Source organism: Alosa alosa, chromosome 20 (genome assembly GCF_017589495.1).
Source record: "Alosa alosa isolate M-15738 ecotype Scorff River chromosome 20, AALO_Geno_1.1, whole genome shotgun sequence".
Classification (NCBI taxonomy): Eukaryota; Metazoa; Chordata; class Actinopteri; order Clupeiformes; family Clupeidae; genus Alosa; species Alosa alosa.
Window position 1 is genome coordinate 28,921,773 of NC_063208.1, and position 144,179 is coordinate 29,065,951.

General features: G+C 40.7%; 5 protein-coding genes across 14 annotated transcripts in view; all 5 read right to left on the minus strand.

The window, feature by feature from the left end:
• rnf5 (ring finger protein 5) overlaps positions 1-1,163 on the minus strand; it is a 5,281-nt gene extending 4,118 nt beyond the window's left edge. Inside the window, exon 1 of the mRNA XM_048229280.1 lies at positions 891-1,163. Within this exon, the coding sequence (XP_048085237.1) occupies positions 891-1,096 (206 nt within the window). The 5' untranslated portion in view covers positions 1,097-1,163. The remainder of the gene's footprint in view (positions 1-890) is intronic.
• A 3,148-nt stretch (positions 1,164-4,311) lies between these two features.
• On the minus strand, positions 4,312-106,082 carry LOC125285176 (class I histocompatibility antigen, F10 alpha chain-like). Of its 9 annotated transcripts, none has more exons than XM_048229474.1 (14): positions 105,933-106,082; positions 101,017-101,307; positions 100,624-100,923; positions 100,243-100,527; positions 99,834-99,962; positions 99,665-99,700; positions 98,890-98,964; positions 98,677-98,778; positions 97,426-97,479; positions 96,750-96,806; positions 96,598-96,660; positions 96,306-96,332; positions 96,152-96,211; positions 92,321-93,725 (listed from the first exon to the last, which is right to left on the minus strand). In XM_048229474.1, the coding sequence occupies exons 1-13, from the start codon at positions 105,985-105,987 to the stop codon at positions 96,168-96,170; spliced, it is 1,518 nt and encodes a 505-aa protein (XP_048085431.1). In that variant the 5' UTR covers positions 105,988-106,082; the 3' UTR covers positions 92,321-93,725; positions 96,152-96,167. The 9 variants fall into 9 exon arrangements, 7 of the variants coding, with proteins under 7 accessions (XP_048085433.1, XP_048085431.1, XP_048085429.1 ...); XM_048229472.1 differs by having other exon boundaries at positions 96,750-96,818; XM_048229473.1 differs by having other exon boundaries at positions 96,750-96,818; positions 98,890-98,955; positions 99,662-99,700.
• Positions 26,838-44,998, minus strand: LOC125285585 (class I histocompatibility antigen, F10 alpha chain-like). Its single transcript, XM_048230114.1, has 6 exons — positions 44,870-44,998; positions 39,606-39,668; positions 28,300-28,590; positions 27,907-28,206; positions 27,519-27,800; positions 26,838-27,001 (listed from the first exon to the last, which is right to left on the minus strand). The coding sequence occupies exons 1-6, from the start codon at positions 44,937-44,939 to the stop codon at positions 26,838-26,840; spliced, it is 1,170 nt and encodes a 389-aa protein (XP_048086071.1). The 5' UTR covers positions 44,940-44,998.
• Positions 106,083-124,522: 18,440 nt separating the features above from the next.
• On the minus strand, positions 124,523-126,089 carry LOC125285180 (protein enabled-like). Of its 2 annotated transcripts, none has more exons than XM_048229482.1 (2): positions 125,404-126,089; positions 124,523-124,879 (listed from the first exon to the last, which is right to left on the minus strand). In XM_048229482.1, exons 1-2 carry the CDS (start codon positions 126,011-126,013, stop codon positions 124,602-124,604), a joined length of 888 nt encoding a protein of 295 aa, XP_048085439.1. In that variant the 5' UTR covers positions 126,014-126,089; the 3' UTR covers positions 124,523-124,601. The 2 variants fall into 2 exon arrangements, with proteins under 2 accessions (XP_048085439.1, XP_048085438.1); XM_048229481.1 differs by having other exon boundaries at positions 124,523-124,874; positions 125,399-126,089.
• A 1,875-nt stretch (positions 126,090-127,964) lies between these two features.
• LOC125285177 (class I histocompatibility antigen, F10 alpha chain-like) overlaps positions 127,965-144,179 on the minus strand; it is a 16,834-nt gene continuing 619 nt past the window's right edge. Inside the window, exons 2-8 of the mRNA XM_048229479.1 lie at positions 130,029-130,319; positions 129,636-129,935; positions 129,248-129,529; positions 128,815-128,936; positions 128,585-128,656; positions 128,102-128,173; positions 127,965-128,008 (exon numbers count right to left, since the gene is read on the minus strand). Of these exons, the coding sequence (XP_048085436.1) occupies positions 128,818-128,936; positions 129,248-129,529; positions 129,636-129,935; positions 130,029-130,319 (992 nt within the window). The 3' untranslated portion in view covers positions 127,965-128,008; positions 128,102-128,173; positions 128,585-128,656; positions 128,815-128,817. The remainder of the gene's footprint in view (positions 128,009-128,101; positions 128,174-128,584; positions 128,657-128,814; positions 128,937-129,247; positions 129,530-129,635; positions 129,936-130,028; positions 130,320-144,179) is intronic.

A 144,179-nucleotide genomic window follows, 5' to 3' on the forward strand; every position in this document is an offset into this window, starting at 1 on the left:
TGCTTTTCACACAATGTTTCAGTAATATAGCTACATACTTGGAAAAGGCAGTTAGATAGTGTTGGATATGAAAATCCTTACCAACTAGTTCTAGCCTATTTATACAGGGGAGACACTGATAGCCAAGGAGAGAAGTGAACACACATGGATAGCTATAAAAACTATGGCTTCATTATACAACTACACACGACAAAATACTTGTATAACCCTTGAGCCAGCTCCTTCCTATGTGATCTCAATAGCGATGCAGCGTTTGTTTGCACCTCCAACAGCATAGCGTACCTGGTTACCTCTCAAAAACACCCTCAAATACCCGTATGTTTGTGTAAAAAATGTACGTGCAAATATGACACTGAACAATAACACAATCATGGTTCATTGATGTTGCAGAGTAAGGGTGGGATGAACATGTAGCTAGGAGGCAAGCTAATGTAAGGTGCAACAGCATTGGGTGAGCATTAATGATCTGAACAAGCTACTAGCGCTCAACATTCCACGATTGGTGGTGACGTTAGATAGCTAACCAGGAGCAAGCATTTCTATTTCCACTTGGAACTTACATTTTAATTTTCGCCAGCAGTGCCAAAAGCAACCAAGAAACATGATCATTTATTGCTAAGAGTTAAGATAGCCTCAATGTTGTTTGATCATCATGTATAACCTTAACGTAGTTAACGTTAGCCAATCGAGAGACACACCATAAGCTACAAACATACACTTTTACGTAGTTATGCATTAGCTGCACGGCAGTTCGCATCGACCAGAACTGTAACGTTATTAATAAACGCTCTTCGTGTACAATACAGTGGCACGCAAATCACGGAGAAGCAGAGTGAATGATATTTGGTATAGCATTAGCTTGCTAACCCAGCTAACGTTACAAGACATACCAGAATAGATGGCCACACAAACTGATGACCGCGTCTCTTGCTGTATCCAAACAAATATTACATTCGAACGTAGCCCGGTCTCGCTCGCGTTCACCTTCTCCACCGGTCTCGCTTGGGCCATCTCGCTCGTTACTCTTTTCACCAGACTGGAATCCTCTGCTAGCTGGTCCGCCGTCATTCGAAGGTCCAGGGTCTGCTGTCGCCATTTTTGTTTACGGCAAGCTGTGGTTTCAGAGCGTTTCGGAGGCCAGACTGCTGCTGCAGCTATAGAGCATCACAGTCCCGCCCCTCCTCCAAGAGAGCTTAGTTTCCGGAAGTACATTTCCCATTCATTTCTCCCATTGACGTTTTGGAAAAATCCGTATCTAAAGAGTTTTAGAGCATGTCTTAGGCTAATCAGCTACGGAGTAACTCATAAGCATACAACATATCATTTCGAGTGAAAAAACGAAGAGAAAGTCCAAAAAAAGTCAAAGGTACAAGACTGTGTACATATTTTCATTTCCGAGCGAAGGAACTACTCATCCCATAAACCACCGCGCCTGAAATCATTTCCAACCGGCGACAGCACGCGAACCCTTTCCTCTAAACAGTGATTTTTATATAGTGTATGTGCAGTTAATAGCAGTTATTTCAGGAGTAATCGTGCAAATAATAGTGTTTTGGTACTGAATGTTATTTTTACCATCGTGGAATTATTACACAAAATATTCATTAAAGCGGTTAACGAAGAACATTTGCAGGTTCGTATCTGATGCCATAATGATGGGTACAGCATGGTCTGCCTTGGACCACCATATTCAGTTTCTGTGAATTATTACACAAAATATTCATTAAATTTCGAAAACATTTATTTATTTTATTTAAATATTATTTTTATTTTATTTATTTATTTATTTATTATTTTTAATTTATTCTAGAACCCTATAGTAAAGTATAGCAAAGTTAAAAAAGAGTAAAAAAAACACACGAAAGAGTAAAAAATCCCTGAAAAGATAACTTATTTATTTATTTATTTTTTATCATAAACTTTCCGTCACTGTTGTTTTAAATAAGACAATGTACTTCAATTTCATAAATAAGATATTTAGTCCATGAGCCAGTGGAGAAGTCGGTGCCATAAAAGGGCACCAAACCACACCGGTTTTATTTTGTTTTTCTATGCCCTCACATGACAAAAATGTGTGATGGACTTTCCAAACTCATAGCTGAAGATTTCCCATTGAAATGAATGATATTTTATGGATTTAGGTGACAAAAGTGTACACCAAATACATTTTGGTCTGTACCATGAAGGGAAAACTGATTCAACCATATTTCTGAAAGCTTATACCTTCAGGATGTGATCTAACATGACATGAGACATGTCCCACCCTCTTCATTAGTATACTGCCCATGCATAATACATTGGGTATTGATAAATAGAATATATGGCTGATACCTTTTGGGATGTACCAACCACCTAAACCATATATTTTCTGAAAGCATATACAAGAAGCTATATGGCTGATACCTTTGGATCTTTGCCATTAAGGGAAAACTGGTTCAATAATCCAAACCATACATTTTCTGAAAGCATTCTGTACATCCTCAGGATGAGATCTAACATGGGTTTGGACATGTCCCACCTTCATCTTGTTATTGCTGCCCAAGCATAACACATTGGGGATTAGTAAATAAAGCATATGGCTGATACATTTTGGGCTGTACCATGAAGGGAAAACTAATTAAACCACCTAAACCATATATTGTCTGAACGCATATATAAGTATAAGTATATATACTCTTTTGATCCCGTGAGGGAAATTTGGTCTCTGTGGTATCCGTGAATTACTGAAACACACACAGCACACAGTGTACACATAGTGAGGTGAAGCACACACGAATCCCGGCGCAGTGAGCTGCCTGCATCAACAGCGGTGCTCGGGGAGCAGTGAGGGGTTAGAATATGTGGTGATTTTATCTAGACATGATAATAATAATACTTGTGTGTGTACTGGTTTATTAAGTAGACCTTCCATTTACTATGAGAACATTGTTTGTGCAGCTGTTATGCAACATTTACTGAAAGTCATGAGACTGGACTGTCAAAGGCAAAGAGTGGAAGTAAACAAGACAGGGCCTGGGAGAGAAAGGTGCTTACCAGAAGGGCATAAATAGAAGGGGGCTAGCAGAAGAGGAGAGGCAGGGACCTTCCAGAGAGGAAGTGAAACCAAAGTTGAAGTGACACATAGAACCAAATCAAAACGTACCCTGCCTGGCAACAGATTACACATAGAACCTGGACACATGTATTCTGCCTAGCAACACACATTTTTTAATGTTTATATGAGAAGGAGTTTCCACCAATATCTCAAGTCCCAAAACGTTCTGATTGGCTAAAAGGGGCCTGGTGACGTTCCTGGTGATAGGAACGCCTCTCAGGCCCCTGAGAGCATAAAAGAGAGAGCTCAGGCACATTCAGATCAGATCTCATCGGGGTAGCAGCTGCCACTCATCACTCTATTGCCTGACGGTCCAGTCCTGACGCTGTTTGGATTGTATTATCACTGCAATACGGTGAATAAAGGATCAACAGTCTTCAGCTTCTCTCGTCTTGGTGTTCTCCTTTGGGTCTTTGACAGAGGGCTAGTTGGATTGGAGGTTTTGGGAAGTGGATGATTTCCACGACAGTGCCTTGCTCAAGGGCACTTCAGCCGTGCCTACTGGTCAGGGTTCGAACCGGCAACCCTCCGGTTACAGGTCCGAAGTGCTAACCAGTAGGCCACGGCTGCCCAAATATATACCCTCAAGATGTGAACTAAGATGGGTTTTGACATTTCCCACCCTCCTCATGACTTTGCTGCCTATGCATAATACATAGGTAAATCGGGTGTATGGCTGTTTATTGAGCGCTCTACTAAGCTTCAGCTTTGAGTCCCAGATGTCGGTCATGCATTTTTGTGTTAAAGACACATATCGCTATTAAAAATTAACAATACAGTTTGGTGCCCTCAGTTGGCACCAATTGGCCCAAAATGGGCCTCTGGCTCATGGACTAACTGCTTTCATGGTTTCCTTTGGTATTCTCACCAATTTAGAGAATGCTTGTTTAACAAAAAAACATTAACTCCATTACACTATTATATAATATACCTTTCCCTAACATACATGAGCAACTTGCTCTTATAATTAATATACAAAAATAAAAGAAGACCAGTGATGAACAATGCTGAATCTGTTTTTACACAATTTTTTTTTCAATCTGTTGCTTTAAATGTGCCAATTTATAAATCAAACTTGGCCAACATAAGAATCCATCCTCTTCCGTTGATTCACATAAAAATGGGAATCTATTTCTGTTCTCTCATTGCGAACATTTACAGTTTGACCCCAATACCATGTTATAATAAAACCTACATATTTCTTGCTGAAACTGAAATTATACTTTTAGAGTAACTATTTTAATAGAAATGTGTGAGGACAAAGCTTAACTAGCAGACTTGAAAGCAAAACAAGGAAAATCTGTCACACATCCGAAACATGTTAAAAAACTGTTAATCTAAAAACATGCTATTCAACACCTGCACATACAGTAACAGTATAGGAAAATTACTTGTAAAAAACAGTAAAGAAAAGTGTGAAAAAAAAGGCATTTCTCCAAAATCAAGCAAATACACAGGTGGGTCTCAAAATTCTAATTCTATTTTTTTGAGACCCAACATCCAGTCAAATAAGTAAAGTCATCAAAAAAGTTTTTTTGGGCATATTTTGTTTATAAAAGGTTCTATCTGAAAACATTACTTATTTGTAAGTAACTTTTTGTAACTTAAGAGGAGTTCTAGGGACAACAGCTTGTGGGGGCGTTCTTGATCTTCACCCTAGAAATAGAAAGACTGTTTACATTTTAAATCACACAGACACATGTTTCCCAGTGAGAGGTGGGAGCTGTTCATACACTCACCATTCACTTCTCACTGGACACCTATCAGGATGGCAGTCATTGCAGTTGATGTGAGAAAAACAGAAAAGATTTTCATTAGGCTATAATATAATAATGAGTAAAAATATATTTTTGTGGTGAGGATGTGCTTGTACGTTGCGGTACTTATTGTAATATGTACAACTCTGTAAATCTTTAAAATGTCTACCTTCAGCAAGTTTACTCCTTCATTAGAACTTCCTTGACCTGAAACAACAGGTGCAAGATGGTACGTTTGTTATAGCATAGGTTCTGAAAGTGCTTAAACATGCAATGTTACCAAAAAGTCATATTACCAGAATCAGTATCACTGCCACCCTTCCCTGCAACATGAAAGAGAAAAAATATTGAAAAAACAAAAACATAATTAAATGTAATGATCCTCAAAAACTAATTAGAAGCAAACCATCTTGTCCAGGGGGCACTTTTGCTTTGGAACATAAAATAACAAGCATGACGTAACATTGCAAAACATAACATAACCAAAATGAATATGAATACCCAAACAACCCAATTGTATCATCTTGTCCATTACCTAGACACATACTGTATGCACACACACACCGTATTAGAGGTTTTAACTTTTAAAATCTATCTTTATATAGTGTCAACAAGTTGACCCCCCAGCACTGACCTCCACTGCATTTTGATATCCAACATGAAAGGCGAAAGGCTACCCTTAGAAATATGTAATCATCGGTACATAATAGGCTATGACTGTAGGCTGTAATGTTACAATGTTCTTTTACTGTTGTAACATTACAGCCATAGCCTATTTACATTAGCCTACTTATACTTTTGCCATATGACTGTAAACTATTTATTCCTTATGCTGTAATGGAGAAGGAGAGGTGCTCTGTAGGAAGATTGGATCTCCTCTGGGCTCATCAAAGCCACAAACTGGAATTCACACAGTCCCTTTCTTAAAGGTGCTATATGTAAGAACAACCGACTGGCATTTTAAATGAGTATTACAGTCCAAAATCAAAACATTTGATAGGGTTGTTTCTCCCCTCACCCTCCCCTTGCAGACAGTGTTGCCTACTAGGTTGAGGATTCAACCGCATGAACCGTGCTTAGCGCAGTAGGTCATAAAAGTATTTTGTCATGTTTTATTAGTACAGTGACCGAACACTTTGTATGTTTATGTGCTATTTGTTCCCATTCATTAGGCTATATTATTATTCTCACATAGGCTATACCACCAGCAATAAACTATAGCCTAATAAACAACCTACCAAACATGGCCTGATTAAATTCATTTAATATTTCAAGATTTTAGCAGGGATGCAAACACATGTGTGGTGAAAAGAGAGTAACACCAAAACACAAACTCAAAACAGTATCTGCGGACTGTAAAAACTGAAAAAAGTTTAAATTGTGAATATCCAGGCTGTACCATTATTGTCAGTGAAGTCTATTTCTGTTCTCTCATATATTTGTTATATATATTATGTTGTAATAATGTTTCCTTCATCTCTGATGCCATTTTATGGTAATTTTATGATTTATTACAAAAATGTCTTACATATGGACCCTTTCAAGAGAGTTCCATTATCAGCATCATAGTTGGCCCCACAAGACTTCCTTTTTAACATTCCATATGTTATCTTAATGCAGAGGAAGTAGATTGGGAACCAAATAGAATGTTCAAGCATTGTTTTTGTTTTTATTGTTGAAAGGGTCTATAGCACCTTTAATATAAAATGCAATAACAAAACAATCGAGATGACAACATAACCCTATTCAACTTTTTACATGCAAACTAGAGGTGTGAATCTTCATCTGCCCCACGATTTGATTTAATTGTGATTCAAAGGGTTGCGATTTGATTGTCAAACGATTCTAAACGCATGCACGGTGCATCTCGGCCTATCAAGTTTTTTTTTTCAATATCAATAAATATAAGCACTGTGATTTGAACTCTTTTTTCCCTTGCAAGTTTTTAAGAGAGAACATGTATGTCACTTAGGATGTCATTCATCTTTGTCTTGACTGTCTGTTATTACAGAAAAAATTGCGACCCAATTTAATTAAACTTGTTAAAAGGGTATAGATGGACAAAGGAAGGGAAGAACCCATCAAACTGTTCAGATGTGTAAATTCAGTTTCACTTTCTATGCGTTGGCGGTCTGAGCTCTTGCTCACTAGAAAAAGAAAAAAAAACAGCCCTATATTTTACTGCATTGATTCAGAATCTTTTGCTTTTGCATCTTGATGCACCCTTTAAAAAATATTTTCAACAGCTCAACAATGTTAGCTTAAATGTAACCAAAATGTACACATTCCAACCAAGAATAATGTATTCCAGCAGCTTGATAGATTCATGACAGTTTATACATGCACCCAATCCCCTGTTCATCCCTACCTCTCCATCTTCATTATACCATAATATTCAACTAACTCACACAATGCATGCACAACACAGAATTAAAGAATAGTCATAACTACTGTACTTATCATTAGATTAAGCTTTGTGTGTGTAAGAGAGGCATTTCTACAGCAAGTGGCTCATGGGTAGCAATATTTGTAAGTTTCTGAAATATGTACAATACAAATAAAATCTGTAAAAATGTCTACCAGGTGAAGAGACGTTTTCATCGCTGCTCTTGGTTGATCCTTCAGTTAAAATAATTCCTTTAGAATCAGCCTTACTGAGGTTCCCTGCAACATGAAAGAAAGAAAGAAATAAATAAAAAACAAAGACAACTAGATGTAACTAGATGTACCGCATAGCGGTACAAAATATGACCGCCGCTCAGTCCTGTACATCCGTTCCGCGAAAATAAATCACACTTAAATTTGTCTCTATCTTTTACTCCATCCCCCACTCTTGAAACTTTTGTGTATGCTTGTTTGGCATGCCTGAGTGTGTGTGTGCGGCTGCACAGAAAGTAGCCTACTGGTGCTGAAAAGGTGAATAGATTGTAGAATAGCCAAAGAAGATGTAGCATTGTTATAAAACCTTTAAAATATCTAAACAATCACAAGTAGGGCAGTTCATCACAGTTCATCCATTGCAACTGGATTGATGGAAGGTCACTTACACCTGTAGGCTACATTGTATTTGGGAAAAGCAAAAGGTATCAGCATAATGTTATTTATTTATTTATTTATTTATTTATTTATAAACAAAAACATCTCTGTCAGTTCCATGCCGTTTTCAACAGCTATCAAAAATAAAGGTCATTTTTGGATGGATGGAATTTTTGTGAATGTTTCTTCTTCTACATAAGATTTTAGTCATCTTTAGTTCATGTGATACTTTATTGTCAATGCACAAATTAAGTAACAGTAGTCTGAAACGTTATTGTTAATGCACAAATTAAGTAACAGTAGTCTGATTACTTAATCAGACTACTTAATCAGACGCTTCGCTAGCGGCGGTCATAATAATACCATGGGCAACTGATACAACTCACAACATACAATGCATGCACAACACTGAATTAAAGAATGGTCATAAGTAGGAGGATGGGCTTCGTGTGTGTAACACAGTAAGGCATTCTAATAACAGTGCAAAGTCATTTGTACAGCAGCTGACCCATGGATAGCTATATTTTAAAGCTTCTGAAAAGACAAATCACTGTCAGGGGTGCATTTCCCAAAAGAATAGTTGCTAACTATGTTTTTTAAGCATAGTTCCAGGGAACCAGGGAAGACGTCACTGATTTTTAAGCAGAAAAAACTTTCCTTAAGCAGAAAAAACATTATTAAAACGTCCACTTGCAGCAATGTGCAGGCGAGACGAAATCACACCAGCAGATTATAATGCAAGGTGTGCATTTCTGATGATCTCAATATAAATTTTTTTGCCTGAAATTGCACTGTGCCTATTTACAAGGGCATTTTTCCCACCTCTTTTGGGGCCTACCATCAAATGTTGGACCTCTATAGAAAGCCAAGAACCTCTAGTTTTCGTAGGAAACAGTCAAAATAACTGTGCAATGTACTCACACAGAGTTACAGAGGCTAGAGTACAGTTTTTTTCTTTCTGTCGGATTACAAGCATCTCTGAACTGACCACATTTCAGCCCTCTAGGTCACTTGATATCACTTAGAAACACAACTGAGCCCTATCACCAGGTCACAAGTTGTGTGCAAAAGTAGATCAATATAGAATGAAAATATGAGTGCTTTAGACTATTATTTTCTAAGGTATGCTCATGCGTTTTGTAAAATGCCTATGGAAACTCCCCATATGACTTTTTGTTACGTTAGCATTTACTTTTTATGCTTACTGCCAGATAGCAGTAGACTCCGGAAAGACTTCGCCTTCAAACTGGCAAATCCGTGTAACTGTCACCTCTGTTTTACTGTCGCGGATGGAGACATTGACCCGATCAGACACCAGGGGCGGGAAGCACAGTCACAACTGATACTGCCAGCCGCCGTGGAAACGCAAGTGCAAATTTTTTAGTTCTAGTTCTACGATTTGCCGACTGCCTTACCGCCGCCAGAGCTAAGTTAGACGTTAACGGAGGCGGTTGGAGAACACGGTAGAGCTAGTGAAAAGAAGAGTTCGTTTGATTTGTTTCAGGTAAGCCTATTTGCTTCAACTATATTAGAATGAAATACATTATTTTTTGCTTTCATATAATGTTAATGGATCCTTTTGACGCTGGTTTACTTTAAACTGGTCTTGGACAATTAGCTAATGTTAGCTTTTGGGGTAAGCAAGGGTTAATGAAATGTTAATTTTATCCTTGTACAAATTAATTTAGCAACGCTTTTATCGGGTTTAACTTAATTTGGTCAATTTACTTGTTACTTCAGGGCTAGTCTCCCTTAGAGCAACTTAGGCTGAGATTTTAACTCACAATTTCCAGGCTAGCATGCTAGCCTGATTCCTTAACCGCTAGGGCATCCTCTGTAAGGCAGAAAATAATTGAGATGTGTTCTATGTAGTGAGATACGTGTTTGTATGTTAAAATAATGATTTTATACAGTTAGGCGTGTATCCAAGTATCAAATGAATCATGCCTTCTCCCTCCGCCCCCGTCTCTTCAGCCCCAGGACCGAGGCGTTCAGGTGGCATGACTGGCGTGCCTTGTCTGCAATCCTCCCTTTCAGTAAGGTAAGTGATAAGTCTTGTAGCACTGTTTAGCCTATGTTTCTGGCATTTAAAACTCAAAAACCAAAATATATTACATAAAGGTGTTATCAGGGATTAAAATTCTTGTTTGTACGACGGACAATTGTCATTTGGAAATTCGAATCCCCGGTGGTGCACTCATAATCAAAGATAACTGTCTCTCTAAAAGCTGAATGTGGAACGCTGTTTTTTTGCTTAAACTGTTTGAACAGGGATAGAAATAGACATCCCCCCCCCAAAAAAAAAATCAAGATTCATATCGAACTGTGGGTCAAAAATTGTGATACAAACCGAATCGTGAGGTTGGTGTATCGTTACAGCCCTAGTTATCAGGGATTATAGTTCCGGCAACTGAAATCATAGGCGCCATCTTTAAGACAAGTTCGATCATTGTAAAACTTTCTATTACGTCTGCCAATGGAACGAATTGGGATGTTGGCGAGCTATCTATGTTGTGAGACGTGTTTGTATGGTAAAATAATGATTTTATATTGTTAGACGGGTATCCAAGTATCGAATGAATCATGCCTTCTCCCTCCTCCCCCGTCTCTTCAGCCCCAGGACCGAGGCGTTGAGGTGGCGTGACTGGCGTGAATTCGGCGTGCCCTGTCTGCAATCCTGCCTTTCAGTAAGGTAAGTGTAAGTCTTGTAGCACTGTTTAGCCTATGTTTCTGACATTTAAAACTCAAAAACCAAAATATATTACATAAAGGTGTTATCAGGATTAAAATTCTCGTTCGTATGACAATCGTCGTTTGGAAATTCGAGTCCCCGGTGGTGCACTCATAATCAAAGATAACTGTCTCTCTAAAAGCTGAATGTGGAACGCTGTTTTTTTGCTTAAATTGTTTGAACAGGGATAGAAATAGACATTCCACTTGTATTCTAATTTGTACCCTCCATTTTCACATTTTTCACATTTTCTTGTTCCAAGACTAAGACTTGTCATCTTTCTCAAACAAGATTTTTACATTTCCAATCTAGTGGAAGCATTACACACTGCATCACAAATCATTCATTCTCAAATTCAACTCAAATCATTAACTATCTTGATAATGTTGAGTAATGTCATTTTTGTACAGGAAGCATTAGCCAAGGATTGTCATGTGTGCTGATTTGCCTTTCTTGTCTCAACAGGGGCAGTAAGGACAAGATCCACCCACCACCCAGTGCATGCTACATATGTGTGTGTAATAAATTGAGAGGGAAAGTGTGTGTGATAAATGAAATGTAATAAAGTAAGTAACATTTTGAATTTGTGCTTCTTTTCTGAAATACATTAGTACAAGGTTTTGATTTTTATATAATTTATTCCAAGATGTTGATAATTTAACACTCAATATACATGATCAAACTACTGGCTACTGACTTCAACTAGGGGTATTGGATGTTACTGTTTAAAAAGCTTTATTAGTAATCCTTTATACATTTGACAATCTTAACTTTTTAAAGCTTGAAATTCTGAACAAATACTGTAACTCCTTGATTTGTTGGGGACATTGACTATATAGTACAAACGGGTGCCAGACGTAAAATGAGCTGGTCCGCATTTGGCCCAAATAAGGGCCGCAATCGCCACTATCGAATACTCATCTGGCCCGGATCTGGCCCAGATCATTATGATAAAGTGCACATTTGGCCCAAATAAGGGCCGCAATCGCCACTATCGAACACTTTGAAATGGTGTATAACATTACTATCAGAGAGGGTTAAAGCGGAGCGAGAGGCGCAAACGTTCGACAACTTCCGTGTTCGATTATTGCAAGGGGGAGGGGGGAAAATCCCCCTTTATGCAGACCAGAGTAAGCCCTCGCTGCACTAATGTCAATGGAGACTTGTGGAATTTTACCAATAAATTGGTCATTATGTCTTTCTGGATTTGTTGAGGGTTATTTGGAAAATTGTGTCATAATCCGTAAGTGTTTGTGATCATTTCAAGCCTAATAGTGTAATTTTTTAGTGTTCGGATTTGTAATAAAATAACTTAATATCAGACCATGCTGCTGCCAGTTACTGTCTGGTTGTTAGCATGCTAGCTAGCCTCTTAGCTAAGGTAACATTTTAAACGGAGAAGTGTATTTTTTTTTAAATGACAACTAGCTGAATAACATTACTGACATTAGTTAAAGTGAACTTGCAACAGTATATTAAGTTTAAGCGAAGTCCTTCAACTACTAGTCACTTGTTAGCGCATAGCTGTATTGCCATAGCTACTCCCATTCATTTGTATAGCGTTTTAAGCTAGCGTTACCTAGCTAGCTAGCTCGGTTCACAGACTAATTCAATTATTCATTCCATGTCCTAAAAAACGATTCATTGGCATCATACATGATTATAGACAATAATACTGTGAACACAATTATGTTTATCTGCTCTTATTGCTTGTTAAAAGAGAAAGTTTATTTAGTGAAGTAAGGTGACACTCTCACTTATGCAGACCGGAACTGTCCCGTTTTGCTCCCATAGTAACGAATTACGTTAGGGTGACCAGACGTCCCCGATTTCGGTGACCTGTCCCCGGCTGGAGCTGTCCCCGGAAAAGTCCCCGGTTTTCACTGTGACTGACAGACCCGAAATTGGAATAAAATAAAGAAAGAAAGCACTGACCAAACGTACAGTTGCGCACCCTTCACGCACAGGCTCAAGCCAGTCAAAGCAAGCGCTCAGCTCAGACCTCAGAGATGTTCTAGAATGCCCATATTTCTGGTAGGCTATTTCGATTGGTAGAATCTTTGAAATGAAACCACTTGTGCGGGGGAATTATTAAACTATTCATCACGAACGTGCCAGCTGCTCAAGTCCAGGTTAAACTAAAATTGCGGAGTAGCCTACTCGTCACACAGATAGCATACATTACATTACATTACATTACATTACATTTGGCTGACGCTTTTTAACCAAAGCGACTAACAACATGGTAAACAGTAAGTTCTCACAATTTTAGGACAGTTTAAAAAACATTAGAGTACAGTAAGAATAAGTCGCCGGTGAGTGCTGTTTTTAACAGTTACTTGTCAGTTTAAAACGGCTGGTGAGTGCTAGGATCAGTAAGACTTGTTGTAAGTGTTGCTATGAGAGTAGATGTTCTCTAAAGAGCTGGGTCTTCAGGAGTTTTTGAAAGTGGAAAAGGATGTCCCTGCCCTTTGTAGGAACTGGCAGTGTGTTCCACCAACGAGGAACAACAGATGAGAAAAGTTTGATTGGCTTGAGCCGTACGGTGGTAGAGGCCGCTCGTCAAGAGGAGCCGCGAGCGGTCTGGAGGTAGTGTAAGTCTGTATGAGGGCATTCAAGTAGGTGGGAGCAGAACCGAGACTACTTTGTAGGCAAGCGTTAGAGACTTGAATTTGATGCGGGCCGCCATAGGTAGCCAGTGTAGCTGGATGAGCAGCGGGTAACATGTGCCCTTTTGGGTTGGTTGTAGACCAGGCGCCACCACAGCGTTCTGGATCATCTGAAGTGGTTTCACCGCGCAGGCTGGGAGACCTGTCAGAGGGGGCATTGCAGTAGTCGAAGTCGTGAGATGACTATTGCCTGAACCAGAAGTTGGGTAGCATCTTGAGTCAAGTAAGTCCAGATTTTCCGTGATGTTGTAGAGTGCAAAACGGCATGCCCGGGCGACTGAGGCAACATGATCCGAGAAGTTTAGTTGGTTGTCAAGAACAACTCCTAGAATCTCTTGCAGTCCTGGTCGGTGAAACAGACAGGGAGTCAAATTTGATGTTGATGTCGCGGGTGTATGGTAGGTTTAGCTGGGATGACCAGCAGTTCAGTCTTTGAGAGGTTCAGCTGGAGGTGGTGTGCCTTCATCCATGTAGCTATGTCTGAAAGGCAATCCGAGATCCGCTGCTGAAACCAGGGGGTCGCCAGGTGGAAAAGGACAGATAGAGCTGTGTGTCGCCTGCATAGCAGTGGTATGAGAAGCCGCGCTTAACGGATAATCTGGTCCCAAGGAGGTGGTGTAGATAGCAAAGAGGAGGGGGCCCAGCACTGAGCCCTGGGGGACCCCTGTGGTTAGATGGTGAGGTGCGGATAGCTGACCAAGCCATGATAATGCTAAACGAAGGCCCTGTGAGGTAGGATTCAAACCAGGAGAGAGCAGAACCGAGATTCCCATGTCAGCGAAAGTATAGAGAGAAGGATACGGTGATTAACCGTGTCAAAGGCAAGCCGATAAGTCAAGCAGAATGAGTACTGATGACCGAGCGGTCGCCCTGGCTTCTTTTAAGGCTTCTGTTACAGACAGCAGAGCCGCGGCAGAGTGGCCGCTTTGAACCCAGACTGATTTGGATCCAGAAGGTTGTTCTGTGAAAGGAAGTCAGAGACCTGTTTGGAGACTGCTCGTTCAATGCCTTTGGATAGGAAAGGCAGTAGTGAGACAGGGCGGTAGTTCTCGACTTGAGCAGGGTTGAGAGAAGCTTTTCTTAAGTAATCGGTGTTACCCGGCCATTTTGAACGCTGTTGGAAATGTGCCGGAGGTTAGCGAGGCATTGATCACATGTGTGATAGCTGGAGCGATGGTCGGGCTGATGGACTGAAGTAGGCTCGAGGGTATAGGGTCCAGCGAGCATGTGGTAGGGACGGCTGCATGTCAGGAGTCTGGACACTTCACTCGGGAGAGAGGCGTGAATGCTGAAAAAGATGTTCCAGTAGTCCCTAGAGGTTGTAGGAGTGCGGTATCTGAGTCAGATCGTTGAGTGGGCATGTAGAGAATTGACTGCTGATTGCCGCCACTTTGTTTGTAAAAAATGAGGTACAGGGTATCTGCAGTAAGGCTGGATGGAGGAGGAGGCAGCTGAGGGTTAAGCAGCGCATTTGAAGGTTGAGAAAAGTTTTCGAAAGTGTCTGTAGCTGTTGATTTTGTCATGGTAGAAAGCAGTCTTAGCAGCAGTGATGCTGGCTGAGAAGGAGGTCAGGAATGTCTGGTAATTTTGAGAGGTCAGCTAGTTTGGATTTGTGCCATTTCCTCCGCTGCTCTGAGTTTGGCGCGCCAAGCATCGGAGGGTATCATTTAGCCATGGATGAGAATGTTTGGATCGAGCTGGCCTTGTGGTAAGAGGGCACAGCTCGTCTAGACACGAGGTCAGTGTGGAGCAGAGCGAAGTCAGTGGTTTCATTAACCTCCAGAGAGGAGAAGGTGTTGAGTGGGAGGTAGACGAGGCAAACCACAGAGGAGAAGTGCGTTGGAGACAGGTTCCGGATGTTGCGGCGGAACGTGACCATCGGGCTGAGGAGCCGGAGGCTGTTCTGACAGGCTGACGTTGAACTGGATGAAGAAGTGGTCAGAAAGATGGAGAGGCCACCATGAGGGTGTCTGTGCTGCAGTTCCGAAAGTGAAGATCAAGTCAAACTCTTTGCCAGCTTTGTGAGTCGGTGGGCTTTGAACCAGTTCGAGGTCGAAGGAGTGGACCAGGGCAAAAAAAAGTCCGCTGAGCCTGGGGCATCTAAGTGGATGTTCATATCACCGAGAACAAGAAGCGGACAGTCATGCTCAGGGATGGAGGATAGCAGAGTGTCAAGTTAGGCCAATAAAGTCGCCTAGTTGGCCTGGAGGGCGGTAGATGACCAGCACGTAGAGTTTTGCTGGGGCGCATCACTGTGATGGCATGGATTCCGAATGAGACATATTTGTTTGAAGGCAGTAGCGGGTGAATTTCCATTTGTTGGAGATCAGCAGGCCCGTCCGCCTCCTCGCCCAGATAGGCGAGGGGTGTGGGATAGTGTAAGGTTAGTGGAGAGTGCAGCCGGGTGGCAGTGTTCTCTGGTTTGATCCAAGTCTCCAGTGAGAGCAAGGAGTTCCAATGAAAGGTGGTTGGCATAGCCAGCTATGAAGTCGGGTTTTGTTGACGCGGATTGACAGTTCCACAAGCCCATGGAGAAGGAGGTTTCTGTCGGTGGACCGTTTAAGTTCCTGGAGGTGAAGGGATTTCTGCCCTTTTGACATTTCTGCCCCTTTTGGCATGATGCCGTTTTCTGCAATGGCGGTGATAACAGATATGGTGGAACGGCACATTTTGCCGTTGTCGGTGCTTGTGCTCGTGAACTTGTACAGGTAAACTTGCTTGTCTTGACCGTGTCCGCCTTAAACGAGGCTGGCTGAAACGCTGGCTGCCGCTATGCTGCCGCCTTCAGCAGCAGCCACTATTTTTATTCTGCTAGGAATTGCATGCAGCTGTCCTCCTGTCTCACTAATGATGCATCAGCGTAGGACCGCCTCTGACGCTCGCGACAGCTTAGATTGTTCAAAAAGGGTGTTAATTACTGTCAACTGAAAGTCCGCCGCCACACCGACCCGAAACTCACAGTTTCAAGTAGCCTCCTCCCTCAGCTGTTCCCAAGCCCAGAGTCCAATTCTAACAATTGAGAGGATTTGGCCACTAGTAGCCTATGTGTTCTTGCTTTCTCTCTCCCAACTCACTGCAGTTGTTGTCTGATTACCTGAGAGGTGCTCCGATATTATAAGGAGCTAGTCACGCCTGATCCCGCCCTCTGACGTCAGACAGCTTAGATTGTTCAAAAGGGTGTTAATTACTGTCAACTGAAAGTCCGCTCACACCGGCCGAAACTCACAGTTTCAAGTAGCCTCCTCCCTCAGCTGTTCCTAAACGCCCAGAGTCCAATTCTAACAATTGGAGAGGATTTGGCCACTAGTAGCCTATGTGTTCTTGCTTTCTCTCTCCCAACTCACTGCAGTATACATATCATACGCAGATATCACGTGAACGGTCAGAATCTAAGCTTTCCAATGATATTAGTGCCAAGTTGCTGTGATAAATGGTTCGCGAGAAAATGAACAATGAACTTATGTAACAACTCTAGCATAGGCCTACAACTTCAACTAACTTTGGGCCAAAATTATAATGTAGGCCTATTCTCATGTAAACTATGTCAGTACAAAATTATTTGTAAATTGTTTAGCCAGATTAGGCCTATCCCACCATAATGGTTGTCATTTGCCAGATTCCAGACAATCACCTACAAATATCAATGTAGCCTATATTTCTACTGGCATACTTCCTAATGACAAAAATATAAAGGGAAAGACGTGAGTTATTTTTTCTTGATATAAGACTGACAATAGGCCCTATTAGGCTACATAAGACAAATAGTATCACATCATACATTCTCAGATATGGGTATAGCACAGACTGTCCTGAAAAAAGAAGATAGGCAATACAATGACCAAGATAACGAGCTAGATTAACTATCTGAACAACACGGCCACTAGGATATAATTTCATGGAGTGCTGAAATGTAGCCAATACTATTTTGGACATTTAACTGTGAAGAAAATATGCTTTGTGGTTGGGCAATATCATAACTTATTGCAATATTATAATTATTCCACCTGTGTGTGCATGGTTAAAATTCTGAAGTGCAAGTTTAGGCTACAGCACAAATATTTCCATCCATAGATAATGAAGTCTAACCTCTGAATTTATTTTCAAAGTGCACCAGATTGATGCATTTAAACATTAAAATATACCAACTTTTCTTACGGGGGAGCATGCCCCCGAACCCCCCTAGGGGGGCTTGTGGACTAATGCAGCTCTAGTGACGCCCCTGGGACAGTGTCCCCGTTTTAAGTTTACAAAGATTAAAATATTACATGTTTTACGTTTCTCAACTGAAAATGTCCCCGGATATTGTCTCAGAAATCTGGTCACCTTAAATTACGTTGCTCTATCTTCTAGTATCTAATATCTTCTCTATCTAGTAAGGATCTTTGTTACTATGGTACATAGCAATATGGTGCACATAATTGATTTAGAATGTTGGGGGGAGGTGGGGGAGGGGGTAATCGTCCCGCCGGCGTGCCACCCCCGGGATGACTCATTACGTATGAGTAAATATAGGCCAAATCAGTGGGCCCCAAACTTTTTCTTCCAAGAGCCAGCTCACTATGCCTGGCTCTAAGAGAGGGCCAGAGTATATTAGTAACCATAAATAGCTTAGTGCTGTGAACAACAGCAGTCTACCTTAGTTGAATATTTCATTACATTTAATCATAGGCTAATGCAATTTAATACCATTGTTAGCTATGTTTATATTGCAATCATGCCATATCAGTGTAAAATGTAGCTCAAATTAAATAATACAAATAAAAAAAATAGCATTCCCAAAAGTATTAGCAGGGAATCCTAAAAGTATATTTTATTCAAAATGTGTGAACTCTGAACTCTGTGTCTTTGCATACACAGCTCAAGTTGTGAACAAGCAATATCCTACATATAATTTGAATATATAATTTGAAGTTCCAAGAGACTCACTTCTATGAGTTCATGAAAACTATGAGAGTTTTATAAAGTGCTGGCAAAAACATCTGAAATGACCAATTTCACTCACCTGATGAGAACTTTGTGAATTTGTATGAACATTTGAATGAGTAAATAAAAAATAGAAATAATTATCCCAGAAAGTCCCAGAAAAATGACTTGAATAAAAGTTAGTTAGTTATTAACAATTAATTGATACACTTTTAGAATATTTTAAGTACTGATGCAGTCATCATAGGCCTCTTACATTGTTTGCAGGTACAGTAGGCCTACATTTCATTCCGTTTTCTATGGCAAACGCGAAACAGCGGCAAAACAACCACCAGTGGACAAAAAGAGTATTACATCTGTACTGTTAAGACTCGCCATAGAGAATGAATGGGGGAAATTACGGAGGTTGTAGTTTGACGATGTCATACTCCCACGCGGGCCAGATGCTACCACGGACATGTTTTGGGGGCCACCCAAAATTAGTTGGCGGGCCGTAGTTTGGGGACCACTGGGCTAAATAAATAAATGTCAAGGATGAAACTAAGGTAGCCATTATAAGTGTCTATTATCTGCCGTTGGCCAGTCCACATGCTACTACATGTCATTAACCACGTTAGGTCAGACTACTGAAATTTGGAAACTATCATGTTTCAAGCCATAGTTCAATAACTAGGGATGCACCGATCTGACTTTCAGTCTCGATACCGATGCCTGGGCTTTGTGTATCAGTGGATACCATTGTTAAATGAATAAAGTATATCTGACCATGAGGAAGAGACTAAGGGCATCAGGCAAAATGTTACAAAATAACACATATATAAATGTAATGAATGTTATTAGAGTGCATGGAAATATACTCTACTGTGGTTAGCATTGTTAGCAAAACTGCTAGAAAACATTAGCTAAGTTAGCTAAGTAACATGGTTACAATAATTAACATTGTTACTAGCAAACATTAGAGCCATCCCAATGGTCAGTTATCGTCAACTATCTACCTGCAGAGCCATTAAACTATTTGCCTATTAACACGCATTAAACTATCAGTCTATCAACACGCATTAAACTATCAGTCTATCAACTTTTAAACTTTCAACATTCATTAAACTATGCGTATCAACATCCATTAAATTATCTGTCTATTAAACTATCTGTCTATCAACAACTTTTAAACTATCTACATTCAACTTTTAAACTGTCAACTTTTAAACTATCAACTTTTATTAAGCTATGCAACCACCATGTCTATCCTAGCATCATTTTCATGCACTCGTAATTCCCTGGAATTACTTTATCTAGTTATTATTATTTCTTGTTTATTATTATTGTTGTTTCTCCCAACAAAAAACTAACCTGACCCTAGCCAGATGAATGTCGTTCCGCTTAGCTCCGCCTAGCTTCACTCACATCCACGTCAATAGATGACGGACAAGTGGCTTATTCAATCATATGCAAGCATTTTTTGATTAGGCCCAGCCTTTTGAAGCAACACTTCAATGGATCGGTTCCAGATGGATGAGTGGAGCTAGGCGGAGCAAAATTCATCTGGCTATTGCCAGGTTACCAAAAAACAGCTTTGTACAGATAAAAGTCCCATGCTACTGATATACATTAAAGCACCCCTGCCAAAATGGTTCACACCACTAACCATCCACGAAACCCCTCTTTTTACCCATAGTGGTGCAGTCCAGTTTCCCCACGAGAACCTAGGAAGTTCACACAGTTCAGACTTTCAACGAGTTTTAATGGTGGTGAATGAACGGTATACAGAGTTGTTTTAACAAATAAATGAGAAGTTTAACAGCCAGTGCGAACGTTTGCATTTCTTGATACCAGGCAAAGATGAGATGAGATGAAAATAACAATGGGCCCTATTTTCGCCACCTGGCGAAAAGCAGATCATTATCTCAGTGCAATGCTTATTCTTGTCTTGCATGTCTATTCTTTTGAGCAACGCGCCAAGGGGTGTGGAAATTAACGACCTAAGGAGGGGTCTGGCGCGTTGTCTAAAAATCGTTATCGCACACTACCTAAAACGCATTACGCCACTGACCAAGAGAAACCTGGTCAGTAGGGGAGACCGGGGCTGGTTGGAACAGGGGCAGGTTGAAACACTGTTAATATCCAGGCTACTAGAGGGAGCTGCAACAAAATTCCAACACTAAACTGGACGGCCTTATTAGGTAGAGAGTAAACTCAATTATGTAACTGGTCTCAGGTCATTAACCCTTTAGGTGAGAACAACTTTTTAATTTTGTAGTGTCAAAACTTAGAATATGCACCTCCCACTAAATACATCCTAGAAGGGTAATAGTTAGGGATATAAAAAAAAATTTCATTATAATTGATTGCTAGGGGACTCATCTATAATTTAAAATGAAGTTTAAAAACCTGAGGTGACTGATATTAGCAGGCTAACAGCATTTGTGCAAAAAGTTTGACCTAATGTGTGGAAGGGGCAGGTTGGCACACTGATTTTGGGGTTGGTTGGCACATACATTCCCTATGGCTATTTTGTGACAAATCTATAAACTTTGTATTTTACACATAAAAAACATCATCAATCTTTATTTTAACATTGTTATTGTAATTACTGAACATAGTTTTACATTTGGAAGCATTTCAGACCTTTTTAAACATTTGAAGTAAAAAAGAATCGGTAGGGACCAAATTAGTCTTGACGGTGAGCCCTACTGAAGAAAAACTCACAGAAAAGAAATCAGCAAAGCCCTACAGGTAGTGATATAGATGAGCACTTCAAACAAAAGCAAAAGGAGTACTGCAAAGGACTATAACATAGGTGTTCCAACCAACCCCGACTACATGTGCCAACCAACCCGTGCATGGGGCAGGTTGGCACCGCGCACAACAAACACCACTTTAATCATATATAACTCAAAACATGGGATCATTTGTTGACATTGAATGTATACATTTTGTAGGAGATCCCAAGCTTTCAGTTAATCACAATTTGACCATTTCAACGCATTGTAAGACGGAGAAATATAACCGAGAGTGAAAAGTGTTCCAACCAGCCCCGGTCTCCCCGTAGTCCATGGCAAGTTGTTTATATGTTGTTATTTTAAGAGCGCATTATCAACAGTGATATGGGCAGGTGCACAACACACCATGCTTCTACCATCCACGAACATGCACCAGTTCAAATCCATGCAAAACATTACAAATTACACGATTACAATGGGAAACATAATTAGAATAAAGATATTACAAAATACATCTCACAAAAAAAGTCTGAAATGCAGACGTTTTCCAAAACACACTTTTGTCCTCTGCCTTTAAGTGGACACTGTGATCTCCGGTACGTGAAGGTGGCACACTTTGATTTTTGCTACCCCAGAGCTAACTTGCTAACTAAGTTAATGGCAAGTTGCATCGCATGTTAGCTCTGGGGTAGCAAAAATCAAAGATACCGGATCTCCTTATATGAGCAAAGATTGTAGCTTTTTTGTAGGCGAACTTCAAAGGTCTATAACCACTCCACTACTGGACAAATCATGCCAAATTCTTTTGTAGTCATTTTACTTGAATTTGAGATGAACATCTTTATACTCTGGGCAAAGAGGAGAGAATTCAACAAATGCACAGAAGATGCTTAATATAGTGCAGTGCAGGGTAGGAATTTCATCTTGTGCCCGGCGGCCATGGTCAGTCGTAGCCCCTTTGTTAAGCCGTGAGGCCCCTTTGAAAATCAGAGGTTTACAGGCCACGGTGGCCTTGGTGCCCCCTTCTTTCAATATTCTGCTTTGCGTCCTACTAATAGCGATTTTTATTTAGCCTGTGGCCTGTCAAAATAATCTTAGCATTCACAGCGCAAATTAATTTAGTCTTTTACGCAGTGGAGAAAGTGACAGCGCAAATGCGTCCAAATTCACCCATTCTCAGTTGAACTACTCGCGAAGTAGCCTATTCATCACACAGACATCACAAGTATCACATGAAAGAGCTTTTCTCAGCTTTTAAACGATGTTAGCTGATAATTGCTGTGTTGAACGGTTCGCGAGAGAAGTAAATAGGCCTAAGGGACCGTTCGTTATTTAAAAGGGTCACCGGAGGGATTTTGAGTGCTTCAATCGAAAGTTGCATGACCCTCCCCTGCGACCTTTCAGCAGTCTTTTCATAAAAGACATAACCCTCCCCGGTCAATTGTTGATACCTTCCGCCCACGATATAGAGCACTATGAAAACACATCGACTTTAGCAATATTTCTAAACTCACCCTCTGCTTTCTGATTTTACACATCACACTTCACCAAGATGGTGGCCATTTCAGTAGATTTACTCACTAACATTGTTGTGGAAACACAATAAGCATGGAAACTAAATGCACACTTCCTGCAACTGCATTAGCCTACTTGAAATAATTTACTCCTCTAGTAAGTATTCACATGAAATAAAACAATAAAACATTGAGACCATTCAACAAAGCACACTGGGTAATAACAAATTCAACACATGAACTTGTTGCTATGGACTCGTCTCTAGGCTTCCTCAGTCATTGTAAAGCTGCCGGGCTGAACATTATCCAAAACTCAATTTCTCAGACGGCGTCAATTTGGGAGTTTGCTACACTCCTTCCTTCTCAAATGACTTAAAAGGCCGTTTGCACAATTTCACAAATAATCACAGGGACGAAAAAAATACCTAACATGCCAACTTTTCCGGTTTAGGCCTTTCATTTGAACTTTTCCCCGCTGTCTTGCCGTTTTAATATTTTCCCGTAGAATATCCCATATTACTGTAATACTCTCATAACATTAGTCCTGCATTCTGGCCTGTCTCTGTGTTGTCCTGTTGTTACCACTTGCCCTTCCAGAGAAACAGATGTATTCAAATCATCGTTTTGCTTGCTTGAATGCGAACTCAGAGTGATGTTAACCTACAGTAGACCTATTTAAGTTAACGAGGTGGTTGTCGTGAGAGCACGATTCATTGGCGCTTGCAGTGTTCGGCCGTAGGCTATGTCTACGTGCGCACCTGCCAGGCTAAGAGCCAAAGAAATCCCCCTCACTCCAAGTTGGCCTACCATAACTTACCAACGCTACACTGTAGACCATAAACTGGCTATTTATATGACCAATGTATTTGTATTCTGTATTCTGCTTTATGAAGCAGAATTACGCACTGCTACTTGGAACGTAACACATTTTTGTTGGCAGGAGAGAGAATGACAGCGATTGACAAATTGCACTTGTTGCTGGTTACCAATAAATAGGGCCTACCAGAGCCATATAAAGGTAGAGTTGCGACAATGGGTGTTCAAAATTCGTTAAGGTCACGTGGTTCATGTAAACTTCAAATAGTTCCCGGAAGTGATTGACAATGGATTAGAATGCATTAAATAGGCTACTGTTCAATGATAGACAGAGCCACGATTTTGGTTAATTGACAGTCAATAAATGCATTGATATACAATATTTATAACACAGTGTAATTATTGTGTAAACTATGTAGTTATCCTACCATTACAACAATATTAAATTAAATTCCAGACCTTATATCTTAGCCTGCTATATAAGGTGACGTTTTTCACCCTTTTCGTATGTGTCACTTAATATTAATTTCTGTACAAAAGAAGAGATTCTTTAGAAAACGCCAATTGCACCCACCCCATAAGTGTATCTAAATTATCGCTATATAAAATAAATGACCTCGCACAGTGACTCGAAAAGCTGTAAACAGTGTTTTGAGACTGCGTGTAGCCTACAAAAGCGCATGGAGCTCCTGTGAAATTTTGATTGCAACGAGAAACTGTAACACAGCTAGTCTAACATTACTTGTTTGAGCTTTCTACCCAGCGTTTCCTCTGGTAGTCACTGATCTGAGCTAATGAGCTTAATTACCTAGCCAAGCCTAGCCTATCGTCGCCGCAGAATAAAAAACAGTTTAAAAGTTTTTAACATCTCCAGTGTAATGGTGGGCATTCTAAGTTAACCGTAGCATTTAGACCTACCTATTTAGTAACCCCATGGTAATGCGAAAGTGATCATAATAAAATATAAAACGTGACATGTAAGTCCTTAGATAAATAACCAGGATATGAATTCATAAACATGAACAGCATTTTTGTCATCGTTTGTCATTCACCGCGGCTGTGAACAGCAGATGCTAGGCTAAAGAGCTTGAGATTCAGACAGGTGAGCACATGGAAATGGTGTGCATTGTGTCAGAAAATAGCAATTTGATCAGTGATCATGCATCATCAGCAAGCTCACTGGGCTAGTGTGCCCTGCTGTGTTAATATGACCTGCTGATGCTAACAGCTGCAGCTCCCTCAAATCTAGGTTCTCTCATGCATAGGCTAACTTTTGCCAATGAAAATGAATGCAAAAAAAAAAAAAAAAACAGTCCTGTTCGAACTGAAGAAACGTTTACGCTACCAACAATGTTAACAAACTCAGTTTCACTGCTGCAAGTAGGCCTACAAAGTTGGCTGTAAATATGCTTAGCCATATTTAACTAACCAGCTAGCTTTGTGATAACTAAATCTTACCTTTTATGTGTTTAGTCCACTGAAAGTTATCCACATATCAAACGATTAAATCCACAGTTATGGAGGAATTGTTTTGGGAAGCAGTTGCGCTTTATCCCACTTTTGCTGCCCTTTTAAAATTAAACCACTTAAATCCATAGCCTAGATGAGCATTGCATAACGTTACAACTATGTTGACATGATGGTAAAACTAAATGCCCAAGACACGCCACGCCATAAAAGTTGTAGGCTACAAGCAAAAAAAACTTAATGACAGCTCGTTTGTGGTGTTGCCTAGTGCTGCCCGAATTGAAATGGTATAGGCAAGGTTTATCTTATATTAGGTTATGTGTGGCACATTTATTGGGCTTTAGCCTCTTTTAATTTATTTGATAAGGAACTGATAAAAACTGAGCAGCAGAAAAGCTGTCATAGTCGATACATAAATAGTTTATTATTATAATTAGGTTATTAATACTATTACTTTACTACTATTACTGTTGTTACTGTTATTATTATTATTCGGATGAGCCAATAATGTAAATCTGAGTCTGAAATGTTGGCTACAAACAGTCTGTAACTGCACTGCTGCTATTATAAATTATTAACTTTCGGGAACTATTTGAGGCTTCCATTAGCCGCCATTGTTGAAAAAAAAATGGAACATTAGCGTCAATGGAGTTGTCGCAACTCTACCCTTATATGGCTCTGGGGCCTACTATATATTTTTTTTGCAAACAACAAAAACAGAAAGGATGGAGACAGCAAAGCTAGAGATGGGCAGGAACAAGCTAGGTCAATTGGTAGAAATGCCTGTCAAAACGTTAGTTGCTGTTAGTTAGCTGTTAGTTGTTAGAGCTGGATGTGTGGATGAATGAAGCACAAGTATGCTTTATAAGCATGCACACTGTTTAAAGTTAGGCTAGGCTACACGGTAAACTACAAGTAAACCAAAGTTAGCTTTTTTAGGGCTGGATAAAGTTGACCAAATGGATATAGGCTGTTAGGCGTGAATAAAGTAGGCTACTTTGTTGCTCCAACCCTTCCAACGTTAATGGGGACGGATGTTGACATTTTTTCCATTTTTTGCGGTGAAACACGGAAATCTCCCCTTATTTTCATTGTTCAATGTTCACAGCTATGGAACGAAAGAGAACGTTATGGCGACAGAAATCATCAAACAAGCCACTTTGATTTTTTGCTGTTTTGATTCATACAAAAGATGGGTGACCCCCCCTCCTAGACAAAAAAAGTTAGGTGACCCTCCCCTCAACAAAGAATAAAAAGACATGACCCTCCTCCGGTGACCCCGTTTATAAATAACGAACGGTCCCTAATATAATTCAATTTAATCATACATTCTACTGAAGGTTTTGCGTCCCATGATCTCCCTACCCATTCATCTCGGTGGAATACTTTACGAACCCTTCTTTTAACACATGACAAACCATATATCAGAATAAACAGGAGGCGTTATCAACACAAGGTGTAAAACAGTCCCCTCTGTACAGCCGTTCCAGAGTAATCCAGTTTTGAATTTGCAGTAAAGTTCGACATACATGGATGTCTCCAAATTTGGACTTTAAGTTTTACAATGTGTTTAAATTGTTCCACATGATTTCATAACGGGCCAAATACAAAATAAATGTTACAAATATCGCCTATTGGTAAATCAGAGGACAGCTGACTAAGAGTTTGTGAAAGTATCCTTAATGATCACAAAATGCTAAGCATGCATCTAGGCTATTTGAGTTTCTTAAAGCTGAGCTGTGCTTAAATTGTTCAATACATGATTTCATAACAGGCCAAATATAAAATAAATGTTATATATAGTCTAGATATCTGTAAATATTAGATGGTCAGATGATTTACAGTTCTATGTAATATGTCATGTTTCATGTTTTTGTCATGTTTCATACAGTGATGCAGGTCTACTGCAGTAAATAGGCTAAATACAACTTTGATAATTTTTATAGCCTACTACTGTATAGTTAACTTTGGCCTTTGTGCCCTGACATGTGGCCTTTGTGCCCCCCACCAAATATGCCCAACTGAAGGCCAAGTGGCCTTGCCCCCAGAATGGTGAAATTCCAAGCCTGGTGCAGTGTAATCACTGCATGAAGTGAATGCAATTAATAAACTACCATGAATCTGCTATCAGTTTCAGTGATATGGAGAACTTACCACAAATCCAGCCTTTTTTAACAGCAATGGCCAAGATCACCATTGTTGCTAGTATCAGTACCACCACCAACCCTCCCACTATCGGTCCAGTGTTTGAATTTTCATCAGGTGCTTCTCCGTCTGTAACAAATGGTGAAAATGTGCTTACATAGACCTTTATTGCTGCTCAAACCTTATTGTACAGATCAAATCCGTTCTGGCTGTACAAATGTGAAGACTATCAGAGCCAAGACAGTTTTAGCATTTCCTTCCATGAAATAATCACCATGACTGATATTGCTTGTTGACAGAGATATAAATATAAAATGTAATTGATTTTGTTTATTCACAGTAAAAATACAAGTCAAACACAAACATGTCCAAAGGGCTGATCATGCAGTGAAAAGGAAGGGATCACCAGAGCACATGGATGCTGAACTTCAGAACTGCACTGTTCAGAAATAATAATAATTAAAAAAGCAACTTCAACATCTGTGTGCTCTGGTGATCCCTTCCTTTTCCCTGCATTATCAGTCCTCTCCTGTGAAGCATTGGATTGTTAATCCGAAGCATGGTGGAATTGCTATTTTTACATGTAAAAAAAAAATAAAAAAATAAACAGTACAAGTAAGGATTAAATCATACAATGCAATCTTACCTAATGACCAAGCTTTCATAATTGGTTCTTCCAGGCCTATGTGGTTCACCTCACACTCATAATCATTAATGTCTGACCATTTGGCCTCCACACTCAGTTTGATCTGATGGGTTCCATCGCCATTGGGCATGACATTATTATTATCACCTTCCGCTTTAACCTCCTTTCCTTTCCGAATGATGATCTCAATGTCTTTGGGGTAGAAACCTGTGGCCATGCAGGTCAACTTTAGTGTATTTGAAGATCTGTCTGCTTTAGCAAAAAGACGAACCTTTGGTGGAGCTGATGAGCCAAGAAAAAATAATGCATGTTTATACATTTTACTTATGTTTAATTTAGTAAAATACTGCTAAACAAAAGTATTTCAACCTATGTTAACAGTACTCACAAACTTTCACTTGTTGTTGTAATTCTTTGTCCCCATATTTTCTGAACTTGCCCAGCCAGTCCACGCACTCCTTCTCCAGGTAGCCCTTGGTGTACTGATTCAGGATGGGAACCATATCCCACTTCTGTTTTGTGGGTATAGCTTCATTAACTGGGGCAACCCAATGCATTGATTTATCATCAAAGGAAAGGAAATCCTTTCCATCAAAGCTGTATGCATCAACACCTTTAACAAACGTGACAGAACCATCTGCCATTCTGTTAACCTCACAGCCATGTTTCCACATGAGGACGTGAACATCTGAGGAAAGCATAACAGCAGGTCAGAATAAGCATTAATAAAGATGTGTCTGTTGCTGACATAACTATGAAGTCAGGGTGTGCTGGAACTCACCAGATCCATTCTGTCTCATGCGTTCCATCAGAATGTTCACATTGACTTTGAACCATTGCTCTTTGCTTTTACGTGACTGGGTGCCCTTTTCCCAGTAGTCCGCTGGAAGCTTTTTTTTCATCCAGTCCTGTTGAGGAATCTTGACTTTGTCTTTACTGTTATAGTAATCAATCTTTCTGCCGTCTAGTAGGCCCATGGCAGTAAATTCAAAGATGCCTGGTGCGTTGACAGCCTTTGACAGGGCTGTGTACACATAGTACAGCGAGTGGCGTTCTGGGGCACCTTGTCCAGCTTTTCAGGAAAAATGGATTAGAAGAATATCAGTCTACAGTGAAGAAGGGTCTTTAAATAACGGAAAACAGCATAATAATAGCACACAACACAACAGCACACATGCCAATAGCCTAGGGCAGGCCTTCAGGAGTTGGGAACCTATTGCTCCGTTGTTGACTGTATGTGGCTTGTGGAGAAATTTGAGCCGAGATTTTCCATCATGGTAAATAAGCGGCTAAAATAGGCGACTTATGTGGACGAACAAGTTTGCCTTTATGGAAAGAAATTAGTCTATTAAGGTTAATGCATTGAATGTTATAGATACTTTTACATCGAAATCAGTTTGGAATAGAAATGCATGCAAAGAGTATAATGCCACTCAACATCAACTCTGTGCATGGAACTGTGCAGGTAGCCTATTTTTGAGTGTAATTGACATGTATGCAGGAGAGGAATGATGCAAGTGACACGTTGTGCAAGGACAATAGGATCAAACGGGAAATTAAATAATTTAGTCCTACAGCCAAGTGTAGAATTAGGCCTATTATGAAGGTAAAAGCTTTCAAAAAAATCAAAAAATATTTGGTATTTATATAGTACCTAGCTAGTACCTGCAACTCAAGACAATGAGCAATCATGCAGATGAGATAGTGACAATGGCTCTCATTTATGAAACGTGCGTACGACATAAAACAGGCGTGAGGGACAGGCGAGCTCATTTCCCACGAAAGCATGGCATTTATCAATTTGAACAGCATGGAGTGGTCAATTTGAACACGTCAAAGTGTGTAGGTTAACGCAAGTTTTTCAGACAAAACAAGTGGGTCCACAGATAATGTAGGGGATGCCTCTCTCCTGTCCCATGTGGTTTTCATGGTCCTGTACTTTCCTCACCACATTACTCAAAATGTGATTGAGCATTTAGTAGACTACAGTTGTAGTTTCAAAGAATCATCATTTATCAACCAAGGAAAATATCCTTTGAACAGGAACCACGATCAGTGAGGAACAGGAGTTACACTTACTTTACTCCTAATTTGCTGTGCAAAAAATCATTTCAGGGTCTCCGATGGCGCGCCCATAATGCCTGCTGGCTGCGTTTTGACGGGTGCAATGTGAGGCTAGTGCAAGACGACGGGGCTTGGATTTAAACACGGAAACAATTTAATCATACATTACATTACATTACATTTGGCTGACGCTTTTTTAGCCAAAGCGACTTACAACATGGTAAACAGTTTAAGTTTTAGAGCAATTCTCAACAATTTTAGGACAATTTAAAAACATTAGAGTGCAGTAAGAATAAGTGCATCAGTGAGTGCTGTTTTTAACAGTTACTTGTCAGTTTAAGACGGCTGGTGAGTGCTAGGATCAGTAAGACTTGTTGTAAGTGTTGCTATGAGAGGAGATGTTCTCTAAAGAGCTGGGTCTTCAGGAGTTTTTTGAAAATGGAGAAGGATGTCCCTGCCCTTGTAGGAACTGGCAGTGTGTTCCACCAACGAGGAACAACAGATGAGAAAAGTTTGGATTGGCTTGAGCGCACCGGGTGGTAGAGCTAGGCGCCCTTCGCCTGAGGAGTGCAGCGGTCTGGAGGTAGTGTATGTCTGTATGAGGGCATTCAAGTAGGTGGGAGCAGAACCGGAGACTACTTTGTAGGCAAGCGTTAGAGCCTTGAATTTGATGCGGGCCGCCATAGGTAGCCAGTGTAGCTGGATGAGCAGCGGGGTAACATGTGCCCTTTTGGGTTGGTTGTAGACCAGGCCCGCCCAGCGTTCTGGATCATTGAAGTGGTTTCACTGCCCAGGCTGGGAGACCTGTCAGGAGGGCATTGCAGTAGTCAAGTCGTGAGATGACTATTGCCTGAACCAGAAGTTGGGTAGCATCTTGAGTCAAGTAAGTCCCTGATTTTCCGTGATGTTGTAGAGTGCTAAACGGCATGACCGGGCGACTGAGGCAACATGATCTGAGAAGTTTAGTTGGTTGTCGAGAACAACTCCTAGATTTCTTGCAGTCCTGGTAGGTGAAACAGACAGGGAGTCAAATTTGATGTTGATGTCGTGGTGTATGGTAGGTTTAACTGGGAGGACCAGCAGTTCAGTCTTTGAGAGGTTCAGCTGGAGGTGGTGTGCCTTCATCCATGTAGCTATGTCTGAGAGGCAATCCGAGATCCGTGCTGAAACCAAGGGTCATCAGGTGGAAAGGACAGATAGAGCTGTGTGTCGTCTGCATAGCAGTGGTATGAGAAGCCATGCGAACGGATAATCTGTCCCAAGGAGGTGGTGTAGATAGCAAAGAGAAGGGGGCCCAGCACTGAGCCCTGGGGGACCCCTGTGGTGAGATGGTGAGGTGCAGATAGCTGACCAAGCCATGATACGTTAAACAAGCGTCCTGTGAGGTAGGATTCCAAACCAGGAGAGAGCAGAGCCAGAGATTCCCATGTTAGCGAGTATAGAGAGAAGGATGCGGTGATTAACCGTGTCAAAGGCAGCCGATAAGTCAAGCAGAATGAGTACTGATGACCCGGCGGTCACCCTGGCTTCTTTTAAGGCTTCTGTTACAGACAGCAGAGCCGTTTGTAGAGTGGCCGCTTTTGAACCCAGACTGATTTGGATCCAGAAGGTTGTTCTGTGAAAGGAAGTCAGAGACCTGTTTGGAGACTGCTTGTTCAATGCCTTTCGATAGGAAAGGCAGGAGTGAGACAGGGCGGTAGTTCTCGACTTGAGCAGGGTTGAGAGAAGCTTTCTTAAGTAACGGTGTTACCTGGGCCATTTTGAACGCTGTTGGAAATGTGCCGGAGGTAAGCGAGGCATTGATCACATGTGTGATAGCTGGAGCGATGGTCGGGCTGATGGACTGAAGTAGGCTCGTAGGTATAGGGTCCAGCAAGCATGTGGTAGGACGGCTGCATGTCAGGAGTCTAGATACTTCACTCTCGGAGAGAGACGTGAATGCTGAAAAAGATGTTCCAGCAGTCCCACAGAGGTTGTAGGAGTGCGGTATCTGAATCAGATGCGTTGAGTGGGATTGTAGAGAATTGACTGCTGATTGCCGCCACTTTGTTTGTAAAAATGAGGCGAGGGTATCTGCAGTAAGGCTGGATGGAGGAGGAGGCAGCTGAGGGTTGAGTAGCGATTTGAAGGTTGAGAAAGGTTTTCGAGTGTCTGTAGCGCTGTTGATTTTGTCATTGTAGAAAGCCGTCTTAGCAGCAGTGATGCTGGCTGAGAAGGAGGTCAGGAGTGTCTGGTAGTTTTGAGGTCATCAGTTAGTTTGGTTTTTGTGCCATTTCCTTCTCCGCAGCTCTGAGTTTGGTGCGCCATGATCGAGATTGCTTTCAGGAGCTTCTGGGAAATTCATGGAGATGCCTTAATTCATTAAGAGAGTGAATAAACTTATAAAACAGAGAAATATTGTCATGTAATCCATTGATTTCAACAATGTAACTGTATTCTAGCCTAAATATCAACTATTTAAATTGTAACTATATTGGAATACAGCCTGTTAAGACCCTGTGGGTCTTGTGTATTATGTGTGTTTGTTACTTCTATTGTGTGCTTCCAGGCAGATTGGCTGCAGCTGAGGGGTGGTGTGAAACCCTATGACGTCCAGGGTAGCCCGCCCCTTTAAAAGGGGCTGACGCCATTGACTCTCTCTCTTGCTAGCTGTGGGGATCGATTCGTTGCCACCGCCGCTGCCGCGCACATCGCTGCCACTAGGGCCAGCCTCGGCCTTGCCGCGCAACTTCGCCGCCATCTTTCTCACTCCCTGGGGTGAGAGACCAGGAGTGAGCTTGGCGCGAGGCCTACTTTGTAGGCGTGTCTTTCTTAGTTTAGACATTTTTCCATTTTTTTGTATTAATAAATACACCATTTTATTAAGTTTTGTGTCTGCCCGTTTTTGTTATATCCCACAAGCCCTAGACCGGGATGTAACAAGCCCCTGCTCATAATTTGTATTCTGAATACGCAACGCCGGTAGCCTAGCCTACATGTATTCCGATACTCCCCAACACTGAAAGACTTAAAGCTGCAGTTGGCAAGTCTGACAGATTGAGGGGACTTAGCCAAAATTTTGAATGTTTACAACTCTTATGCCCCTCCCCACTACCACCGAGCACCCTCTCATCAAGTTTGTGCTCGTCAGTGCACACCAGACTGCACCAGAAGAACCGGGAGCTGTGGATTTTTGCAAAACAAATAACAGGCTCTAGGTGGAGGTAAAAGTGTGTTTTTTTTTTTCTAAAATCAGCTGATTTATGTTGTTCTGTTGGAGCATAGTGTCGGTTTCAGTGAATATGATCAAAAAAATCTTGCCAACTGCAGCTTTAATTGTTGTTTTCCGTTTTCTATTCTCACAAGTGTTTACGCCTTTGCCATTATATAGACATGGGCTACACGCACAACCCTAACCACCTAAAATGCAAATAATCATTTAAAGAAAAAGTTTAGTTAGTGAGAGTTTAGGCCTATTTTGTGTCCGATTACTTCCCCATTTGACTGCGGAAACGGGCATAATTCGTTCGCAGACTTTCGAAAACAAACCTAACACGATGGTATTTCAAGCAGAAGCCTAAAACAAAGTCCTTTTAGGCAAGTCCCTCCATTCGGTGGCCATTTGACAACGCTTTTTGGGCACTCGTCGGGCATCCATCCATCCGTCGGGCAGAAATGCGCGTGCGCAAGGCTTCACGAGACCGATCTTGCTCCAGCAGCGAGATCACAACACATGATTGGCACGATGTCTTCACAACACACCATATGATTGTCTCAATGTATTCACATCACACTGATTGGCTCAATGTATTCACATGTCGACCTTTTGCCGAGAAAGAAGTGGGATATGTTTAGACAACGGCCATATTGGCGTGACAACTAGCCCCATGCATTTCTATGGAGTATTTTTTTGAGTGCTGTGTCTCCTAGGGTGACCAGATGAGATTGGCTGAAATTCGGGACGCTTTTTTTTCGCGGAGGGGTGGTAGGCGCCTACAGCTAATTTTCAAACCTGTACCAAAAGACATTTTTATTCAAACATCAAGTCTGCCTCAAAATACAACAGAGAAATCATGAACTCAAAATGTCATTGTGGGAAAAAAAAAAAAAGCAATGACTGCGCAGTGCAAATCAGACCTTTCAGAATAGCCTAAGGATAATAGCCTAACGCTAATAACAAGCCTTGCCAAAATTATGGGTCATTAAGTAAGAATACAAAATAATGTTTAGATTAAGTAGATTACGTTAAAACGACATGGACATTAGGCCGAACTTCCGACGTATTCTTTTTTGCACACACGCTGGCTCTGCCTGCTGCGCTGCCTGCACATTCAATGTCCTCGGCTTCGCGAAATCAGTGATTCGCGCCTAATTATAGAACGTCAAAAAGAAACAAAGTAGCCGGGCTGCATCCAGACACTTAGCTGCCGTCGGGGGCTACATGCAGTCGACTCAACCTCTATACGACAGTTTTTAATGTTTATCAGAAAATAACTACTCAGTATTCTGCTTGGATATCGGGACTGTCCCAAATTTTTCGGGACGTCTGCCTAAAACCAATTCAGAATATGTTTATAAAAACATACTCTTACAAAAAAGTTAATGTGTCGTTTATATTATTGAAGCTCCATTGTTATGATCAAGTTAATAAAAACCGCGACACACTTGTTTTAAGTTTTACTTTCAGTTTGCACAGGGCTAGATCAATAGCGATTATTTTCAATAATTGTAGGCTAGATCTTACCCAGACATATCGGTAGAATGGCGCAGACCGTCAATAATTCCACAAAGCCCTTCATGATTCAGCCTAGTCCATGCAGGTTAGTTTACTTTGCACAATTAACAAGTTCGCATTCAGTTAGAATTCAGTGAAGTCTGAGCCGTGGCTCCAGTTACAGGAAACTGAGCGTCGACTCGAGAAACGCGGACAATGTCTCATGCATTGTCTCATGCATTCAGCAAATTAAAATCCACCCACAACGGATGTCATCAGTTGTTGTTAGGTACAATCACGTTAACGAGGTTGGTTATGGTATTGCCTGACGCCTTTATCAGAATTGTTGCACTAGGCTACTTCTCTTTCTGCTTTCGTGTTTGGAAAAGAGCAGCAATTCTTGGCCCATATCCATTAGGCCTACAGCGGGGAAAATAAGTATTGAACACGTCAACATTTTTTTCAGTAAGTATACTTCCAATGAGGCTATTTGCATGACATTTTCACCAGACATTAGTATTAACTCAGATAATCCACCCATATAAAAAAATCCAAACATTAAAGTCCATAGGTAGAATTATGTGCAATAAAGTGGAATGACACAGGAAAAAAGTATTGAACACGCCTGCTGAAATTTCTTAAGTACTTTGTGGAAAAGCCTTTATTCGTAATGACAGCTTCAAGGTATTTCCTGTATGATGAAACTAATCAGTCACAGTATTCTGGTGTGAGTTTGGCCCATTCTTTTAAACAGATAGTCCTTTAATATTGAAGATTTCAGGGGTCCCTCTTGTGAATCCTGATCTTTAGTTTCCAAAACTGTTAAATTGAATTGAAGTCAGGGCCTTGATTTCCTTTCTCTGAAACCAATTAAGAGTTTCCTTTGCTGAATGGTTAGGATCATTGTCCTGCTGGAAGGTCTAGCCATGTCTCATCCTCATCATCCTGGTGGATGTAAAGATTCTCCCAGACCAAAATGACTCCATTCATCATTCCTTCAACTGTATGAAGTCTGCTAGTACCACGAGATGAAAAACAGCCCACACCATGATGCCACCACCTCCAAACCTCACTGTTGGTAGGGTATTTTTAGGGTGATGCACAGTGCCATTTCTCCTCCAAATATGGTGTGTAGTATGACATCCGAAAAGTTACATTTTTAACCAGAATACATTCTCTCAGTATTCTCTCAGTATTTTAGGATTGTTCAAATGTTGTGTAGCAAACTTTTCAACGAGCCGACATGTTTTCTTCAGCAATAGAATCATGCTGGATGAGCGTGCATAGAGGCCATGGCGGTGGAGTGCATTACCTATGATTTTCTCTGTAACAATTGTACCTGCTGCCTCCAAATCTTTCTGGAGCTTTCTCAGAGTGGTCCTTGGCTCTTGGGCTACTCTTCTGACTATCCTTCTGACTCCCTGGTCAGAAATCATGCAAGGAGATCCTGTGCATGGCCAGTTGATGATGTAGTGATGTTCCTTCCACTTGCAAATAATGGCTCCAGTACTGCTTGCTGGATGTTTCTGAAGTTTTGAAGTGCATCTGTAACCAGTTCCATTAATATTTTTTGGAACAATAAGGTTGCAAAGATCTTGGGAGAGCTCTTTGCTTTTACCCATCATGAAAAGTTTCTTGTGTGACACCTTGCTAACAAAAAACCTTTTTATAGCCCACCAGTATGTACTAACCCAGCTTATATCAATTTGCACAGATTCTCTAACTACTTATAGATTCCAGTTTGTTCCTTGCCATTCCTTGCGTTTGTGTACTGCTTTATCTTAGCGTGTTCAATACTTTTCCCCTGTGCCATTCCACTTTTTTTCTCATAACACTACTTTTAGACATTAATGTTTAGATTACCTAAGTTAATACTAATGTCTGGTGAAAATTTCATGCGAATAGCCTCACTGGAAGTATACTTAGGCTACTGAAAAAAATGTTGACGTGTTCAATACTTATTTTCCCCGCTGTATGTTCTGCATGCAACTGCAAATCAGCTATTTAGATGAGGCTAAAACATCCCCAGATTCACCACAAAATACTCACACAGCAAAACACACACACTTTAATGACACATGAAGTGATGAAATGTAGATTCAGAGCCTACCCCAGTTTAATAAGATCAAGCTGAAACACTCTTGTGCAGCCTAAGGATAATAGCCTAACGCTAATAACAAGCCTTGCCAAAATTATGGGTCATTAAGTAAGAATACAAAATAATGTTTAGATTAAGTAGATTAAGTTAAAACGACATGGACATTAGGCCGAACTTCCGACGTATTTTTTTTTGCACACACGCTGGCTCTGCCTGCTGCGCTGCCTGCACATTCAATGTCCTCGGCTTCGCGAAATCAGTGATTCGCGCCTAATTATAGAACGTCAAAAAGAAACAAAGTAGCCGGGCTGCATCCAGACACTTAGCTGCCGTCGGGGCTACATGCAGTCGACTCAACCTCTATACGACAGTTTTAATGTTTATCAGAAAATAACTACTCAGTATTCTGCTTTGATATCGGGACTGTCCCAAATTTTTCGGGACGTCTGCCTAAAACCAATTCAGAATATGTTTATAAAACATACTCTTACAAAAAAAAAAGTTAATGTGTCGTTTATATTATTGAAGCTCCATTGTTATGATCAAGTTAATAAAACCGCGACACACTTGTTTTAAGTTTTACTTTCAGTTTGCACAGGGCTAGATCAATAGCGATTATTTTCAATAATTGTAGGCTAGATCTTACCCAGACATATCGGTAGAATGGCGCAGACCGTCAATAATTCCACAAAGCCCTTCATGATTCAGCCTAGTCCATGCAGGTTAGTTTACTTTGCACAATTAACAAGTTCGCATTCAGTTAGAATTAGTGAAGTCTGAGCCGTGGCTCCAGTTACAGGAAACTGAGCGTCGACTCGAGAAACGCGGACAATGTCTCATGCATTGTCTCATGCATTCAGCAAATTAAAATCCACCCACAACGGATGTCATCAGTTGTTGTTAGGTACAATCACGTTAACGAGGTTGGTTATGGTATTGCCTGACGCCTTTATCAGAATTGTTGCACTAGGCTACTTCTCTTTCTGCTTTCGTGTTTGGAAAAGAGCAGCAATTCTGGGCCCATATCCATTAGGCCTACAGCGGGGAAAATAAGTATTGAACACGTCAAAAAAATTTTCAGTAAGTATACTTCCAATGAGGCTATTTGCATGACATTTTCACCAGACATTAGTATTAACTCAGATAATCCACCCATATAAAAAAATCCAAACATTAAAGTCCATAGGTAGAATTATGTGCAATAAAGTGGAATGACACAGGAAAAAAGTATTGAACACGCCTGCTGAAATTTAAAAGCCTTTATTCGTAATGACAGCTTCAAGGTATTTCCTGTATGATGAAACTAATCAGTCACAGTATTCTGGTGTGAGTTTGGCCCATTCTTTTAAACAGATAGTCCTTTAATATTGAAGATTTCAGGGGTCCCTCTTGTGAATCCTGATCTTTAGTTTCCAAAACTGTTAAATTGAATTGAAGTCAGGGCCTTGATTTCCTTTCTCTGAAACCAATTAAGAGTTTCCTTTGCTGAATGGTTAGGATCATTGTCCTGCTGGAAGGTCTAGCCATGTCTCATCCTCATCATCCTGGTGGATGTAAAGATTCTCCCAGACCAAAATGACTCCATTCATCATTCCTTCAACTGTATGAAGTCTGCTAGTACCACGAGATGAAAAACAGCCCACACCATGATGCCACCACCTCCAAACCTCACTGTTGGTAGGGTATTTTTAGGGTGATGCACAGTGCCATTTCTCCTCCAAATATGGTGTGTAGTATGACATCCGAAAAGTTACATTTTTAACCAGAATACATTCTCTCAGTATTCTCTCAGTATTTTAGGATTGTTCAAATGTTGTGTAGCAAACTTTCAACGAGCTTCGACATGTTTTCTTCAGCAATAGAATCATGCTGGATGAGCGTGCATAGAGGCCATGGCGGTGGAGTGCATTACCTATGATTTTCTCTGTAACAATTGTACCTGCTGCCTCCAAATCTTTCTGGAGCTTTCTCAGAGTGGTCCTTGGCTCTTTGGCTACTCTTCTGACTATCCTTCTGACTCCCTGGTCAGAAATCATGCAAGGAGATCCTGTGCATGGCCAGTTGATGATGTAGTGATGTTCCTTCCACTTGCAAATAATGGCTCCAGTACTGCTTGCTGGATGTTTCTGAAGTTTTGAAGTGCATCTGTAACCAGTTCCATTAATATTTTTTGGAACAATAAGGTTGCAAAGATCTTGGGAGAGCTCTTTGCTTTTACCCATCATGAAAAGTTTCTTGTGTGACACCTTGCTAACAAAAAACCTTTTTATAGCCCACCAGTATGTACTAACCCAGCTTATATCAATTTGCACAGATTCTCTAACTACTTATAGATTCCAGTTTGTTCCTTGCCATTCCTTGCGTTTGTGTACTGCTTTATCTTAGCGTGTTCAATACTTTTCCCCTGTGCCATTCCACTTTTTTTCTCATAACACTACTTTTAGACATTAATGTTTAGATTACCTAAGTTAATACTAATGTCATATAGTTGTTACATTGAATACTGAGTGCTTTTCAAAACTTTGACAATTTGCCTAAATAGCCTCACTGGACAATAGTATTGACTGGAGCTAAGAATGGTTTGTCTATCTTACTCATGACCAGATTTATCCCAAAGGTCAGCTCTTTGCCTCTGAAAAAAATGTTGGCGTGTTCAATACTTATTTTTGTTGGCCACTGTATGTTCTGCATGCAACTGCAAATCATGTCTATTTAGATGAGGCTGAAAAAAAAAACATCCCCAGATTCACCACAAAATACTCACACAGCAAAACACACACACTTTAATGACACATGAAGTGATGAAATGTAGATTCAGAGCCTACCCCAGTTTAATAAGATCAAGCTGAAACACTCTTGTGCATCAATCAATTCTATATGCTCAAGACAATCAAAATTGTTTAGGACGTTTATATGTTTTGTCCCCATTTGTGGTGTTAAATGTCACTCCCCTGAGAAAGAGAACAGCTAGCTTTGAAAATAATATTAATTCCATTTTGGTTTGTAGAGAATCAGCCTACCACAGTTAAATTCCAACAATCCTATTTTTAAAATATAGCCAGGTCTAACCAATACTAGGCCTAAACTATATTTAGGGTGGTAGTAGTGTAGTGGAGCTGGGCTAGTGTACAGAAGCACTTAAGGCACTTAACCCCAAGTTGCTTCAGGGCCTGATGGAAATGAAAAAGGGGACTTTCTCAATATGTGGATGTGGGGAAAAGGCTCAACTCACGTGTGGGAGAGGTCAGGGGAACTGTTGATGAGAGGGATCGGTTGAGGTCTGCATGACTTGACTCTACAAAAACAATAAGTTAAGACAATACCAAATATCGTCATCGGCAATCACTCAAATATCAAATCTAATGGTCCCCTAGCCAGGCAGCTACAGCACTACACTCTGTGGGTGATTGTTTTCGGGGGGGTTTCCCCGGTGACAGTAGGCCTACTCAGTGATGTCGAGAAATGGAGAGATATGTGAAAAACCACCGTGAACTCCCCCTTACATAGCTGCTATAGAAAAGACAATAAACAAAATATAGGAACAAGGAGACAGGAGCAAGCTTAAAGTTACAATTCAATTTGAATTTAATTGTACTTATACAGCGCCACAACATTACACATGTCTCATGGAGTGTTAGACAATCAGAGAAAAGAAAAGAAAAGAAGGCCAATGGGTAACAGGGGCGAGGAAAAACTCCCTAGAATTGGAGATACGGAAGAAACCTCGAGCAGATCCACGACTCAAGGGCCTGACCCATCTGCCTAGGGTCAGTTACATGACAGCAAGGTCTGTACTCTGTATACATGACAAATGCATAAGTTAGTCAGGTGTAGAGAATACATGGTGTTTTTTTTTTTTTTTTTTTTTCAATTTTTTTTGTTTATTTATTTATTATTATTTTTTTATTTGTTTATTTATTTATTTATCCATTTTTTTTTTTTTAAATGTGTTTTTTGGTGTCTGTTTTAAAATAATAAAATAACAAAATCACCAGTAACAAAAGAAAAATATATAAAAGGGAAAAAACAAACCAATGAAGAATGAAAAAAAGTCCCTCCATCCAAGCCACATCCTCCCGACCGACCTACAAACCCCCCCCTCCACCACACACGCGCACACACACATACACACACACACACACCCTACTCCCAACCTCCAAGGGACAACAAATTCCTGAATCATACAGCAACATGTTGGAATAGTCATTCTTTTCTACCTGCTCCATCCTTCCACTTCCTTTATTTTACTCCATCTTTCTGCATAATGCACTTCCTTGGATTCATAGATCATACATTCAATTTCACAGTAAACTTTAACGTGTTTTTTAAGTCTCCCTATACTCAATTCATGTATGTCGGTTGTTTTGAAGATTAAGATTGTCCCTAACAAAATAATGATGTTCTGAAGAGCGTGAGCTTCCGCTGAAAGATCACCCAGAAGCACTGTGAGAAGATCCAATCGCAATATTACATCATAACCCAATAACCACCTTTCCACTTCAATCCAAAACAAAGCAACTGGTGAGCAATACCAGAATAAATGATCTGTTGTCTCCTCCTCCTCCTTACAGAATCGACAACTTGGTGTTAACTCCTTCCCCCAAATCCATAACATTTTTTTCGTAGCTAAATGCTTATAGATTAATTTATATTGAAAATATCTTGCTCTTGTATCTATTGTTGTTCCATACAGAGTTGTGAAGACTTGCTTCCATGATATTGGTATGTCTAGCAATCTTTCCCAACTGTCAAAAATGTTATAGGGTATTGCCACCAGATTTTTAGCTTGTAGATAAAAATTATACAGTTCTTTATTAACCCTTGCTTTTTTTAGCCACCTGGTCTGTTTTATATCTGGTCTACAAACTAAGTATGAACCTGTAATCGCGTTAACTTTTCTTTTCCATTGTTGTGGTAAGGCTCCAATTAATTGATTGTATTGTTGCAAAGTACATGTTCGCCCATATACTTGTGTTATTTGTGAGTATGACATAAGCCCCCCTTCTTCCTTTAAAATGTCTTTTACAAACATTATACCTTTTTCAAACATTTGTTTCAAGAACATTGTGGCACCTGCACTCAGTATATTAGAGTTAATCCATAGCATCTGTTGTAAAATTTGGTCATTGTTTTCTGGAGGATGGTACTGAAAGTGCAGCCAACTTTGCAGTGCCTCTGTCAAAAAGGGCGACAGTTCAGAAAAAATATCCTTCATTACAAAAAACTGTGAGGGTTGTATTTGTATAAATGGAAATAGTTTTTTTTTTCAAACATAGGATGAGCCTTTCCTAAGAGTCTACTAGAAAACCACTCCTTATTGAAATAAAATTTAGGAATGAGGGAGGCCTTTAATGATAGGTTCCCTTCAAGTTCAGCAATTTTGTACCACCTACATTATAGTCATTATATAGATATGTGCATTTGATTTTATCTTTCTTTCCATTCCATATGAATTTAAATATTTGTTGTTCGTATTCCTTATAAAACGTTTCTGCCGGTGTTGGTAGAGCCAGGATCAGGTAAGTAAACTGTGACACAATCAGTGTATTTACAAGCGTTGTTTTACCAAAGATGGTCAGTTTATTTCCATGCCAGGGCTGTACAATTTTGTGGCTATTTCTTCCATATTCTCTGGTATATGGATACCTAATACATCAATGTCTCCATCTGTCCATTTCACTGGCATTTCACATGGTAGTTTGAAATTTGTATATTTTAGTGAACCTAATCTCATTATTTGACATTTTCCATAATTAAGCTTTAATCCAGATATTTTTGTAAAGTGATCCATATCATTTATGAGGTTTTGCAAGGATGTTATATCTGGTCTGATCATGAAGGTTGTATCATCTGCATACATTAATAGTTTTGAATTTATGCCATTTAATTGCAAACCTCTGATGTTTTCATTAGATCTTATTCTTTCTGCCAATATTTCAATAGCTATGATGAATAAATACGGAGATAGGGGACATCCTTGTTTCACTCCTCATTCAAGAGTGATTGGTATCCATTATTCATCACTTTACTGGTAGCTCCCTTATACATTACTTTGACCCATGTTATTATAGAATCTCCAAAGCCGAAATACCTTAAACATCTATTAATAAATTCCCACTTCACTTTATCAAATGCTTTTTCAAAATCTGCAATAAAAATAAGTCCTGCCTTTTCTTCTACATCATAATGTTCAATTATTTCCAGTAACTGCCTTATACTATTTGATATATTTCTTCCCTCTATAAACCCTGTTTGATCGTGATGTATTAATGGTGGTAAAACATTTTTAATCCTAGTTGCTATACATTTAGCTAAAATCTTAGAATCATAACTCTGTAGTGTGAGAGGCCTCCAATTCCTTAAGTGCACTGGGTCCTTATATTTGCCACTTGGTTATGTTTTAGCAACAGGGAGATTGCGCTTTCACTTTGTGTACCTGTAAGTATACCTTCCATATATGAGAAATTTAAACAATCCATTAAAGTTTTTTTTAAGTGTTCGTAAAAAACCTGATATACTTCAATTGGGATACCATCTAGGCCAGGTGTTTTCCCTTTTTTAAAAGACATGATTGAAGAGTAAAGCTCATCTTCCGTTATTTGGCCCTCACATGATTGCTTCTGATCCTCAGTTAATTTCACATGGTTATAGGGGAAGAATAGATCTTCTCTACCCTCTTCCTGATCTTTATCTGAATAAATTTCTGTATAATATGTTTCTATTTCATTCATTATTTCTTCTGGGGTAGTTAGTGTATTCCCATCATTTATCTTAAGTCTATGTATATTCTTCTTGGAACTGTTTCTTTGTTGTAAATTCAAAAAGAACTTATTGCATCTTTCCCCCATTTCCATCCACTTTGCTTTCGTTTTATAATATGAAATGTTGGTCCTCTCATGTATTAGTTGTTCAAACTCGTTTTTTTTTTGTTCAAGTTTGTCTAGTATATCCTGGGTAGCAGCCTGTTTCTCCACATGTTTTGTCAATATTTCAATCTCTTTTTTAATATTCTGTTCTTTTAATAAGATTAGTTTCTGTCTGTATGATGCCGTTTTAATTGTATGCCCCCTAAAGGCACATTTAAAGGCTTCCCAAACTGAGCTGAGTTGGCTGAGCCTACATTATATGAAAAGAACTCTCTTATAAATTCTGATGTCTTTTCAACAAATGTCAGATCCTCTAACAGTTTTTGATTGAATTTCCAGTACCCCCTGCCTCTTGGGTGTTCTGTCATTTCAAGATGCAGTGATATAAGTTGATGATCAGATCTCAGTTTGTCCTCAATCATTACTTGTTTAACTCTAGATACCAGTGAAAATGAAGTAAGAAAGTAATCTATACGGCTTGCTTGATTTTGCCTTCTCCATGTATATCTTAGTAACTTGGGGTTTCTTAACCTCCATATATCGACCAGGTCTTTCTCATCCATTATTGTTCTAATCTCTTTATATGCTTGTGGGTGATAATTAGTTGTATTTGTCCCTTTACGATCTATTTTGCTGTTTTGGACTATATTATAGTCTCCAACCATTATATAATAGTCACTCACAAACTTAATTCCATTAATAGCATTATTGATGTTTACAAAAAAGTTGGGTTGGTCACCGTTTGGTCCATAAAGATTTATCAGACAAATCTCTTTGTCTTCAATAACAAATTTCACAATGATCCATCTTCCTTGAGGGTCTAATTCTAAGTTATCTATCTTAATATCAAAATGTTTATTAAATAAGATCATCACGCCTCTTGTGTTTTTGAGACCATGTGAAAACAAAACTGAACCACCCCATTCTTCTTTCCAGAGATGTTCATCTGCAGGCACTGAGTGTGTTTTTTGTAAACAAATCATAGAATATTTTAGAATAGAATATAGAATACATGTTGTTTAAAGCCACCTGAGGTGAATGTTACAAGAGGTGGGATGGTTACATATCCGGTATGATAATGCATTAATCCTAATTTAGTGTCAGAAAGTTCAAATAGTCCAGCGTAGGAAATGGAATTGTCCAGGGGATTAGGAGAGGTCATAGGACAGGTGGTGGGTCGCTAGGCTGTACGGGCCAGGAATCCAGGTACGTTCACAGAGGTCTAGGAAGCAGATTGTAGAACTCAGCAGGACATGCAATGCATACCTCAAACTCAAATTAGATACAGTGTAGACAATTAATAAGATTAGAGACAAGTGAAGACAATGTAATACTCAAAGAAGCATACAGGGCAGAAATAGGTACATCTAGTAGTGGAAGAATATAACTGCAATGAAAGAAAAATCTCACATTCTGACAGCAAGTAGGTGTGGGTTTTGAAGACTTTTGCGAAGCTTTGCAAAAGCCTCACAAGCACAGCAGATACGATGGTGTATCTTAATGTCGATGTTTGCTTTTGAGGAGAGGTGGTGGCTTCCCAGATAGAGAAATTGGTCCATGCTCTCAAGACATTCACTGGCTATTATTATTGTTAGTGGGGGGAGAAAAGAGAGGTGTGGTGGGCACTGACCTTGGTCTTTTTGATGTTCATAGTCAGGTAGGCCAAGAAGAGATGGTCCTCTCAGCATTGTCATCTGCATACTGCAGCTCCCAGATGGGTGTGTAAGAGAGGTTGGACTTGAAGCATTCTAGGTTAAACATCTTGCAGTATGGACACTAAGGGCTATATCTTTCACTTTAACGCAATAGAGCTGCACAGTCCCGCCCACAGCCGATGCCGGATGTAAAAATTCAATGCAATTTCTCCATTGACAATTGCGGTATAAGCCATAAAAACTTAACTGCACGTGGTAGACTTAAAACCAGCTACGGCTGTACTAATCGATTGTATATGCTCCTATAGACACCAAGAGTTCATGGGGCACTAACCTTGTTTTGAGATAAATGCCTTTTATTCGCAATCTCTTGGATAAGTACTTCATTACCCACAATCCTGAACAATCCCACAGTGATGCCTCTGATTGGTGGAAAGGCCGTTATGGTCATAGCAGAGCCCGTCTACGGATTATTAGACATTCTCTGGTCATAGTTTGAAACTTTCTCAGCGGAAAATATTGACAAAGATGGCGGAGTCTTTTACTGCCTATGGCGAAAATCTTAATGTGATTAAAAACTTTCTTGACGAATATTGGTACTTGTATCAACAAGGATTGGGGTTTATACATCACACGAACTTAGTCAGGGCCAATACACTATCAAATAGACCACTGTAAATGTTAGTTTAAACACTCAAACTTTTCAGGTAGCCGACAGGCTAACCTTTAGCATTTCCGACATTGTATGTCATTACATAATGCAGCTAACATTAGCCTACATGCTGCAACACAGGTATGAAATATATTATGTTTTAGTGAGTGTCCAAAGGGGTGAAAGCCACTTTAAATCGGGTGACATTATTGACTGTGTCCGAGAGTCAGTTTGTGGGTTTTGTAAGGGCCAGCATGAGGGACAAGACCTACAAAGTTGTGGTGAGTTAAGCAGGGAGGTTGGTAACGTTAATGCTGCTAGCAGTGCTAGTTAACATTAGCTAGGCTACTGTAGCCTTCATACTGTATGATTCATATCAATCATTAACATAGGAATACTTTGTGCATTTAATGAACATTTTGTGTAATAATTCACGGCAAATTAATAAACTGAATATGGTGGTCCAAGAGCAGACCATGCACCAGTCCATGCATCAGCCCGACTGAGCAGTGATGACAGCATAGGATGAGTCAGGTAACGTTACGAAGCACTGCCGTTAACGTTAACCGCTTTCACACACACACGATATAAAATACACGATGATAAATATAAAATTCAATATCAAAACACTATTATTTACACGATTACTCCTGAAATAACTGCTATTAACTGCACAATCACTATATAAAAATCACTGTTTGGAGGAAAGGGTTCGCGTGCTGTCACCGGTTGGAAAATGGCAAAATAAATCGCGCCGATTTTGCCTATATTATTCAGTGAGGCGCGGTGGTTTATGGGATGAGTAGTTCCTTCGCTTGGAAATGAAAATATGTACACAGTCTTGTACCTTTGACTTTTTTTGGATTTTTCACTCGAAATGATATGTTGTATGCTTATGAGTTATGCCGTAGCTGGTTAGCCTAAGACATGCTGTAAAACTCTTTAGATACGGATTTTTCCAAACGTCAATGGGACAAATGAATGGGAATCTTACATCCGGCACCTAACCGCATTTTGGCTGTGGGCGGGACTGTACAGCTCTATTGACTTCGCGCAAATCGCTTTGTGGGCGGATCTTGATCGCTGTCTCTATTTTACCGGCGGAATATTCACTGTTGCGCCCGACGCAAATCTAAAATGGGGTGGTCTGTAGCAGCTACATTATTCATGGGTGTGGTTTGGACGTAACGTGCAATAAACCAATCAGAGCGTCATCTCACATTCCCTTTAACAACAGGCACGCTTGTTCCATAGCGAATTGCTATTATGATGGCGGATTTGCCAGGCGCAACCAGGAACGGTTCACAGTGCTATAGTGAGTTGTGAACAGTTTACTATTGATTTTTCCTCTTGACAAAATGTAATACAGAAATGTCACTTTCCGATGTTTTGGGATCACTCTCACTGAATCACGAGCTTATGAATGCATGGTGATATTTTTGCAATGTAATCTAACATTACCTTACCATAGACAATGCAGATCTGTCAGATAGGCTTTCCTCTCCCGTGCTGCTGCTGGGGCATTTGGGTTAAATGAATCGGCATGCAGTTCGTCTCATTAAGTCCTCTAATATTTCCTAATTTATGTCATCAACACATCCGTGATTCGTGAAAATGTGTTCGCAACACAGGCGCCCACGCAAGCGCTCCTGCAGGTTATGGTTATGGTTATGGATTTAGCAGACGCCTTTGTCCAAAGCGACACATAAATACAAAACAACATAATAATATTTAAAATTGAACAGGGAACAGATTAAAATGTAGGTCAAATATAGTAAGGAGAATAGTTGTAGTACACAATAATATCAATTCAAGCAATAGCCTAATAAAAGCAATGTAAAAAGGGGAAAGGCAATAGTAAAACAATAATGTCAATTCAATCAATAATATAAAAAACAATGACATGCTAAGACTACATTAAGGAGAATATCAATAATAAACAATAATGTCAAATTAATTAACAGCCCAATTAAAATAAAACAACATTATATAAACCATAACACATAAGCTTTAAACAACTAAGTATATGTTGAATAGGAATGTCTTTAGACCCCCTTAAACGACCCAAAACTACCACAGGAACGAGAGCACTGGGCAGTTCATTCCACCAACATGGAACCACTGAAGAAAAAGAGTCTGGAATTAGACCCAGTTTTCATGACTGGTCGACACAACATATCGCTCACCAGAAGACCGCAGTGGGCGGTTGGGGATGTAAGGCTTGATTATTGAATTAAAATAACTAGGAGCAGATCTAGTTAGTGTCCTATAGGCCAAAGTGAGAGATTTAAATTTAATTATGGCTACTATAGGGAGCCAATGAGAGTAACTAGGAGAGGAGTTACATGTGTCCTCTTTGGCTGATTGAAGACCAGGCGTGCTCCAGCATTCTGAATCAGCTGTAATGATCTTGTTACACAAGCGGGTAAGCCAGCTAATAGTGAATTACAATAGTCCAGCTTAGAGATGACCATGGTCTGAACAAGAAGTTGTGTGGAATCTTGTGTCAGATAAGGTCTGATCTTCCCTAATGTTGTAAAGCATAAACCGACATGATTTTGCAATAGAAGCTATATGCTCAGAGAAGTTAAGTCGGTCATCAATTACAACGCCCAAGTTTTCGTGCCCGATCTAGTTGGGGTCAGTGAAGTTGAGTCAAGCTGGATGTTAATCTGTTGGGGAATAGCTGTTTTAGCTGGAAACACCAAAAACTCTGTTTTTGAGAGATTAAGCTGAAGGTGCCGATCTTTCATCCAGGCTGAAATATCCTTAAGGCATGCAGAAATCCGGTGGGAAACACTAGAGTCATCAGGTGGGAAAGACAGGTAAAGTTGAGTGTCGTCTGCATAACAGTGATAGTCAAATCCATGGGAGCGAATGGTATCACCTAAGGAAGTGGTGTAAATAGAGAAAAGCAAGGGTCCTAATACTGATCCCTGAGGCACACCTGTGGTGAGGTCATGAGACTTAGATACCTGTCCCTGCCAAAACACGTTGAAAGAACGCCCTTTAAGGTAAGATTCAAACCAGTCAAGAGCTTTTCCAGAAATTCCCAGTTCAGATAGTATAGATAGGAGAATGTCATGGTTAACAGTATCAAAGGCTGCAGATAAATCTAGTAGAATTAATACTGATGACAGGTGTAGGCCTAAGCTACAGCTGTACCTTACCAACAGGCAACTAGAAACACTTTCCAAGTTGACCTAACTTTCCAACTCTGCACATTATCCCATTAACTGCATGACAGTGGGCTATTTACAATATTTATTTTATGTAGAGTTTGTAAACACGTTATCATCAACTTAATGCACACAAAACTTTTGTTTGAGCAGGAGAGAGAATAACAATGAATGGACGCAGCAACTACAGAAATTGTAGTGAAGGCTACTTGCTGCTTTCTTTTAATGTCTATGGTTGCTGGTTAACAGCACATAATAAGCTTATTTAAGCGAATTCACAAACTCAAGACTTCAAGGCCATCATGGATATAAAACGTTTTTTTTTTGAAAACAACGAAAGGATGGAGGGAACATAGCAGTTTTGGATTTCAGATGGGCTACAACAAGGTAGGCAAATTTGTGGTGCTTGTAGCGCAGCTGGAGTAATGCTTATAGGCTGATGTTAAAGCGCACACGATGTTTAAAGCCAACGGTAAATTGGAACAAAACTAAAGGTAACTTTAGCCTTTATAGGGCTGTATAAAGTTGTCCAAATTAATAGGTCGTAATTAGGCGTTGTTGTTATAAAGATATTGCATGTAGATGTATATAGGCTACTAAATTTTTAGTTGACCAATGCACGAACAAAGCCGAAAAACAGGGTGTCTGTAGATGGGTGTGCATAGCATTCATTTCTGCAGGCCTGTGGCCATGCATGCGCCCTTAAAATAGCATCTGAATTCGCGCCACTGACTTTAGTCCAGGAGGTTCCTGGGGGGTATTCCAGAAAGCAGGTTTACTGGCTTAACTGGGTATGTTAACCCAGAGTTAGCGGTAAACCTGGGATTTCAGTTCCAGAAAGCTCAAAAATGACCAGGCTATGTAAGTAACTATGGTAACATAGGCTCTGAACTTAACTCGGTATGTAAACCAAAGATTCTAGAGGTTAAGTTTTATCTCAGTGTTGACAATGAATAGCTCATTACACTTGTTAGGTACTGTTAAACGTAGGCCTACCTGGTATCATTACAAACATTATTCTGTGTCCTAAAACTGGCATATTTTATGGCATTGTGTCATGTAAGTTCGTTGCAAAATCTAGAGAAATGTGTGAGGTAGTCAGCGGGGGACAATTGAGACACACATTGGATTGTGCTATTACTTGAACATTCCACACTATCCACAGCTGTGGTAGGCCTATCTGAGGGGTATTCCAGAAAGGAGGCTTAACAAACACTGAGATAAAACTTTACCCTCTGGGTTTTCAGAACCAGTGGCGACTAAACCCGAGCTGTCGGTTCCAAAACACCGGTTACCAGTTAGTTCAATCAACCCTGTGTTAGATAACCTAGAGTTGTGCGTTCCCGGCCGAACTTATAAAGGCATCATCTATTGAGAGTCGAAACCATGAGTGAAACCGGCGAAAGGAAGAGCACCGTATTTTTCAGAGGCGGAGTAGTCGAGGCTTACGAGGAGGAGAGAACTGTAATAACAAAAAAAGAGCAATATTTAAGCGCCTGTGTCCGAGACCTTGCTTGGCAGAGAATAGCCTAACTGACCGTGTAAATGCGTATGTTTAAGACTGGACATCACGTATTGTATTGACTGCTTTCAATGATGCTTTCTTAAACTAGCCTACCTTGTCACAGATTGAGTGGGCCATAGAATTCTTTGAGAATCCCAAATGTAATTCTCTATTTTAACGCGGGTTGTGCAGCTGTGGGCAAAGTTAGATAGATAGATAGATAGATAGATAGATAGATACTTTATTGATCCCCAGGGGAAATTCAAGTTAAACTTTTGCGCTCCATCATCGGAAGGGTGAATGTCGGAAGGCATGGGTAGCCTATTGGACACATTTCGGTGCACATTTGGAAAATTTAATAAGTGATGCTGACCTGCCAGTTGGTGAAACTACACTTTAATGATCCTCGTGGGTTTGTGTCCAGGAAAACAAATGAAGTTAGCAAGAGGAACTGCTTTTTAAGGCAAACTTTACGCACCAACCGACAGCTTGCCGATATGTTTCGTCACCAACACTACAAAAACTCCCAGTCGGAGAGTGTGTAGCCTATTAAAAAAATATTTTATCCCAAATGCCATCAGCATTATTAACCAAACTTAGTGACAACATGCATACTGAGCTGTACAGCTATATTTAAACTTATTTATTAATTTTCTATAGGCTATGTTTCCCCTTTTTTGTACTGTAGGCCTACTTGTTTTAATTATATCTTCAATGTGTCTGAGATGTTGTTTGTCCATCTGTCTGGTGAGCCAAACACAAATATCCACTATGGTGTAGCCTAGGCTAGCTAGCCTACATTTTTCACAGCACTTACTTGACAGTCTAACAGTAAAGTAATTTGTAATCTTTGAAAGATGAAGGGACATGAAGCAAGATAATAGTAAATAGTAATTCAGGAACATGTAGACTGACTATAATCGATTTCAGGATCAGGAATAAGACACAGAAGAATTATCATGGAAAATAAAAACATCGATTAGGCTCGTGGTATCATGTATGAATGTAAAATGTAGATACATAGTAGTATTTTGAAAATCGGATTTCAAAGAACAGGTAATAGGATACAGAGGAATTACAATGAAAACAAATACATTGCATTAGGCCCGCTTTAAAATGTAGACACGCTTATCTAGTAGTATTTTGAAAATCAGATTTCAAAACAAAGGAATAAGGTACAGAAGAATTATCATGAAAACAAAAACATCGCATTACAAAAAAGAATTATCATGGCTCAAGATTAGGGCTTGTGTATCACATATGTATGTAAAATGTAGACATGTTATCTAAAGTAGTACTATTTCAAAATAAAATAAGATACAGAATAATCATCACAGATATTTATCAATTATCAATATCATTGCATCGCATTGGCCTTGTGTACATGTGAGAATGAATAAACTGACAGATTATGTCCAGAAGAATTTAAAGTAAGAGATGAGTATAAATGATAATCAGTGAGGGAATCAAGTAACATTCATGAGAAATCAAGTAACATTCACTTTACTTATTAGTGATTGTTCTTAGGCTTCTTCTGGGCCTTTTTCTGTGAGAGAGAGAGAGAGAGAGAGAGAGAGAGAGAGAGTTACAAAAACTGATAGGGTACACTAGATTCATGTAGAGGAAAAATTGTGCCAAAGTGAATGAATCGATGTGAATTTGTAACGCTAACACACTTTCACAATGAAATTAACTGACATTTATTACTTACTGTAACTGCATTTATATTTGATTTAATCAGTTGTATGAAGTAGAAGTATAGTGTTATGTGGTTATTACAGCAGTACTATGCATGATTGCTCTTCAGAGGGTGTAATCCTGCATAGTAGTGCTTATAACTACATAGTAGACTACTACACAACCCCCAATACATACCACACATAAAACAAACTCTGGTCTGAAAGTGTGACATGAACTTACCTCTGGAAGAATTCAAGGGTGCACGCTGCCTCCCTCCTGATATTGCAGATTCAGAATATAGAAGGTGGAGAAACATGTCGCAATCCCTGTTAGAAATGTGATGCAGGTTGGACCCTTCACAAAAAGATTAAGGATTCAATGCTGACCATCCACTTTTGATGATTACCTTGTCGCTCACCTGAAAAAGAATTTATCATATTCAATTTAAGATATAGATCCACATGTCAACTATGATTAGATTCCTTTTAGGATTTTGTCCAAACAAAATTCAATACAGAAAAAAAAAAAAAAAAACATTTAGTGTTCAAAGGTTGATTTAAATATGTATATGTTGATCATTATTACTCTAGTGAATGAAAACAAGCATACCTAGTAATATCAGGCTTAGGCGTCACAGGTAGGCTTTGAAGACTCAACATCAGCTACAGTCGCGACATCCCTTAGCAAAAGAAAAGAAAGGCACTGAACAACTCTTCATGATGTGTGTGTGTGGAGTGAGAAAGTGAATGTAATCTCTGTGAGTGTGTTGTGTGTGTGTGTATGTGTGTAAGGAGTGAGTGAATGTGAGTTGTCTGCAAGGTGAGTATGAAAGGTGTGTGTGTGTGTGTGTATATGTGTCTGCCGTTGAATGATTAAAAGTGATGAGGCGGGTGTGATAAGATGTTTGTGTGAGGAATGTGTGTATGTGTGTGCAAAGTGAGGGTGCTTGCTTTTGAAATTGTCTGTCTTATCAAAACCACATTGTTTATGGTTTCTATATATGTGTGTCTAAAGACCTAGATAGATAGATAGATAGATAGATAGATAGATAGATACTTTATTGATCCCCAGGGGAAATTCAAGACCTGCATGTCTCTTTTATTTGGCAATCTGGAACACAGCATGGAAGGTCTATATTGGGTATATTGTCATGAATTTAGGTATGGCTCACATAAATAGACGCAGTGGACTGATGCCCACATATGACATGTAAACATCTTCCTGTTGCATGCCGCTAGCTCAAATGAACTCAGGAGGAATACCATACACGGTTCATGCAACCACCTCTGCTATGGAAAGCTAGCTAGGCTACTAACTAGCATTAGCTTTCTAAACTGTCAACTGAAGGACTTAACAAAGTAATTACCAGCACGGGCGAAATTAATGCATACAAGTAAACACTGAAAGCAGTAGTCACACTACACTGATCCGTTTGTGCCATATTGTTTATTTGGCCACTGGTTTATTAAACTGATGATGCTAAGCAGACTTAGCTAGCAAACAGTGTTATAGCAGGTAAATCACGCGAAGTTAAACTTTAAAAACTAATGATACCCTACTCATACCAATACTTTTAGATGGCTTCAGATTGCAATGGAGAAACGTAAAATTTGATCAACAAGTGATAACGATAACGCATGGCTTAAGGGCTTAAAGCATGGTTTTGGCTAGCTGAATAGCACTGCTACTAACTTCGCTTCAGCAGGGTAACATTCAGAGATGTTGTATTATACAACTTGTATAAACATGACCAGTGTGTTTTCAAACGTTGTATTTCTGGTCAAAGATGACAGATAAACTCACCTTATTGTGTTGATGGGTTTGGGTATGATTCAACGTATCGTCTTCTCTCAGCAGACAGCTTCCCATCACCAGATCGAAGGTAACGCGTTAATAGATAACAGGAAGCACGTGTGTTCCAGAATAAACATTACGGGCATTGGCAAACAACAGTGTTGGAGCCTGATTTTACACATTTGTCTTACTAATGACTGGAAAGTCCTGTTTATTGAAGGAAACAGGTGAATAATGTTGGAATCTGGGTGTAAATTTACAGAAACTTTTTACAGTGTACATTAAAGATTTATTTTATTCTATTCTAATCCACCATGCGTAATGTAGGGATGGAGAATGCTTTTAAAAGTAGCCTATATGTAGGATTCAGCTGAAAAACTCGTTTGGAAAAGAATGGATAGGCTATCATGTGATGTCGTGGTCTTATCGCCCTCTCACGGTGAATTGCACGGATGATACATGAGTTTGTGCTTCTTTGTCAATCGGACCTTCGTCAAAATTAAACACCATTGTGTGACAAGTGTAAAACTTGCGGTAAAAAATATGACCGCCGCTCAGTCCTGTACATCCGTTCCGCGAAAATAAATAACACTTCAATTTGTCTCCATATTTTACTCCATCCCCCACTCTTGAAACTTTTGTGTATGCTTGTTTGGCATGCCTGAGTGTGTGTGTGTGCAGCTGCAGAGAAAGTAGCCTACTGGTGCTGAAAAGGTGAATAGATTGTAGAATAGCCAAAGAAGATGTAGCATTGTTATAAAACCTTTAAAATCTCTAAACAATCACAAGTAGGGCAGTTCATCCATTGCAACTGGATTGATGAAAGGTCACTTACACCTGTAGGCTACATTGTATTTGGGAAAAGCAAAAGGTATCAGCATAATGTTATTTATTTATTTATAAACAAAAACATCTCTGTCAGTTCCATGCCGTTTTCAACAGCTATCAAAAACAAAGGTCATTTTTGGATGGATGGATTTTTTGTGAATGTTTCTTCTTCTACATAAGATTTTAGTCATCTTTAGTTCATGTAATACTTTATTGTCAATGCACAAATTAAGTAACAGTAGTCTGAAACGTTATTGTTAATGCACAAATTAAGTAACAGTAGTCTGAAACGAAATGCTGTTTTACATCTAACGAGTGGTGCAAATAACAGACATGTCCAAATGGGCAAGCGCGCCGGAAGCACCAGTGCAGGGGGTGCGAACGCACCCCCACTTTTCGGGGGTAAAAAAGGGCAGTTGTTGACCACAACACCGACACGGCATCGCGCAGTGGTTCCCAAATGGGGGTACGTGAGATTTTAACCCTTCGAAGCTGATTGACGCAAAGTGTGTCAAAAAACACACCCTTTCTTCTCTGTTACATTGCTCCGCAACTGTTCATAGCAGCGAGAAGCCTTTATTGCGTGACAGCAGAAGTGGGGCTTTCCAACGAGATCACACACTTGTCTGTATGTTAAATTATGAACATTAAAAAAAATCATGAAATGAAATCAAATTGCATCATATTTACAGTCTCTGCGTTCACCTGCGCACCCATTACTCTCGTTTGAATTACTCGCAAACCCGTGAATGCATAGATTTGTTCGACAAAGAAACACCTTTTTTCCCTTTACTTTGTTAATGGCAATGCAGTAAAAAGTTGTAGAGAATCATGAGTGCAGACAGGCACACACAGGCTTACACGTAAACTCAAGTCAGGTCAGATCAGTTAAGTGTTACAGATATGGAGCTTAGAAAGGTCATTTTAATCACTAATTAATGTATAACATGATTACAGTCAAACACAAAGGGAACAGGCACAGTTGGGTAACTAATTCTAGTGTCGTTTTCCTATGGGGATAAACAGTGACAGGTTACCGGGGGACCTTTTACGATAACCTTCAAAATGTAGCAAGTAGGTTACGTGCAGATCTTTTCATCACAGTCATTGACAAGGCTTGGCTGCGTGCACAGGACAGAAAATGGAGATTGTGATCATTATTATTGTAGGCTATAGACTACCTCCTTTATTCCTTGAATGGAAATTCAGGTTATGCTGGTGTGTCTGTGTCTGTCAATATCAGGCGCAGTTTTTTAAGCAGATTATTCATTTAGAACTTGTAGCCTAGACTAAATCACTCTGTGCGTAAAAAAACGCTACTTGCAGTCCAATCAGCTTGAATAAAACCACCGGAAATCACTACACAGCACCTAACATAATGACAATTTTTGTTAGACTTTTTTGCTAGATCTTATATCGTTAATATCCCACGTGAAAACATCGTGAATAGTTGGCCTCTGGAATTTTCAAAATTGTCTCAGGAAACCTAGGCGAAACAAGAGTTTTTTTTTTGCACCCCCACTTTTCAAACTGCAAATGGGCCTTGATGAAATGCGCCGCTTAGACTGTTCATGTCCACATTTTAACGGCCAAAGTTGAAGAGCTGTTGTCCGTTATTGTTCGTTGCAAATATAGGCTGATTCATGTTCCCTTGAATTGTGTAAAGTGAGGTCCATGGCTAGTCTGGCTTTCACCAGACCAAGCTCAATCTTTTAAGAAATCAAAAAATAAATAGCGGGCAGATCAGGCTGGGTTCACCCAGCCTAGTCCATAGGCACCCGATATTGTTTAATTTTCCGATTGACATATCCACGCTCTGGCTATTCTACATGCAAAAATGCATCAGGGAGTTATGACAAAACTGTAACTAACAAACTAGATCCTAATAGAAAGCTGTTAGCTTCCCTAAGCTACAAGGTAAAACTATAAGGGTAGGCCTATTTACAACATAAATTGTCAATAGGCTATGCTGGCGACACAAATAAAATCTCCTTTGGAAACCAATGGCTTACGCCTTACAGTATCAAGCGGACTGCCATACCGTGGCGAAAAGTTGTAATAAAATTCACGCAGCTCCATGAGTCAAGGAAAGCGCAAATTTTCCAAGGAATTACCAGTGCATGAAAATGCTAAAGTTGTGATGTAAAATATCATGTATAGTTAAAACAGATAATACAAAGATGGTTACTACGGTGATGCTAGGATAGACATGGTGATAGTTTAAAAGTAGACTGTTTAAAAGCTGAATGTAGATAGTTTACAAGTTGTTGATAGACAGTAGATAGTTTAAAGTTGTTGATAGACAGCTAGTTTAATGATAGTTTAATGATAGTTTAAAAGTAGACCGTTTAAAAGTTGAAGGTAAATAGTTTAAAAGTTGTTGACCGACTGGAAGTTTAATGAATGTTGATATTCAAATAGTTTAATGGCTGTGTATAGGTAGATATTTGATAACTGAAAGTTGGAATGGCTCTAATGTTTGCTAGTAGTTATGCTAAGTTTTTTAACTATGCTAACCATGCTACTTAGCTAATGTTTTATAGCAGTGCTAGCAATGCTAACCTGCTCACCATGCTACTTAGCTAATGTTTTCTAGCAGTTTAATGAATGTTGATATTCAAATAGTTTAATGGCTGTGTATAGGTAGATATTTGACGATAACTGAAAGTTGGAATGGCTCTAATGTTTGCTAGCAGTTATGCTAAGATTTTTAATTCTGTTAACCATGCTACTTAGCTAATGTTTTATAGCAGTGTTAGCAATGCTAACATGCTAAGCATGCTACTTAGCTAACTTAGCTAACATTTTCTAACAGTTTTGTTAAATATGCTAACTATGTTAGCAATGCTAACTATACTAACCACGTTACTTAGCTAACTTAACTAACATTTTCTAGCAGTTTTGCTAAACATGTTTTCTAGCAGTTTTGCTAAACATGACTTTAACCCATTTTTTTTAGTTATGCCAGGTTTAAAAAAAAAAACATCATTCGAACTTTTAACATCAAATTATTTTTTCTTAAAAGGCCATGGCTGACATGAAAGTGGTCAGAGATAAAGTCCTACTGTAAATGTGAAAATCATTGACATAGTTATGAACAAAAGTTTATAAGGGGTAATTTACACATCTAGTTTAATGATAGTTTATGACCGTCACTGAATGAAAAAGTTCAGTAGTTTAATGGGCACATTGTTTCAGTAAATACTGATGTTGAACATATATTTGAAGCAGTTTTGCATCCCTTAATAAGAAGTCTTTTTTGTCATTTCAACCCACATAACACCTGAACAGGAAAACAGTCACATGTAAACCAACAATAGTAAACTATTACTATTACCACAATGATTTTTCTACTAACAAATGAAAGTAGCCTGGTCAAATCAGTTCCTATCAATTTGCTTGGTGACTTTGTAGTTCTTCAAATACCAATCAATATTTTTACTCAACCCCTGCTGTCTTTACCTAGGTCCTTACGTCCATTACGGACACTATCAATAAAACCTTTACCACTGATAAACATCTTCAGCTTCGCTTGGGAAGAAAGGGAATTACATTTCATGCGACATAATCCTTATTAGACGTGGTATGCTTAGCGCCCATTGAAAACTTTTAACTTTCAACAAAAAGACGCAAATGCAAGGCGTCGCCATCCATTCGACTACTTATCGCCAATACTGGAAATGCAGCCATGATGATGATGATGATGAATATTTATTTTGGCTTTATTTTAAATGGCCCCAATAAACAAAATTTTTCTGTAAAATCATGGGGATACATACCACCAAATTTCAAATGCCAGATTTTATCCGGTATTTGACCAAAAATTCAGGAATAGATGTATAAAAAAAAAAAAAAAAAAAAAAAAAAAAAAAATTTGGATTAATTTTTTTAAATCAACATTTGAACATGCATTTCAGGAATGCCTAATCATTTTTTGAACTGTCAAAACTTTACCGTTTACTCTGTGTTTACATACCCAGTTCAGTTCAGAGCCTATGTTACCAAATACATAGCCTGATCATTTTGAGCTTTCTGGAACTGTTTTCACAGGCTTCCTGAAAACTTTGAAAAAAACAGGTTGAGTTAAGCCAGTAAACCTGCTTGTCTGGAAACTAGAGGTCAAGAGGATTACAAATGAGGCTTTTTACACTCTTCAACAGCGTCTATCGCCTGTTTTTGTCAGTGGCGTTGTTTGTTTAATTTTGCGACTTTGGCTTCATTGAAAATGAGGGCTTCCCTCAATGACCCTCCGAGAATAAATAAAGGTTGAATGAATGAATGAATGAATGAATGCCCAAAATAAAGACCTGTGGTTTGCGCAGCCTACAGTAAATAACAGACCCGCCAGAATGTGCGTTATGATGCTTTTTTACGAGCAAGAGGTGTTGTCACCTGTCACTCATCCCTTACGATGATGAGTGACAGGTCTCAGAATGTGTGCGCTACACAAGGACGAAAGATGATGAATAACTGGGGCCGTAGGCTATTCACAAAGGCTTTTATCTTACTACTAGGAGTAGGCTACTCCTAAATCGCACTTAAAGATTTTAGCTTGGAGTTTTCTCTTAAAAGTTATTCACAAAGCCTTAAAGACAAATCCTAAACTAGGAGTGAGTCTTCGTGGCAATGGATGACGTCATTACTCATGCACAAGCTTGACTGAAGTGACCACCTTGATTGGCTGACGATTGTAACGCGGGAATTCCAAACACCTCTCTTCCGATGATGGTGACAGGTGACAGGTCCGGAGAATGCGTGCGCTACACAAGTAGTGCGAAGGACGGAAGATGATTAATAACTGAATAAAAGGCCTAGCCTAAATGAATAAAGAGTAGCCTACCTTTGCAACATTATGAAATTAATCTGTCACCATATGCCTAGGCTACGTTTGCAAAGAGAACATTTTAATTTGATTCACAATGAAAGCGTTACATTTCATTTACATGTTAATAATGAGTAGTTTTGGTTGTTGTTGGTGGCGTTATTGCATCCTTTTTATGAATGCAAAATTGTTCCCTACAAGAATTGAAAGCTCCTGTTTGCATAGGCTACATTTCAAAACATCGCATAGCGTAAAATGCCACAAAAAGCTGTTTATGAATAGGTCTTAGTGAGTTAGGAGTCCTCTCGACTTAAGCTGTCCCAGACTTAGGTGCTACTTTTTAGATCTAAAATGCTTCGTGAATTACTTTTTTGTGAAAAAATTAGGGAGTCCTAAAGTTAGGAGTGACGCCCATTATTTTTAGGAGTTGCTCCTAAATTAAGCCAGTTAGGTTTGACTTTTAGCCTTAAAATTCTTTGTGAATCTGGCCCCTGAATAAAAAGGCCTAGCCTAAATGAATCAAGGCAAAACAAATAGCCTAGTAGCCTAACGAAACATACGGATTGATGTAGTATCTTTGTAACATTATTAAATTATTCTGTTACTATGCCTACGTTTGCAAAAGAGAACATTTTAATTTGATTCACATTAATGTACATTTAATTTACATGTTGACAATGACTAGCCTAGTTTTGGGTTGTTTGCGGCGTTATTGCATGTTAGTTATGCCTACAATGGAAAATTGCTTCCTCATGATTGGAAGCTCCTGTAGCTGCATAGGATTTCAAAACACGGCAAAATGCCTGTGTGTGTGTGTGTGTGTGTGTGTGAGTGTGTGGGGAGTAGGTAGGTAAGGGGAGGTTTGTGAATAGGTCTGTGAGTAAGGAGTCCTCTTGACTTCTTTTAAGCTGTCAGAGGTGGGAAGGTGGGATTTGTTGGGGGCAGGGCGGATTAACTGGGCACAAATGTCTGATGGCCCCCCTTCCCCAGCCAGCGTGAATTGGGTGGTTAGTTAATAGGCCTATCATTGAAGATTTTTCCTGCCATTTAAGGCACGAGCAGCATCTGTGAGGCCAAGCCTCACCAAGTAGCTTCGTTTGTTTACAACTAACATTCCATTTAATTAAACTAGAAACTTTGAATTTTTATAGGCTATGCCAAAATAGTTTTCAACATTTTGAATATTAGTGTAGGGTGAATTGAAATGTTCTTAAAGTAGCCTTATGGCTGAAAGCTGCTTGGGATCTCTGCTGCTTGGGATCTCCCCCCCCGTCAAGCAATATAACCATACAAACACGCTTCCTGCACTCATTGTTTCAAAAGGAGTAATTTTGGCTTTGTCAGAACTGAAGAGCTGTGGACGGCACGGCACGGTATGCCCAATGAAAATAAATTAACATGCAAGCTCACGGGATGGATGGATGGATTTAAGAACGTTATCACAGTGTGTGGCTGTGGCGCGGGCGGAAGACAGCGACAATTGGCAGGGGAGGGTCATGTCTTTTTTAACAATTCTGTCAGAGGGTCATTGAACAATTTCTAGCAGGCAAGAGAGGGTCATGCAACTTGCAACTGAAGCACTCAAAATTCCTCCGGTGGCCCCTTCAATAAATAACGAACAGTCCCTAGATTGCTGCTGGGCTATATGTCTTGGTTCATGTCTGTTAACAACTCATTGCCGTCAAGCGCATAGCCTATCTGGCGGGGGGTTGCATCCATTACAAACAAACATGCAATGTGAACGTCTGGGATTGGGGAGGGCACTAAATGCTCTACTGAATAAGCACAAAGTCAAACCTTTAAATGAAAAACACTCTTTAATAATAAAAAAATAAATAAACCGCTAATGAAGTAAACTTGCACCATCAAAAACCGATTTTATCGCCTGTAGGCTAACTCATCGTGATAACAGGGCCGTAACAGGAAGGCATTTGGCTGAGCAACGGAGGTTAATATGCTCTATATTTTGTCCAAATTATGTCTGTCTATCATCGTTGCACTCGGGAGAAAACCAGAATGTTTAATTTGTCCTGCGTTTCTTCTCTGACTGCAAACGGGATTCACTCTCGCAGTTAACCAAATATTTCTTTTTTTAGGGCAGGGCAGGCATATTTCTCGCTATTAAATTATTTCTAAACCAGTCTGCTAAAGTCTGTAGTGAAGTCTGTGTAGGGTTTTCCAGGCTCCATTTCTTTTTACGAGACACCCTGCTCACTTGAGCCATCTACCTGTTGTTTGGGTTGTTGCAGCGTCTCACTGAAAAAATACAAATTAAAGTCGCGATGCAGCGTGATCCCGCCGCAGGACCCTTGAAAGTGAAGCTGGCCAAGTCGAAGCACTGCCCACTGTATGCGCTGACTGAAAAATAGGAAAGACTAAAGCGCGAATTTACAAAGTCAATTGCGCTGGTGTGCAAAATAGAGCCCTAAGGATATTAAGTGAGTCCAGTAAGGTGGAGGATAACTGCTATGAAGACTGTGAGCGGTGTGGGGGCTATGATGCAACCTTGTTTGAAGGGTTCTCAATGCCATTACAGAAGACAGCTGACATGTCATGTAGGAGCCTTAGTATCCTCATATACTCCTCTGGACATCCCTATGTTGACAGGATTGTCCAGAGGGACTGACGACTGACGGAGTCAAACGCTAACATCCATAAAAGCCATGTGTAGTTGTTGTTTTTGTTATTTGCATTTTTCTTATAGCTGCCTGGCTGTGAAGATCATCCAGTTGTACCACAAACAGGACAGAAACCACACTAAGATTCAAAGAGCACCTTTTCTAATAGAGGTAAGGGTCTCTTGAAAAGAATGCGGGCAGTGATCGTCTGGAGAGGATTTATACTGTCTCATCTGAAGGATGGCAGCACACTGTCGCTGTTGATGCACTGGATTGTTGGGATCCATTTTTGGCCGTTGGGAAGAGTCTCACCTAGTCACCCACCAACACCACTTCCAAGAGCAACATTTTCAGAGGAGGTCTTCCATTCAAGTGCTAACCAGGCCCATTCCTCCTTAGCTTTAGCAATTCAGCAGAGACAAGGTATATCTATTGGTCTGGCTGCTGGCTATGGGCAGGAGGTAGATACCCCTGTAATTCCCCAAATCTGCCTCGCCATGCACTCTTATTTGGTGGTTTCTTGTTAATGTAGTTTATGCTACACAATATAGTACCAGAAACCTGTAGCCTAATCTTTAAACCCATTAGGCCTACATTCATTTTTGCCAACAATTTCAAAAGTCTAATTACTGTACATGACATGAATGAGGATTGTATTGTTTGGTATAGGCCTATTATTACTATTGTATTATTTTACAGATTATATTAACTTTCATTTCCATTCACACTGTGCAGTACTTTCCAAAAAACAAACCATGGATATATAGAGATATGCCGTCGTAAATGACAAAAAGAGAGACTAAGATCTTTCAACATCTGCAACAAGATGCTACAGATGTTCTACCAGTCTGTCATATCTAGTGCCATTTTTTTAAGCAGTGGTGTGCTGGGGATGTGGCATGAAAGCCAGGGATGCTAACAGACTGAACAGGCTTGTTAAGAAAGCCAGCTCTATCGGATGTAGAATTCAGCAGAACTCATTGGATGTGGTGGCAGAGAGGAGGATGCTTCACAAGCTGATGTGCATTCTCATCCCCTAAATGATAGACTTGTTGAGCTGAACAGTACCTTCAGTGGCAGGCTAATCTCCCCCAAATGTTCCTCTGAGAGACATGGGTCATTCCTTCCAATGGCAATCAAACTTTACAACTCTTCACCTCTTTGCCACAGTAATGGCTGATGACTGATGTGATGTGACTTTATTATTATTTTTATATTTATATTATATTTTTTTTTCTTAAACTTATTTTACTTTTATGTTTGTTTACATGCACAGGATGGTGCTGTTGTGACTGCAAATTTCCTTTGGGATTTATAAAGTATTTCTTATTCTTATACTGATTCTGCTCTATTTGCCCTCCTGGTCACTGCGTCTTCTTATGAATGTTTGTGTCGGCCTTTTCTCAACACAATGAGAATACAATCAAGCTTCTCTTTGTGCCTCCTCTCTGGTGGAGTGATTTATTTTGTAGGCCAATTGTCTGCTCCAGCCCAAAACATTCCTGTACAGAAAGCATATCACACACTGTGGCATGGTGTCGGAGGCATTCTGAAAGTGGGTGGGAAATTTCGGCGGAGGGTACTCCCCCTAAAATAATTTTTTGGACTAGATGCAATTTCTTGAATTCTGGTACATTTTAACAGGTTATTTAGATACAGTAGTTCTATATAACAAGATAAAGCTATTAATTCAATTCAATGACTAATTTGGAACCAGCTTTAATAACCTCATGGTAGGCCTATAGTTAACCATGCAGTTGCAATGTCTGTTAAATTAAGTTATTTAAAGGTGCCCTGCCACACAAAACCGTTTTTACTTGTATTTTTTTGAACATGTTAGGTCCATATGTGTTTGTGCTATGTCGTGAATGTGAAAATAAACAGCTACCTCCTCTGTCAGCTCTAGCCACTGAAAAGAAATAAGCAGAGAAATTTGGCCAATTGCAAAAGCTCTTCAGATTGACGTGGAATTGATGAGCTCATTACTATTCATGAGCTTGCCCAGTTGGGGCCATGCCCACAAAATTCGTTTAGCTCTGTGACAGTTTTAGTAGGCCTATGCAATGATGGCTGAATGTCAACGGACTTGTGCTATGCACGAATAGAAATTCAACAATGCATTTTGACCAAGAACCCAGACTTGAGGATCAAATGGCTTCAGTTAATTTTTTTGGAACAATGCTACAGGCTTTGCAAAAAGGTTGCTGTTGAAGCCTGAAGCAGTAGGCTACCATCGCAGTAGGCTACCATCGCAGCAGTCTACGACCAGTGCCCGTAAGTAAAACGTTATTGTCAACTCAAGGAAGTGCTATGTTATACAGGTTTAACGAACGTGCTAGCCTAGCAGGTTTTATTTATGCACATTTGGACAATGCTAGCACTCGCTAGCCAAGCTAAGTTCATGCCATGAAGCTAAAATTAGTTGATAACGGCTGTCATGTTATGGACGAAACCTACTAGCTGTTAGCCTATCAGAGTCAAGCAGTTGAATATTAATGAGAACTGGTGCAAATCGAGCTGAGTCTTCATGCAGGCTTTCAATACCACGCTAGAATGACTTGAAACAAGGTAACCAAGGCATGTTTTCCACAAAAATTGTTACAGAGTCCATGGTAGAACTTCAGACATTACCACAAAGTAATGAAATACGTGTGGCAGGGCATCTTTAATGCTTTGAATGCAGCCCTGGAGTGGCTATCGGGAGCTTCGGGAGGATTCCCGGTGGGCCTTTTTGTGCCAGTCTGAATGTTGTGAGCTTAAAGATATATTGTTTCTAAATGTTATCTCCTGTCAGGCCTATAGGCTACTTTCAAGATGATTTTGGCTGCAGCAAGTCGGACTCTACATTTGCGAGGTGGACATAAAGGCCTGCTTGAGCATACGCAGGCAGAATATTCATTGTCTATATATCCTACTTGCTCTTGGGTGCTGGGTGGAGTGGATTCCTGGATTGTTGCAGTACCTTCCAAAATTGCCCCGTTGTATGTTGACATGCTGGACTGGATTGGAAGAATAAAAATGTTTTAAACTCCCCAGCTGTGTTCTTTTGCAGCCCTTGAGTATTTCAATTTTGTTAAACTTTTACTAAACCCCATTTCTAGGCCTTCTATTTTGCACTAGATTTTGTGACAGCTGAAGTACAGCTGAAGTTCCTTTTGGAAAAAAGACTGTCCAAATACATCTGTACTTACATGTGTATTTTCTATTAAGCGAGCTAGGGTTTAAATAAAGGCTTTAACCTATGTCCATTATTTACTGTACCTTGTTGACCCCTTTCACAATATTGATGTTACCATAACTAGCCTCATGATGATAGACAATGATAGATAGATATACAATGATAGACAATCTGACACTATCAAGCACAAAAGGGAATGTCTTGATTTGGTCTGAAAGTGTGAAGCATTCAACAAAGCAAAAAGTGGTTACTTTGAAGTATCTAAGAAAAGATATCACATTAGTTTGTTTTTAGTTCTCTATAGCTTTGCTCAAATTTGACAGGTTCATCAAAGAGAATGATGCCAAACGATCACAAGGTGTCCGAAAAGCCGAATTGCAGAGGGTGGTGGTGGCCCAGAAAGAGAAGGAACTAGAGGACTTGATAAAGGAATACAGCATTTTGCTCTCCAGAAGAGAGAAACTTCATGACAGAGAAATGCGCACAACTGTCTATCCTCTTTTCCTGACCACAATTGTTAAAAAGTCTCAAAAGTTTGACAACATCAGTCATTTGATCAGTCGGTTTGACACCCTTCTCGTGACCCGTGACCAATTGCTAGATCAAGGAAGGGGAGCAGACATCAAAACCGAACGAGAACGCACTGGATTAAAGCAATATGTCAATGAACAGAGCTCTGTCCTCCTCCAGCTAAATAATACCCTATCAGAGCTGCAAACCGAACTGGACAGGGCGCTCTCACAAGCGTGCAGGTGGGAGTATGCCTGGAACCACATCCAGTCCACAGCGGCAAAGGAAACCCTCATGCTTGGCCAGATTAAGTATGCCACCTTAAACCTATATCACATCATCGATGCAGTTACTGGCAATGAAGAGGGTGTGCAGTAGACTTACTTACTTATTTACTCCTCTTCGTCCCCTATGGGACATAAGGCTTCAATGAGCACTCGGTCCCTGGAAGCATGTTGGACCTCTCCCCATGACAGGTTCATCTGTTCCAGCTCTTTTGCTTGGAGGTGTCCATCTTAAGGCCACTTTGGGATGTGGTCCTGCTTCATCCCTTTAACATGTTCTAGCCATCTCAGGCGTCTGTGTGTAATCTCCTTGGTGATGCTCCGGCTTCCCGTTTTCTTGTACAGTTCATTGTTGGAGATCTTATTAGGCCAAAAGATCTGGCATATTTGTCTGAGACATCCATTATGGGACATTTCCATTCTCCTCATGTCTGTTTTGACAACTCGCCAGCTCTCTGAACCGTACAGCACAACAGACTTTACATTGCTGTTCTATAAGAGCATCTTCGTTTTAAGGCGGTATTGTTTTGATCTCCAGATGGGACGGAGTTAGGAGAAGGCACCCTGAGCCTTTCCCAGCCTTGTTTTGATGTCTTTTGATGCCCCGCTGTCCTTACTGATTAGACTGCCCAGATAGGTGAAATCTTCCACAAACTCAAGTGGTTCCTCATTAACAAGAATGGGTGCTGTGGATATGGAGTTGTTTGGATGAGCCAGACAGGCAGCTTGCCTGTCTTCAGCTTAAAGTTTCTGTCCAAAATTGCGTGAAAAACATCCAATTAGCTGCCAAAATTAAAAAGAAACCCCTGAACCCCCGAATTTGTGTATCCTACTTAGCCTACTATTCCTAGGCTATTAACGTTTTTCATGTGACGTATTCTAGGTTCTATAGCTTTGTTTACATCCAGCTGGTAGGCAAGGGACAAGTTGAACCCATTGAACATCGTTGTCTGCAGCTGCCTCTCAGTAGGCTACATCTCTGTATTTCAGCAATGTCAACATTTCAGGCATCAATAAAGGTGATGATGAAACGTTATCCCATTGTTCAATATTTGATAGCCTAAAGTTAGTTAGTTAGCCTAGAGTTAGCCTAAGTGACCTGTAACGTTAGCCTATAGCACAAAAGCCTATTCTGTTTTCATTTATTAGCATTTGTTGTGATTATATAATCAAATGACACACATGATAACTTGAAATAGAAGGACAGAAGATAGGTGATTAATGTCCACAAGCACGAATTTCACGAGACAAATTAGAACAAACTGTTCCGGTAAAAATAATCTTGCCATGTTTAAAATGCTGCACTTTTTCCCTTCATAGCCTGTCTCTGGCAATTCATTTTTGGATGACTGTAGATAGTTGTATTTTTAGCCTACGCCTTCGTAGACAGTAGGCTACACCATTAGGCTATCTTGAGAATAAAAGACTTCACAGCTGCTAACGATCATCCTCCACATGAACCACGAGGATAGGTAGGCTAAACGGTCGTTCGTCGCCTTTTTGCTTCTTATTGTAAAACCAACTGTTAGGGCCTACACAAGTGGTCGGCATCCCGGTCAATATTTGATATTAAAATTTCAATTTTGAAGCTATTTGTAACTATGTGTAGCCTATGCAACCCGACTGTTGTAGGCTTGCCTACCACTCTCTGCAGTGCCTTGCCTACCATTCTTGCCTACCACTCTAGTTGTAAACAAACGGTCACATGACATTATGACGTAGGTGCAACACCTTAATACTCGTCATGTCGAGATGTCATTTTAGCATCTGTACCAGGCATTAGAATGAGCTCGCTCTGTGCGTAAAGCCACTGAATTATGCGTGTGCTTACTGCGCTACGCTCAAAACTTAATTTAGTGTCTCTCCCTTTCAAAAGTTTTGACAGAAGTAGATTTCATGTGTGGGTTGATGAAGTGTGGACTAACTGCTCAATTGCGTCCGAGAAACCGCTAACCATGTTAGCTAAAATGACATCTTGACATGACAAGTAGCCTATACATGGATTTCTATGCAACGTCACGAAAACATGCGTGCACAACCAAGAGGCAGAAAGCACCATAAAACAGCATAGAGCAATGCAAAAGAGCAAAAGAATAAAATTAGTTTTTGTGCTGAAAACTGCACCAATTCGAAATCACGATGGTTAGAGAATGTTAAATATGTTCAATATCCCTAATGGAATGCATGTCTTCGCCAAAAATGATAAAATACGATATTAATAATGCAAATGAACGGCAAACTTTGAAATATAGTCTGAAATGAGATGTTATTATCATTGAAACAACAGGGGTATACAAAAAAATCCGATTGTAGCTTACAGCAGCCGACTATGTAGGTTAAGTTTATAACGTTGTGGACGGCCACCAAGCGTCTTCTGCCCCACGGCTGCGCGTGCATCTAGTTTTGTTGGTAAACGGGAAACCCGTGTATAGCCTAGGAATTGTAGGCTAAGTAGGGTAGACTACTAGCCTGGGTGCCAGCCGAACTTAGTCTCGCCCACAACATTTGAGGTCGGGAAGTTCGATCTGGCATTGTTCCGTTGTGGAGCAACTGCTTGTCCCAAATCTGGCGGACCAATCAAATCGGGCTTTACAATAATGGACAGGTGAGCAACAGCGCGTCGTCTTTCACGTCTGAGCTTAGGTTGATATGTTTGCAACAAAAACGCTGTGGCTAGAAGGAGACAGATGGCTTCTAAGACCCCATATGGAAAATGCATATTATTTCAATGAGATTTATCACTGAAAACTATTATTTCTGAAAACTTTGGCCAAAGTTGAGATGTGGGAAAACTCATGTTTTCACTTTCATCAAGGGAAAACTGCGTGTTGCATTGTGACATGTTCCCTCGTTCGTTTGAAATCTCTCATTGACCACCTGTTCGAGGGATTTGCTACAGCCTTTCCCAGCTGTTTATAACATGTTTGTAGCATATCAGTGTTCAACAGAATTTCTTTTAAAAATGGAGGGGATATAGGCTATCAGCTTTTTCCTAATAGCCTACCCTACTACGTATCTCTTAGATTTCGTTAATGAGTGTTGTTATGGACGGCAAAATAACTTTTACAAAAGACCAGAAAACAATGTTAAGGCATTTGTGGAGAAGAAGGATGGTTGATGTGTTTTTCCTACATCTCACGGTAAGTTATTTCGTTGCTCTGATTAGTTAGGTCTATCCAATCGAGTGCAGAGGCATTCCCCCAGTGTATCGGTTGAAACACGCCCCATAATTACGTCCCAATGGAGCAGTATCAGACTCATATTCTGACTAGAATTGAGTAGGCCTATGGCTATGTCAGGCTAGTAGACTACACAAATTCAGGGGTTCGGAGCTTTCTCCCCGGGGATTTCTTTTCTTAAAAATTTTGGCAGCTTATTGGGCGTTTTTCACGCAATTTTGGACAGAAACTTTAAGCTGAAGACAGGCAAGCTGCACGGTCTCGCTCAACCAAACCACACACTACATGCGTGAAACAAACACCATCATGGAACTTAGACATGAAAAATAACATGGCGTTTCGAAAAATCATACCTGTCAAACATCTGTAGGTGGTGAAGTAGAAAAAAATGGTGGGCCGATTGGCCTACACACTTCTGCCATCTAGTTTCCACTGGATTTTTTGATTGTCGGTGCTGTTAAAGTAGAAATATATCAGTAAGAAGCACTAAGCTAATGCACGCTTCGGACGCCGCGACTCCGCGAGTCAAGGTTGCATAGCAATGGCAATGTTTCATAGTTTGTCTTCACCGAAATAGAGTTCATGGCACCAGAGCCTGTCTACGGAGGTGCCACTAACCCTGCATGAAATCGTCATGTTTGATAGGTTGTTAATACATTCTGAAAATGTTACTGTTCTGATCAAGGTCATGCAAAATAAAGCTATCGACTCAATACAACTCTGCCTCTGATTCCTAGTCTGCTTATCATTATCTGTTTTTCGTGAAAAAAAAAATCTCGTCTCGTAATGTCTTTAGTGTCTTTGTCGGCGATTTCTTTCTTTTTCAAATAACTCAATAACAGCCAACAAACTCTCAGCACAGTCACAGTCGTGTTGAAAAGAGGCTGAACCTTGCAAACGATTTACTTGTATAGACCACTGTAAACTGTAAAATGACCATCATGTTAGGTTGTGACTGATTGTGAGCGAGATCTAACGCCCTCCTCCGCCCGCGTACATCGGAGTATAGCTCCCGGTTAGCATTAATAATCGTTTACTACTTTAACAGCACAAACAATCAAAAAATCCAGTGGAAACCAGATGGCAGAAGTATGTAGGCCAATCAGCCCACCAGCCTTTTCTACTTTGCAACCTACAGAGTTTGACAGGTACGATTTTTCGAAACGCCATGTTATTTCCCATAGACATACGACAACCGGAAGTTGGGTGGATCCGGATGTTTCGGAGGCGGGACTTATTCTGGAGAGGTCTATTAGATCTGTACCAGGCATTAACAAACATGAATGCCCTCGCTCTGTGCGTACAGTGGGTCCCAGTTAAGTTTGGACGGGTTCCTTCATGAATCACGCACCCCATTTTCTCAGCAGAAATGGCACAAACTGCAGTTGACACAAACAACCACAAGGTGTCACTTGGGAGTTCTGCCACTACTATTTTTGATGCGACTTGACTTAACTGCTTCCATGACGCAGTGAACCATTACTAGACATATATGATAATACAATAGCGTGAGTTTATATATCTTATACCCTATTTGTCACGGTTACTTATAGATGTGATAGTGTAACGATAATCGCATGAGACTTTCAGCGGGGGCACTGGAACTTAAATTGATCACGGTAGTTTAAGCTTACACTTAAACAGACAAAACATTCTAATATGAAAATGTAGATGCAATTGTTGTAAAATGGTGCAGCTCCTTTAAGAAAGCCCCGTGTGCAGGGATGGAAAGAGAGAAAGCAAGAGGGGATGTGTGTTAGAACTTAGATGCGTGTGGAAAAAGTAGACGTGCTGTTGAGACTGGAGCGAGTCATATTCAAAATAATGCAAAAAATAAATCCGCAGATAAAACCAATTATCCTCATTCATTGCAACCGCAGCATGCCTGCTTGCCGACGTTCAAACGAAAAAGATATCAAAGCACCTTTTGCGTTTGAATGTAGCACGATTTTTTTTAAAACAGCTGGACAAATGATTTAGCTAATTGATTATAGCCTGCACACCAGCAATTGTTGAACATTTACCTGTACAAGACAGTAGCCCAGCCTAACAAGCATGTTGCATGTTGTAGGCCTACTGTAGAAATTTCACTTAAATTGCCAACTGCAACATGCCTGCTTGCCGACGTTCAAACGACAACGAAAAAGATACCAAAGCAACAAGAGGGTTGAGTCTGAATGGCACGGAGTTCAGACTCGTATTGCTCCTCATAACAAGTGTTGTTTCTTTTCTTTTTGAGTACGTCCGAATCCCAGGACATAACGCACTGGACCTTATAATAGGCTCGAGATATAATTCCAAAGGGGGCAGATAGGCTACTGCACTTAAAACTTAAAAAGACTGAACGAAGCTTCCCGACATTTTAAATTGCGATCAGTGACTGGCATCGGGTGAAGCTTTTCGAAGTTGAACAGGCTATTAAAAACTATTAAAAACTGCGCACCTCAATGTCACAGGAGAGACTGGGCTCTCCCTTCTATGAATTGAAAAAGACATTATGCTACCTGCAAACTGGCCTATGATTTCATTGCTGAGTTTGCGGCAAAGCAAGACAATGTTTTTTTAGTCAGGATATGGCGAGTCAGTGCCATTTATTTGTCCAATGTTAGCCTACAGACGAGTTTCCATAGTGCACATCTTATCAACAGTTTGAATGTCGTGTGTGTTTCTGCTCATACCGTTCAGCACAATGATTCATGCCCAATTAATTTCCCCTGTTAAAGTGCTTGCCTTTGTTACACTATTTGGTTTCGTGATGTAGCCTATGATAAACACCATATGGCCAAATATGTGACTCAGCTAATGTTATAGGCTATACAATGTCCCCTCTTAAAGACAAGCTGGTGTAGCTTATTAGACTAGACTACTAAAATGCACCGACGGTAGCCTTGGCTATGTGTAAAGTAAGCTATCGCATGATTTCATGCACGTAAGTTCATGTGTGTCATCTGTCAAGTTCGCACAGGGCCTCGCACCATCTGTCAAGTTCGCACAGGGCCTCGCACCCCCTTACGACGGCCCTGCAGCTCCTCCTATGACAGCGAGGAAAAAGTTAAAATACGCGATAAACCCGGTAAAAGTTGTCAGGTTTGTTTCGGTCCCGGTGATTATTTATGAAATTGTGCAAACGACAGCCTTTTCAAGGCATTTCAAGGAAGGTGTCGTATGCAAGCTCCCACGTAACGAGCTGTGTGCGCCTGGAAAGACAATAGAAGATGCTTTCTGAATAGCACAGCGAAGACGGCTCTGGTCATCCCATACCCTCCCCCCACTTCCTAGCCCAGTGGCGCAAAAAGTGGGTATGCGCTATATGCGGCGCATAGGGGCACAGAACCATGGGGGCGCCAAAGCGATGGTAAAAATAATAATAATAATAATAATATATTTGGTGTATTCTATATGATTGGCGACAATCCGGTGCAACCAGGCCAGGACAGATATTTTAGAGAGAAGGAGAGACGCCGGTGCAGCTCAGATGTCTCAAATTTTCTTTATTCTTTAGTAAAAGGTGCAGAACATTATTACACCTGCATATGATTAGGGAAGTGAGTACTGCGTTTGTAATGTGACAAAAGTAATATATTGACTGTGCCCAGGGCCCCTTACTGGTCCCGTGCCCCTGGGCAAGTGTTGCCCACTCACTGCTATTTACCAATTTCCGCGACGGGGAGTGCTTTGCATTTCCCCAGAGCCAATCTCTAGGGGTCTGCATTTCCCCTTATCCATGAGACACGTGAAACAGGTTACCTTACCGTGAGTAATTACAATCCAAAAACATACCTTCATATTACATCACAATTTATAAAGAAACAAAGTTCAAAAAGAAAAACACAATATATCAGAGGGATTACATGAATAATTAGTAAGAAAAAACAAGAGTTACGGTAGGTATCTTCCTGTTAAATAAATATTTCATGGCGCTATTGCGCTGCACGTCCACCAGATGACGCCATTTTACTGCTTGCTTTTACATCCAGAAAAGGTCCGAAATGCAGTGAAATGCTGCCATCTAGTGGCCTGAAATATGTAATGTAACCCATTATATTTACTAGAAAAGAACATTCGACATTAAACGACCACAAATTTAGGCAATGGGCACAGTATTAGGGGCTGACACTTTGCATACAATTTCTCCTCACTGCTTAAGCCAAATTCCGTTATTCCTGCTCTAGGCCTATATATAATGTACCAAAATGTATAAGTATAGTATATATACTTTTTTGATCCCGTGAGGGAAATTTGGTCTCTGCATTTAACCCAATCGGTGAATTAGTGAAACACAAACAGCACACAGTGAACACACAGTGAGGTGAAGCACACACTAATCCCCGGGCGCAGTGAGCTGCCTGCTACAACGGGCGCGCTTCGGGAGCAGTGAGGGGTTAGGTGCCTTTGCCATATGCCGCCCACTGGTCAGGGCTCGAACCAGCAACCCTCCGGTTACAAGTCCAGAGTGCTAACCAGTGGGCCACGGCTGTGTCCCATGTAGTTTATTATCAAAGTGAAATGATTGCTGGCATAAGTCAGCAGCGTTAGTTTAACCACATAATTGACGTTTTGTTTAGTACATGTGTTCAATGGCAGTCAATGGGAGCCGCAAATTGGTAAATAACGGCGACCAAAGAATTAATCCGGATAGCGTGACAGCGGTTACATGCCCCACTCTAAATCTTTGAACCAGCTTGCTGTCGACACAGGTGAAATTAATCACTTAGCCGTGGTCACATCACATGACATTTTGAACCAGTGGTTCAAAGACATTTCGAAGCAGTGTTTTGAAACACTTGCGCTTCAAAAGCTCGACACGGATCGAGCTGATTTGAGGCGTCAGTTTCAAACATCACATCCTTATCATAGACACCTTTCTCAACAACTCACGCGTTAAAAAAACTTTTCTGTAGGCTAGCCTACAATCCGGACCAGCAGAACAGGTGTTCCTGGCTATCGCACGCAAACAGGGTCAAAACGCCTAAAGAAACGCCTTCAGGTGTAAACATTACATGTAGCCTACCAGAGGCATAGGCCTACTTTTGACGTGTACACAGATGTAGGTAGACTGAGTACAGTTGAGACGCCTTAAATATCTGCCCTCTTTCATCATGGAAAATTTGAAAGAAGCAGGTATCTCTGATCCAAAGATATCGCAAAAATGTATTTTTTCAACTTAAAATTTTCACTTCACCAAGTAACTTCCACAATGAAGAACTCATCACCCTTATGTGACTGTTAAACATAACTGGTATCATCACAAACGTTATTTTGTGCTCTATAAACTGGCATATTTCATGACATTGTGCCATGTAAGGTCATTGCAAAATCTAGAGAAATGTGTGAGGGTACAGTTGAGACACACATTTTATTGATAGTGTTATTACCTGAACATTCCATTTGTACTGTTTGCCATATCTGTTCCTGTGTCACATATTTTGTTCATGATGTAGCCTATAATTCCTTTCAACCAACGCTAATGTAAATTAAATTAATGAATTTGCACTACAAACACTTTACAATTGCTATGTTTTTATTTATTCAATTTTGCAACAAACGGTTAGTTAACTATACATCATTAAAAATGGGCCTCAACTGTACCAGGTACTGTCTCAACTGTACTCCATATGGGTACAGCTGGGACACAGTCGAGACAAAAATGCACCTTATGTTTATGAGCTAATTGTGAAACATATAAACTACTTATGGGTATTGTTGATTATTATTATTAATAATAATTATAATAATAATAATAATAATAATAATAATAACAGTAACCATATTATGTATGAAAAGAAAATACTGTATTTTTGTATTTTGAAAATACTCAAAATATTTATTTCAAGGGAACGTGGAAGCTCTTTGCAAATCAGCTTTTTTTTAAAATCCCAAACATTTAGCCTATTAAAACTATATAGTAAAAAACAATTCAATTTGGCCCCTGTGATACCAAATAATATAGAGTACGCAAGTTGCCAAACAGGAAGATCATCTCAACAACACTTTCATGTATCAAAACCAAACTTGGTACGTGGACTGGTGGATTCACTGCGAAAACACACATACAACGTGGTGCCCTTTGAGCTCTAGGGGGCACTGCATTCAGCAAACATGCCTTTTGGCTTTTTGGATGTTGTGATAGTATACAGTATGCAAGTTCATGTAGTGTGATCAGAATTTAGAATCAGTCAAGAATTTACATTTACATTTAGTCATTATCTGATGCTTATCCAAAGCGACCGACAGAGCTTTCAATTAACCACATTATAATCAATAGGCCAAAATCATAATTGTGTATCTGTGCCGAGGTTCCTAATTCAAGTCCAGTGCAGAACTGAATAAAAGAATCATCAAGGAGGTTCCAGATATGAGAAACTTAATGTGCCTAAATATCTCCAACCTCAAGTGTGTAGCTAATAAGGAAATAGAATTGTTATTTAGACAAGGTGAACTTCTCCCCACTGTGGAATGCAGAAAGGAATGCTACAAGGAAGGGAATTCAAACACACTCAACACCGTACCATCTACTGATGTCATTGTGGTTCATTGAGAATGTTCGTATGCATGGGCGGATTATGAACTTTTGGGCCCCTGGGCCCAGATGTATTAAGGGCCCCCCACTTATTGTCGTATATGTGGGAGGGGGGGTTTGGGGGTCCTCCCCCAGAACATTTTTAATTGGTTTGATGTGATTTCCTGTATTCTGGTGCATTTTGGGGATGGCCAATACTAAATTCAATCAGATTCATAGCCTACATCCTGATTTGTTGATATTGAGGCAATGATTCCATGCAAAGGCTTGGGCTTCAGGGCCCCTGACCCCTTTGGCACCTGGGCCTGGGCCTGGGCCCGTAGGCCCGATGAGCCGATGCAGTAATCCATCCCTGTTAGGATGTGTGTGTGTGTGTGTGTGAAGGTGATTGTCTGTGTATGTGTGTGTGTGTGTGTGTGTGAGTAGGCTGTGTGTGTATGTACATGTAAATTTGTGCAAAGTGGTGTAAAAGAATCATCAAGGAGGTTCCAGATATGAGAAACTTAATGTGCCTAAATATCTCCAACCTCAAGTGTGTAGCTAATAAGGAAATAGAATTGTTATTTAGACAAGGTGAACTTCTCCCCACTGTGGAATGCAGAAAGGAATGCTACAAGGAAGGGAATTCAAACACACTCAACACCGTACCATCTACTGATGTCATTGTGGTTCATTGAGAATGTTCGTATGCATGGGCGGATTATGAACTTTGGGCCCCTGGGCCCAGATGTGATAAGGGCCCCCACTTATTGTCGTATATGTGGGAGGGGGGGTTTGGGGGTCCTCCCCCAGAACATTTTTAATTGGTTTGATGTGATTTCCTGTATTCTGGTGCATTTTGGGGATGGCCAATACTAAATTCAATCAGATTCATAGCCTACATCCTGATTTGTTGATATTGAGGCAATGATTCCATGCAAAGGCTTGGGCTTCAGGGCCCCCTGACCCCTTTGGCACCTGGGCCTGGGCCTGGGCCCGGTAGGCCCGTGCAGTAATCCATCCCTGTTCGTATGTGTGTGTGTGTGTGTGTGAAGGTGATTGTCTGTGTATGTGTGTGTGTGTGTGTGTGAGTAGGCTGTGTGTGTATGTACATGTAAATTTGTGCAAGTGCGGTGTGTGTGTGTGTGAGTCTGTGTATATGTATGTACGTCTGTGTGTGTGTGTGTGTGTGTGTGTGTATGTACAGTACGTGTGTGGGTTGTCTGTGTCTGAAGTTAGATGACTGCAATGTTGCCAAACAGGAATATCATCTCAACAACACTTTCATATATCAAAACCAAACTTGATATGTGGACTGGTGGGTTCATTGCAAAAACGCATTTGGTGCCCTTTGCCCTCTAGGGGGCACTGCATTCAGCAAACATGCCTTTTGGGTTTTTGGATGTTGTGTACAAGCCCGACCGTTCTAATTTCGTTAAAATTTTAACGATGACCAATCATCTAATATCTCAGCTGTCCAATGACTGATTTTATTTCTGAAATCTTCTCCGTAATGCTGACAACATAAGCTTCAATTTGATATGATTGGTTAAGGGGTTAATGGCGCGAAATGTTTTGGATACTTGAAGATGAGTCGTGAAACTTTTCACTTCAGTCGTACATTTTGACATGGACTGCCAGATGCCACCTGCACTTCGTTGGAGTTTACCTCGACTGGAAACCACACAGCTGGATAAACTGAGATAATATATTTTTTTACATCATTTCTAGTTATGGTTAATCTTAATTTGTAGTCATAAAATCATGTTATTTGACAGTAATATGCTTTCTCATCAGCGTCAACATTATGGCATAGCGGGGGCTAAGTGCAACGTCATGTAACTTTAGCTAGCTGCATTACTCTGAACTGCTTGCAGTATTCTCGTTTGCTTTTGATATCAGTCAGTGGCGGTTCTAGAATTTTTTCTGAGACAGGGGCCATAAAGGGGCCACATCATACACTGAGGGGCCAAGAACTGGTCAACATCCATACACAGAAAATCCCTTGTTCAGTAAGGCAGAGGCCGTTGTCTCACGTGATATGCAGGACTATCACGCAGTATACCCAAAGTCCTTTTAGGCAAGTCCCTCCCTTTCGGCGGCCATATTGCAGCGCTTTTGGGCACTCATCGGGCATCCTATTCGGCAGAAATGTGCATGCGCAAGGCTTCACGACACCAATGTTGCTCCAGCGGCGAGTTCACAACACATGATTGGCATGATGTCTTCACAACACACCATATGATTGGCTCAATGTATTCACATCACACCACATGATTGGCTCAATGTATTCACATGTTGACGTTTTGCCGAGGAAGGGGTGGGATATGTGTAGACAACGGCAAACTAGCCCCATGCATTTCTATGGAGGATTTTTTGAGTGCTGTGTCTCCTCATTAGAAAGTCTCTGGTATACCCACTTAAAAAGCATCACCATCTCAGTATACCCACTTAAAACAGACAAGGATAGGTATTAATATTTGGGGTTATCACAGTATACCCACTACAGCTAACTAGACTACACCACAGCAGTAAGGTGCATACCTTTCACCAGTCTTACCTTCTTCAAATACTTGAATGCTAAATGCTAAAAAACAAAAAAGCCAATACAATTCTTAACAATTTTTCCATTTATTTATAATGTGCATTGAAAACACAATATAAAACTAAAATATAATAGACACTTAAGTGGAAATACATTGATATTTTAAACAGAAATCATACACACAATCTTCGTTCAATAAAACTGTTTCCCCTTTTGTTGATAAGAAAAAACACTTTCACTGCCAGTTTGCGTACATTAAAACACACACACACACACACACACACACACAGCATGTGAGCAACAACTACATCATATTTACACAATTTTTTCAACAACTTATTTAGAATGGTCTTTGAAGCCACCGTCTTGCTTCCAGTTAGAAAAGCCTGATTCTGATTTGAAGACTGACGATGGGTCATTTGAAAGCGAAAATTACGGAAGGGGTAGCAAAACACTAAAGATGGATTATTCCTACCATTTGAAGTCTTTGTATCAGAAGTCATTGAGTGGCCTCTTCCTATTTCTGTGCTGCATCTTGCGGAATACCAGTTTAGGAGAGGTTGCACAGAACCATCTGCTCTAGAATGGGAAATGTCTGGAGAGAAGAAAATGAAACAAGTTTAAGTAACTTAATTGTTATTAACTTTCATAACCCACTGTCAACCTGGCGTTTTTAAAATGAATGACAAAATATGCTCACTGTAGTGGCAATAGGAAATAGCATCATACCATTAGGAGCAGCTATGCTTGGTGACTGGTGGTTCTGAAGACTGTGGGTTGAAGTCAGCTCCTGCGCCATCCCAGTCTGTAGGTTTCACAAAATCCATGCTTGTATTCAGCATGTCGTCTGGCAACTATAAAACCAGTTATTATTTTTTAAAATCATATAAAGCTTGAGTGAATAGAGTAGAAAATTTAACCAATTTATCTCAATGAAACTCTCTTTGTCCTAACACTTTGAGACAGAATTCATGCGAAGCCCATGAATCAAATAAACTCAGAATAGTGGTTAATAACTTTGCAATGATAGCTCACATTAACTACAAAAACGTAGCGTTAGCTATTAGGCATTCTCATGTTAGCAGCTGCCAAACGTTTTCCTCAAGCAAAAAAAAATCGGACGTTACTTACATTTGGTAAGGCGCACGCACTAGCGCATGTAATATTATTAATTTCGGACCCCAAACAAACAGGATGTCCATTTCTCTGCATTTCATATAACACCATTTCAAACACTTCATAAATTACCTTTCCATACATACAATCTATCAGCATGCTAACAAACAATCAAACCTCAACTCAAGTAACCTAACGTTAAGTTAATGTTAACAGTTCACTGACTAAGTCAGTTAACAGTTCACTGCAAGCTTGCTGCTGCTTCGTAATTTAATTGACAAACTTAACATATTGTGACAGCAACAAATAAACGTCCCTTTCCTTTCACATAATGATGATAACCAACATAGAGATTTGTGACTCACCAAGAAACGTCTGTGGAGGATGACACGTTGCCATCGGTTCACGTTAGAATTCTAGCTGATACTTTCGTTAGCCAAATGTATCGGTTCTTCACGTTAGCTGATACTTCCGTGAGCCAAATGTATCGTTTCTAAACATTAGCAGAAACATTTCTGGTTAGCCAGTTTTACAATTCACTGTGTGCTTTACAGGGCTGCCAACTTTTCAAAAAACCTTGGAGTCAGATTTGGTGGGGCCAACCAAAATTTTGCTGCGGAAACCGTACAGTAAAAAAAACGTACATCAGTGGTTCTCAGATGTAGGGACCAGCCATGGACGGATTATGAACTTTCGGGGCCCTGGGCCCACATGTATGAAGGGCTCACCACTAATTGTCGCATATGTGGAAGGTTTTTTTTTTTCATTTGTTTGATGTGATTTCCTGTATTCTGGTGCATTTTGGTAGCTTAGAAATCTAGACACACCCTAGCGGCAGCAAATTACATTTGCTTCCAGGGCTATTCTAGCAACTCTCCGTTGGCTTGTGAGCTCGAAAAATTAAACTTCTATCAGTCAATCAAATCGTCTATAGTCGTTAGGGGGGCATAACATAATGATTGATGGCAGAGTTTCAACGGTTTGGCTTGAATTCCCTGCTACTTGAAAACAAAGAAGATGGATATTGCTGTTGGCCAACAGTGTGACACGAGTTAAGCTTGTTTTGAGATGGCAAAAGTTTGAACTAGCCAACTAGCTCCGCTGGTGGGAAAAGGCATGGGACTCAGTGCTGTCCTATTGCGTGCAGAGGGAATTTGAAAGACAACCGATTATCCCGCCCCTCGGACTGAGCACTGCGGACGTTTTAATGTGGGTCTGGCTCGTCAGGCTAGCATTTTGGGGATGGCCAATACCAAATTCAATCAGATTCATAGCCTATATCCTGATGTGTTGATATTGAGGCAATGATTCCATGCAAAGGCTTGGGATTCAGGGCCCCCTGACACCTTGGTTCCCTGGGTCTGGGCCCGGAAGGCCCGTGCTGTAATCCATCCCTGGGACCAGGGTCTCAGAGTTAAATGAACATTGGTATCAAAGGGATCTAGCCTACTACTAGGAGTCCCATGGGCGTCGGAGGCATTGTGAAAGTGGGTGGGACATTTCAGAGAGGGGGTATGGGGGTCCTCAATTTTGGTACATTTTAACAGGTTATTTAGATACTTCTATATAACAAAATAAAGCCAGCCTACGAAATTAATAAAAAGTAAATCATGCATAATTTAAAAATAACTCAATAGGCTACTTGGCTACGCAATAAGGTTTGCATTACAGCACCGCAGACGTTCAATGAACGCATGAAAGCCGATGGTTTGTTTGAAATCCCGACACTCTTTCAACTACATGGAACGTAATAGTGATCATCAAATCCCTCCCCAGATTTCAGTGCCCATCAGTCCCAACATTTAACAATATAATCAAACAGTCCAAAAGTAAATTAAATATCAAACTAAACCGTGAATCCAATGAAAATGACAACGAAGCACTAAACAGATGCTGAAAACAGCACTGGTATTTCGCACAGCAAAAGTGAGGGGGTCCAAACTAACAATTTTAAAAAGTGGGTGGCTGTTTTGTAAGAATTTAAGAAATGTTTGTATATTTTAACTTTTAAATGCATCAATCAAGTGCACTTTCAAAATAAATTCAGAGGTCAGACTTGCTTATTTTTATGGAAATATTTGTGCTGTAGCCTAAGCTATTTTGCACTTCAGAATTATAACCATGCACACACAGGTGGAATAGTTAGGTGATATTGCAATAAGTTCACAACCACAAAAACATATGCTACATTTCACAGTTCAGAAATGTTAAAAAATGTGTTGACATTTCAGCACTCCATTACATTATGCAGAAGTGGTCACCTGTGTTATTCAGCTAGTTTATTTAAGATAATATATTGGTCATTTACACCCTGGTGCATGAACTAGCTAATTGTTGCAATCAAAACTTCCGTTTGAGAACCGATTTCTTATTCAAATTGCGCACCTTCTCTCCAGAGACGTTGGTACACATGCACACTCACTCCAAAATGCATCATTCAGGAATCAAACCCCAGTCTCCCACGTGCCAGCCCTTGCCTGTGACCACTGCACTAACTACTTAGACAAGAAGTTAAGGTTTGCAGGTAAACTTATAGTTTATAGGCCTGAACATCATATTCACGAAATTTCTGTTAGCTAACAAACTGACAGTTGTATGTGTTCACTGAACAAAGATTATGAAAACTAGATGTACCGCAGAGCAGTACAAAATATGACCGCCGCCCAGTCCAGCACATTTTTTCCACAAAAAGAAATCACGCTGAAAGGCCTATATGATTCTAACTGTCTCTAAACATTATAAATTCTCACTGGTATCTGCTAGACAACAAGCCCACTGGTTAGGGGGCAGCTCTGGACTGGTTAACTCTGGACTTGGTTGCTGGTTCAAGCCCCAACCAGTGGGCCACAGCTGCCCACTTCAGCTGTGGCCCACTGGTTAGCACTCTGGACTTGTAATCGGAGGGTTGATGGTTCGAGCCCCGACCAGTGGGCCACAGCTGAAGTGCCCTTGAGCAAGGCACCTAACCCCTCACTGCTCCCCGAGTGCCGCTGTGGTTGCAGGCAGCTCACTGCGCCGGGATTAGTGTGTGCTTCACCTCACTGTGTGCTGTGTTTCACTAATTCACGGATTGGGTTAAATGCAGAGACCAAATTTCCCTCACGGGATCAAAAGAGTACATATACTTATACTTAGATTTCACATGTAAAATTCATTTTATACAACCCCACCTCCATCTTGCCTGTTCATAATTCTGAGAAATTTTCATTGTTTGTGTTATGTTTATGTTGTGCTAGGATCAGTAAAAGACTTATTGAGTGTTGCTATGGTAGGTGTTCTCTAAAGAGCTGGGTCTTCAGGAGTTTTTGAAAGTGGAAAGAGATGTCCCTGCACTTCAAGGAACTGGCAGTGTGTTCTGTGAGGAACAACAGATGAAAAGTTTGGATTGGCTTGGCGTGCGGTGGTAGAGCTGGGCGTCGTTAAATCAGAGGGCGCAGCAGTCTAGGTAGTGTAAGTCTGTATGAGGGCATTCAAGTAGGTGGGAGCAGAACCGGAGACTGCACATGAGCTAGCGTTAAGACTTGAATTTGATGCGGGCCGCCATGGTAGCCAGTGTAGCTGGATGAGCAGCGGGGTAACATGTGCCTTTTGGGTTGGTTGTAGACCAGGGCGGCGCGGCGTTCTGGATCATCTGAGTGGTTTCACTGCGCGGGCTGGGAGACCTGTCAGGAGGGCATTGCAGTAGTCGGGTGGGTGAATGACAGTGCCTGGTCAGAGTTGGGTAGCATCTTGAGTCAAGTAAGTCCTGATTTTCCGTGTGTTGTAGAGTGCAAAGCGGCATGCCGGGCGATGAGGCAACATGATCCGAAGTTTGGTTGGTTCAGAACAACTCTAGATTTCTTACCCAGTCCTGGTCGGTGGAAACAGACGGGAGTCAAATTTGATGTTGATGTCGTGGTGTATGGTAGGTTTTGGCTGGGATGACCAACAGTTCAGTCTTTGAGAGGTTCAGCTGGAGGTGGTGTGCCTTCATCAGCCTTAGCTATGTCTGAAAATCCGAGATCGTGCTGAAACCAGGGGGGTCAAATCAGGTGGAAAGGACAGATAGAGCTGTGTGTGTCGTCTGCATAGCAGTGGTATGAGAAGCCGTCTTGACAGATAATCTGTCCCAAGGAGGTGGTGTAGATAGCAAAGAGGGAGGGCCTTGCAGTCCCTGGGGGGACCTATTGGTTAGATAGTGAGGTGCAGATATTGGCCAAGCCTGATCGTTAAACAGCGTCCTGTGAGGTAGAGATTCAAATCAGGAAGAGCAAGAACGGAGATTCCCATGTCAGCGAGTAGAAGAAGGATCTGAGTGATGCCCGTGTGTCAAGGCGATAAGTCAAGCAGAATGAGTACTGATGACCCGGCGGTCGCCCTAGCTTCTTTTAAAGGCTTCTGTTACAGACAGCAGGCGTTTAGGTAGAGTGGCAGCTTTTGAACCCAGACTGATTTGGATCCAGAAGGTTGTTCTGTGAAAGGAAGTCAGAGACCTGTTTGGAGCTGCTCGTTCAATGCCTTTGGATAGGAAGGCAGTAGTGAACAAGAGCGGTAGTTCGACTTGAGCAGGGTTGAGAGAAGCTTTCTTAAATGGCGGTGTGCAGACTGACTGAGCAGCTGTTGGAAATGTGCGGAGGTGTGAGCGTGATCACATGTGTGATAGCTGGAGGCGATGGTCGGGCTGATGTGGACTGAAGTAGGCTCGTGAGTATAGGGTCCAGCGAGCATGTGGTAGGAGCGGCTGCATGTCAAGGTCTGGACACTTCATTCACCGAGGAGAGGCGTGAATGCTGAAAAGATGTTCCAGCAGTCCCTAGAGGTTGTAAGGGTGGGGGTATCTGAGCCAGATCGTTGGTGGGCATATAGAGGCTACTGCTGATTGCCGCCACTTTGTTTGTAAAAAAATGGCGGTGTCTGCAGTGGGCTGGATGGAGGAGGAGGCAGTTGAGGGTTGGTGGCGATTTGAAGGTTGAAAAGTTTTCAGTGTCTGTGGCGTATTGATTTTGTCATTGGCAAGAAAGCAGTCTTAGCAGCAGTGATGCTGGCTGAAGGAGGTCAGAAGTGTCTGGTAGTTTTGAGGTGGTCAAGCTAGTTTGGATTTGTGCCATTTCCTCCTCTCCATGGCTCCAGGTTTGAGTGCGCTCGATCGGAGGGTATCATTTAGCCATGGATGAGAATGTTTGGATCGAGCTGGCCTTGTGGTAGAGGGCTGGCTAGTCTAGACCGAGGTCAGTGTGGAGCAGAGCGAGGATGTGTGTGTGTGTGTGTGTGTGTGTGTGAGTGTGTGTGTGTGTGCTTGTGTGGGTACCTGCGTATGTGCCTGTGCATGCAAGCGTACATATGTCTACTGTGTGAGTATGTGTCATACGTATGATTACTGTGAATGTATGTGTGTGTGTGTGTGTGTGTGTATCTGTTTGTGCACATGTGTGCACATGAAATGGGTTAACAAGACCCCTGGAGGCAAACATACAGAAAAAAATGGTCCTCCTAGGCCCTACAGTTCTCAAGATATTCACAGAGAACTGTGTCTGCCCTACCCTCCTTTTGGGGGGTCCAGTCCAGCGGGGGGGCTACAGATCAAAACGAAAAAATGACGGTTCCATGCTATCCATGTGGGGGGTACATGCCCACCAAGTTTTGTGTACCCGGTCTTTCAGTGTCGGGAATCCTTGTTGGTGTACGTCACTAAATGTACACATAAATGATTTTATTGTAAGGCCCCCCATGAACGAAAGTACACAAAACTTGGCATGCATTCGGAGGATGTCATAATGATCCCTACACTTTTAATTTTGTGCAGTTTTGACTTTGTCAGCCAGAGATATTGTGATGAAAACACCTAATTTTTTGCTTTTTATTTTTTAACTAGGTGGCGCTATACATGAAATAAGTGGTAATGGGACATGCCCCCTTAAGACCAACATACATAAAAAAGGTGGACCTCCTAGGCCCTACGGTTCTCGAGATATTCACAGAAAACTGTCTAATATGATTAGCCTAAATTGCACGTCGGTTCAATGTTAATTTTCTCGCGAACCATATATCACAGCAACTTGGCGCTAATAATAGCTTAGATTCCGTACGTTCACCTGATGTGTAATATCATATGTATAGGTTTAGTTTAGTTGAACCTCATCTGCCAGGTATTTGACCTACCAGGTTGACACTTCAGCGTGAAAAATACTCAATAATACTCAAAGCATACCTGAAGCAGGGGAAATGCGGGGGGAATGCGTCTGGGACGGCTTCTGAAGTAGCATCGCAAATGAGAGAAAATGTATAAAATTTCACAGACAGGGGGTGCTCTTGAACCCTCTCACCGTCTCTGAAAGCATAACCGTGGCTCAACAGGTAGATCTATAGATAGGCTAAACTCATTTTTCAGGCATCTGACCGACCGGGGGTGTGGCGTGTGAGTGTGTGAAACCAATCAAATGCGTGTGTCTCACGGCCAATGCGTGAGAGTTGGCACCTATGGCTTTAGCTTTCAAGCTTCATAGGTGCATTACTGCCACCAGTTGTTTGGGAATGGAATTGCATCTCTGATCGTCGTTCTCAACAAGTTTGACACTTATTGATGATTGACGGTACAGTACAATGAGATTTCAGATGGGGCCCGGGCCCCTGTGGCCCCTCCCCTAGAACCGCCCCTGATATCAGTTATTTTCATTTGACAATTTCATTTAAAAACCTGTTAGTATATAACCTGTAAGTAAGTTTGTTTTCTAGTACCAATTTGCTTGTTAGGTAAGCATTATATTGGCAAGTCAGTATAGCATACCAAAGCTGAATAAATCAATGGGCGCCGCATTTCTAAGTTGCGTTCTCTTACATGAAATAAGTTGAGAGATATTTTTACTCCTCTCAATATGTAGTAGAAAACAAGATGTGAAATCACGGATTCTGTCAGAAATGTTGTGCTAATTATATATACATATTGCCTCTCCTCGGGTTGTTACCTCCAGTGGTGGACATTACTTGAGTACATTTACTCAATTACTGTACTTAAGTCGCTTTTTCACGTATCTGTACTTTACTTCAGTATTTCAATTTTATTAAACTTTTTACTTTTACTCCAGTACATTTTGAGGCCAAATATCTTACTTTTTACTCCACTACATTTTGTGACAGCTGAAGTACAGCTGAAGTTCCTTTTGGAAAAAAGACTGTCCAAATACATGTGTTACATGTATATTTTCTATTAAGCGAGCTAGGCTTTAAATAATGGTGTTGCCTAACCTATGTTATTATCCACTATTTACTGTACCTTGTTGACCCCTTTTCACAATATTGATGTTAGCATAACTAGCCTCTTGACGCCATCGAGCAAATGATAGACAATGACAGACAATCTGACACTATCAAACACAAAAGGAAACATCTTGATTTGGTCTGAAATTGTAAAGCATTCAACAAAGAAAAATGTGGTTACTTTGAAATATGTAAGATAAGATATCACATTAGCTTGTTTTTAGTTCTTTCTACATACAACAATTATTAGCTGATTTTGTCCTTGAATGGAGGAGAAAGGCTTAATGAATGCCTATGTCTGTGCCGAATCATTTCAACAATAGCAAATGCAACTGTATTAGTCATAACACATTTCAAGACTTTTACTTTCGATACTTAAGTACATTTGAAGGCAAGTACTTTTGTACTTCCACTCAAGTGGAAATGTAAAAGGAGGACTTTTACTTTTAATGGAGTAACATTTGACCATGTGTATCTCTACTTTCACTCAAGTACAGGATTTGTGTACTTCGTCCACCACTGGTTACCTCGCTAGGCAGTTTGTAGTGAACTGTTTTACCTTGCTAACTTCTAAATGACAAACATTAGACGTGCTTGTCTCAACATTTTCTAAGATGGCATGACTTGATATTCTACTCTTCTCAATGTAGTTATAGAAAACATGATGTGAAATCACATATTATGTCAGAAATGTCATTATTGCATTTAAGCAGTTAGTTACTAGGTGAAATGTAATCTGTCTTTATCTTAATGCCAGCCAGGCAATCAGATTTAGGGTAGCTAAACCCATGTGTAATAAAATGACTTTTCATACTTTCATACAATATTTTTGAGTTACTCAGAATGCCTTAATAGTTTAGGCTACCTTTTCTTGTGTATGTATGTGCACACACGCACGCATCTGTAGTTTTGTGATTTTATTTTTTAAATGAATAAATGTATTACATTTGTATGATTTTACTGTTGTTTCAGATGGAGGATGACAAGACCTACACAGACCTCCTTGCAGGCCTGAAGAGGTAGCTGACTGCTGATGAGCTAGCTGACTGCTGATGAGCTTGCGCTCACAATGTTGAAGACCATGTGAGGATGGAGGAAGAAGGTAAAGATTTAGGTGGCGTGCGTAGGGTGGTGTAGACTGCCACTAAAACACTGTGAAATAGACTTGTTATGTTGTTTTTTATATGTTGTTGTCCCAGGCATATATGGTTTTACCAACCGGAACGGGTGGGAGATTGTGCTTAGTAGGCCGTCGTATGCAGGGGCATGAGACGAAGAGACCCCAGAAGAGTTTCATAGTTTTCTGGGATTGATCATTGACATGGGACTTCACTTCCCTCCCTAATATTCATTGCTACTAGGGAACCAAGTCTCTGAAGGGATCAGGGAGCGTTGACCAAATGAGAAATACATATTGTGTACACTTTTTCTCCATTGACATTGCTGTTGTCAGTAGTTTCTTATTATTTCAAGTTTGGCTATGCAGAATCTGGTGTTGAACCTAGGTTTGGTAGCTACAGCCAGAAAGACTGGCGAAAATCTATCACAACAGCTGGCAGGCATTTCCGTCAAAATTTCAGCCTCGCATTCAGCTGCTCCAACTACTACTCTGTCGTCTTTTCATCAAGTACATATTCCTGTACAGCAGGAGCCAGAGAAAAAATGTTGGCTTTGTTATAAAAACAATACATAATAACACTAAAGTAGCTTGTATGGCCTGGAGTTTAGCAGTAGGTGACTGTTTTTTTTGGTAAACAAAATTGCTGTCAGATTTGGCATTCTACAGAAGGGGATGCGTTTCGTTATGAGTCATAGGTCTTCTGTGTTTAACCTTCAGGTTCCCCACCCCACCTTTCCCTATCCTCCTCTGTGTGTGTGTGTGTGTGTGTGTGTGTGTGTGTGTGTGTGTGTGTGTGTGTGTTTATTCTTAACAGGCTTGTTCTATGTAATCCACTTTCAAATGTTTAGACACATTGATTTTTGAGTGATGTTGAAGTTGATTGTATTCCTAGCTTTTCATAAATAATACATTTTATAGATGTATATCATTTTCATATTACAGTAATTTATATAAGGAAGTATCTGTTGAATCAAATGTATTCTATGTCTCTATTCAGAATTGATCTTCAATAAATATATAGTATACTTACTTTCTGTATTACTGGTAAGGTACATGTTTTTCTTTTATATATCATTATTGTTGACTGTAGCATTTGCTTATATACAAATAAATGGTTTATTCTTATGGACCAAATAAATCTAAACCATTGTCTGACTTCATTATTAGTTTTTATGCATACTTTTATGTTTTTGGTGAGAAAGAGAATGTGAATTCTGTCAACATTCGAAATCCCGTTTTCTGCATTCTTTTACACTTATCACGTAATTTATCATAACTTTTGAAAGGTTAATGATATTCCAATTCAGTCTCTTTTGTTAAATAGCCCACAACTTGCTGAACATGTCATACACTAATTTTTCTCTATCTCGTATAGAAATATGATGAAAATTCATTTTTATGCGAATGAACTTCACTATACATTTGGAGAGGATTTTCAAAGACTGTTCATTACTATATCAACATTACCATATGTATTTTACATCATTTGATAGAACTGACCCTTCTGATTACAATGGTATGTATATCCCATTGATGGTATGTATTATACTCAAGAAATAAGTTTTTTTGTGTAAGGAGGTCATCCAGCACCAAAAATGGAATGTTCGGCACGGGCACGAAAGGGTTAATGCATGTAACTTTTGACTCGTATGCCCGATTTTCAAAAATGAGGTACTGTTATATAGTAAAAGACTATGTATACAATTTGGCCCCTGTGATACCACATAGTATACAGTATACAAGTTCATGTAGTGTGATTAGAATTTACATTTAGTCATTTAGCTGATGCTTATCCAAAGCGACCGACAGAGCCGAGGTTCCTAATTCAAGTCCAGTGCAGAACTGAATAAAAGAATCATAAGGCTATGTATCTTGAGGGTCCAGATGTGGAAACTTGATGTGCCTAAATATCTCCAACCTCAAGTGTGTAGCTAATAAGGAAATAGAATTGCTATTTAGACAAGGTGAACTTCTCACCACTGTGAAATGCAGAAAGGAATGCTACAAGGAAGGGAATTGTGAGTTAGATGACTGCAATTTTCCAAACAGGAAAATCATCTCAACAACACTTTCATGTATCAAAGCCAAACTGCATTCACAAACATGCTATTTGGCTTTTTGGATGTTGTGTTAATGCATGTAGCCTAACTTTTGACGCGTATGCCCGATTTTCAAAAATGAGGTACTGTTCCTTGGATCCTCCCCTGTCTGTTACCGTTGGTGAAATTGAGCCAGTACATGCATTTCTATAAGAAAACCATTTAGTAGGGTAAATTTTGGTGGCCATCTTAAAATATGGCCACCATCTTGGATTTTCCAGTGGCCAATTGGACAAATTGTTTTAGCATGCCCTAGAGAACAACTGTGCCAAACTTGGTGCTTGTATCACTATTTGCATGATTCCACTGAAAAACTGCTCTTAGCCGCCCTATAGATGTTTTGAACTGAGCACTATAACAAGTTGGATAGGCCCTTTTTCTCTTTAATCAAGATTTAGTCAAGCAATGATTTCCAAAAAGAACGGCAAATGTTGATTGATCTCACCACAGGACCTTTTTTCACTTTGCCTCAGTCCATTTTAAACCAGCTCAGGGCCAGATAAGATCGGCGGTATTTCTGTATCACTTTCAACATGTTGCTGGTATCAAATTCTAAATGAACATATATTTTCCATGAAATAGTCATATGTCATTTTGAACGTTTGATGTTTTCTGCGTCCTTTTTGCAGTTAAATATGAGTTTACGAGATTTGCAGATTAGAAAATTCTGTTTTTAATTGCATTTTACACAATGTCCCAACTTTTTCTGATTTTGGGTTCTATATCTGTGGATACAACGCCAATCCTTACAGAAAAACAATTCTTTGCAACAATTGCAAAATAACATCTATTAAGGCTGTAATGATACTTCAACTGCAACCAAAATTGTGATACAACCATCCACAATCTTGTGTTGCGGTTTGAGAAGACAGAACTACAGATACAGCCCTTGAGTTTTCAATGCAACCAAACTCATTTTTTTCATTTCAGAGTGAATTTTATAACACATAATTATTGTTCTATTTCATCATTTGCCCCTAATGTAGCGTTACATTTTTTATTTTTGCTTCTACTCTTGATGGTAGAAGCCAAGTCATGAACATCCCTCAACTAGCTTGAGATGTCATGCACCTTGAACTTTGACCCCACAACATTAAAAACCTAATCACTTCATCGGGCCTGTGATGCCCAATATCCCTTCGCTATATTTACGTACACCACTCCTTACTAATGGAGGTACATTTACTTTGTCCTTTATACTTGTGTAATGTTTATGTGCCACCCATCTCTGATGATTTGGTTTGTTATGTACTGTACACACATTGTGCTATTTGTATAATGTCTTAATTGTGCTGTATTTACATCAAATGTGATATATCATGATATCATACAGATAAGAAAAAATACCTGATATAGATTTTGATTATATCACACAGCAGTATAGTAGGGAAATGCATGATAATTCTATGGGCATTTTATACCTGTACCTCTATACCTCTTCCAACCCTCTTTTTTTAATTTCAGGAGTGGTACCTGTAACCTGCGTTGTGTTGAACTGTGAGGCCCTGCACACGTCCGGACTGGACCCCTCAAACAGCTGCACTTCGGATCAGAAGCCCAGGCTGCTAACTCTCTTGCCAGCACTATAAGGCATCTGGAGGGAGGTTTACAAATGCACAAACTGCACACAAGAACCATCCTACCAGGGAAACCACAAAAGAAACCCTTCAGATGGTGGTTTTAAATTATTTGAAAGGAACAGCAGAGAGGGTTTTTTTTTTGGGTTGGGGGGCGGGGGGAGTACTTTGTATCTGTTTTAACAGAATATTTTTCATGTTATCAATTAATTAGTGTATGAAAATGCACTGTTCTGTTATCCGAAGTCATCTTCTTCTTCCCACAAAATCTTGTGATTTTGTAGAGCATGATGGGCATAGGCTACATTTCCCTGCACTCCGATGATTTTATGTGTGTATGCATCATGTGTGTTTGTGTGTACAAGAGATGGTAACATATTTGTGTGAATTGGTGAGTTATTTACTCTGTATGCCCCATGGAACAACAACAAATTAAAGTCACTCTCTACAAGCTTCAGAACATCTTATGTTATGAGCAGACATCCCACGTCTTCTAAATGTTTACCATCTTCTCCTAACTCTGATGAGTGATTTAACAAATCTTTGAGAGGAAGCAAAAAAGGGTATTCACTCTATCTTTAGGGCAGCTGTCTAGAGACATCATCATTAATTCTGTTTACTAAATGGTAGAAATGCAGATATGCAAAATCTTTCTCTTAGACTCTGGAGCTAAAACCAGATAGCCCAGTGCAGTATGATCTGAACTGTGAATCAGGCCTGGATGAGAAGAGGACATGAAAGGGAACGTGATAAAGCACCATTCAGATATCTTCACTTTGCTTCCATTTACATCATTTATACTCACACCTCCATCTTTCTTGTCTTTCTCTCTTCTTGCACTCTGCCTCCTCTCATGCGTGTTCACTCTTCTCCTCTTCCCTAACACTGTCTCCCAGTTCCTCTTCTGCCCCACCCCTTGGCCATCTTTTCCTCTGTTTTCACTTACTTTTCCCAGGTGTTCTGTTTGAAGAAACAGCCCAGAAGACACCAAACACTAGACCCGAAAACATTCTTGTTCACATATTAGTTTTAATCAGCCACAGTTACACAATACAAACAATAGCAGTCTGGTCACTGCTGACCTTATCCCTATGTCATAGAAAGTAGGACCCAAATAAGACCAGTTCCTGAGCAGACAGAACAAAGGCAGAGCTTGAGTAAAAAAAATACTCTTTATGTATTGTCATTAACTTTCTGACACTGTTGCGTAACAAGAAACTTCAATTTCATATACGATACTGCATCCAAAGTTTCATTTGACATTTTCAGATTTCGAGAAAGCTTGTGTAACAAAACAAGCTCTCCATTACAGAATTATATGATGATCCGTAAAGTTGAACTTTATCCAAACATAAAATGAGCAACTTTCTCTTACGGTTAACACACAAAGATAAAAAAAGGACCAGTAATGAACAATGCTGCGTGATGTCTACATCTGTTTTACTCCCCAATCTTATGTCAATATCTGTTGCTTTTAAACATGCCAACTGCTATCAGACTTGGCATATGTCCATCTTCTTCTTTTGGTACACATAAAGAAGAGATGTATATTTCTGTCATCTCATTACTGTGAACTGTGAACATGTTCAGGGGTGCGTTTCTAGAAAGTGTAGTTGGCTAACCTCCATCGCAACCTTTGTAGTTCGCTCCGTCATTATTGGATTTGGTGTTTCTAGAAAAAGTAGACGTCTCAATCACAAAAAGTTTGGTGGTTTGAACTATTGCCTCTGGGCAGTCGCACTTGTCGTTCCTTGGTAGTTCCAGTTGGTGTCTGGAGCGCCTAACCAAAAATTACAAGGTGGTTGTTTATCTTGTGACTAAATGATTGATCTATGCTGTAGGTTAATTTTCATTAAGAGACTGAGGGCCAGATGTACTAACGCTTTTTGCGCCCACTTCAGGCGCATTTGTTTCGCAACGAGCGTGTGAAATCATGGCGAGGTATGTACAAACAGGCAGCACTGAGGGAAAAAGCGCGACTGCTGGGAGCTGAACATGGCAAATTGCGCTTTTCCGTGTCATGCATATTATGCATCCATGGGAGGGTCAAGGAGAAAGCGGGAGTTTAGCGTAAAGAGATGGGAGGGGAAGCGTAAAGAGCACCTAATTATGTATTCTGCGGTGTGTACAAAAACTGACTGGGACTCCCCAACTGGGCTCATTCTTGCTATTTATGTTAATTTGAGTGTTGACTTCCTTTTTGATAGGCTAGCGTTATAATTTTCACACGTAAATATAATTTTCACAAATACATTGTTAATCCAATATCCATGCTAGCGAATACCTGCACCAACAGTAACAGTATGTCAAAATCAATGTATGTCAACAGTATGTCAAAATCAAGCTTATTCTGTATAACCTGCGATCACTCAAGAACATTGTGGACAATAGCTTGAGCATTCTTGATCTTCATCCTAGAAATAGAAAGACAGTTTTTATTTTTAAATCACAGTTGGGACGGTGGTAGTGTAGTGGTTAAGGAGCTGGGCTAGCATGCAGTAGGCAGAAAAGTTGTGGGTTCAGTAGATACAATCGTCATAAAGGTTACCGCCCCCACTTAGGGGTAGGCATACTAGCACACAATGGGTGAAATCATTTTGGGGTTGAGCTTGTTTCTAAACACAATGGTTTCAAGGAATTGTGTTTACTGATTTCTCCATATTGACGACAAATTTCTCTGGTAGCTAACATTTGTTGTAGCTTCATTAGCTTGCTAATTGGCTAACTTTATATTGTTAGTGTAACATAACCAACTAGTAGGCTACACATTCATTTTTAAAACTATTCATACGGATGTTCATGTGAGAATAAATTAAAGTGCAACTTATGAGTATGTGGTGTTGACAAGGCTTAGCTTGCTAAACCGAGTTTAACAGTCTGCTTGTGTAACTGGAATTACCAAAATTAGGGAACTTAAAGAAGCCCTATGCAACAATTTTAGCAAAAATGACCTTAATTATGCAGGTTGAGAGTCGTTCTGATGGTTCTACAACACTTTCTGGGTTGTTTGGTGGGTGCTTCGTCTCCCTCTATCGCTTCTCCGCGGAAAAAACGAATATGCAACTTTCTGAACCTGGACCGGGTAAATCCGGATGTAACTCAGCGGAAGTTTCCAATCGCACTCGAAAATGTAGTCAGATTGCAGTTTCTAAGAAGACTGCAAAATGGACGCCGACTTGGCTTTGTTGCTTTTGAAATTGTAAGTAGCCTACCCTTGGGTGAACTTCGTTTTTGTAATGTGGTTTGATAGTCTCTTGAACAATGTGTTTGCTCGACCGTTTTATTGTGAGCCCTGTATGTGTTTAGCTTGGTTTCTTGATGGCTAGCTTGCTAGCTAGTGGGGGTTTAGCGTAGCAGTCACTTGCTACCGAAGCTGCAGGGGGAGTTATGTCGTGAAAAATGTGAGCCCAAATCCGGCTTCTTTAATGTAACCCTTAACCCAGGTTGCTAAGTGACAGGTACACTGGCGAGTTACGCGGCTCATTCTGGCATCATGTTTTTGTTTGTTTTTTTTGTTTTTTTTATCATTGTCGTAATGTAATGTAATGTCATGTTTTGTTCTATTTTGTATTTGTCTAAGTAACTTTTTATAGGCAATCCTATTAGGACCCAGTGGAAATGTCAACCAGGGTATGGACTTAGACTCCATGAGGCCCTATATAAAGCCCTCTGTAAAGAGCCTGGGTGTGATCATGGATGGAGATCTTACTTTTGACAAACAGGTCAAGTTCGTAGTCAAAGCTAGTTTCTTCCAGTTAAGAAACTTATCTAAAAATCAATCCTTTCCTGTTTTTTGTGGACTTTATGTAATCCATGCCTTTATAACAATCAGACTGGATAACTGCAACTCAGACTCCTACGGACTTTCCCCTAAAGATGCCAGCTGCAGCAGCAACATTTCTGGAAAGGTACTGGCTAGATGAAATTCATTCTGGACTCTCTATCCGACCACATAAAGACCTCGGGATACTTCGGTTTGGCTTTAGGGACCCTCTACTCACTACCACGTAAGTGTAATGTTGTTTGGAACTGTAGTAGAGGTATAAAAATAGCGTTTTGTAGCGGCGAAATGACATGCCCTGGTCACTTCCAGGCTAACGAGTTTTGACTAAAAACGGTAAAATCAAACTTTCTCAAAACACATCCGAATGACATGATTTTGATGTCCACTCAACGTATGTACTCCCAATCATCCGTAAATTGATCTAAAGTGCATTTTACTCCGGATAATTCCTTTAAGCTCTCTTTTGCCCCCCCACACACACACACACCACCACTACCATACTTTATATTTTAAATTATTACCTTGTATATACTCTTATTGTTATCATTATTGCTTTGATCTGGGATCTACTCTGTATTATCATTATTATTATTTTATACTATTATTTTACTATTGTTTTATTATTATTTTATTTTACAGCACTTTGGTCAACTGTTGTTGTCTAAATGTGCTATATAAATAAATTGACATTGACATTACTTTCAATGATATCTTGCCTTTTGTAATGTACACCTAAAGTTTCTGCCGGTCAAAGTCTATTGGGCTGATGGCTGACAGATCTGAGACATCCGTTGCTAACATTAACGTTAATGTTGCGGTCTTGAGGAACTGCTGATGTGAAAGCTGCTAGTGCCATGGTCAGACAGGCCAGGGCCTACAGAATGTAACAGAGTTAGGGGCCAAGGGCCTACAGAGTGTTAATCAAAAAGACCGGCCGCCTACCAGAACCAGCTGTCCACTGAGCTGCTGCTATCATGCTAAACATGCTGTTTGTATGTTGTTCTATGAACAATAGTACAGTCACAGAGCTCTAATCATATCTGTAAAAATGTTTACCGTTCATGTTAATGTTTCATTTTTCAGCACTGTTGGTTGATCCTTCAGGACTTCCTTTACCTGAAACAACAGGTACAAAATGGTGTCTTTGATATAGAATAGGTTTTGAAAGTGCTGTAACATGCAATGCAATGTTACCAAAATGTCATATTACCAGAATCAGCATTACCACCTTCCTTCACTGCAACATGAACGCAATAAATGAGTGAAAAAAGAGAAAAAGATGACTTACACAATGCATGCACAACACAGAGTTAAAGAATGGTCATCACTACGTTTTATGAGGTTAGGCTTTGTGTTTGTAAGGCCGAGAAGGAGAACATCTGACAATATTGCAAAGTCAGGCATTTCTACACAGCACGTGACTCATGGATAACAACATTTTAAAGCTCCTGACATGTGCACAATACAACAGCCACAGAGATCAAATCTTTAAAAATGTCTACCGTTTTGATTAACGTCTTCAGTGCTGTTCTTGGATGATCCATCAGATGAACTAGTTCCTTGACCTGAAACAACAGGTTCACGATGGCAACTTTGATATAGCATAGGTTCTGAAAGTGCTGTAAGATGTAATGTTACCAAAAAGTCATCTAACCAGAATCAGAATCACTCGGCTGTGCAGGCTTGGATTCCATCTGAATCACTGCGGGTGCTGTGGCATGTACAATAATAACACAACACAGCATAACGTTACGTTATGTTAAGTAACATACAACAAGTAGTGATGCTCAAAGACATATATATATATATATATATATATATATATATATATGGTAACACTTTATATCAAGACACGCATATTCACCATTAATTAGCTGCCTACTAACATGTAGATTAGTAGCATACTAGCCATTTGTTAGTCATTATAAGTCATAATTAATACCTTATTCTGCAAGACCTTATTCTACCTTTACTAGACCCTTAATTAAGAATTCCCCCTATGTAAGCTCCTAATTACCCCTTATTCATAGTTATTAAACAAGTTGTTGCATATGAATTATGACCTACATATGCATGGCTCAGTATGGGGCTTGTAAGGTGGTAGTACCACAAGAACAGTTATTGACTCCTAATAATACTTATCAAAGATGCTCTTTTCAAATGGAACTAGGCACTAAACCACAAGTGCTAATAGGGTACAAATAACTCATAATTAAGTCTTTGTAATGTAGAATATGTTCCCTATTCTAAATATCAGTGTCTTAATATAAAGTGTTACCATATATATATAAATAAAAGTATAGTATAATCAAATCTATAAAAATGTCTACCATCTGCAGAAATGTTTTCAGCACTGCTTCTGGGTGATCCTTCAGATGAATTACCTGAAAGAACAGGTGCAGGATAACTTTGTTATAGCATAGGTTCTTAGGCCTTGTTCAGACTGCAGCCCAAATCTGATTATTTTCCCAAAAGCCTATCAGCATCATATTGCAAATGATCAAATCCGATCTACCTGTCCGTTTAGACATAGTCTTATCCACATTGATTACTATGGTAACAGAAAACACAAATGAGCAGAACTGTGCCTAAGAGATGCATGGATGAGCTTTAATGTCACAATACAACAGCCACAGAGATCAAATCTGTAAAAATCTCTACCGTTTTGATAAATATCTTCAGCGCTGTTCTTGGATGATCCATCAGATGAACTAGGTCAGGGGTGGGCAAACTTTTTGGCTCAAGGGCCACACTGGGTTTTGAAAATTGGCCAGCGGGTCGCACAACCAGCCCCCCCCCCCCTCCCCCCAACGACACACATACAAAAAATATATTTATTGTAGCCTATAATTTAGTATCAAAAGTATTTGTTTTAAAATATTACTTGCTTATGTAAATATATACTGCTATTTTGATGTTGTTGAACAAATGTAGGCTATAAATTATGTCGCTTTAATGTTTTTAAATTCATGTAATTCACGTTTATTTCTCAGTGATCTTCTGCTTGTTCCGCTATGGCTAGTGCTGTACCTGTGGCTGTGCCCTCTCACAGTTTTTAAATGGTCAGTAGTGGGAACTACTGTTGCCTTCATGATTTCCTTTTAAAAGTTTCTTATAAGAAGGAGATATCAATTATCAACAGTGACAAGCCAGCTGGAACCTGCCGCTCTCTCTCCCTCTCGTGAACGCAGACCCGTTCCCAATTAAATGGAGTATAACGTTCCAGTTAGATCTGCTGCAAAGGAGATAACTAATAGTAGGCCTATCATCTCTATTTAACATGATGTTTTGACATTGACATTGTAAACGTTCTCTAAGGAGAGTGAAAATCAGTTTGCAGTAAAGCTAACCAACGTCGTCTCTATCGCAGGAAAAAATTAGCGAGCAGCCTGATAACCAAATGAAATGCTCGGCGGGCCGGATGAAAGTGCTTGGCGGGCCGGATGCGGCTCGCGGGCTGTAGTTTGCCCACCCCTGAACTAGGTCCTTGACCTGAAACAACAGGTGCACGATGGCAACTTTGATATAGCATAGGTTCTGAGAGTGCTGTAAGATGTACTGTTACCAAAAAGTCATCTTACCAGAATCAGAATCACTCAGCTCCTTCTGTGCAAGTAATTTCTGTTGTTCATCACCATCCTCTGCAGGCTGGCGGTCCACCTGAATCGCTACTGGTGCTGTGGCTTTTACAATAATAATATAACACAGCATAACGTTACGTTATGTAAAGTAACATACAACAAGTGATAATACTCAGACTTATTAGAACCAAATTGTATTACTATGTCTATTACCCAGCAAAGGCTTGTTCACTGCAGGTTGAGGTGGAGGTGGATGTTGAGGTGGAGGTGGAGGTGGAGGTGGAGTACCTGAGAAATCAGAGGATTTCAATGATATCACAGATAGTACACACACTGTACCAGAAAGCTACATAATATAACCAAAAGTAATAATACTCAAAGACTTATGAAAACCAATCTTAGGTTAACAACAAAATGTACATCTTCTGACCTATTCAAGAATAGAGAATAATCAACAAGGAAAATGTATTCCAGCAACTATAGATTCATGACAGTTTGTAAATGATGTGAGCCCAAACCCCTGTTCATCCCTACACTGCCTCTCCATCTTCATTACACCACAGTCAACTGATAACTCACACTATGCATGCACAACACAGAATAAAAGAATAGTCATAAGTATATTTCATGAGGTTAGGCTTTGTTTGTCTGACAACAGCGCAAAATCAGGCATTTCTATAGCAACTGGCTCATGGATAGCAATATATTTTTTTAAGCTTCTGTAAAGACAAATCACTGCCAGGTCAGTGAAGATTTGTGTATGTAGATAAATCTTGATGTTGTCTTTTCATTAAAGTTGGCAACTTCCCTGACCTACCTTAAATGTATGGTGCTAAAAACCAACACATTTGGTCCTTGCAAATTGAAATTATGTTTATTTGCTACAGAGCAGGGAAGTGAGATTCATTACAGTGACATGAGGAAGACTGCCTCTTACTGCCTCTAGGAAAGGATCATGATATGAGTGCATTTAATACAGAATACTTACCGAAACCATTGTATTTGAGACGACCCTTTTCAAACACTGGGAGAGAACGGGCAAGGAGGAGAGAATCATACAAATGTACAGAAGATGCTTAATAAAGTGCAGTGTCCACTTTGTTTTGCAATTAATTAACAACTATCTGTTATCAGTTTCTGTTATATGGCGAACTTACCAATAACGCCATTTCTACAAGCAATGAACACGCCAATCGCAAGTGGTATCACCATCACCAGTACTATCACCACTCCCATTATTGTTCCATGTTTGAATGTGGTGGTACCGTCAGGGCATAATTCTCCATCTGTAACCACAGGTGAAAATGTACTTACATAGAACATCATTGCTCCTCAAGCCTTATTGTACTAATAGATCAAACCCATTCTGTCTGTACAACTATGATGACTGTCAGAGCCAAGACATTTCTAGAATTTCCTTCCATGAAATAATCCACTACTGATATTGCTTTTAGACAAACATATGAATATAAAATACAATAAATCCTTTTTATTGAAGAAATACAAGTCAAACACGAAGATGTCAAATAAAAATAGTAAAGATTAAACCAAACAATGCAATCTTACCCAACTCCCAATTTCTTATAATTGGTCCTTTCATCAGGGTTCTGTGGTTCACCACACAGCCATAATCATTAATCTCTGACTTTTTGGCGTGCACGCTCACTCTGGTCTGATGGGTGCCATCGCCATTGGGCAAGACATCCACACTTTCTCCTTTCTTTATAACATTCTTTCCCTTCAGAACGGTGATTTCAATTTCTTTGGGGAGGAAACCTGTGGCCATGCAGGTCAACTCGAATGTATCTGGAGATGTGGTTCCTTTAGCAAAAAGACGAACGTCTGGTGGAGCTGATAAACAAACAAGCAAAACAAAAACATGTTCAATACATTTTAACTATGTTTAATTCAGTAAAGTACCCCTAAACAAGTGTTAACAGTACTCACAATCTTGTGTTTGTTTTCTTAATTCTTCATCCCCATATGTTCTGAACTTCTCCAGCCAGTCCACGCACTCCTTCTCCAGGTAGCCCTTGGTGTACTGATTGAGGATGGGAACCCCATCCCACTTCTGTTTTGTGGGTACAGCTTGAGGAGTTGGGGCAACCCACTGCATTGATGCATCATCAAAGGAAAGGAAATCCTTTCCATCATAGCTGTATGCATCCACACCGCGATAGAACTTGAAAGAACCGTCTGCCATTGTGTCAACCTCACATCCATGTTTCCACATAAGGACATGAACATCTGAGGAAATGATAACAGCAGGTCAGAATAAGCATTAATAAAGATGTGTCTGTTGCTGACATAACTATGAAGTCAGGATGTGTTGGGACTCACCAGATCCATTCTGTTTCATGCGTTCCATCAGAATGTTCACATTGACTTTGAACCATTGCTCTTTGCTTTTACGTGACTGGGTGCCCTTTTCCCAGTAGTCCGCTGGAAGCTTTTTTTTCATCCAGTCCTGTTGCGGAATCTTGACTTGCTGTTTGCTGTCATAGTAATCGATTTTTCTGTCGTCCAGTAGGCCCATGGCAGTAAATTCAAAGATGCCTGGTGCATTGACAGCCTTTGACAGGGCTGTGTACACATAGTACAGTGAGTGGCGTTCTGGGGCACCTTGTCCAGCTTTTCAGGAAAAATGAATTAGAAGAACATCAGTCTACAGTGAAGAAGGGTCTTTACATAATGGAAAACAGCATAATAATAACACAAAACACAACAGCACATATGACAAAAACCTAGTGTAGGGGTTGGAAACCTATGGCCAGATACGGCTCTGTTGGTGACTGCATGTGGCTTTCTAAATGAAAACACCTTTAACCTCAGTCTTCACCAAAACTACATTTTCATTGGACAATGTGGCCTGACACAGGCCGGCATCAATTTCCCTGCCTCCCTAGCTTTTAAACTTATTGGCTGATTTGGACAAAAGTAGTGGTTTTGAGGGTTATAGAGTATGCTGAATTCATTTTATTTTATGATTTTTTGATTTTAAACTTATTTAATATGCTTCATACCTGTATATTAGACCTACATTTCAAAATGAAGATAGCTCATGGTCCTCGATCATCATTATCAAAACAATATCAGTAGTCTGATTACACTACCAGTAGCAGATTCCTGCTGCAGGCTGCATTACCACCTTGAACGTGTTACCCAAACGCTGTGTCGTCCATTATCCCTTACATATCAAACTAGAACAATATGACCATGGCTTAATATAACCTACTTTTAAAAGAAAAGAGAGAGAGAGATAGATAGAGATAAAGAGAGAATGAGAAATAGCCTACAACAATGCAAGTACAAATGTTTAACAGGTGGAACAGTTTTAAAACACAAACTAATAGGGGTGTGACTACACTACACAGCCCACGAGACGATACACGATATTGGGTTCACGAGAACGAGACAATATTTTAACACTATTTTTAAGAAATCTTCAAGATGAAATATATGACTGGAAAAACACCCTTTTATAGACTGAACATCACAGAATGCAAAACAATCCAGGTGTACTGTATTTTGAAATGTTTTAAGTAGTGACATTTTTTTCAAACCGAGTATTTACATTTGTTTACTTGTTGATACTGATATTTCTACCACAAAAATATTTTTTAGGCTATAGCATAAAAATACAATAAATTGGAAAACGTTTTCTTTTTTTCTCCAATAAGCCTAAAAATAAATAAAAATGTGTATCTCATTAAATATGTAATAGCAGGCTGTTTCAAACTGAAATGTCTCCACATTTAATTTCATGGTCACCTCATTTAATTTCAACAAATTATCAACAAGACTATTTTCCACTGCCTCCACGTTATCTGTCCCTAATCAGTAAAATCAGACAAGTTGCCATAAGACTGTGAGTAGACCCTTGTAAAAGTGGTGTGGCTCCTTTAACCCTTAAAGGTGTACTGTGTGATGGGTAATGTTGGAAAATGAATGTTCTAAAGAATATTTGGGTTCATTGAATTCAACAATTTAAGAACCCTGAAATGTTGCGGAACAGAATCTTATGTTAGAATGTTCAAAAACCCACACCTTTAACCCTTAAAAGGTGTACCGTCGCCGACGTAACGTTTGTAACAGGCGGAAAATGAACTTATTTGTTATGTCCATAACCTGTCATGTTCACATCATAAGCCTAACACTAACCCTAGCCTACATGAATAATTTGGCTACATGATTTTGTACGTTTACTATTTTTTTGGCTGTGGAACTTGGGCTGTGGCTATCATTCACATCGTGCAAGTTCCAAGACATTTTAGCATTAGCCATGGACGTGACAATAATTTGGATAGCGTAGCCTACGATACCACGACTGCATAAGACTACAGAGAGAATACAAACAACCCCATATCCGTTTCCGGCGGCGGAGTAATAAAGTGAGGTACCTCACTAACAGCACATCCAATACAAGTCAGTGGAGTTGGACAAAAACTACGATAAAACCTGTTGGAAAACAAGTCAGTGCGTTGGACAAAACATGAAAACCTGTTAGCATTGTTGGAGACAATAATTTTAGCGTAGCTCGGAAAGAATCTTTTGCATAAGACTTTTTTTGTCAGTATCAGTGAACACCCTTGACCATCTTTTGCAGCGATTTTTGTGTGAGCATATCAGTGAACACCCTTGACCCTCGGTGAGTTTTGCATCTTTGTAAACTAAAGTTTAATGCGTTTTAGAAAGATTGTTCCAGTGCACCTATGCAGCGTTGTGGAGGTGGGGGGGTGGGGGGTGCTACCACAGAAACCGAAAATTCTCAGGACAGCAGCATGTGTCCAAATTTCAATCTTAAAAGTTCTATTTACTCATAAACTATCTGAAAACAGGGCTTTAAGTGTAAAATACCGAACTTGTCCTTTAAGGGTTAAGGGTTAAGGGTGTGACCTCACTCCATCCACAGAGGTTTTTTTACCTTTCCCTCAACTCCCGTGGGCTATACTACGGATCTCAATTAATGGGTTAGCAAGGTATGTTGCGCTCTAAGCCAGGGTATGCTGTGACACGAAAGTGTCTCTGTTTCAGCATCGCTGTATCACCATGTCGTGTAAAACTACCGCCTACTGACCAATCAATTATCTTGAAAAACGAAGTTCTCACATGTAAGATTCTGTATCTTACAGGTGGAGCTCCGCCTCTCCAAACATTTTGGATCTCGCAGGCGCTTTAACAGTGTTGTGCGTGCAGATATACCACTATGGACGTGCATACCATACAATCGATGATGACAATCGATGTATTTGATGTTATAGACTAGACACTAAAAATTACCGCATTCTAGATTACGCTATCGCTCATAAATGCGGAAGTAATCGTTTGTTAATATAGACGGTCTTGTGCGTCTCCACGTTTCACGATTGGCCAACATCATCCCAACGCCGAGAATGTGCACAGATCTGAGCGGAAAGCCTAGTTTTTACAAATAAATCATAATTACGTCACGTTAGCACATACAGCTCGAGCAGTCCGAGCCAAATAGCGGCAGCACTCTCAGGAGGAGCCCCGAGGTGGACAGTCGAAATTACCACCCAAATGGGGTGTGTCTCAGTGAAATGTCTCGAGATAGCGGGGATATTTACACTTTCCAACTCAGGCGGGGGATTTCCGATATAAATGGATAGACCCATAATATCCAAAATTGTCAGAGCAGAAAACATTTTACAACTGCATTTAAATTAAAGGTACTCTAAGCGATTAAATGCGTTTTTTAGGCTAAAACATTTTATGTCACTTACTGCAAACAGCACCTAACCAACCACTAGCTGTCTGTGTCCTGAATACACTGTAAAAAAACAAGATCTCTGTGGACAGCCCAGGCTCCAAGAACGGCAACAAAAACAACCTGGGCAATCCTAGACCATGAAAACATAACAAACTGTTCCAGCAAATCACAGAAGAGATGCGTGTTTAGGAGAGTTTCAATTGCACGGGAGCAGCACGGGAGGGAGGGGGAGGAAGTAGCGAGCTAGCTCTCTGTTTTGTTTGAAAGTCAACAGAAGTGACGTTGCCCAGCATCACTTAGAGCACCTTTAACACAATTATCCAACTTCACTGGAGTAACAACAAGCTACAGTGATACCAGACTTTGGAGCAACAACACAGTAACTCGCACTATCTACAATAGTATTATACAATATATATATATATATATATATATATATATATATATATATATATATATATATATATATATATATATATATATATATATATATATTTGCAGCATAAAACCCAGAAAGGTTTTAATTGGAATAGGTTTTGATTAAACTTTGGGGTAGGCCTATTCAACATTTCCGGGTTCACAATGTAAATCCTGTCACGCTATCCTGCAAAATATTCAGTGGTCACCGCTAGTCTGAGATTTACAGCTCCCATCGACTCCCATTCAACACATAAAAACAATACTATGAAAATATGCTCAAACTACGTCGCTGACTTATGCCAGCAACCATCTCACTTTGATAATGAACTACATTTTGGTACAACATACAGCAAAGAATAACATAATTTGGTTAAAGCAATGTGAAATCATATGACAACGGTCAACCCCTAAGACGCGAGAGCCAGAATCACAACTGTAAAGCCAGCAAACAAACAAACGTTGTCACAAAAAGAGAAGTTACCGGTATTCAAACAGACAGATTTATTTTGCAACTACACAAATAATTTGTTTGCGATTTTTTATTTTTTTATTTGACTTTATTATTATTTTTTTTTATTTTGTAAACAAGTGTTGTTTGAACATTGTGGCACATATTACACTTCATATAAGCCCATTGCTCAAACTTATGTTTATCTAATGTCGAATGTCAGAGTTATGACATTCAAAAACGCACCTTAATGATACAACACAATTTGTAAAGTAACGAATTTTAAAAAGAAAAACAAAATCGATCAAATGGATTAGAACATTAGATTTTTTTTTCTTTTTTTTTCCTTCACATTTTGACTCCATGTTATATTTCTTGTCTTGGTTCCGCTGGTTCAAAATGGTATTTTCATTCATATGTCGTTTTGTTTATGACTCCTATGTTTGTACGTGACTATTTTGTTTTGAGTCTATGATCTTCCTTATCAAAAAAGAAAGATGATAACGATCGGCACAAAAACAATCCTCCACTTCATCGTGCTCCACCAGCCGTCTGTTTCCCACTAGTGGGGCCCGCCCCACACTTTCAGAAGTTCCACTGGTTTTACATTGGCCTAAAGTTAGCAATTGATTTCAAAATAGCCTAACGTTATCTCACCCAAACATATCGGTAGAATGGCACAGACCGTCAATAATTCCACGAAACTCATCATGTTCCAGCCGAATCCACAGGTTAGTTAACTTTGTGTAGCCTATCGAAATTCTGTGAGGACTGATCCTTCCTCCATCTAAAGGAGAAGTGTGTGTCGACAGGAGAGACGAGGAATTTTGGTGCGGTTTGGTTGGAATAGGGAATAGGGACCGCCCCCGTGATTGCGTTTTTAAATCCACCCACAACGGCATCAGTTGTCGTTAGGTAGCATCAAGTTAGCGAGGTTATGGTAAGGCTATTATGGTATGAATTGCCTTTGTCACAGTTGTTACATCTTAAGCTATATCTTTGTGTGATCGTGTTTTGTTGGAGAAGAGCAGCAATTATTAGCGTGATCTATTCAATAAGCTATAGATAAAGCTTCGGACTGTCTGTAATGTCAGCGTGACTTCTCACAGCAAAACACTCACCAGTAATGTGCCATTAATATTTGGGAAGGTAGCCTAGCCTGCTGTCATTTTTCATATTTCCAAACAAACAAAGTGGACTCCTGTTTTAAATGTAACAAATTGTCATTAAATGTCAATGGCCAGGAAATAAAAAGAGTGTATGCCACTAAATTCCTGGGGGTCTACATTGGCGATTCTCTCAACTTCAAATGTCATATAGACCATCTAGTAAACAAACTGTCCAAGTATGTTGGCTTGTTCTACAAGATCAGACATTTCCTTCCTCTATCTGCCCTTCTCACATTGTACAAAACTCTATTTGAACCTCACCTTAACTATTGTAATGTGATATGGTGCAACACCTTCACCAGCCATCTTAAAAAACTTGTATCCTTGCAAAAAAAGTCATACGGGCCCTGTCCTGGTCAGAGATAAATTCCTCCACCCACCCTCTATTTCACCGCTTTGAGTTACTAAAACTGGCTGAGCTGAATGTTTATCATAATGCCTGTCTTATGTTTCAAATTGTCAACAGGCTCAACCCTAGGTTGTGTAGTCTTATTCCCATCTCCAGCCCCCAGCACACATACCAAACAAGAACTAAACCACTCATTACAGGTAAATGTCGTCGACACGTGCGCGCCAGTATGAGTGTTGCCTGTAGGGGGCCACAGATTTGGAACAGGATTGATGATGGCCTCAAGGTGTTGCCCTCTATCTCCAACTTCAAAAGACAACTAAAAAACAATCTCTTACTAACCTATATCTAATATAAAACTGTTTTCCTCATGGACTACTGGGATGTATGTGTATGATTGTATGTGTATGTAATGTTGTATGTGATGTTTTGTGTATGTAATGTTAAGTATGTATGTTATGTTGTCACCATCTGGTCTCAGATGGTTACTGTGAATATCATTGTTTGTACCACTACCCTTTCATGAACCATGGGCCCCCACCTATAAGCTTTTCTAGCTTCTTTGGGGGACCCATTCACTCTACCCGTCTGTCTTTGTACCCATACTGGTTTACTGTAATGGACTCGCCTGCTACTCCTCCCCCGGAAAGAAAGCGTCGGAAGCGGTGTGCGAGGAAGCAGAAGAGGGGCAAGCTGAGGCCCGGGCCAGGCTAGCGGCCAGCCCAACTCGCCCAGCCATACCATCCATTCTCCTGGCAAATGTACGATCACTGGACAACAAAATGGATCACATAACGACTGCTGAGATCAACGAACCGACAGTAAGTAACTGCTGTGTGCTCGCGTCTTCACTGAGACTTGGTTAAATGACAACATTCGGACTCTGCTGTACAACTGAGCAGCTAGCATGCTATCGAAAGCAGACAGGGCCATTGTAAAGGGAGGTAAATCACAGGAGGAGGAATCTGTGTTTACATCCGTGGCTTAATGGTGCCGGGACACTGTAGTAGTATGCAAACACTGCTCACCACTGGCAGAGTTTATGATCATAAAGTGCCGACCTTTTACCTGCCAAGGGAAATTACTGCGATTCTGCTAGTCGCAGTATACATCCCGCTTACCAACAACAACAGCGATAAGAACGCGGCTCTTAGTGAACTGTACCAGGCTGTCAGTGAACAACAGACGGCACACCCAGACGGTTTCACCATCTTCACTGGAGATTTTAACCATGCTGATCTAAAAACTGTACTTCCAAAGCTACACCAGCATGTTGATTTTCCAACAAGAGGAGATAACATCCTGGACCTGGTCTACACTACACACAGAGGAGCATACAAAGCCACCCCCTCCCCACATTGGACTTTCAGACCATATCACTGTTATGCTAATGCCCGGATACAGACAAAGGGTAAAAAGCGAACAAACCGGTTCGTAAGCAGGTAAAAGTGTGGCCTGAGGGAGCCTCCGATGCTCTTCAAGACTGCTTTGACACAACAGACTGGGAAATGTTTAAGCAGGCAGCCACTTACAACAACCGACAGACATAGAGGAGTATACAGACACTGTAACCTCCTACATCACCAAGTGCATCGATGATGTGACCCACACAAAAGACATCATCACGGGCTAACTGGAAGCCATGGCTGACAGGGGATGTCCTCAGGCTGCTGAGGGCCAGAGACAAAGCCTACAGAGCTGGGGATGAAGCTGGCATGAAAACAGCCAGAGCCAACCTGTCCCGTGGCATCAAGGAAGCAAAAAGGAATACACTCACAAGATAACCACCCACTTCAAAGACAGCAGGAACTCACAAAGCCTATGGCAGGGCATTCAGGCCCCCTCACGGACTACAAGCCCCCGCCACAGAGCTGTGAGAGCAACATCCCTCTGCTCAACAACCTGAACCGCTTCTTTTTGCTCGCTTTGAAGCACAAAACAGCACCTGCCCACAGAAGACCCATCCCCCTCTACATGAGCAGCCCCTGTGCCTCTCTGCCGACAGCTGAAGAGGACACTTGCTGCCATCAACACCCGCAAGGCAACAGGTCCAGACAACATCCCAGGTCGTATGCTGAAGGACTGCGCGGGGAGCTTAAGGATGTCTTCACAGACATCTTTAACACTTCCCTGAAGCAAGCCATCGTCCCCATCATGTTTCAAAGCTGCCACCATCATACCTGTGCTGAAGAAAACTGCTCCATCCTGCTTCAATGACTACCGCCCTGTGGCACTGACACCCATCATCATGAAGTGCTTTGAGCGGCTTGTCATGTCACATATCAAAGCCATTCTCCCCCACCCTGGACCCTTCCAGTTTGCATACCGAGCCAAGCGGTCTACAGAGGATGCAATCTGCTCTGCCCTCCACCCCGCCCTCACCCACCTGGAAAAAAAGAGACTCATATGTGAGATTGCTGTTTATAGACTTCAGTTCTGCATTCAACACCATAATACCACAACAACTCATCTGCAAACTTGACAAACTGGGACTCAGTACCTACCTCTGCAACTGGCTACTGGACTTCCTCTGTCAGAGGCCCCAAGTAGTACATGTTGGCAACAATACCCTCAAGCAGCATCACACTGAGCACAGGGCTCCCCCAAGGCTGCGTGCTCAGTCCGCTGTTCTTCACCCTGCTGACGATGACTGCACTGCAACCTACAGCAACAATCACATAGTGAAATTTGCTGACGACACAACTCTGGTGGGTCTCATCACCAAGGGCTTAATGAGACTCAATACAGGTTGGAGGTCGACCATCTGACCACGTGGTGCAGGGACAACAACCTCCTGCTGAACGCCAGCAAGACCAAAGAGATTGTTGTTGACTTCGGAGAGGTCACACCCAACACCTGCCACTGACCATCGACGGTGCTGTGGTGGAGAGAGCGAGCAGCACCAAATTCCTGGGGTGCACATCAGTGAAGACCTCTCCTGGACCACCAACACTGCATCACTGGCTTAAGAGAGCTCAGCTCCCTGTACTTCCCTGCTAAAACTCAGGCAGCAAGTGCTCCACCAGCCATCATGACCACATTCTACCGAGGCACCATTGAGAGCATCCTATCCAGCTGTATCGCTGTGTGTGGGCGGAAGCTGCACTGAATACAACAGGAAAGCCCTGCAGCATAGTGAACACAGCTGTAAGGATCATTGGTGCTTCACTCCCCTCCCTGAAGGACATTTACACCACCCACCTCACCCGCTTAAGGCGACCAAAATTGTGAGTGATGCAAGTCACCCCGGCCACAATCTGTTTGATCTACTGCCCTCTGGGAAGAGGTACAGAAGCCTGCGCGCCCCGCACTACCAGACTCACCAACAGCTTCATACACCAAGCTGTAAGGATGCTGAACTCTCCCTCCTCTCCCCCTCCACTACATAACATCCTGACATTGGACCCACAATGGCAGCCTGCACTACTCCACCTGCACACTTGAACACTTGCACACTTGTACACTTTACAACTTGGTGTTGTTGTCCTGAAAACACAACACTTCTGCTGCTCTTACAATAACTTGCACCACTATGCCACTTTCTTTATTACTTAGGTCAAACAGTATTTTATAGTATTTTACAGTATTTGCACTAGTATTTTATTGACTGTCTATGCACAAAAAAAAAAAAAAATTTTGCTGCTCTTTTTTTCAATTATTATATGTGCCCCTTATTCACTTATTTACTTACTTTTTTTTGTTTACTTGAATGTTATGTTGTCTGTGGACTTAAAATTGGTCAAATATGTCTTGTCTTCACCGTGGGATAGTGAGAAACGAATTTCGATCTCTTTGTATGTCTGGAACATGTGAAGGAATTGACAATAAAGCTGACTTTGACTTTGACTTTGACTTTGATTTGTATTTATTTAATAAAATACACTATAGTAAGATTATGTTAGACGGTTAGGAATATTATTAAAACGGTCATAATCGAATTTGGTATATCACTTCATCTCAGCAGTTACATAATTAACCTAAAACAGTCTCGTCCAATAAAAGTCCAAGCAATCCATACCACCACCAGTCATTACGCTCCTATCGGCCACTGCACCCAGCACAAAGGAACAGCGAGGTCGCGGGCGACGGCCAACGTCCATACAGCAGCAGTGGGCCTAGCAGTAGCAGCGGGCAGGGCAGGCTAGCAAAGCGAGCCGGAGTACCGACTCCCAGCAGAAGCAACAGCGCAAACCGATAGCAGAAGGATCAGGCAGGAAGACGCAAGCAGAGCGGGCAGGGGTAGCCTACCGAATGACTCGTCCTTCTTTGGGTAGCCTCCATGTCTGTAACCTGGAAACGTGATGAGCGCTCGACCATCTGGTTCAGCAGCAGGGGACCCTGATCACGGACTCTCGGGCGTCAGGGGCGCCACCAAGGGGTGGCCAGGGGTCAACATACCTCAACATAAACTCTGGCCACCCCTGGCTATGTGGCTGATGGACGCAAAATGTGTCCAAATTCACACCCATTATTCTCTGTTGAATTGCTCATGGAGTACTTATCACACATAAATCACACAGATATCACGTGAAAGAGCAGAGCTTTTCCATGATATTAGCGGCATGGTGTTGTGAACGGTTCGAGAAAATTAACGTTGGATATACATGGCATTTATTCATATTTCCATTGTGCACACAGCGCTTCGTCTATCTCCACAACCATTACTCTCGGTGGTATATCTCACAAACACTTTAGTCAAAACATAGCAAACCATATATCAAAATAAACAGCAGACCTTACCAAACACGGGGATATGAAGCTGTGTACGCAGATCGCGAGTAATCCGGTTTTGAAATTGCAGCAAAATTCTACATGTTATCCAACTTTGGGCTGAAATTCTAATATATTCTAATAGCAGCCCAAAATAATAAACTTGCTTTCCAAATCAAAGAATCAAAAGTTGGTCATGGCATGCGCAGATCAACTGTGCTTTTGAATAGATATACCAGCATGCTTCAGGTGGCATGGATGCAGACACAAAGTATTTTTCCCTAATATAAAGGCTGACCTAAGATATATGCAGGCATGAACACATCATACTTTCCCAGGTATGGGTAGGCTACACTGTCTTAAAAACGATATAGCCTAGCATATGAAGAGCTATAAATCCATTTTTGTAAACATTAATAAGTCATATTTTTTAATTATGTTTTCAGGTAATATAAATAAAAGTGCAGTTGTGTTGTTTTGATTGAGTAAATAACAATTACCCAATTACAGATCCAAAAACAAAAATAATCATTTAATTAAAAAAAATGAATTATGAAAATGCATTAAAATGGAGAATACAGCGTTTTGGAGCCAAACTCTTCTTATGTGGCCCTAATATATTATATGTGATATATTACTATTAATTTAAATACCCCCCCCCGTTTTGGCGTGCCACCCCAAGATTTGCAATGGCCTCCCCTGGCCACCCCAACATTTTCTGCTGGCACCACTGCCGGGCGACAAAATCTCGCACCCAGTCTAGTGATCAACCGGGGGTCCCTGTCGCTGCCACTGCAGAGGCACGAGCCCTGGCCGTGGCGTTCCTTTGAGTCCTCCTTGCGCCCCCAGCAGTCTCGGGATAAGTAGAAAACATTCCCCCACATACACCTTTGGGGTATACTACGAATCTCGATTAGAGGGTTAGCGAGGTATGTTGCGCTCAAAGCCAGGGTATGCTGTGACACGAAAGTGGATCTGTTTTAGTGTCGCTATATGACCATGGTATCTTATGCGGTCAACCAAACCTGGTCGGGAGGAGGTTGTGTGCTAAGTTATAGCTTAAATCGTGTAATCTACTGCCCACTGACCAATCAATTGTCTTAAAAACGAAGTTATCTCACGTGTAGGATTCTGTCATATATCTTACAGGTGGAGCTCCGCCTCTACTAACATTTTGGATCTCGAATGCGCTTTAATAGTGCTGTGCGTGCAAATATCCCACAATGGACGTGCATACTATACAACAACTGATGACAATTGATTTATTTGATGTTATAGGTTAGACACAAAAAATGACCAAAGTGTAGATTAAACTATCACTCATGAATGTGGAAGTAATTGTTTTTAAATAGAGGCGGTCTTGTGCTTCTCCACGTTTCACGATTGGCCAACGTCATCCCAACACCGAGAATGCGCACAGATCTGAGCTGAAAGCCTAGTTTGACAAATATATCACATAACTGCTATCGTAGTATCACTTAACGTATACCCCTGAGTCAAGGCTTTGTGAAGCCTCGATATGTCTACATAGCCTAGATATGTCTAACATGCTTCGTAGTAGCTAGCCTAGCACCTGCGAACTCTGCAATTAGAAGGACTGGATGAAACGTGTTGAAAACGGTCTCCACTGATAAATATCACACTTGCTTACTTGGAAATGAGGTCCTATGTCCAAAATCCTGAACCACCCCTTTAAATGCCTGCTATAAGTGGTCCAGATCTCTGTGCCATTGGAGAGTTGGCATGACTGCCTTGTTTGCAAGTGTCCGGTCCCTTGGTTCAAAGGCAGTGTGAAATCCACCACTATGGATGAACTGAACCCAGTTGCAGAGAGACAGTTATATTAAATACTTCTAAAAGCTTTACTGAAGATCTGCCAAATGTCCAAAATGATTTACAAAAAAAAACAAAGGTCCAAAGGTTTCAGAGACAAAAAGTCAGAAAAAACAAAGGAATCTAAACATGCCATACAAAAAAGAGAGGGAAAATCCAAAGGGCAAAAAACACAGCAGATAACAACACCAGGAAAAGCAATAGATAGGCAAGTTAGAAAAGACAATAGCCAAAAAACAAGGCACAAAGTCACAGGCGCAATCTTAGAGCTAACGTTCACAGAGACATATAGGAAGCAGACTGTACAACTCAGCAAGGAGCACAAGGATTGAATGATTGGGATGGCACTATTTACCCCTAGTGAATATTGAGAAGTGGCAATTTGTTCCACCAACTGCAACTGAAGAAGCTTGTCATTTTAGCTGTAGCCACATGAGGGCACTACGGATTTGTAGAAATGTGACCGGTGTTACTTAAGAAACCAAACAAATGACAGGTGAAACCGAACTTTCACCCATCATTGAAAGTAACAACGTTGCCATTTGGTTATCCGGTCATGGCACAAGTAAATCTCGAGGATTACTTTCGAGTTTTTGAAGAGGATATTTTACATCTGCCTGTGCACCGACAAAATCTGAAGACCAGCGCCATGAGATTTTTAGAAAAAAGACGAGATGGGTCATGTGGATGCGTCTTTAAAATCAAAGCAATGTGAGTTTGAGACGGTCTGTGAAAAAATCGCACAAAAGAGAGAAGACTTGTGTTAGAAAGAAGAGGGAATGAAGAAATCTTTGCTCAAATACAGTCTATGGATTCTAGGGATGTGACGCTCGAAGCTGACGTTTCGAAACAGTGTCGAGCTTCCGAAACGCAAGTGTTTCGAACAGTGTTTCGAAGTGTGGTTCAAAACGCCCATGTCACGTGACCATGGCTTAGTGAGGCTTCGTGGTGTTTCAATTTGGTTTGGACAGGTGGCACACTTGCTGCGCGAGCCAATTACCCGAGTAGCCTAAACACCTGTTTGATCTAAATTACAAAGTCCCAGAATGCTTAAAAGTCATTCAAACACATCCTATCTTTGTGGGTTTTTTGTGAGGAGAGAGATTTTGAGAGATATAGCGACATAGAGACATATAAAGATATAGCGATTTATAGTGCACTTGTGATTGATAGGTTAGTGATATAGATTAATTGACAGGCTAGACAGACAGTGAGCGATAGTTTAGATAGATATAGTCTAGTGACGTTAATATTTAGATAGTAGCAGAAGTAAAAAAAATATATGACTGATGCCTTTATTTCAAGAACAGCTGACCCTTTGAAATACTGGCAGGAGAGGAGAGTGGTTTATCCAAACCACTGCCAACCAATGCCAAGACGGCAGAACAACTGTTATAATAAAAATGTATGTTGACATACAAAAAATGTGTTGTTTATTTTTCCCATGTTGTACCTGATTAGTCTAACCTGCTTCACATGTATCCTTTATTTCCCTACAACATGTTCCAAAAAAAAACCCTGGGCCATAAGCATAGCCTACATTTTAAAACCATTGTAGCATTTTCCTCTCCAGCATATTCCAAAGGATAATGTACTATGAAACTGAAATAACAAAACATCTAACTGGCAGATATAAAAATGTTCTAGTTACTGAGCATATACTAGTCTGAAATTTCTAAGCACCAGCAGAGTCGAACACTGAGCTCCGGCCGAATGCAAGTGTGTTAACCACTGAACCACGAAATCTTGCGTTCCATGTTGGCTATTTATATTCTTCGTCTGAAGCGGTTGTGCTTCACGGTCAAAATGTAATGTTATCAAAACTGGCCACTAGATGTCACCATGGAGTTCGTGTGTCGGATTGTTTTGAAACCTCGACACATTCGGCATAATTACTCGAACGTTTCGTTGTTTCACAAAGCCTCGTTCTGCCCATCCCTAATGGATTCATCAAGGAGAATGATGCCAAATGATCACGAGGTGCCCAAAAAGCCGAATTTATTTTATTTTATTTGTTTATTTATTAGGACAGCTCATTAATTAACAGATGCGCCAAGTTATGCGCCAAGTTACAAAGCTAGAAATGGCGGAAGTAAAGCATGGACCAGCGTCGATTTTTATTGGATATTCTGTAAAGAGAGTCGTCCTCCAGTAGGCTAAGAGGGTGGCGATAATGCACATAAAGTCCTTGCCTCATAACAAGAAGAAGATAAAAAGTTGCTTCGGGATAAGCAATACAAAGCTTGCATGGAGTCCAAGTGGAGCCCAAGTACAGCCCTGAAGCGCAACTTAATTTCATTGGATAACACAGCGGCTCTAACTAAGAGCGGTCTGCCTGCTGTCCTGCTGTAAATATGCATTCGAACATTACGTGAAATATCCGTAGTCGAACTATAAATAAACTATTAGTGCCAAATGTAGCACATTTTTACAGTCTATGATTAGTTTGTTTTTTATTTTATTGTTTGCCATCTCATAGCGGGTGCTCTAAACATATTCTAGTGTTGGCCCATGACCAAATCAAGCTAATAATAGCCAGTAGCTACAATAATGACTGGAGCCAGAGCCCTCAATAGCCACCCTGTTTTGAATATAATATTGTGATATTCAATATTATTGAAGATAGTATTGAAGATAACGCGACAGAGCGGTCAGCCTGAGCGGACAATTACGTCCTAACTTCGCCTAAAATGTGGTGTCTTTACTTTGAGTTGTACACTGCAGATAGTAAAGTAACGGTTAAAGAGAATGTTGTCTGTGGACTCAGCAAAAAAAACAGTTTACTTACGCGATCCACGACATCCAATCTTAGCTCACCTGTGGAGTTACCATCCAAATGAGGCAGCGGTGTCAGAGGCACAGTAGACGGCCAGAGCATCGTCTGGCGTCCAACATCGTATGATTGCATACTTTCCGTAAATCCTAAATTATGTCCAGGGTCTGCTTAGGCTGCAAAGCACAGGTATTTATTTGAGGTAGGCTTATTCGAGGCAGACCTTTATTTCTTACATTGTACGTTATTGTGCGTTTTGTTTGGAGCGGCATACCAGGCTATCAAACGCAGACGATTTTTGGTTTTGGTATGGGATTTAATTTACTTTTTGCCTTTTATTATATAGTTAAATGTTGAGACTGATGGGCATTTAAATCTAGAGCGTATTTGATGATTACTGTAAAGTTTCGTGTAGTTGAAAAAGTGTTGGGATTTCCAGCTGTTTATTGCGAGACAAGGCCTTTCCTTCATTCATTGAACGTGCGCTGTGCTCTAATGGAAACCTTATTGCATAGCTAAGTAGCCTAAATTGAGTTTTTTTTTTAATTATGCATGGTTCACTTTTTATTAAATTCGTAGGCTGGAATTGAAACACAATAATTGTGTTTAAATATAGTAGCCTAGTGCTTCAGCCTCTGGCAAGCTCCAAAGGGGGCGGCTATACAGTAGGTTCAGAGCAACGTGTTGGAGACCCATGGTGTAACGAGACAAGGTCTTTATGCTGCTGTTGTGTAATTTATTGTGTGTATCATGTTTAGTCTATGTTTGTTCGGGACAAACAACAACGAAACAAGATCAATACAATTTTCTTTATTTGTTTATTTGTCATATGATGGATAAACAACCATAATATGCACGTCTTCTCATAGGATCCTCAAGAAATAATGCGACTGAATAACGTTTGGCTGTAGCGCGGATAGGTACCGCCCACCAACATATGCGGCATGAGCTCGTGCCCAACACGGATTTTCGTGCATGGAGCTGGCAAAGATTGTTAAGGCGGAGCAAGATACTTCGTCTTAGTTCATGTCTATGGGCGCGAAATGGGGATTGAATCCTGTCTGCATAAAGAGGCGTGTCGATGACGTATTGATGAGCATACGTTGCAACCGGCCAACAGCAGCGGCATAAATAACCGGGCGCACACCTGATATAAAGTCGATTTTCTCCAGACTGGAATGCTCAAAATGCTAAAATGTACCTGAAATGTTCAGAAGGGTTTGAGGATCATGAAAACGCGTCCGAAATTCACATTCCTAACTCTATAGAACCAAGACCTTAGCATATGTGGTAAAATTCTGAGCTATGCCCATAGACTTCAATGGAGCAGTCGCTGCCTCTGCTCTGCATAAAGGGGGATTTTGACCCCCCCCCCCTCGTGCGATCCGGGTTCCCGGAAGTGGCTCCTGATGAAATATCTTGCTCCGCCTTAACAATCTTTGGAGCTGGTTCCAAATGCTCCATGCAGCGGCATATTTGAAAATGGCGTATGCTAACATGCCGAAGCTAATCTGCACGCTCTTGACCCCCTGGTTGATCCCGTAGGCGGCTGTAGCAGACGTTAGCTGTAGATGCGAAATCTTCTTTTTCTTAATTTTTAATTTAGTACGTATGCTGTTCAGTGATGCCGGGAAAAGCGTGTTGTGTGGTCGGCTGTTTTAACAACAGTAGGAATATACAGACCTAGAATTAAACCGTTTGTGAAATTCACAAACCTTGATTACTATGTTTACAGGCTTACGGATTACACAGAAAGTGGAGGACCAAGATGTGCGTTAAAAGTGGATGAAATACTTACGATTAATAAAATAATCCTGAATACCTGTAAGAACATGTATTTTACTGCTACAAGTGGTCGTGGCTAATAGTTATTTGCAACTTCTGAAGCTTGTGAACATATTAGCAACACAGCTACTAATGATAGAATTCAGTTTATTGTTGTCATTAATTAATACACGTCTTAATACATTATGTTGTCAATAAATTACCTTAATCGGTAAGTTTTGGCCACTGCCTGACATCATCTACCCAATGTTCCCTTTCAGCTGACATTTTTTCATGAGCAGGATCTCATTTGATATTCTATGACAGGATGCTTTCATTGAAAAGCCATTAGAAGGCACCGGCTTAGTGTCACACAGTCACACTCCGCAGGCACGCAGTAATGGCGGCAGGCAAGATGGCAGCGCCCATAAAGTTCGCGGCGGATTGGTGTATAGACAGCCTAGAATAAAACAGCAATAAAAAAAACAGTATAAGTGACTAGAAAAGCTGTGCAATCTGGTACCAGAGATACCCAAGACAGACAAGACAGTAGTACAGTACTGTCAAGACAAATATCTATTACAACACATTACACAACAGAACAAACATGTAAACAAAAGCAAAATACAGTAAAAACACGCACAAGACCAGAAGTGTAGATAATGTACATATTAACAGTTTGGGAATGAAGGCTTAGGGGTGTGATTACCCATGGTCACAAATTTATTTGCCTTCATGTTTTAAGTTTATGTTTAAAAGTTGGAAAGTTGTTGCTCTGTTTTAACTCATTGGGTAAACTATTCCAGTAGTTGGTGGCTCTAATTGAAAAGGCCGTTTGCCCATACTTGCTATGTCTGTACTGCACTACACAATCCCCTCTGGTAATTGCTCGAGTGAGTTTCTTTCAGCTTTATGAACGGGCTCAGTGGGGGAGGTGCTAGCCCATGTAGAACCTTGTAGATCAGGCATGCATCAGTGAAATGTTTAAAATTGTCAAAGTTAAATAAATTATATTTCTGAGTTATATGACAGTGTTGATAGCTGTTGGCCTTACTGTACGGTCAAGTGTTTTTAGTGCCTGTTTGTAGAGGGACTGAATTGGTCACAGAGTTGTTTTGTTTGCCTGTGACCAATTAGTAAAGCCGTATGAATGTGAACAAATCATAGCATGCATAAAGATCTTAGCGGCTTCTCCAGACAGGTCTTATGTGCCTGAAGTTGGCAAGGTTAAATTTGACAGTATTGGCCACCTTTTTAGCATGCTTTCGGAATGACAGAGTTGAAGTCATTCCTAGATATTTAAAATCTGATACCACCTTGAGCTTTTCTCCTTTCACCAGGACATCAGGCTCATGAGTTACTGTGGCTTGTCGTGTAAAAAACATGCAGACAGTTTTGTTTTGTTGAGGTGTAAAAAATAATTCAGTCAGACACATGTACCATGGCTTCAGTCAATTGGTGTGCAGCTTCTTGCTTATTTTTTGCATGCACATAGAGGACTGTGTCGTCAGCGTACATTTGTATGTGAATTAATGGGCAGACTGAGGGGAGGTTATTACAGACTGAACAAAAGGGGACCCAGTATTGACCCTTGAGGGACACCTATTCAGGGTTCTCACGGGTCCTTGAAATCCTTGAAAGTTTTCGAAAACAGTCCTTGAAAGTCCTTGAATTTCTTTTTGAGGAAAAAATTCCATACAATTTTGTCCGCTTATTAACATGTTTCCATTATTTCGCCACTACTTCCTTAGTCTGTTGAGGTAACATGATTTAACCATGCCCACGCTTGAAATTTATCAACACATTACTGTAGGTCCTTGAATTTGAGGATATTGGGTCTGGAAAGTCCTTGAAAGGTCCTTGAATTTGATCTTAACCAAGGTGTGGGAACCCTGAGTTTAGGTATGTGGACTGTGTGTTATTAATGCGTACACGTTGTGACCGGTGTGTTAGATAGGATTTCCTCCACTTTATGGCATGGCCAGAAAAATTAAAAAGAGATAGCTTTGACAGAAGCACCTCATGGTTGACAGTGTCAAAGGCCGCCTTTATGTCTAAAAACACTGCACCTACAGTATTAGTGGGTAATGGGTCAGATTAGAGCCTCCTTATGTTCTTTTAGAAATGTTGAGTCCAGTGCGTAGCCTATGCATCCTTAGCTTTTGAGTTTTTTAAGGAGTTTATGATTTTCACCACTTCAAATTCTGTGATTTCAGAAATTCTCAATGGGAACACTCACTACACTTAAAAAACAGGAAATAACTGGCAGCAGATTTTCCAGGAAGTTCCTGTTATTTAACGGTGCCCTGGTTTAACATTAAGTTAATGTAAAATAACAACATTCATTTCCTGTAAACTAACAGGAAACAACTGGCAGGATTTCCAGGAGCGTCCCTTGTTTAACGGCAGACTACCATAACATTAAATTCCTGTTAAGTATATAACAATTTTCATGTTGGGTAACAAAAAAAAAATTGATCTTCACGTTAGTTACACAACAGGTCTTTCATTTTTTACAATTGCAGGAAACAAGTGCCATATATTGAGTTCATCCACTCTCAAATCAACATTTTAAAGATAAAAATCAATTTTTTCACATCAGTTACTTATTTGTAGTTTAACAGATATTTTATTTCACAGCACTTACTTGACAGTCTAACAGTAAAGTAATCTTTTTGAAAGATAAAAGGGACATGAAGCAAGATAATAGTAAATAGTAATTTAGGAAAATGTAGACTGACTATAATCGTATTTCAGGATCAGGGAATAAGACACAGAAGAATTATCATGGAAAATAAAAACATTGCATTAGGCTCGTGTATCATGTATGAATGTAAAATGTAGATACATAGTAGTATTTTGAAAATCGTATTTCAAAAAACAAGGAATAAGGTACAGAAGAATTATCATGAAAAACAAAAACATTGCATTAGGCTTGTGTAGGAAGGTCTATATTGGGTATATTGTCATGAAATCATGTTACTGATGGTAAAGTTTTGAGTCAGGTCTTGAACTGATTGTATAAAAAAGTTGTTAAAAGTGCAGAGGGTGGTGGTGGCCCAGAAAGAGAAGGAACTAGAGGACATGATGAAGGAATACAGCATTTTGCTCTCGATTAGTCGGTTTGACACCCTTCTCGAGACCCTAACCAATTGCTAGATCAAGGAAGGGGAGCAGACATCAAAACCGAATGAGAACGCACTGGATTAAAGCGCTATGTCAATGAACAGAGCTCTGTCCTCCAGCTAAATAATACTCTATCAGAGCTGCAAACCGAACTGGACAGGGCTCTCACAAGCGTGCAGGTGGGAGTATGTAGAGTATGGGAGTAGGTGCAAAAGTATCCGTCACTCGTAGAAGCAGATTCGAGCACTTGTATCAACTGACTTGTAGTCGTGCAAGAAAATCAAAGCGATCTGTAGAATTTTATTAATGAGAAATTATTTCACAGATGCACAACTTCGGATGCATTAGTTCACAAATTTACAAATGCACGAAAGTTGTGGATGTTCTCAGATTATGAAACACGGATGTGCAAATGTGTTTCACACCAACTGCGCTGCAATGATTGGAGCAAAAGTGTCGAGTGCATGACTCTTGAAAGTTGTGACTCACAGGATAGGATTTGTGTACCTGTAACAAGGATTTGTGAACCCGTAGCGCCTATTTTGTGTTAACAAGATATAAAAAAATATGTACAACTTCAACTTTACTGTTACACATTTATGATTTTAGTGTGCGTATGCAAAATCTGCAGTTAAATGTGCTCGCCACTTTTGCACCAAATATACCTTCATATACAGTCACAGAGCTCTAATCATATCTGTAAAAACGTTTACCGTTCATGTTAATGTTTTATTTTTCAGCACTGTTGGTTGATCCTTCAGGACTTCCTCTACCTGAAACAACAGGTACAAAATGGTGTCTTTGATATAGAATAGGTTCTGAAAGTGCTGTAAGATGCAATGCAATGTTACCAAAAAGTCATATTACCAGAATCATCATTACCACCTTCCTTCACTGCAACATGAACGCAATAAATGAGTGAAAAAAGAGAAAAAGATGACTTACACAATGCATACACAACACAGAGTTAAAGAATGGTCATCACTACATTTCATGAGGTTAGGCTTTGTGTTTGTAAGGCCGAGAAGGAGAACATCTGACAATATTGCAAAGTCAGGCATTTTGTACAGCAGGTGGCTCATTGATAACAACGTTTTAAAAGCTCCTAAAATGTGTACAATACAACAGCCACATAGATCTAATTAAATCTGTAAAAATGTCTACCGTCTGCAGAAAAGTTTTCAGCACTGCTTCTGGATGATCCTTCAGATGAATTACCTGAAAGAACAGGTGCAAGACAACTTTGTTATAGCATAGGTTCTTAGGCCTTGTTCAGACTGCAGCCCAAATCTGTTTTTCCCCCAAAGCCTATCAGCATCATATTGCAAATTATCAGATCTGATCTACCTGTCCGTCTGGACATAGTCTTATCCACATTGATTACTATGGTAACAGGCTATGCCCAGTATACAAAATGAGCAGAACTAAGAGATGTGCGGATGATCTTTAATGTCACCCATACCTGCTTCTAAAAATAAATCATCCTTATTTACAAAATTTAGCTTATCTGAAGAAAAATATCTTATTTGGCAAAATTACATGTCCAAAATAGCCAAAACACGACCGACATCACTCCATTCAATGTTACATTGGAATGCCACTGTTTCAGCAACTTCCCGAACACACACACACCACTTTGTGCAGCGTCAGATCAGTGGACGAGTTTGGTCTTGCAGCGCTGCGCAGATCTGGCTGAATTTTCAGTTGTTCACCCGCGACCCACCCGCAGTTAATTAGATTGTGTTTTTGTTGTTGCTGGGCCCACTCTACCCGCGGTTATACCCGCGGTTATATCCGCAGTGTATAACCGCAGACCGCGCATCTCTACCTGTTTCTGTCCCAAATGATTATGTGGAGCTGCGGCACAAACTTTTTGTTAACTGCAAAAAAGCGCCAGAATCAAAGGAGACTACTTAGTTGTGCTTCATTTTGTGTAGATATCACTGCTGGAATAGACATCTGAAGTTTGCCTACAAAAAAACTGTTATCTTTGAGATTCGGTATCTGCCGATTTTTCCTATGGGAAAATAACATGGGGATTTTGAATTATCGCACCTGTTAAACTCTTGCGGGGACGAAAAAGTCTGAAATCCAGACATTTTTTCCTGAACACACTTTTGTCCTCTGCCTTCGATCGGGTACTGTGATCTCCGGTAGCCTACGTTAAGACGGTAAACTTAGATTTTTGCTACCCAGAGCTAAGCTGCTAACTAACTTAATGGCAAGTTGCATTTCAAGTTATCTCTGTGGTAGTAAAAGTGGGCCACCTTCACGTACCGGCGATCACAGTATCCACTCGAAGGCAGAGGACAAAAGTGTGTAGAGCAAAACGTGTGCATTTCCGATTTTCTCGTCCCCGCGAGAATTTGACAGTGATAATTCCAAAATCCCCATGTTATTTTCCCATAGGATAAAAAAATCAAGATACCGGATCTCCTTATATGGGCAAACATGGTAACTTTTTTGTAGGCGAACTTCAGAAGTCTATGGCTGTGTAACCATGAGTGTAACACACCTTGAATTAACTTCCGTCTCTCCAGTGGGGTATACTACGAAGCACGTTAGACATATCTATGCTATGTAGACATATTGAGGCTTCACAAAGCCTTGACTCAGGAGTATAAGTTAAGTGATACTACGATAGCAGTTATGTGATATATTTGTCAAACTAGGCTTTCAGCTCAGATCTGTGCGCGTTCTCGGTGTTGGGATGATATTGGCCAATCGTGAAACTTGGAGACGCATAAGACCGTTAAAAAACAATTACTTCCGCATTTATGAGCGATAGCGTAATCTACACTTTGGTCATTTTCGGTCATTTTAGCCTATAACATCAAATAAATCGATTGTCATCAGATGTTGTATTGTATGCACGTCCATAGTGGCATATTTGCATGCATTATTAAAGCGCATACGATATCCAAAATGTTTGTAGAGGCTGAGCCTTCTCTTGAGTCCGGCCGGGTTCCCCTTTGCACCGCACCTCTGAGGCTATGCCACCGTGCTACAATCACATGCCACTAACAACACTGAACAAGCCACAGACGCACTCGCTATGTTCAGGCTGTAGTAATGCGCAAATGTGTCGCCCGTCTTCCAGCTGGCAGACCTACATATATCCTCGAGCGTGGCCCCCTTCCAGGCAGCCCAGGACGCCGCCACCCCTCTGGTGGAGTGCGCCCTTAGGTTGCCCGGCTGCCCGGCTCCTGCCACCTCATAAGCCGCTGCTATAGCCTCCACGATCCAATGGGAGAACCTCTGTTTAGAGAGGGGTTTCCCTAGCGCTTGTGCACCAAAACAGACAAACAGCTGCTCAGTCTACCAGAAGGCTTCGCCCTTTCCGTGTAGACTCTCAGAGCCCTGACCGGACACAGGCTACAAAGCCATGGCTCTTCCTGCTGGGTCTCTTGGCCAAAAGCGGGCAGCTCGATCACCCTCGAGCTCGCCGAAGAGGACAGAATCTTTGGCTGATCGGGTTAGGGTGAAGAATGACTTTCGAGTCATCCACCACTATTTTAGGGAATATAGTGAGCGGGTTGACAAGGCTCTGGCACTCTGTATGGTTTCCACCACCGAGAGTGGCAACCCCGCACTAAGTAGCCTCAGCCTCTCAGGGGCCAAGCCGCCAGCTGCCATCTCTCCGGTGCCGGGTGCCAAATCGCCATGTCCGCCTGGGACAATAATCTTTGCGGGCCAGGAGCTTCCACGGCTCGCCATGCAGTAGAGCCATTAGCTCCGGAAACCATATCTGATCTGGCCAATGAGGGGCTATCAGGATAGTCTTGTGTCTGCCTCTCCTCACCCTCTCTAAGACCGCCGGTATCAAGGCCTTCGGGGGATATGCATATAACAGGCTCCTCGGCCATTCGTGGGCCAGAGCCGTCTACCCCCAGCGGAGCATCGGAGCAACACAAACCACTTCGGGCAGTGCGTCGTCTCGCGTGAAGCAAAAAGATCGACCTGCACTCTCCCGAAGCGCTGCCAGACCCCCTCCACTACTTGTGGATGGAGGCGCCACTCTCGATGTGACAAAGGGCCTCTCTGCGCGGACTGAGAGGAGATGACACCTCGCCCACAGTAGCAATCTCGTCGCTAGGTGATATAGCTGCGGCCCCTGGCGATTGATGTATGCCACTGTCGCAGTGTTGTCCGACCTCACCAACACATGACGCCCTGCTATAAGCGGGCGAAAATGCTTGAGCACAAGGTACACCGTCATGAGCTCCAGCGCATTTATGTGCAAACGCTGTAGCTGCCTGTTCCATGTCCCCTGATCGCCACCCGCCGTGATACTCCTCCCCAGCCAAGGAGGCTGGCATCCGTAGTCACCACCTGCCCGTGGGCTACTCTCCCCAGCGGGGCTCCGACTGAGAGGTTCTCGGGGGTAAGCCAATAAGCAAGAGCTCTCCAGCATCTCCGATCCACCCGAACGCGCTTGTGTCTGTCCCTGAGCGCTGAGAACCATGCTTGGAGATCCTGCATGTGAAGGAGGCCGAGGGGAACCGCATGCAAAGCCGCCGCCGGGGGGAGGAGGTTTATTAACAAGTGCTTGTGGATACAATAGCGCAACTGCGCATGAACTGTCACTTTGGAGAATCCTGGCGCGCTTGGGGAATGGCTCGCCAACCTCCCGTGACCGTCCCAACAGTCTTGCCTGAGGCTGGCCGGTGGGGGCTGGGCGTGAAGCAGACCGCTCTCTGCCCCGCTTCCAGCCCCGCCTTGACTGCCTGTCCTGCCGCGGTGGGTAGATGTCCCTCTGTTGTCCAGGCGGCCTCTGCTGCTGCTGCTGCTGTTGTTGCTGCCGCTGTGGGTGTGGCGCACCCCTGCGTCTTACCCGCACATGGTGAGTGGCCATTGTCGGCGCCTGCGCGGTGGGGCGGGAGATCCCTTCTCGCCGAGGCAGAAAGCTCTTCACCGCCTCCGTGCTTTTCTGGGTCGCCTCAAAACGCGGGGCATGGTTGACACCCAGGCAGCTTATGCAGACCGGGTGTGGGTCCAGAGCGGGGATCCACATCCCGCAGCTCCGACCGCACCTCCACGAGAAAAAGCAAGAAAAATAGATAGAGGTATAGAAAGAGTCGGCAGCAGTCGTCTTCTTCTGGCTTCCCTTCCCAAGGCTGAAGTCGATGACACCCGTCTCTCCCGCTCCTTTAAGTTCTCCCGATATCCTTTGCCTTTCCTTTTGCTCGCAAGACTGTGTTTTGATTCTCTTGTAAGAAACTTCAAGCGACGTCGCTGAAGAATGAAAGAGTGATTGTCGTTGGCCGCGGCGGCTTATTATAGCCGAGCTATTTTTCACGCTAATAGAACCTTAGCAGGACCTGTGAGAGGACTTAATTTGTGATCAAGTGATCGTGGAATGTATTCCCATTGGTTAACGCCGAGTAGTTTGACTGAAAGAGAACTTCGTTTTTTAAGACAATTGATTGGTCAGTGGGCGGTAGATTACACGATTTGAGCTATAATAGCACATAACCTCGTCTCGACCAGGTTTAGTTGCGAGCATAAGATACCATGGGGATATAGCGATGCTAAAACAGATCCACTTTCGTGTCACAGCATACCCTGGCTTTGAGCGCAACATACCTACTAATCGAGATTTGTAGTATACCCCACGGATCTACGTTGTCGTTGTTGTTGTTGTTTGTGTTGTGTTGTTGCGAGTGACATGGAAGACACTGTAATCATATTCAAGCGACCGAGATGTTCAGAATGAAACGGATCTGTAAAAATCTGGTTGGAATCACATTCCAAAACCACCTCTGTATGTGGTTTGAAGCAGAGGTCCATTGCTAACTATGATAGCAACTAGATTGGTAGTGTCAAAGTGTCAAATGTGAGTCCGTAGATTTGAGTTACACATGGACAAACACTTAAGATTCATACTGTCACATATCATGTTTTTAATTTTGGAAAATTAAAAAAATTAGAGCATATTTGTTAGCTCTTACTAAAATGTGACCGAAATCCGACCAAATATCAACACTATTTCTGTATTGTTAAAGGACAATTCCGGCGCAAAATGAACCTAGAGTACCTATGTGTACCGAGTTCGTCTATTCTCTGGGATATGTTTTCATGCTTATCGAACGTGACCAGTTTTACCACAAACCGCTAATAAGCAGTTAACGCTAGTCTTCGGGGCACACGCAAAATAAAAAGAAATCGCTATTTCTATACCACTAACAAAGCTCAAAAGCGCCACACTTCCACGGTAGTATAATGAGGGGCCCTACATGTAAACCGAAGCATTGAGAACTTTCTAAGTGTGCAGACAGTTTATTAAAAAGATAGTTTAGAAACCGCATGTGCACGGACAGGCTGGTGCCATCTGGGAAAAAAGATAGTTTCAGCTCACGTTGCATAATGTTGGACTGGAGCAACGCGAGCTGAACAGGACTTGTTTTCCCAAGATGCCATATACGCGGAACGGGGTTTCTAAACTATCTTTCATGTTCACGTTCGATTTCACATTTGCACCTTCACGGTCACGTTCGTTTAGCATGAAAACATATCCCAGAGAACGGAGGAACTCGGTACACATGTGTTATTAACTCTTAGGTTCATTTTGCGCTGGAATTGTCCTTTAACGTCTTTGTAACGCGTGACTCAAATACTGTCAACTCAGATTTGGCAGTGACGCTACCACAGTAGATGCATCATAGTTAGCAGCTATGCTTTTGGGAAACGCACCACAGATTTTGGGAAAAAACAAGCACGATACAATCTGGATAGGCTATGCTAAAAATAACATTTGGAGTGGTAAGGTGAACAAGGCTTTAGTGCTGTAAGATGCGATGATACCAAAAAGTCATCTTACCAGAATCAGTGTTTTCCTCCACTGCAACATAAAAGCGAGAATTGGGTAAAAAAAAAACCTAACCAAATGTAATGATACTCTAAGAATAATTAGAAACAAATAATTTACATTTTCCACTTCCATCCTGCAAAAGTGTGGTTCCAATCCCAATCACTGTTCCATTTGCATCTTGTCCAGTGGACGCATTTGCTTTGTAATATAACATGACATAGCATGAAATAACATAGCAATACATAACATAACCAAAAGTAATGACAAACAAAGATATAAAGATTGTATTACCTTGTCCATTACCCAACAAAGGTGTGTTCACGTTACCCGCCACTGATGGTATCACCACTGCTGGTGAAGGGTCTGGGAATTCAAAACATTTCACTAATGGCTTTACTTTCTCAGTACATACACACAGGCTGTACAGTAGGCGCTGTAGGTACACACAGTATATCAGCGGTTTTATACATCCAAAAAATGTTTTCCTTGTTTTATTTGATAGCGAATTGACACCTCTATACTCATCACTGCTGCACTTTGATAATGGCGCTAAAACCAACTCATTTTGGTTGTTGCTATGGGTCATTATGTACATGTTTATTTGCTATAGAACAGGGAAGTGAGATCCAGTACAATGACTTATGGGGAATACCGCCTTTTAATGTGTGCAAGCAAGTCCTTTGTGACCATTGCTATTGGCACATTCATTCTGTCTTTGTCCTTCACGTAAATCACCATAGCAAAATGCCAAAACAATTCTAAAAGTGATATTACCTAGGTCTGGATTTCTGATTATTGTCCGTGTCCCTGCAAAAATACAATTGTATTTGAGACCACCATTGTACTCTGTGAGAGATTGGGCAAAGAGGCAAGAATCATACAAATGTACAGAGGATACCTAATGAAGTGTAATCACTACATAAAGCGCAGTGTCCACTTTGTTTTGCAATTAATAAACTACCATGAATCTGGTATCAGTTTCAGTCATATGGAGAAGAACCTACCAATTACGCCTTTTTTTTAAAAGCAATGAACACCAAGATCAACACGATTAGTATCAGCACTGCCAGCCCTCCCAATACCGCTCCAATCAAGAATGCAGAGGTACCATCACACATTTCTCCATCTGCAACAAAGGGTAAACAATTTGCTTATAGAACAGTATTGCTGCTCAAGCCCAATGGGAATAGAATCATACTAACAGATCAAACCCATACTGGCCATACTGTACAACTATGAAGACTGTCACAGCCAAGACATTTTTAGCATTTTCTTCAATGAAATAATCCACTACTGATATTGCTTGTTGACAGAGATATGAATATGAAATGCAATTCATTGTGTTTATGTATAGTAGAAATACAAATCAAACATGTCAAAAGGGATGTTGAGCAAATAAAAAAACAGTAAGGACTAAATCAAACAATGCAATCTTACCCAAGGTCCAAACTTTCGTAATTGGTTCTTCCAGGCCTATGTGGTACACCTCACATCTATAATCATCCATGTCTGACCTTTGGGCCTCCACATTCAATTTGATCTGATGGGTTCCATCGCCATTGGGCAAAACATCCCCAATATCACCTTTCTTTATTACCTCCTTTCCTTTCAGAATGGTGATTTCAATTTCTTTTTGGTAGAAACCTGTGGCCATGCAGGTCAACTTGAGTGTATTTGAAGATCTGTCTGCTTTACCAAAAAGATGAACCTTTGGTGGAGCTGATGAATCAAGAAAAAATAATATATGTTTATACATTTTAATTTGGTTTAATTGAGTAAAATAGCCCTAAACAAAAGTATTTCATCCTATGTTAACAGTACTCACAAACGTTCACTTGTTGTTTTAATTCTTCATCCCCATATGTTCTGAACTTCTCCAGCCAGTCCACGCACTCCTTCTCCAGGTAGCCCTTTGTGTACTGATTCAGGATGGGAACCCCATCCCACTTCTGTTTTGTGGGTACAGCTTCAGTAACTGGGGCAACCCACTGCATTGAATTATCATCAAAGGAAAGGAAATCCTTTCCATCATAGCTGTATGCATCCACACCGCGAACAAACCTGACAGAACCATCTGCCATTTTGTCAACCTCACAACCATGTTTCCACATAAGGACATGAACATCTGAGGAAATTATAACAGCAGGTCAGAATACGCATTGATGAAGATGTGTCTGTTGCTGACATAACTATGAAGTCAGGGTGTGCTGGAACTCACCAGATCCATTCTGTCTCATGCGTTCCATCAGAATGTTCACATTGACTTTGAACCATTGCTCTTTGCTTTTACGTGACTGGGTGCCCTTTTCCCAGTAGTCTGCTGGAAGCTTTTCTTTCATCCAGTCCTGTTGAGGAATCTTGACTTGGTCTTTACTGTTATAGTAATCAATCTTTCTGTTGTCCAGTAGGCCCATGGCAGTAAATTCAAAGATGCCTGGTGCGTTGACAGCCTTTGACAGGGCTGTGTACACATAGTACAGTGAGTGGCGTTCTGGGGCACCTTGTCCAGCTTTTCAGGAAAAATGGATTAGAAGAACATCAGTCTACAGTGAAGAAGGGTCTTTACATAATGGAAAACAGCATAATAATAACACAAAACACATCAGCACATTTGACAATAACCTTGTGTAGGGGTTGGACACCTATGGCTCATGAGCCAGATATGGCTCCATTGGTGACTGCATGTTGCTTGTGGAGAAATTTGAGCTGAGATGTCATGATAAATAAGCGGCTAAAATAGGCAACTATTACACTATTGTGTCAATCAAACATCCAATGACCAATGACTACAATAATGTTTCTAAATGAATGTGGCTTCAGGGTACACTTGTCATTCATTACACCTAAGTCCAGCAGATGGTGAAGGTAATGCATTCCGTTTGAAAACTGCCAAAAAAAAACTCACTGAAGAACAGGCCAACGAACCCTTCTTCTTTTTTTAGTGAGCTTTTGTTTTGGCAGTTTGCAAACGGAGTGCATTACCACCAACTGCCAGCCACATCCTAGCTCCCCCAATGTTAAAACAATACCAGTCGGTAACGAGGGGGACAGTAACGCGGGGGACAAATAAGGCTAAAGTCTGCTATTATTACTCATGATGAACAACAGGATATCACATGGTGACTGCACAATTTTATGTATGACCCTTTAAAATCACAACAATCTATTTGTTTCCACTATAAATAAGGGTACCAGGGAAATACATGCTTACCATATGCTTTACCACATCAGTAAGCCACTTTAAAACATTAAAAAAAGTGTTAATTTAAGAGCGATTGGGGCTGTGTCTCAAACCACCTACTTGCACACCTCAAATACTTAGTTTAAGTACAGTGTTTCCCCTACGTTGGCAGGATGGCCTGCCGCCACTGTTAAAAAAAATCTAGGGGAAACACTGAAGTATATAGTGCAGATAACGCAAACCCCCTGATGACCCCCCAATAACAGTCCAAAAGTTCAGTGTGGAAAAATGGACACTAAAACACTACTTGCACTAAACGGGTGTCAACGGACCTCACTTCCGGTAAGTGAATATTGGGACAAAATTATTTTTTTCCCCCTTTCTCTAAACCACCTACTTCCGGTCACATGAGTTCTCCGGTAGGTGTGTAACTAACCTAACTTATTTATCTTAAAATCTCCTTGTTACCATGTACTTTCTACGGATTTATTGGCTACCGACTACCGTATTTTCCAGACTATAAGTCACACTTTTTTTCATAGTTTGGCTGGTCCTGCGACTTATAGTCAGGTGCGACTTATATATGAAAAAATATATAATTGAACATGTTTTTAAATGTTAATTTATATTAACTGACATGAACCCTACGTGAAACATTATGTCTACAGCCGCGAGAGAGTGCTCTTAAATGCACAAGTCCTGTGCACTTTCAGTCAGAGATTAGTGCTAACACACACGCATACCTAAATCTTATAGCCGGGCCTCAGATTTGGACAAATAAAAGCCAGTATAATTTTGTTTCAATTTAACTCATAAAAGAGCTCTTCTTAATATTTTATATTGTTGGTTGGTATTGTTGCCAATGAAAAGTCATTGTCCTACACCATGAGTCTCCAACACGTTGCTCTCATTGCTCTCAAGCTAGTCTCATGCCGCCCCTCTGAGCTAGAGGCTGAAGCAGTAACCTACATTTAAACACAATTGTTGTTGCCAGGCATCAGCCTATGAATTTTATAAAAAAGTAAAATCATGCATAATTTAAAAAATAACTACATTTAGGCTATCTTAGACCTCTTTGGCTATACGGAATAAGGTTTCCCTTGCAGCACAGCACACGAATGAATGAAAGTGCGGATAGCCTACCTTATCTCGCAATAAGTGGATGGCAATCGAAATCCCGACACTATGAAACTTAATAGTAAGCCATTAAATACCCCACAGATTTCAGTGGTCATCAGTCCCGATATTTAGCAATATAATCAACAGTACAAACGTAAATTAAATCTCAAATTGAACATCTGCTTTTGATAGCCATGCCGCTCCAAACGAAAAGTAGGCCTATGTCTCACAATAAAAGAAATAAAGGACTATATAGCGGACTCAATACAAGCCATTGCCAAATAAAGGTGCTGTGCTTTGCGCAGCCTAAATTTGAGGATTTACGAGTCTCCTAAACATTCCTCACCGTTATCTAGACATGCATGAAAATATTTGAAAACAAAACGCACTGCCATGTAATATTTGATTTTGATTACGTAATGAATAAGCACAGAACGTGAAAGTAGGCCTAATGTGCACTCCTTGTCTGTAGCTGTCTGTTCACGTCCGCAATCGAACGTCAAATAGAGAAGTCATCCATGTTCTCTCGCGTTATAGCCTAGGCGGTCATGCTTCTGTGTTAGCAAAATTCCTGACGGTTCCTGATCGCTAAATGTTTGTTTTCCTTTCCTGTCGATAGCGGTTGATGTTGAAGCACCTATAGGCAGTGGTGGAGGAAGTACTGAAACTCAGTACTTAAGTAAAAGTACAAATACACAGAGAAATATTTACTTTAGTAAAAGTAAAAGTACCACAATGACAACCCTACTTAAGTAAAAGTAAAAAAGTACCTGCTTTTTAAATGTAGGCCTACTTTAAGTATTAAAAGTAAAGTATTTGCATAATGATTTATTCTCTTAATATCTATAGGCTATTCTAAAACGAAAAATCAGTATGGGCTGTGGCATTTTAATTAAGCTAGTTTTAGGTTATACTCGACTAGATAGTTTTAAGCTAATGCAATTGTGCTTACCATCTGTGGCCCAGTTTACATTCTGACCTACAAGAGACTGTAATAGGCCTTTATCACGGCAGCCCACGGGCAGCTGAAGCAGGGCTGTTCAATTTCCTGTTGGCAGGCAAACCACAGGTGTTCCTAAAAACATTAACGAGGCCTCTGGTTGAAGTAACTGTGGCCGAATCTGACAATTAGAAACACACCTGTGCTCACACAGGAACAGGGCTGTTCACTTCCTACTTCGGCTGCCGTGATAAAGGCCTATTCTGGTTATCTAACTAGGGTGATCTGCTGAGTAATATCAGTCAGCAAAACACGAGAGCCTGAAGTTTAACGGGGTAGACAAGGGAAACGTCGGGTGGATCGTAATGCCAATTATGCTGATTGAACAGAAAAGTTGCTGAGAAAGGTGTCTTTATGATTAGGTTCAGACGCATATGAATGAACGCTCACATTACTACCCCCCAATTGTAGGCTATGCATCTTTATTTGATCACACACAATTAAGGAATATTTCCTAATCTGGAAAAAAAAATGTCCAGTCACCGGTTCATTAAAAGTGTACCATTCATTTGTGCCGCAAATGATCAGACGTGTGACAGAAGCATGGGCATAGCCTGTAACCGGCTGATCCATGGATAGCAATCTCATCGGAGAGGAGGCCCTAACGCTGCAGATAACAGACAGAGAAAGGCACAGAACACGTGTAAAGTGTAGCCATGGGTCTGGTGAATATACCGAATGCAGATGGCTACAAGCTCACGCTTTGCCTGGTCTAGACTAGAAGCTTATGTTTCTAAGAATGCACGGCGGCTCAGAATCTTTGGTAGCAACCCCGCCCCTGGTAAAACAAGCGTGTTTGTCAGAGAGAAAAAAAACTGATCATAAAATGTATCATAAAAAGGAACGATGGTGTTGTAGAAATGTAGTGGAGTAAAAGTACAGATAATTGCTGTAAAATGTAGCTAAGTAAAAGTCAAAAGTATGCACTATAAATTTTACTTGGTACAAAATCGTGGAAAATTTACTTAAGTACAGTAACAAGTATTTGTACTTCGTTATATTCCACCACTGCCTATAGGCTATAATTTGACTTCAGCGGTGACAAATCCTGCTGAGAGAGAGAGAAACAGAAAAGAGAGGCACCCCAAAGTGGTCATTAAATGGCGTGTGTCTCTGCATGGGGTTCAATTGAAGTCAGAGTTGATCCGTCAATAGTCCTGCATTCAGGCGCTCCATTATTATATTAATGTCAGACAGGGTACAGGGTAAAATGTGTGGGAATCTCTCGCATTATGATGGCTAGATTTGCGGGACTTGTATTATTATGCTCAATACTAAGTAATAATTTATTCATAATACCGCAATTCAGCGTTGGAATTTAGACCCTTTTAAATGTGCATCTTTTTTTCTTTTCTCTCTCGAGGTGGCCAGCCAAGCTCTGCTTGTTCTGCTGCATGCCAGCCTGTGCTAATATATCATTTTACAAAATGATTGATTGCATTGCATTCTCCACATTTTTAGCTAAATTTTCATGTACCACATCAGCATTTGAGTTCAGTGGTTTTTTTTTTTGTAAATTGCTTTACAATTATGCCGTGCCTTGTCAGCAGCCTTCGTCTTGCCTCTTGCCACTATTCACTCCTTCGTCTTCATTAACATTCCCTGTAGAATTCTCAATATTTTTGGCCTCAATGTGTACAGTTACATAGTCTGTCTGTTCTTAGTCTTGGATTTTGTGAAATACATTTCTAAATATCACCTGCTTGCTGCAGCTTCGGGTCTGCACGTCCATTTAAACACGCATCTTTTTTCTCTCTCGAGCATTTAATCTGCTGCCAGTTTTGTATCTCCACTTTGTCCAAAATGCTTGATTGCATTGCATTCTCCACATTTTTAGCTACATTTTCATGTACCACATCAGCATTTTTGTTCTGTGAATCTTTTGTAAATTGCTTTACAAATACCGTCGGGCCTATAGGCCTATTAATCTGCTGCCAGCTTGTGACTCCACATCGCCCAAAATGCTTGATTGCATTGTATTCTCCACATTTTAGATACATTTTGGTGCACCTCATGGCATTTTCTTTCAGTGAATCCTTTTTGCTTTTGCAATTACCTTCCTGCCCTCCTCTTGGCTGCCTTCACTCCTTCATCTTCATTAATCTTTTTGGCCTCAATAATCCAGTTACATAGTCTCTGTTTTTGTTTTTTGTGAAATACATTTCTAAATAAATGCGACTTATAGTCCGGAAAATACGGTATATCTTGTGAACAATTTTATTACTTCAGGCTTTGAATTACGAGACTCCCAAGGGCACGTTATCGGGAGGAAAAAGCATCAAACTCCTGCTGACGCCTTTCAAGATTATCGACTTAATGTAAAAGTGTGATTTCTCTGATTACTTACACTTGTACCTCTGCTCGAGTTATCAAGGAACTGCTTTTAGCAAACAAACTTTTACAGGAAAGCTGCTAGACACCGATGAGTGCCTCTCATCAGTCGTCACCACGACATGATGCCTCCTCTCAGCTGTGCTGGCTGTGACTCCTGCCTCCGGCCAACTCCACTCCACACCAGCCTGAGCCATGGTGTAGAAGCAAGCATCACGGCAGGCGGTCAGGATGACACTCAGGCCCAGTCCAACTGCTATGACTAGAAACCCCTACACCATTGTAATGGATTTTGGACACTCCTTCGCCTTGTGACAGCCTTCCTCTGCCCTCGCTAAACCCCCCCCTACAGGCCTGCCCCGACGCAACACAGGATCAAATCTCTGCCCGTGCCTCTCATCCTGGTCCCTGCACACAATTGACGCCCATCAACCCCCTCTTCTACCGAACTCAACAAACTCCTCTACATTCCCCCTTCACCTAGTGGTCCCTCCAAGGTTCACTGCTTCCCTGGTGCCAAGGTCCGTGACATCCATCACAAACTCCCAAGCATCATCACCTACTACACCAAGGTCAATAACAGCATTGTGCATGTGGGCACCAACGACATCAGAGCGAGGCAGTCAGAAGTCTTTAAGGAAGACTACACAGTTCTGAAAATATTACAGATTCATGCCCCGCAGGTATCGATTCAAATAACACTGTGCATGTAAATGGATCTGAAAATGTTTTCTACAGGGTAGCATATTACTCTAGATCAGGAGTAGGCAACCTGCAGCCCGAGGGCCACATGCGGCCCTTAAGCTCCTCTCTAGTGGCTCCCTGGCGTTCTCTAATGGAATTTATAAAACATTTCTAACAATTTCATACAGTTGTTAAGCGTTAAGCTGTCCCAACACATCAACAGTTAGTGAAAATATGATACTGTACCAGCGGCGCCGGAACGAGTTTGAAAGTGGGGTTGCAAAAAAAAAAAAAAAAAAAGCTGGTTTCGGGCTGGGTTCCCCGAGACAATTTTGAAAATTCCAGAGGCCAACTATTCACGCACGTTTTCACGTGGGATATGACGATATAAGATAGTCTAATAATAATAAAAAAAGTCTGTCTGTCTAAAAAAACTGTCATTATGTTAGGTGCGTGGTTAGGTGCTGTGTACTGATTTCGGGTGGTTTCAGCTGATCAGCTGATTGGACTGCAAGTAGCATCTTTTTACGCACAGAGTGATTTAGTCTAGGCTACAAGTTCTAAATGAATAATCTGCTAAAATAAACTGCGCCTGATATTGACAGACACAGACACACTAGCATAACCTGAATTTCCATTCAAGGAATAAAAGAAGGTAGTCTATAGCCTACAATAATAATGATCACATTCTCCATTTTCTGCAGCCAAGGTCATTCCCATTCTCCACACAGTGCCAAGATGCACCCGCATATTTTGGCCTGTAAATCACTGATATATTATAATTTCATTGCATTTTATAAGAGCCCTATAACATTGAAATGATCAAAAACATTGAAACAATCTTGTGCTTCACCGCATAAATAAACAGCAATAGATCTAGCATACTTCAAGGATGCTCATAGGAGGCCAGCGGCTCATGAACTCTTGTTGGCCTCCTCAGCTTTGTGAATAATTAATTAGGCCCACAAGCAGCCCACCAGGTTCTGAAACCACGTCATACTGCTAGAAGAATTTCTATCGGATCGGCAATTAAAAATCACGAGGGCAGACAACAGATGAAAGTTGAATCAAGTGAACAGTTTAATCTTTTCATTTGGAACAGTGCACGGGTGCAGTCGCATGTGGAGTGAAGTAGGCCTAGCTTCATTTTAAACAGACTCAGACCCTAAAACATACAGTAGAGGAGGAAGGCTGAACGTTTTTTTTTTTTTTTTTTTTCCGAAGAACGCAACCCGCCGTTCATTTGCCAAACATAATTGCCTGAACATGGCTTTAAGATTTAGGGAATCGGTCAAGTCCTTGTGGATGTTAAAGAAGAGCAAGTGATTGAGGCGCTTCTCGGTCATGGAAGACCGGAGATAATGTTTTTATGCGGTGTAGCGATGTAGTAGTGTATCCAAGATCTCTGTAGTCCTCCACACACAAGTTTCAAAAACAAATACAACTGAAGGTAGCGTAGAGCAGTAATGCACTGCGATTTGTAAGGTAAGTGTGGTGGTGGCGACGATAACTGAACTGAGCTTCAGTATCATTGTAGCCTCGTTGGTCGCATTGATACGGTTGGTGCATAGACATAGGGTTGCTTGCAGGATAGCCCTTTTACTGGACCAGTCACCTGGTTTGCGGGCGAAATATCCGATTGGCTGAGCATGACATCATGATTAAGAGGCCAGACTAGAGCAGAAGTAATTAAAGCTACAGCGCTGTTAATAGATCTAGTTCATGCTCTAATCAGTGCGATGCCGTGCCTGTGTTGTGGTCAACAACCGCTTTTTTTTTACCCCCCCGAAAAGTGAAAACTGCACTGGTGCTTCCGGCGCACCAGTACTGTACAATATAGTATGCAGAGTATGGCGAGTATGCCATATGCCTGAGGCTAATAAAGATAAGGATGTTTAAACTGATTTCTTTTAAATGGTTCCGATATATTTGCGGCCCCAGACAGATTTATTTTTATTTCTGGTAAAAAAATAGCCCTTTTAAGAGAAAAGGTTGCCGACCCCTGCTCTAGATCAAGCTACTTCATGTAGTAGCATGACATGCGCTTATAGTTATATTCTGACATTGATTTCTGCCCAACGTATAAGCTTAGTGAAAAGCAAAGGCAATTTTAAAACTAGAAATCCAACTAATTTCTATACCTCTACCTTTAACGATTTTATCTGTGGAATAAAATAGAATTTCTGCTTCTTGTTGAAACCTGGCTAACTTCAGACAGTGCAGACTTCTCTCTTCCTTCGAGTATATCACCCTGACTCTGAAAGCTTACCCAACTATACTTATATTGACTTTATACCACCCTAAGTTTTAAGTTTTTAAGTAGTGTCCTAAAGTGGGACAGTATGATTTGCCTAATGTGGGACAGTTGTAAAGCTACAACCCAGTCAAGAATGTGTGGTGGAGCATGGTTTATTCAACAGTAATGGTTATTTACATGTTCTTAGTGATCTTTTGCAGTATTAAAATACTTTATTACTACAGATATTTAAGGTCAAGGGACATTTTTACTCTTTTGGGATGGCAGTGTGTGTGTGTGTGTGTGTGAGAGAGAGTGAAGGGAGAAGGGAGTCTTAAAGACCCTTCCATTTTATTCAATGAATATAGTGTTGTTGACTTAAAAACAAAAAAATCAGATCATAATGGCAAAGTCGAGAAAGACAGAGAGAGATCATCCGACAGAAAGAGAGGTAGGCAAAGGATAAGAAAATGAAATGAAATCAGTGGAGACAAGACAGGATAAAAGGAGCAATAGAGGAGTATAAGGCAGGTCATTGAGAATGGTGGGGCCCCTAACCTGAGACTGCTGGCTAGGGCATGGACATACCCAAGTCTACTCTCAAACGCAGGGTAAAAGGTAATAGTAGGAAGAAAGCTGATATCTGTATAATGTCTTCTATGAATGTGTTAGGCCCTATCTGCATTTTCTCTTTTGATTTGATTAGGACAAGGATTAGGGTTTCAAAATGGTAGGCTATTGCCCAGATAGCAAAATCAGATTGGCAGATAGCTGACCGCTGGTGGTAGGCTGCCATCGGGTCGGTGCCACTTGTGGTCCGCCGTTCATCTCTTTAAATTTAACTTGTCATGAATATTAAGAAAAGTTAAAATGATATATGGAGTATAACTGAACAAATGAAAAATATTTTAGACCAATAGTAAAAATGTTAGGCAATTTGTCTGCAACCCGCCAGAGAACCGATGAGCCAAATGCCAGCGGACCGCCAACTGCCCCCAGACTCTTGGTTGTGGATTTACAGTAGCCTACTAGTAGCAAACTTTCCATGGGAACCAAAACTTACTCAAAAACTAACCTTCGGGGAACGTTTGGGAACCAAAAACTAACGTTTCCGAAACCAAAAACTATAAATTGTTAGCTGGGATATAGCCTACTTCAGAAGTCCGAAAAGCAAAACATGTCCAACATTAGGGCAATCCACCCTATCCCGGTTTTGTATTTGCGCATACAAACATTATATCCCGATTCAGATGCCTGCATAAGTCCTTATATCTCGCCGGTTTTGAATAACCCAGTTTTAAAGGTCTCATCTCATCGTTTTTTCATTAATTTTGCAGTGGTCTGTAGTATTGATGAATGCCCTGTGAGCCGGTTTTGGTGAAAAAAATGCTGTCCTGCGTCTGTTTCATGCTGTTCTAGTTTGGTGGGGAAGGTGGGCGGGGAGGAACGACTGGATTTAGCCTCTAGTCATGAATATTAATGACATGCTAATGAATTCACCTCTGATTGGCTAACAGTACTGTGACACTTCCTCCAGTGCATCCTCATCCGATTCTGCCTGTGCTATGCTCCATATTCAACTTTACAGTGCTAAAACCTGGCTAAAACTCGAGTCAAAACTGTTGCACAAAATGTCTTCGGAGATACAACTTCATGTGTTTGATCCTAATATTCGAGTAGGAAGAAGAACCGCTTCCTGATCGTTTGTCGGTGAACGTTGGTTTAATAGAATGGTAAAAATGGCCTGTCAGCTTAAAATTTCTCCTAAAAGAGGTAAACGTTTGTGACAATCGTCATCTTGCTTTTAAGTAATAAACAGTTGGAAACGTTTTAAAATAAAGACCTATTTCTTTACACAGTCAAAGGCTTTGCAATCTTCCTAGTAGATATTTTACTTCACAACACAGGTAAGCACCCTAAATGCAGTTCAGCCACTGACCTAGCCTGCTAATGCTATCGGAATAGCTAGATAGTTATGGTTTGAATTCCATGATACTATCATTGAAAGACCACTTGGTCATAGCCCAATATATATATAGATCTAAATGCAAACACGCCTACCTAGCTATATTTTGCTGGAATTGTACCAGAATGCCTACAGAAGCAGAGAATGTGTGCTGCAAGAGTTCTCCGGTAATGAGAACTATGGCTTTGATAGCCTGACAATAGCAGAGGTTAGCCTACTCAAGTTGTTTTCTGTCACGTATGACAGAAAAAGTAGCCTACTATAGTATTTTGGGACTAAATATTACAGTAATCTTCTAGGAATACTATAGTATTTGGACATACTATAGGTACTATAAGACTACTATAGAAAAACTATAGCAGTTACAGGATATTATAGTTATTAGTAGTACTTTTACAGTATGTCCCAATTATTCCTATAAGATTACTATAATATTTTGTCCCAAATACTATAAGATTCCTATACTACTTTTTCATAAGGGGATTGCTCATGTGGTTAGAAAAATGGGCAACACCAGTACCCCTGTTGTCTGTATGACCCTGTACCCAGGATTAGAACCAGTCTGCCTTAGCATAATGTACTCCCTTCAAAATGCACTAAACATTCAACTATGACAACTATGGCCCTCTGTGAGACAGAAGATATGAAAGGTAAGATAAACCTTTAGCTTAAAAGGGACAAAAACTGATGAAACTCCTAAAACAAATATACAAAACAGGTAAATTTTCAATAAATAACTTTATTATATTTACATACAGCAGTACTCAAAGTGTGGTCCCATAAGCTATCTCAAGTGTTCCACAAGTAGATGTGGTAAAATATAATAGACGAGTTTGCAATATTGAACCAACTTGTATGTAAATCCAAACAGTTCTGCAACACTGATGTAACCTATGCCAGTTTAAATCATATGAATCCTCTGACACCATAAGCAAGGTGCAAAGACAACAAGCAAGGTGGTTCAGTGAGAAGGCCTATTGTGTACTGTTGAAGTAGGTCTACTGTTTTTTTTTTTGCTAGGTGGTCCGTGAAATACTGACAAATAGTAATATTGCAGTCTATTAAAATAATGCAAACACAAAACAAGAACATCCAAACTATGCACAGAATTAACAATGTCCTCTTTTTGCCAGGCGATGCAGATATCTGGCCTACAGATCCTTTGTAAGATGGTGCTGGGATTATTTAGGGAAAAAGGTCTGAGTTGCTGTTTTGGGCTTGTATTGTCCTGGGGATCCGAAGGGACAACACACAAAACACATTCGTTGGCTGTGATGATTCTATTACATTGCTCTTTGATTGCGCTGGGCCATAGGTGGAGCCATCAGGTGTTATTGTGGAGATGTCGCTTTCATCCTCCTCCTCCTCTTGATCAACCCGAGGTCTTCTAGCTGGCCTTGGATGAACAGGCTTGATGGCAGTAGAGGTAGCAGGCCCCCATGCCCATGGTGTATCCGAAGTGCTTGTATCAATACTCATACTTTTCATGAAGTATTCTGTTTGGGTACCTAAAGTAAATAAATGTGTATTACTGTCAAGTTACAAGATACTAATAGTACACAGGACATTCACTATCTCACACAAAACTGTACTGGCACAATGGAAACAAAAATATTTTAGTGACTGTGGTAAGGTGTAGGATTTACTAAGTTGCACACCCACAAGAAGACATTCGGTAATATCAATTCTATCTGTTATGCAATTCATGGGTTTCATCAGGTCCATTTACACAGGTGTATTAATCAAGCACCATGCAGTCTACATTCATTATCGAGGTGCTTGATTTTATTCACCTGTGGAAAGTGACCTGAAGAAATCCATGAATTGACTTTCCCAAACATTGACGAGCACATAAGAACCTGTATTAGCCTACTAGAAAAAGACTTCTAGAAACTAACTAACACAACAATAAAAGTTAGATCACAAACCTTTGCTTCTAACGATGACCTAATGTAGGCTAGAAAGCTGTGTAGCCTGACATGAGGATGTGCTCTGGAAGACATACAAAACACTAAGTAAACAGCAAGTAATCAAACAAAACATCATTGTAGGCCTACAAAGGTCAATGTAATAATGGCAGGAAGACATAAATTAGACTGAAGTGTAAATACCTGAGCTCTAGTGATAGCAACTTAGCCTAATAGTGCACGGGTATTGTGTTTTGATTTTCCCTGTTTAGACTAGAACAATAAATTCGCACTTAGTTGAGCATAAGATTTTGTTGCTAATATTATTATTTGTGGTTTAACACTTAGGTTAGAAGATTATAGGTTCAACAAGCTAAATCTCTGGGTAGTGTGGTCAGTTTCTTATGAGTGTAGCTACACCAGGCACGTAACTGAAGCATTCCGTTCGCGTTATGTAACGTTACTGCAACAATTAGCTTCCAATAGGCCTAATCAATGGAAGTAGCTACACCTGGCGTGTTAGTGGCCTGTAGGCTACGTTCGGGAAAATAGACCATTCCTCTAATGGATTTTACCAGAGCCCTTCCTATTAGACATTCTCTGATTTTACACGTCCTTGAACAGAACACTTCAGTTACGTGCCTGGTGTAGCTTCCTGTAATATAGGCTAGCCTAAGCCTAGCTTGTACCCTTTTCATGCATGCTAACGTGAAGAATATGAACATGCTATTTTGTAACAGACGTTAGGTGGAAAAGTTTGTTTGTACTTACAGCCTGTGAGCTGGTGGTCGATCATCATGACGGTACAGAACCAGGTTTTCAGAACATAGATGCAAAACCACTTTCTAACTGTAGGCAGTGACTGTGGTCGAAATGATTGGAACACAGAACTAATGTTGCACTACTTCAGTGGTGGTGTTCCAACGATAAATCCGAACCATTTCTTCCTCAACTCATGTTTCTAAGGCAAGACATGCAACATTGATGTGTTATTGCCACAAATAACACAGGCACGATTTTTTTTCCACCATGTTAGCAACTTGCTGTTAACTGCTACTAGCTGCAGAGAGACAATCCCCTAGCCGCAAAATCTTCCAGTCTTCCTGTAGGCGGTCACAAGCCAAGGTGGGCGAGGCCATGAATAATCAGTTTCCCTTCGGCCTCATTGGGAAGGGCTCTTTCTGATTCGCTTCTTTTTCCGTGTATTTTCTTTCATTGGCTAATGCGGGCAATGGGGGTAGAAGATCATTTTCACGTGTAGCATGCATATGCAACTTGGAGTGAGCTATAGTATTTCGAAAGTAACAAGTATTAAACGTTTTCTCAGTGAATGAGACCTTTAAACAAAGATTGTAAAGGCGGAGCAAGATACTTCATCGTAGTTCATGTCTATGGGCGCGAAATGGGGATGAGCTGTCTGCATAAAGAGGCGTGTCGATGACGTGTTGACGAGCGTACGTTGCAACCGGCCAACAGCAGCTGCATAAATAACCGGCGCACACCTGATATAAGGTCAATTTTCTCCCGACTGGAATGCTCAAAAATGCTAAAAATGTATCTGAAATGTTCAGAAGGATTTGAGGATCATGAAAACGGGCCGGAAATTTACATTCCTAACTCTATAGAACCAAGACCTTAGCATATGTGGTGAAATTCTGAGCTATGCCCATAGACTTCAATGGAGCAGTCGCTGCCTCTGCTCTGCATAAAGGGGGATTTTGACCCCCCCTCGTGCGATCCGGGTTCCCGGAAGTGGCTCCTGATGAAATATCTTGCTCCGCCTTAACAATCTTTGTTTTAAAGGTGGAGTAGCGGATAGCCTAGCCTACTCTGAAAGAAACCGGAATACCGTTCCATCCCCGTTTCTCATGCGAACGGGCGAATCGAAACCGGGATAACGTCAACGTGTGGCAATAGAACTTTATTGTTGGGCTAACCAGATGGT

Bases quoted from the DNA above. Each gene is read 5' to 3' on its own strand.
- LOC125285585 (XM_048230114.1), bottom strand. From the start codon at position 44,939: ATGCAGATGACAATGCTGAGAGGACCATCTCTTCTTGGCCTACCTGAC. The intron at 28,207-28,299 runs GTGAGTTCCAGC...TGCTTTCCTCAG, and splicing joins CATGAGACAGAATGGATCTG to ATGTTCACGTCCTCATGTGG. The intron at 27,002-27,518 runs GTAAGATTGCAT...CATTTGTTACAG, and splicing joins TATGAAAGCTTGGTCATTAG to ACGGAGAAGCACCTGATGAA.
- LOC125285176 (XM_048229472.1), bottom strand. From the start codon at position 105,987: ATGATGAGTTTCGTGGAATTATTGACGGTCTGTGCCATTCTACCGATA. The intron at 98,965-99,664 runs GTAAGTATTCTG...CTGATTTCTCAG, and splicing joins TCTCAAATACAATGGTTTCG to GTACTCCACCTCCACCTCCA. The intron at 96,333-96,597 runs GTAGACATTTTT...TTCATGTTGCAG, and splicing joins TGAAGACGTTAATCAAAACG to TGAAGGAAGGTGGTAATGCT.
- LOC125285180 (XM_048229482.1), bottom strand. From the start codon at position 126,013: ATGTGGATCCCCGCTCTGGACCCACACCCGGTCTGCATAAGCTGCCTG. The intron at 124,880-125,403 runs GCTCTTGCTTAT...TGGGGGTAGACG, and splicing joins TGGATCGGAGATGCTGGAGA to GCTCTGGCCCACGAATGGCC.